This window comes from Labrus bergylta, chromosome 8, assembly GCF_963930695.1.
Source record: "Labrus bergylta chromosome 8, fLabBer1.1, whole genome shotgun sequence".
In the NCBI taxonomy this organism is placed as follows: Eukaryota; Metazoa; Chordata; class Actinopteri; order Labriformes; family Labridae; genus Labrus; species Labrus bergylta.
The window spans coordinates 24230598-24374776 of NC_089202.1; the positions used below are offsets into that span (position 1 = coordinate 24230598).

Sequence of the window (144179 nt, forward strand, 5' to 3'; positions counted from 1 at the left end):
TGTCCAACCTGACCTCCAGCAGGAGAACTCGTACTGTACCTCCTTTTTGATTAAAGACAAGAAACTCAAATTAAAGGGGACATATTCTGAAAAATCCACTTGTACAGTGTTTCTGAATATATATTTGTGTAACCTGAGTGTCTACCGACCCACAAAATGTGAAATAAACCCATCCAGTCCTTTGTTTGTTGTCTGCATAAGTCTTACAACACAGAGAAAAATGCTCTGTTTCTAATGTGCTCTCTTTGTGATGTCACAGTGGGATTCTGGTAAAAAAAAAAAATCCCCTCCCCTCCCCTGATATCTCAACCTATGGACTCCAGCCCCAGCCTAGAACAAAACTTTTGCGCACGTCCGCCATTTTTATTCTCGCTACAGAGGAGTGATGTCTACTGGGAAAACTCGGGGGGGGGGGGGGGGCTCATTGCATTTAAAGAGACACACACACCAAAATGGAGCATTCTGAGAGAGCTGGTTTATACAGGGTCACAAACCTCCTCTGGTGCTTGATTCATGTTATATTTTGACCAAAGCACAGCACACATGTTTCATTTAGACCACAGGGGACTGTTTGAAAAGGTGGAGAAGAGGGATAATATGTACTCTTTAAATCATCGGCACAAAAAGCCCGACCTGCAGAGAGCACAACGAGCTCTCTTCAACAGCTGCGTCTGCATTCACAGAGATAAAAACACTCCTCAGTACTGTCAGCGTCATTTGTTATCTGGGCTGAATTTTCTCTAAAACACTCTGAGTCAGTTCTTAATACACGACGTCACATTAAAGAGAAAGCTCCCTGTAATCACTTTTACAGGCTGCTGCGTTCACTGAAGGTCGCTCTAGGTCACTGAATATTAAGATCCATCAATGTGCTTCGTCTTGAGGTATTGTTCGGCTGCAGATTCAGAATTAATACATTAAATATGATTGCACTGCTTTCTGAAATCGTCTTTTCATTGAGGCTCTTATTTAATTTAACAGTGGGCAGAGAGAACCTTTTTATCTGTTTTTCCTGCAGGAGAAATGGATTTTCCCGTTTTCCCGGTCACATTTTCTCTCAGAGATTAAAGGAAGCAGAGCTGCTGTTCAAAACATTTTTAATTTAATTTCCCCCCCTTCTTCCCTTTACAATTCTCATTATTGTTCTGTAATGTATTTGAGACGTGGCTCGACACCTTCCGTTCTGAAAAGCTCTTTATTCATTCACATAAGTGCCGCCCCCTGCCCGCACTTTCCCCCTGACTCAGCAAGGCGGCATGAAATAACAGTGCTTCAATTTAGACTGCTCCGCCAATAACCAGATAGAGTTCAAAGGGGGCTTAATCTCACCTGTCACTCAAGCGGCTGGGAGGGAGGGCCGACGTGAACGAGGAACAAAACGGCGTCTGGATGTATGTGAGGGAGCGCGGCACGTCAATGTGAGCTGGTCTTTGATTACTTTTCTCTGACGCCGACGTTCCCCGTGGATTCAGTTTCCTGGTGATTTTAACTCTTGGGTCACGCCTCTGTCCATCACTTCACAATAACAAAAACATGTTTCACGTTTATTAAAATGCATGCTCAGCAAAACACAACAGTCAAAGCGTGGATACTACACAGGAAGATGCTGAGGTAACAGGCTGAGTGAAACACATTTCAAACTTCCCCTCTCATTCCTCTTAGATCAGAGATCTGGGTCGACTAATCCCCTGAAGGTGGAGCCAGTAGAAATGTTGATAATCACAACATTTTCAAACTGGGCTCATCACCCCCAGAAGCTCACCCTCACTGCAGGATGTAGTGTGTACATTTACTGCTTGTAGCTACACTGCAACTGCAACTGTTTGTCACCTGCCTGTCCAACAGGAAGCAGCACACTCTTCGCCTTTTGCCTGCTCCACTTTTCAGAAAATGTGTGCTCAAACAGGCCGTTTGGAGATTTTCCCTTCATGACATCACAAAGGGCAGTAACCCCTCCCCCAGGTGGGTGACACTCAGCTAGGTGTTTGTTCTGCCCTCTGAGTCTGCCTTCTCACCATAAACAATAGGACATGGAGCGAGAAATCCCGAGACACACAAGCCCTTCCATAGAGGGGGCGTGGTCAGACACAGCTCATTTACATAATTAAAGGTACAGACACAGAAACAGCCTGTTCTGAGCAGGGCTGAAATAGAGGGGTTTATAGACATGATCAAATACAGGATCAGAGTGGATTTAGAACAAGAAACTTCACAAACATGTTTTGAAGAGCTCTGAGACTTATTTACACTGGTTGAAGAAGAGGAGAACATGTGACCTTTAAGCATTTGATCGACATGTCATGGTGCCATTTTGTTTGCCGGTATGAACCGTTTCTACTTAAAAATGAATTTCAAGCCTTGAAAGGGGCTTTTACATTTCTGTGTACACCCTTTTTCTGACTCAAACTATTTATACGACTACAAATATCCTCAAGTGATGCCGGGGGGGAGACTTTTTGAACTCTGACTTCACACAAACAGACAGACACAGTTTCCGGGGATGTTTAAACAACTCGAGAAATAAAACTGAAAAGAATATTTTAACCAGAGAGAAAAAGAGACGGTAAATTGTAAAAATATAAACCCACAGTCAAAGGCTGATGCTTTTAGGGTCAGGGATGCATCGTAAATAAACAAGAAGCTTTCAGAGAGCAGACGAAAGAAAACCATTAAAGTTCAGATTCTTACTTTTTGTAACAGCAGATTATTTATGATCTAAACATCTAGGCAGTGTGTTTAAAGAGGAGGTTTCTGCAGGAAGACGTTACATATGTCTTTACCCTTCAGTAAAACGGAGCAGAGAGCGCCATTAGCAACGAGAAAAAGAGTGTCAATAATTCTCCTATCGGGCTGTTTAAGCATAATTCAAGGCAAAGAGTCAAACCCTGTCTTAAAAACCACTTAAGATAAAGTATGAACGCTTCTCAGAGTTATCCTGAGTAATGGGATGATCCCTATGAGAGGTTCCTATGTTGCATCTTAACAATAGCCACTTTCATATGAACGCACTCGGCCAACCAATCCCTCTTCATGTTGTTTATACTTGCTGTTGAGGTCGCCATCTTTCTTTCTTTAGTAACACAGATCAGCCATCGTCAGGAGTCCGACCTGTGGCTCCTCTCTCTCTCTCTCCACGGTTTCTGAATTTATCCTCTGATTTGTCTCTAAAAAGGGCGAGTAAAAAGCTTAAAATAAATCTGAAAAAAAGCAAGATAAAAAGCACTACATTGTCCATAGGGGGCGCCAAATCTGACACAAACTGAAAGTTCCTCAAAGGAGCTTTGAGTCCGACTTATCTCAGATTAAGACAGCAGTATAACATTTATAAATACAATATCCTGAGTCACATAGGAAATACATCACTTGAGCATTATATAAAAGAAGTTACAAACTTTGAAGTACTTTTTCATGCAGACGCTGTGAACACGGTTTTAAACATAAATAATGTTATCTCTAACAACCAGCTGGAAGACATGCTGTTTATTTATTGCCTTCATTATTACACTTCACTTCAACAAATATGATCACAGAGCTGCATCATGTTCCAATAAAGTAAAACCCCTCTGAGTTAAAGTGAGCCGCTCTGCACGCAGACACAAGTCCTCTCTAATGGAAAGCTTATTATGTTGAGTGTCGGCTCGGCGTTAACAGAGCCATACCTTTGTCTCTGTGCGTGCCTCCACTCCTTAAGAGCCATCATTCCTTTCTGTCGCAGTCTGATAAATCAGGGCACCTAATCAGAGTATAAATATTCATGAGCCCCTCTCTGAGTGCTTCTGGAGGTGTAACTCTTCACAAAAGCTGGAGCGCACTGCCTCCAGTGTGTCACAAATCGTGGAGCTCGGCGGTAAAGTTGAGGGGTGAGGGTAGAGAGAGAGAGGGGGAGAGAGGGAGAGAGAGCGAGAGCGTTTGGCTGAATTCACCCTTTTAGCATTTAGAGTAACTTTTACCCCCTAAACTCTCTTTTTTATAAAAACTCCCCCGAACGTACTCTTAGTCTCCTTCGTTTTAAGATTGAAATATGAGGTGTCAAAACATGAACAATTATGGAAAAATCAGAAGTTTGTGACCAATTTGGGAAAGGGAATGAGGTTGTCAGCAACCTGAGATGTATGCGTTTTCAATTTGGCGTTTCTTTAATGCCTGCCAGCTTCTCTCGCCGTGCCGTTAAACTGCCATTTCTCCTTGTACTAATTGAACGCCGCCCTCCCCTCCCTCCCCCCCCCCGTTCTGGGCCCACACCATCATGTAATGCTCATCTATCATTGTTTGTTGGGAGCCAGTGTGCTTGTCCTTTCCACTGACTTTGAGAGAGCACTTCATCTTATTTGTTTGTTCCCTGACACTGGAATGATGCACTCGACCAGGCCGCCCATTTAGAAGCTGGGTAGCGTTCAAGAACAGCCTCCTTTATCATCCTTGTGTTACCCGGCGCGGCGGCTTTGTGGAGCAGCCGCACACTGAGGTCATTCCTCATTTGTAAAGTAAAACTCTTTACCATTGGCATTTAATTTACTTAATAGATAAGCTAGAGAAAGCGAGCTCGGAGCAGAGAGACTCGTGATACGTTAAGGGCGGGAAATGGCCGCCTCTCTCTTTAGCTATTTGTATTTGAGGCATTTTAAGGAAAACAGAATAATTCATCTGGAGCAGACGTCGGAGAGGAGGTCGTTAGTCCGACGTGAAACACTGATGTAGCTTTGGCAGATAACAGACGCTTCATCAGGACAGGAGACGGAAAAGGACAGCTGTGTTTTGTGTCCCACAGAATCAAGAAATAAAAGACTGAGGAGACGAAAAAGATTAAAAATACAAGTGGAAATACAAGTTTACAATCTTTGCAGGAAAGTTAGGAACAAGATTGACTTTAGATATGTGAAAAGAAAGGAAACGAGGACAAGGTTAAAACAAATAATCTACAAGACAAGGAAGACAAAGTACAAACAGTAGACGCAGATTGCAGACACTTTATTTTGAAATTTTAAAAAAATTACAAAATGGCCCCACAGAGACATTAGAAATTAATTCATCAGGACACAACACATTTTTCAGACTGGGATTTTTCTTCTACGTTATTACGCAGCTGTGTTAAATACTTTATGCTGATTGGCAACGGTCTGCTATCCCAACCGTTACTATGAAGAACAGACGGTTGTTGGGACGCAGCTCTAACCGCAGACTCTGAAAAAAGAACGCTCAATGTGACGTCGGTCCGATTACTGTGAGAGAAAAGAGGAAGGCGGTGAAAAAAGTGATGGAGCGAGTTTCAAAGACAGAAACACTTCAGGCTTTGACAGAGAAATCTACAAACCGGAAGACGACACATGTAGGCAACACCAAGCGGAACGTGGTTTGGGATACGTTTGTGCTTAAAGACGGGGAATTGAGAAGAAAATGTCGACAGACTCCGACAGTGAATGAAAAATGAAAGGCCGAAAAACGTAATCAGCTGCTCTCATTCATTCATATTTCCTCACTTTGTCTCGCATCGTCGTCAGTGGAAATTTTCAGATAAGTTCTCCAAATAATCAACAGTCGGTGTCTGATTCTTGGTGTCTTCAGGGTGATGATGGGCTTCCCTTCTTCGATATTAACCCGCTCACTAAACAGTATCTTTGACTGAACACCTGCCGCCCCTCGCAGTGTCAACACGGGTAATCAAAGCTGGATAATTACGTGAGGGCAGAACGTCTCAGTGTTCCCTGTCTGGTCCCCGCAGACTTAAAACAAGAAAAGCTTATAAAACCTAAAGTTTAACACATAATGACATGATTCTTTTCTGAGCCGACTTCCTGTCAACTCCCAAGACCCAAAAAAATAGAGCACAGCAGCAGGTGATGACAGCTTATTATCCTGCACAGAAAGAAGCTGCTGATTCTTAAAGCTGTAAGTATGACTGGCACCTTCGCATTGCATTTAGAAATAGTCCTGCAGCTCAGAATCCGCCCACTGGCGTCCTCAGCATCTACAGTGTATTAAGGTCAGCGTTTGAATCCGGGTTGTGGCTGCAGGCTCGTCGCAGGGAAAATAAATGTGCTTCTTTTGCTTTCTAAGTCTGTCTGTGTTTCTCTGATGGTATTAAGTCTCTGTTGTTAGCGTTGGGCGATGCTGCTTTTATACCAACGGTTTGTTATCTCCCCTGCAGGAGACAGTGGAGGCGGAGCCTAATCAACACTGCAGGGCAGCTCTTTGCAGGATCCAAAAGGTTTCTCAGAGGAACAGAAGCCCGGGATGGAGGCGAGGTGACCTCGGGTGAAACTAGCTCAACCCCTGACCACGTTGACTCGCTCAGGGCGATCGAGCTGCAGCCGGGGAGAGACGGTATATGTACGGAAACGGCAACAAAACTCCAGGGCACAGCATGGAGAGAAGAATACTAAAGTCAGAATGAATGTTACTTCAGGATAAAGGTTTGAGGAGGGGGGTCATGCGGCCGCGCTGTAGGATGTTTTATCATTAGTATCTGTGTCCCAGGTTAGAGAGGGCTGTGAGAGCCCGAGGCGATCCAATCAACTTCAGCAAAACATCGTCCAACAAGACCAACACTCACAATATACAGCTAGTGAAATTAAAAAGATAGGATCCTAAACCACAATACTCTGCCCATGTTTGTTTCTGAAGCAAACGCTGAGACATAACTCTTCAGAAAGAGAGAAAGAAAGAGTTTGGCAGTTTCATCCAATTTTTTGCACGCTCACTAACGTTTCCGCTGTCATTTTCTGGGGCTGTCTTTGGATAATCAGCTGTCTCATCAGCTGTACTCATCTAACCAATGGCATGGCGTCCCTCCCTCATCGTCCTGCTCCCCTTTTAAATAAGATTCCTTCTCTGCCTTTAGTTCTTTCATGCTGATTTTCTGTGCACACCTCCAACTCCCCATCTTTGCAGAATCATCATCCATCAAATCTTCACCCATCCGGTCTCAACAAGTCCTCAGCTTCACCACCACCAGGGTTTGGACTCCAATGGGGAGGATTCATTCTGCAGACGCTCAGAATTGTTGTTCTCCAAAAAAAATACAGCCCATCTGTAGCTTCCGCTTCAAGTTGTTTATATGACACTGTAATATCCTGCAGTCTGTTTCTATGAGAACATAAAGGACAAATATCCCTGTGCACACACCTGTAGTTCTCCATCCACAGACGGAGAGGACCTGCCAGTAAAAACAGCAGGATACAAACATCCACCAGCGAGCCCTTTCATCTTCACCTGAGCTCCCAGCTGAAGCTTTCACACAGCGTGCTACACGATGAACCAAAACAGAGAGAGTGCAGGACTGGACCTCCACGTGGGGAGTTCAAGGTGTTAAAAGCCGGCAATTATTATTCACAGCGTGCAAATAAAACCCTCATCCTTAAGCTGCCTGTAAACACTCATTAATCATTTTTTCCTTACTTCTCCAACTTGGCAGGTATGAAGCTGTAATGTCCTTTATTCAGGGGCTTTATCCTCTTAAGTCTTAAGTGTGCTTTTTCTGGACTGAACCCAACCTCATGAGGGGACCCAATCTGTCAGATGAAGAACACTTCTTATACTGGAATTATAGTGTTTAAAAAAACAAGTCCTATTTCAACATATATTTGGTCTTTTAAAGACAGAGTCCCCAGCTTCTTCCTTCAAAATAAAATACAGACTTCTCCTAAAGTGAAGCTGGCTTCTTCCTTCAAAATAAAATACAGACTTCTCCTAAAGTGAAGCTGGCTTCTTCCTTCAAAATAAAATACAGACTTCTCCTAAAGTAAAGCTGCTCCATCGTCCCTTCTGGGCCTCCATACATGTGTGGTGGTGACTGTGTCTGCAGAGACCCTGTCCTCTGACTGGATTTTACTGTTCTGCTTTGTTCTGATTGACTCGAGATGTTTCTGGGCAGAGCTGGTGTGTTTCCTCCAGCCAATGGCAGGGCAGCAGGTGAGTTTAGGAGTGGATACAATTCAGCGATTGGACGCGATTCAAACCGGTGAACATGACGGACGTGGACGTAGCAGCAAAGAAGAGAAAATATAATCACAGTGAGGAGAAACACCAAGCGGATAAAGCTCGTTCTAAAACGAGGGTGAACCTTGTGTTGTCTTTTACCCGTGGACGTGGCGTTGGTCTGCTTCCTGTTGGACAGGCAGGTGGCAAACACCGGCGGTTAGCTTGTGCTAGAGTGCGGTAGCTTGCAGTGTAGTAGCAGTAAAAGTACACGCTACGTCCTGCAGGGGGCGTGGCTTCTGGGGGGTGATGAGTCCAGGAGGAGGGGCCATGTTTGAATGTTTACAAACATTTCTACTGACTCCTCCTTTGAGAAGTGAAACTGTAATATTCCTCTATCAGATTGCTTCAGCCAGTAGACACGAGACAGGCTGAAACAGCAGCAGTTTAATGTTTAGGAGCAAATGTGTCCGATCACATCTTCTATAAGATGAAGGCCCAGTTTTGTAAAACAAGAAGGGAAAAGATGGATCACTGCTTTAAAATCAGAAACAAAGCTTGAGATTGTATTCTCTGCCCTTTCTCAACTCTTCATACTTTTTGGACATTTCTGCTGTGCCATGTCCCTCTGATCCTCCCTCACTTTTAATCAGCCTCTGGAAGCATCATTAGTCTTTAGCTTTTCCCGCTGGTTTTGTCTGAATCTGTGTCGGCGTTCTCACCTGAGAGGGACTCTAGTTTTTGTAACTGCCAGTAAACAGACCAAATAAAAGCTTCATTTTTGAGTCTGCTCTTTATGAATGCCTGAACACACAAATGAAATAGAAAGCTGCTATTTGAAACGAAAAGAAGACAACCAAGACGAGACCGCTTCAGATAAATCTCACAAAACAAGACGATATATCAAATCTATGGGATAAAAAACATATTCTGTTTTCATTTCTCAAATGAAAAATCGTGTATGACATTAAGGAAACATGCTCTGTTGAAGTGCTGGCTTCTCTGACAACAATGCAGCATCCAGTATGTCCTCTGGATTTGTTTGGACCAGAGAAGGTAGGCGGTTTTAAGACACCCCCACACAGCCGTTTTGGACGCCCCTCGGTTTGCCAGATAAGAAGTGGGCAAGAGAACTGGTTCAGATCGAAGTGATTGATCTTTGTTTGATCATGAAGCCTGATGTTCCTCAACAGTTTTGGGACTATCAGTGAAATATGAGAACATGCAGATTCATGTGTAAGCGAAATAAAGAAAAACAAATGCAGGCAAACTCCAGCACACCATCCAAATTGTAAATACGCTTGAAATGTTGCGGTAATGAAACCTGCAATGTGCAATTTAGAGTTTTTTCCTGCAATTTATGATGAGTGAAAACAAGAAATTACCCAATATTGGCTGCGTGGGAATTCTATTCTTGTTGCTGTGATCCCAAAACAGATACTGATAAGGTTAGATTTTTATTAGGATCCTATTAAATGTTTTAAATTCTGGCATCGAGAAAACCCCTCGCTGCAACAGGCTGCTCGTACTTTCATGTTTGTTTCAATGTGACCCATTTTGAGTATTTTGAGATGAATCACAGACCCGCCTGTGATGAATCACAACTCAACTTTTTAATTGATTGGCGGCATCAACAGTTGGACATTTAACTACGAGAGTATCCTGTAGTGTTGCAGTCAAGACCACACTAACAGAGACCAGGACATTTCCGAGATAAGAGTGCTCGGAGACCGAGACAAAACCAAGACATTTAGGGATCCACACAACACCAAGACTATAAAAATCACAGAAAAATTATCTTTTGTGGGGTGTGTCACTCACTTAGACCGTAACACTGGAAAGTTTGCAGCCGTAACCGGGGGTTAAAAATCTAATTACGAATGTATTGAAGTTTTTTTGTTCATTAAGTGTTTTCCAACTAATAAAAGTAATTACGTGTAAAAACAGCCAATCAGTGGTGGACTTGTTTTGATTTAAAATTCGGAGTTGGCCCAGTCGGATGCCGAGACAAGACCGAGTAAAAAGGCTTTTGCAGAAGGAGCAAACACAGAACAGAACACAACAGAAAAGGAAAATTGTTTTTTGTCTCTTCTCCTCTGGCGCCCCCCGGTGGTGGAATGAACTTCTCTGCACCTTTAAGAGAAAGCTAAAGACCCAGCTCTTTCATGAATACCTACTAACTTAATGATGATGGTCTCCATATTACTGATGATGATGATGGTAATGACGATGGTTTTTGTTTGATAACGACGACTTATAAGATGGTTTCTATACTGATTAGAGCTCTCAAGAACTGTGTTGTGCTTTGCCTCTGGTCACTTCCTGTCAGCACCTGTGTGTCCAATCGGACTCAAAGCTGATCGTTTGCTCTTACTGACATTGTTCCCTTTTTTCTAGATCCTTGCTTGTGTTGTACTTACTCTCTGATGTCTGCTAAGTGAATTGTAGAATTGTAGAATTGTAGATGTGCAGGTGTATATTTTCTGGATGTGTATATGTTAGTGGAGTCTGAGTTTTAAATGAGTGCTGTCAAAAAGCTTTGTGTCTGCATCACTGTGACACTCATATAATGATTGAAACAGAAAGCAGAACAGAACTATCAGTGGAAGCTGCTGCTGCAGTCCGGCTGTGATCTGCAGTATATAACGTCAATGTGATACGCTCCACAGCCCACTTTCTGTTTGAGAAAGCTGCAGCTGTACGATGCTCCTGTCACACCATAATATGATGTGAAATGCTGTTTTATGTCTAACGTCCACACGCCAGTCCCTCTGACTCGGGGACGCAGCACTTTGAGACTCCATGGAATCTAGTGACATTTCAACGGGTTGTTTATCCCGGAAACGTTCTCCCCGCCGCAGGAAAATAATAAACAGATAGGTCAAGAGACTGTGGCGAGTAGGAGGAGTGATACAGTTCAGTTTAATGGGACTGTAAAAAAAAAAAGAGGCAGGTAGGAAGAACTGGAGCGCTCTCTGCATGCCATGGGGGGAGGGGGGGGGGGGGTCGTCTCAGGATCATATTAACATATTTATCAGGGCGATAAGACCCTGGAAGGAGAACGTGATGGACCGAGTGAGGTCTGCTAACGAGGCAAGAACACTCGAGAGGGATCAAAATAAGAAAATCAGTTTGGAGGGAAAGAAACTTGACTGTCACTTATTGAAGAGTCACAAGTCCTATTCAGACTGCTGCTTCAAGCTACGATGTAAACGTCCCTTCAATCTGAATATCACAAAGGCAAAGTGATCCCCCGCTGTAGTATCTCCTCTAGTAGCAGAGGCGTTCCAGAGGAGAGACGGTTTCAGCAGAGCCAGTGGGGGAGAGCAGCGCTGATAAGTCTCTACTGATTGAAATGTTGTTGTGCACTTTACTGTTTCATATACACTCTCCAAATCACGGTTAACCATTCTTCTTTCTCAGTTTGCAAAACTGTAGCTTAACAACTTACTTTTAATGGTGGTAATCGAGTAATTTCACAAGTTTAATGCCAAAGAAAAAGGTTTTAACTGGAAACTGCATCAAGATCCAACTCATGTTACATGCTCTTTTTTTTTCATTTTTTCTTTTTTATTGATGGTAAGGTGAACAAAAAGAAACAAGAATATATAGACATGACATAGAAATGACAACTACAGCAAGAACAAATAAACAAAGACAAAAAAATAAAAATTCAATCAATAAAACGGACAAAATAGATACAAAATAGCTAAACACAAGCAAAGACACAGAGCAACAACACAGACAAAATACATTTAAATGAGATGAAAGTCAAGCAATGATTTCAGGTAGTGTGTTAGAAAGGTGTGAATGTGTTCGTGGCAGCATAATGCATTGAAGTTCGTAACTTAGTGGGGAGTAGCGAGAAAACAAACAAATATAAATAAATGAAAAATAAAGTCATGTTACATGCTCTGCTTGCACCTCACAAGTTTCTTTTTGCCTGCATCACTGGATACATGTCCATAAATCTGTTTATTAGTGCTGCTTTCACACTATAATTACCAGGGACAGCCAAAATACATCCACATTGATAGTTTGACGCAGTTTGATGTGTACTTATATAAATGTATATTGGGGCAGCAGTAGCTCAATCTAAGAGGGACTTGGGTTGGTCACTGGTTCAAGTCCCGGGGGAGGACCAAGCCTGGAATTGATCTGGTAGCTGGAGAGGTGCCGGGTCACCTTCTGTGCACTGCCGAACCCCAAACAGCTCGAGCGCTCTTTCATATGCAGCCCCCTAACTCTGACATCGCTCCATTAGTGCATCTGTGTGTGTGACTTAGAAACAAAGTGTGAAAGTAATTTCCCCTTTTGGGATTAATAAAGTATTTAAAAATTCATGAAATAACTACTAACCACTGGTGGCACAGTGGTTAGTGCACCACCCCATGTATCAAAGCCTCCAAGCAGGTGACCCAGGTTCAATTCTCACCTTTGTCTCCTTTCCTGCATGTCATTCCCCACTCTCTCTCTCTCCCTGATTTCAGACTCTATCCACTGTCCTGTCTCTCCATTAAAGGCACAAAAAGCCTAAAAATAAATAAAATCTATTGCTATGAAGAAGAATTGATATCTGCTGAATCGAGTTGATTTTATTCTACAAAATGAGAGTAAGCGACGCTGCATTGACCGGTTCTTTTGCTAATATAGACTCCAAAGTTTTAAACAGGAACTTAAGACACGCTTTCTTTTTCTTAATGGATTTTTTTTTTTTTGTCAGCAGGAGGATTATGTAAAGAAGCACCTGTATCACAGCAGAATAATCCACAGATTGCTCTTGTATCAGAGGAGAACGTCCTCTATCCCCCTGCCAATTAGCCTAAATCCTCATTATTATGGCTATTTATTTTGCTATCAGTGAATGTTTACTGGCAGCTTGTTCTCAGAGCTGCTCGGGGAGGTGTGGAGCCGCTGGTCATTAGTGTGATTATCAGCAGGTGTGCAGATTCCAATTAGCATGCGCGATTTAAGGACACGAGGAGGCTGCACAGACTGCTTTGTATCAGCAAGAAATGACTCAGAAAAGGACACGTTCAAGGACCCTCATCAACATGTTCAAAAAGGAAGCACGCTCCTGCATCGTTTGAGCACGGTGAAACGTTACCCCACAAGAGGAGTGTGAAGGATTGTTACTACCTCTTTAAAAATCTGAAACAGTGAACAAACTGTTTTCTCTCTGAGTTTGATGATGTGTGAAAATATTCAGAGTCTCAGTGCAACAAACGCTCAACAACAACAGCTGAAGCTCATTAGCGCCCTTATTCTGAAGAGAACTGATGATCACTTCCTGTTTTAGCACATTTACAAACAAGAAAAAAGTGTGTGTGTTGACATGTCGACTGTGTGTGTGTGTGTGTGTGTGTGTGTGTGTGTGTGTGTGTGTGTGTTGACATGTCGACTGTGTGTGTGTGTGTGTGTGTGTGTGTGTGTTGACATGTCGACTGTGTGTGTGTGTGTGTGTGTGTGTGTTTATATGTCGACTGTGTGTGTGTGTGTGTGTGTGTGTGTGTGTGTGTGTGTGTGTGTGTGTGTGTGTGTGTTTACAGGTCGACTGTGTGTGTGTGTGTGTGTGTGTGTTTACAGGTCGACTGTGTGTGTGTGTGTTTACAGGTCGACTGTGTGTGTGTGTGTGTGTGTGTGTTTACAGGTCGACTGTGTGTGTGTGTGTGTTTACAGGTCGACTGTGTGTGTGTGTGTGTGTGTGTGTTTACAGGTCGACTGTGTGTGTGTGTGTTTATATGTCGACTGTGTGTGTGTGTGTGTGTGTGTGTGTGTGTGTGTGTGTGTGTGTGTGTGTGTGTGTGTGTGTGTGTGTGTGTGTGTGTGTGTGTGTGTGTGTGTGCGTGCGTGTGCGTGTGTGTGTGTGTGCGTGTGTGTTTTCAGGTCGACTGTGTGCGTGTGTGTGTGTTTTCAGGTCGACTGTGTGCGTGTGTGAGTGTTTTCAGGTCGACTGTGAGTGTGTGTGTGTGCACGTGTGCGTGCGTGTGTGTGTGTGTGTGTGTGCGTTTGTTTTGATTTGTCACTGAGGTATACTGTGTGCCGCTCCCGGTATATGAGAGACAGAATTTGCACATTGCCTTAAGTGTTACTTTGCCTTTGCCAGTTCCAACCAAAGGTGCGAGACACTTTGGTTTGAAGTCAGGTGCTAAATATATGACAGCAGAGCCGAGGCTCCACAGAGGACTCGCAATCCACAGCTTCTACACACAGAGACACAACACACAGAAAGGTTCCCTGGGACTTAAATCTCTTCCTCACACACGTTTAAATTCAGGTCATGTTTGGGTTATGATGGTAAACACATCTCCCAGTTATCATAGTGCACGAGGACAAAGAAGATATTTTTATACACTGTTATAAAGAATTACAGATAATGCAGTGAGGTGTGCAGGATGTGGTGTTAAAATACATACACACACACACAGACACACAGACACACACACACACACACACACACACACACACACACACACACACACACACACACCTGAGTTTTACAGAGATACTGTCCCTGCAGGTATTAAACACACCTTACATTCACGACTGGTGCATGGATTGGCATGAAATGTTCTTAAAGAGATCCACGCCTCCTTTTAAAGTGATCCTTCTGTAGTTTTAAAATGGGGTTTTTCATCCATTAAAACAGGGGTGTCCGAAGTGCGGCACGCGACTTCCATCCAAGAATCAGAAGATTTTGGCACCAGGCCTCATTCAGATCGGCAAATTTTGTTATTTTTCTGTCATGTTAGCCAGGGCTGGAAAATATTTCTAAAATAGAAAATGTACAGTATGATGTATGTTTTTTTGTTCTACATCTTTTACTATTTTCCACATTTTTGTGTTAACTATGAAAATAAACCTATGCACAATTTTTGCAAACAAGCGGACTGTTTTAATAACCTAAGCTAAATACAGAAAGCTTTTACAAAAAAATGAAGCACGTTACAGGCTTAAATAAAACAAATAAGGTAGAATAAAGAAATCAAAGTATTTGATTTCCTTTAAAAGGGTTTCTTTTCTGAGCCTTTTGATTCTGATCTACAAAGCCTAAAAATTAGAACACAATAATTTCTCACTGTTTTTCATGATTGTTTATTTACGGTATTTTTGAAGAGGTTAAAATACAAAAAGTTCACCACAAAATTATTTTAAATATTTTTAAAAACAAAACCTGTGGCCCACGAGTTTGGACACCACTGCATTAAAATAAAGCTTCCTTTAAAAAGCAACACTCTATAAGGACCATCCTGGACCTGCAGTCATGTTTTTGACCGCCCACTCCCGTCCACAGCTGCGGTAAAACATCTCGCTACTGCTACATTAGTGTTGTAGGATCCCACTTCCAATACATCCCTCTACCCTGGACTCAATATCAAAGAGGCCATCACAAACCGACTCCCAACATTGAGTGTTATGACAGATTTTTGCTCTAGACGGATGATTACCAAGACTAAAGAGGAAATTGAACACTCTGATGAAGCAGGGCTCCAGCACAAAATTTACCAATTTTTCATTGCGTCGCCTTTAACGCCATAAGGTCACCTTTTTAATCGCTCTCCATAACTTTCATATAATGGGAATGATTATTAAAAAAGAATAGGGTGTAGGGCAGGGGTGTCAAAGTCATATTGGGTCGGGGGCCGGATTTGTTCAAATGAGACCTCAAGTGGGCTGGACTAATTTTGCAGACATCACTATAACTGAACACATGGATATATAGGCTAATGTAAAAAAGGTTCTTGTATAGAAAACTGCATGTTAACTCATAAAATGTAAAAGTACATTAAGCAGAGGGGTTAATTCTGTCATTGCAAACTGCATGTTGGCACATGGAAATATTTAAATGTACCACATTCCAGAAGAAAACATCAATAATTATGTTTTGACATTATTATATCATGGTGGCACTCTTGAGCCCCTGTAAAGTGCAGCTCGTTACGTTGTATGGCAGGCTATTTGGACAAGATGCAACCATGTAGAAAGAATAAAGTGCAGACTGAACTTGGATCTTTCGTTGAACGGATGTGCGGGGTCGTGTATCCAGAGGAAGTCCACACCCGTGATAGTTCGTGAGAAATCAGCAAAAGGATTGGTGATTGAATTTCTTTAAATTAAACTTTCAAACTCATTAGACCGGTTCATTTCTATAATTGCAAATTATATGCCAACATACTTAATAAGAGGCTGCCTTAATAACGTGGCAGTGGCCTGGATCTCCTGTGAGCCATTAAAAGTTAGCGAGGAACCAGAGAGCCAAAGTCTTTTGAATAATTACCGTTCTTTAGTTTTGTGCTGTCGTGCAGAGATCCAGGAAAGTAACTTTGTAAAGCAACTTTTTAATCTACTGTGCGGACCAACGACGCTCTCTCGTCCTCCCCGTGTGTCTGATTAATCGCGAGCACAGGTTTCAGCAATGCTGTTCCCAGGTGGTGGATTTCAGAGTCCGTTTTGTCTGGTACACTGGTCGGTGACACAGCAGCCTCTCGGGGTGTTTACATGGATTTACATTTTCACCTCCAATGTGTTACACCTCTGAACAGGTGTAACTTCAGATACATATCACACCAGATATAACCCAGATTCATAGGCGCTGCTTTTATTCTATTTTACCAGAGCACAGCTTCAGTGCAGTCCTTCAACCGCATGATCATAAAGAAAGACACACCAGCTGGCTTTGGTCAGGATCCTGAGGACATTCATTGATGTAGAGATGTCAGAGTGGGGGGGGGGGGGGGGGGGGAGCGAGCACACCTGGGCTGTTGGGGGTTCAGTGTTTGCTTAAGGACACTTCGGCTGTACTTAGGGAGTGAACTGTCACCTCTCCAGCTACCAGACCAATTTCCAGACTTGGTCCGCACCAGGATTTAATTCTTTTTTTTTAACTTTTATTCACCAAAACTTGCATCCACACACTCACACAACAAAAAAAAAAGAGATACAAAAAAGAGGGGAGCTGTGGTACGATACAGTATTGCAAGCAGATTTAGACAAAAACAAACAAACAAACAAACACAACAAAACAAAACGAAAAGGGTCAGTAAATAAGATAAACGAATTAGAAAGAGGGACAAAATAAGTAAATGAGCAAACAGGACAAAGAAAAACATGGGGACAGTATAGTAACACAATTATGTAAAATAAAACTGGTGGGATAGGTTGTACACATGGTGACGATTTTTGGTGTTATTTGTTTGTTTTTGTTTTGTTTTGTTTTTCACTTTGTATGGATGCTAACGTGATGATGTCCCTAAATTGCCGGATTGAGAGAGAGAGAGTGTCATGAGCGTACTCTGGTGTGTCCAAGTTCTGAATCTGTGTGATATAACTGAATGTAAAAAGAAGCTATAATAGTGTATTAGCGCACCTGGTAACATGTATGTAGATTAGATTTCACTGTTCCTATAGCACATATATTTCCTTTCCATTGCTGGTTTGTATAATGTTCTGTTACTGTTGTGTCTGTTGGAATTAAGCGTGTTTGTTGATTACCAGTTTAACTCAACAAGTTTTGACATTGCGTTCCACAAGTCTTTTTCATTTTTGGTATCACATCAGTTATTTCTCACGACAGCCTGGCCACGGGGTGGCTAAATCAAAGCGATGCCATCATCTAGGTAGATAAAAGAAGCCCCTGTAAGAGAATTACAAGTGGCAGGTGAAAGCGTCCATTCACAGCCTGACATTCTCCCTCCCTGGCAGCAGGGGTGACCTTGACAAGAAAAGGCGAGGTGTTGAGTTAGGGGGAAGAGGAGACGAGCGTGAGGAGCTGACGCCAGCCCTCCACTGTGGTCTGTCAGACTGCTATCAATGCTGCTGAGCTGCATTTGTGGGCACGATGGGGAGGGCGGCCCGAGGAAGGCAGAGACAGTGATAGAATAACCCCAGAGAAGAAGAAAGAAAGGAAATCAAAAAGAAGGGGGGGGGGGGGGAGTCAAGGATGGATGGCGGCAGCAAAGGTGGCTCCAGAAGACGGTGACCATGCAGGGTCGAAGGATGCTATTTGTCCTCGCTGTGTGGCTGTCAGCCCGGCTGTAATGAAGTTAAATGAGGGCACAGACTCCGCAGAGAGCGTTCCTGGAGAACGGTGATCCAGCGGTGGCCAAAAGAAAAGAGAGCAAAGAAGAAAAAAGGTCTGCAGGTGATTGACAGAGTGCAGGAGACACAGTGCTGGCTCAGTCAATCAATAACTCCTTTCCTCTCAGGTTCAAACCCCCCCCCCCCCCCCCCTCACCGGCCTCATCAGCGGCCCCCATCTCTGACCTGACAGGGGCCTCTTTCCATGTGTCATCGCAGTGAAAGGAAAAGTCACCTTCTTCTGTCGTTTAATGGGATTCTTTAATAATGGGGAGATGTGGGAGCAACAAAAGAGGGCCTGCCTTTTTCATTCTTTAATGGGCGCCGCTCCTGCTCGCCGACGGAGAGCAGCCAGCACGACTTGGAGATCAGGGCTTTCATTATTCATACTGTACGGCTCCGGCTTCAGACAAGGTGACATGGGCGGAGAGGCAGAATGTAGTTTTTGTCAGTCCAAATATTTGAACAGAATGTGAATGAACGAAGGGAGGAGGTTTGACGCAGCCAGTTAATAAAACAAATCAGCGGGGATTGTGTTCAACTTCCAGGCCATGAATAAGTTATATAAGTAAGTAATTTAGGTGAATTTACTTCACTTTGCACACGTCTCTGCATTACTCTCTGTATATTACATCAAGGAATTGGCCTTGGTTTGTGACATACCTGGTTATGTCTTGTTTTTTTTTTCCTCGTTTACCTGAAGTGCTCCGCGGTTTGTGTATTATATGTCCCCTTCCTACTGCTTGAGGGTCATTGGCAGGTTTTATTTTAAGGTTTCTTTTTGGGACTTTTTATGCCGTTATAACAGAGATTGGCCAGTGGATAGAGTCAGGGAATGACATGTGGCAAGGCCGCCACAGGTTGTGGTTGCGGCTGTGGCTCAGAGGTAGGGTCTGTCGTATCTCAACAGGAAGGTTGGGGGTTCGATCCCCAGCGAATGCAGATATATGTCGGATGTGTCCCGCTGTTTTGTCGGCGGTGTGTGAATGTGTATGAATGGATGAGTTAATACTGATGGACACTTTACATAGCAGCCTCTACCATCAGGGTGTGGATGTGTATGTGTGACGTGGTGAAAAATAGTGCTTTGAGTATTAAGTAGACATTTAAAATTAAACCCAGACTATTACAAATGGACATCAAATCTGTCCCATTAAATGTGATATCAGTCAGTACAACTGCTCCACCCACACACAACAGAAGAAGCAAACCACCACACCACAGCTCAAATAATTTCATTTACAATAAAATCTAATGGTATACGTAAATCTCCATACAGCTGCTCACATGCATTCTTTATATTACCTCGTGTCTGACGCGGATGCCATTGTTGCTTTATCTCGATAGTCTGCAGACGTGTGAGTCACAGAGACACAGGGACACAGTGTGACTTTTTAAGAAGGGGTGTGATGGAGCGCTGGTGGACTGGTGGTTAGTGCATGCATGCACTCCATGTTCAGGGGCTGCAGTCCTTTCCCGCATGTTGTTCCCCACTCTCTCTCTCTCTCTCTCTCTCTAATTCTGACTGTATCCACTGTCCTTTGTCAGAATAAAGTCATAAAAATACAACTTTAAAAAAAAAAAAAGGGGTGCAATGTGTTCCATCTTCCTGGTCTTAGTGAGCAATCTGGAGGCAGCGTTTTTTTCTATCTTGTTTAGATAGAAATGTTTTGAATCTTGTCATATTTTTGGGGCGCTGGTAGGCTGATGTTGTAACTGTTTTTGTTTGACTGTTAAAATGTAATACCTTATGTGTTATAGATAATGTCCTCCAGTGTTGCAGCTCTCTTTAAAGCGTTGTTTCCTGTCTCTTTGTCTTCAGATGTCTGATGTGGACTTAAAACTTAAAGCAATGTTGCTTTGAACCCATCAACACTTAATTTTCTCTCAGTGGTCGATGGGAAACCTGCCCAAAGGCTTTGACTGAACTGCAGTCAGTTTTAGACCTAGTCATCTTCACATCAAAGACCCCCCCCCCCCCCCCCCCCACCCCACTTACTGTACGTCCAGCTTGGTCCCAGAGGTCAACAGATCCACTGCTGCTGCTTGGTCTCTTCCTGACCAATTAGACTGCCACTGAGTGAACGCTGAGGATATAAAAAGTGTTTCAAGCTTCCCCAGACTTAAAGTAATGAAATAATTGAAACCTGATTTAAGTATATTCTACAGAATATACACAACTACACAAGGGAACAAACAGGTTGAGGCAGAAGAAGAACTGTTGTGTTAACCCATCTTAAAGTTGTCGATTTGCCGGTCAGTCTTGGTTCCCTCACCTATAACCCTGAGCTCTAGGTATGTCTGCAAGAATGAAATTGCAGACACAAGTGGCCAAAATGAGTTTCCTCAGGAGGGGGTCTGGGCTCAGCCTTAGAGATAGGTTGCCGCTGCTCCTTTGCATTAAAGGAGCCTATATTAAGCAAGTTCAAGGAGGCATCTCTTTAGAAAGCCTCCTGGACACCTTTCTCCCAACTGGGAGATGACACCAGGTACGACCCAGACAGAGCTCGCTGAAGGGGTTCTAAATATTCAATCTGGCCTGGGAACGCCATGGAGTCCCCCAGAAGGAGCTGGGAAACGTTGCTGGGGAGAGGTGATGTTGACTTGCTTAGCCTGCTGCCACCACACGCCTCCGGATAAGCAGAATAAAATGGATGGATGTTTTTTTTCCACCTGCTTAACATGCCTACCTTCAAATTTACGTCACACTATTATTACAAGAAATCTTGTTTTTCATTGACTTTGATTAGCTCAATCCACAAAAACAATTAATCTTCAAGTGAGAATTAAGAACAGAGTGCCAGAAGCTGCGCGGTCCAGCTAAATATTTTTAATTACATTCAAGCTTCTTGAGTTCAGTCGTGCCTGTCAACACACCCACCCTCTCGTTTGGTGCTCTAATTACATTTTCATTGAGGACAAGGTCCAATTTGCAATAACAACAAGAGGGGAAAAGGTTCTCTTCAGGCCGAGCAGTGACAGCTGGACAATGTAAGTGCTATAATGCATCACGATGACACCGAAGGAGCGTGCATCAAAGAACACATCACGTTTTATGGAAATCTTAAACAATATCTCACAGGAGCTATTTTCCTGAGCCTGTTTTCTTTGTTGGTTGCCTTCATTATCCTTAATTTGCCATCCATCCTGCAGTGATGAGGAGTCTCACTTCACTTGTTCCATTAAGTTTATTGCTAATAATATATTTCATTATGGCCTGTTATTGGAAAGTATATTGCAATCTGCTTGTGATAGCTCACGTCCAAAATTGTTAATTAAGTAAATGAATGGTGTAGCCAAAATAAATAAATAAAGAACACATATTAGCATACCGTAATTGAATGTCACTCTTGGTTATTCTGCTCTTTGAACTGATGGATGGGAACCATCCACACCACAGGCTGTAATGAAAAAGAGGACAACTCCTCCGACACACACACTGTTCATCTCCATGGATTCATCAACAATAATGACAACAACACGCAACACAACATGAGGACTCTGCAGGCCAACAACCTGTGTCCAATGTGTTGTTCAGACCTAATCGCATCTCAACAAGCCGCATCGCTATCAATCAATGAAACGTCCAAGAATATTGATTTCACAGGTTTGAGGGTCACCTGAAAACACAACTAAAGGAAAATACACAATGATTTAAGTGTTGCCACTCAGTGACAACAACACCTTGACATTTCAGCTTTGATATGCAGCCAATCTTGGTCGTCTCAGGGTCACTGAGCATAGCAAAGCTGTGTCCACAAAGAGGACTTGTTTACACAACACCATGGTAAAGGTACCATGTTGACATTTTCCAGTGTAATAATTATAATTTATAAAAGACTACACAACACTGCTGAAGCTTTTTTCACATGTGAACTCCTGAAAAGTTCTAGAGAATGTCCGAGTTGCTTGTTCACAGATGCACCTCACACAGCGGGAGACTTTCCTAACCTTTTTCTGACGCTATAATGAGTGTCAGACTCTTTGCCTTTATATCAATGCTACCTGTAGTTGGAAGTGTTTACATTTTCGGTGTTGATGAACATTTCTAAGCAGATAAAGAGTATGTCATCGCCTCGCCTGATCTCTTTTTGGTGAATTTATTTCCTGCTGCGTTCTCATATTAGCTCAGCCAGAATCACACAGGAATTTTACCAGGGAGTCGGCTGAAAAATTCCAGTATTCATCTGAGTCAAAAATGTATCTGTTTGCGTTCACACAGGCGGCTTTTGGAAATTTCCAGGAGTTATGAGTAAGTGTGAAAACACCATCGGAGAACACGCTGCCTAACATCAGTAAAGATGCTAGCTTAGATTATACTTTCGGGGTTTGTATTTGAGGATCTGTATTTGAAGTGTTTTTTTTGTCTGGTTTTCTTTTGTTCTAGGTTGGCTGTGCTGGTAGTGTGCTTTCTTTCTGTGAGTAAATAGGTGTGCCAGACCTAGGAGCTGATTGGCTGATTCATTTCACGCTCCCAATGATGATAGGATACGAAGAGCTCCTCCCCCTATTAATGCAGGAAGATGGCGTCACTGCAGCGTGGGGGGGAACTTCATCTTCCAACCGGCCACTCCCTGTTTCCCTTTAAGCGATGGTGCTTTGTTAGTTTTGTGTTAGGTGTTGTCGGGGTGAATTCCTAGTTAATGTAATCCTGTTTTCTCCTGTGTTTGTTTAGTTAGGGAGGTAGGCTGGTATATATTTCTTGAGTCTCCGTGGCTGCTTGGGAAGTGAGGGGATTTGGGCCGTTATTCATGTTGTGTCTTGGCCTCCCCTAGAACGGGAATAAGAATTAGATTCAGTTTACATCGTGTGTAACATTAGAAAATGTAGGTGTAGGTACAACAGGCCAACAGGGGAATGCTTCTCCGTATAAAACACAGAACAATGTAAGAACTTGCAGTGAAATGAGAGTTTAAAGGTCAACAAATGTTCTCATTGTGTCCAATGTTCTTTTCACAGAGCGGGCCCATTATGGCTGCACAGTGCTTTACAGAGCTTTTTAAACTGTCTCTACTTCTCACACCTGCACATTGAATGTTTTGTGAGGAAAAACCTCTGAAGTGGATTTTAATGCAGTAGCAGGTAAAACTACACCATGTACAACTGGCTATTTTAACTCCAACAATGAATATGATTGTATTATCGTGAGCATAATAAAGCCATCATCTGGTACAAAATGAGAAATTAAAGCTTTGGGGTAGAGAAGATGGAATGACAGGGAGAATGTTTCCCTCTTTGCAATGTGGAGGCATAAAAGTGCCACAGCTTGAAATGAGTTAGATTGATTACTTTTTATAAATCCATTTGATTCTGAAAGTTCTCATATTGCAAAACCACAAAACATTTTGTATGTTTTTCATGTTGCCATGCACAGCTGCATTCAGATGTCTCTCAGTGCAGAGCAGCCAAACTAAGTACTGGTGATTCAAAATAAAAGAAATGGAACTACCTTTGCAGACTTTATAAGCCTGTTAGATTCTGAAATGAGCTTTTAAATGTGGAATGACGCTTTCACTGCCTGCTTGGTTGCCATGCAAGCTGAAATAAAGTTGGTTGTGAATATAAATAGTAAGCCGCAGGATGTGTGAGCTGAAAAAAGTACATTCTTTCCCTCTGCTCCTGCCGAAATACCTTTTCAGAGCATCTGTATCACCAGAGAGGATCACACCCAGTATGGCACCAGCTCCATCACGAGTCCCGTCGCCTGGCCTGGAGGCAGATTTAAGAGACAAAGGCAGGCAGGATAGCCAGAGGAAGAAGAAGAAAGAGGGCTCTTTGCTATAGCTCCTAATGAGGATAAGGAAAAAATATGGAGTCTTTTCTTTTCCTTCTTTGCTTCTTGAGATGCCTGGGCCGGGCTGATAAAGACAGCAAGGAAAGATGGAGTTGGTTTTATGGAGCTGGCTGCGGCAGAGATGGAGGATTCCAGAAATAGAAAAGTTTAAAAGGTGCTATCGTTTGCTTTGATGGACAAATGTGTTGGAACAACCTTCAGCTGCCTCTCTGCTGTTATTGATCAAGGAAAGCTGTCCACCTTCTTTTAATAAAGAGCTCCCTGCTTCATTTACTCACTCTGATTTGACTTTCACTCCTCCGCTCGTCTTCTCATTTATTCGCTCCACAGTTCTTTTTTTTTTGTTTCTTGTTTTTTTGGGGGTGAAATGGATGCTACCCACGGCCCTGCTGTGAATCTTCCAAATGTGAAAACTAAATCAGATCAGTGCAGAATTTCAATGCTGACGGACTGTAAGAGTTTGAGTTAGACAGCACATTCAAGACAAATTGAAGTTACATGCAGGATGGTCTTGTTTACCATTAAACCTAATTTTGTGCAACCCACATAATTGTGAGCCAGTTGGTCTCCATTGGTGGCAATATTTAAATCTCAGAAAAAAAAACGCTCCACCCTATAAGTGGTGGTACTAAAGACCAATTTAATGTCTGCCTGGAGTCCAGGTTGATGGGTGAGTCAAAAAATGTAAAGTCCTGAAGACAGGAGACAGGGGCTCAAGTCGATACGACTTCCTCCCTTGGGGAAATTTTTCTGGTACTCAAAGTGCTGCCAAACATTCGGGCTGCTTCCACTAGAATCAATAAATAACAACTATAGAAAAACACATCCACATGTAAACAGAAAGGCACACACCAATACAAAACAAAGTCCAGCATGAAGAGTTTAGGGTGCTTTTAAAACAAAAGTCAAACCAGAAACATCAGAAATATCTGATTGAAATGGTAAGATGTTCAAATTAAAAAGAAACACCACCGATAAACGTTAGCTCATGATCCTGCATTTAAAGCAAACAGTGGTACAAAGCTTGGGGAATGCTGGATTGGTTGAAAAGACTCCTCAGTTAAAGACAACAAGTGAGCAAATGAGGTGCTTTGGGAGACATCAAGAAAAAAAAAACAGACCAATGCGACTGATATTCCTGATTTGATGGTATTTTGTCACCAGTCAATACAGACCCTCTGACTGCATTAACTCGCTGCAAAGACTCGACTTTCTCCACTTTAGTCTGACTGAGTTTTCAGTGCCATTGATTGAAGAATTCCAGCTCGTCCATCTGACCTTGTAGTGGCTTCAGTGGAAGTCAGAGTGTCTATAACTGCAAGTGGTTCCACTGCACCATTACAGCTTTGACTTTCACATAAATACCACCTAACCTCAGACATCTCAGTCACAGTTCATCATGGCCGACATTTAACCTTAGCTGCCACATGCATCAGCTCTCAAAAGGTGATGACTCAGACTTTTTTGCTACTGGAGTTTAAAGTTAGCATGGTAACAGTAAAGAAAATGCTAACTCTCCCTTCCAGTGAAGCAAGTCTTTGGTAGACGGCCATGACCTGTGGCTGCACTTGGCTTAGGTGTGAATGAATGGGTTTAACTGAGTGCAAGATGAGTGAGTGACCGGAAAATATAGCCAGATTTCTATAAAGGAGCGTTCCAGCGCCGTCGCCTCTGAACATTTCTTTTGTAATCACTGCATGGAGAGAGCTACAGGTGCTGTCCTGTCACTTCCAATTAGACGCCAGCTATCCAGTGGCAGAGCTCTGCTAAGCAAGTGTCAGGACATCATTAGCAACGGGTCAAACTGCATTATGCTCACACAGCCCCGTGGCTATGGCCAAACAGGCTGGCTTGTCCTCAGCACACAGAAAAGAGGTGTCAGAGGAAGGTAAACAAGGCTTCACTCAAACATGCAGAACATTGCAAGGAGGATTTTCCCGCTCTGAATTGTACAATAAGCTGCATTTTCTCCTCAGACAGCAGCACAACTGTCCGGCTTTCGAGTCTAGCAGCCAGTGTTCGAGGAGACACGGAGTCTGGTGGAACTAAAGAACATGTCTGATGTCCTGCCAAGCCTCGGGGGCCTGAGTTGTGCTTCAGCAGCCGTTTTGCTCCCAGGTCAACCATCTCAGCAGCTGCAGACTCACGGAAACTCAGAGAAGATGGTTGGTCTTATACAGGATAAAGCAAGATTTATATACGCAGAGTAAAATCATTACTGCTTTCTTTCCAAGGTTTATTTGTTGTTCATTTGGTGCCTGTTTTGATGCAGGGTTGAAATTGACCGGATGCTCTGAGCGTTTCCTTGTCTGACGTTCTATCTGGGTCGATCTGTTCTCTTCAGCCCGATGCATGCTTGCAGAGCGCTCCGTCAAAAATAGACTTGGTGCATTTATGAAATGGAGCAGAGGGGAGTGGCGGTGCTGATGTGGAATCAGGAGTATTGACTTAAGTGGCAGTGAATGGCGCTGTAGTGTGCGGCGCTGATGGACTACGGTATGCATGGACTATCCATGGTTACTGAGCAAAGAACCGGATCACAGCAACTTACAGTCAAATGTAGCAGATACTAAAAAAAGGTCCAAACTTTTGCAACTCCTGTAGCCAAACAGTCACAGGGTAATTCTCCCTTTCATTCATCACACCTCAAACTTGAAAACTAAAAGAGATCGAGCATTTGTAGCTCGGGCTCCTCGGCTGTGGAACAACTGGCCTGAGGATCTCAGACTAGCTACATCAGTATCTTCTTTTAAATCACTTTTAAAAACACATTTTTATCGTAAGGCCTTCTTATAATCCTTGTTTCATCCAGGATGTTTTATTTGTTTTACTGTTAACTTTAGCCAATCTTTGTCTCGGTTGTTTCTCTTTTCTCTGTTAGTTGGATGATTGCTGCACTGTTGTTTTATTTAATCTGATTTTATTCTTGTGTATTTGACTGTTGGGATTTTTCTGTTTTCTGTAAAGCATTTTGTGACCTTGGTTTTGGTAAGTGCTTCATTAATAAACTTTATTATTATGATTATATTATCTGTTGAATCTTTCAGCCAGACTTCAAATCCCACAGTTCTCAGCTGATCTGCCCTGACTTTTCCATTGACTTTAATTGGAAACAGTTACATCAGATTCAGTGTATTGGAACGTGTCACGGCCCTATAATGACATACAATAAACCTAAAGCAGCTATCAGTCACTGAATTCATTAGTTAACGTCCCTCAGTGGGAAGTGATGCGGTGTTTTTGCCTTGAGGCACTTTCCATTAACCTTCAGCTCTTTTAAAAAACACACGTTAATGATAAAACCCTCTCAGTGCAACTTCTTATAATAAATCTATTAGAGCCCAATCCTGAATATTTCTTCAGGCACGCCCTGAGCTTCACACTTTCTCATTACAGTGGAAAACATTTGAAAGCGGCTGACCTGTTAACTCAAAGAGCAAGCAAACGTCTGCGGGGCTAAATAATTCACTCTATTAAACCTGCAGTCGGATGAAAACATCAGAGCCTCAACGCTTCCAGATTGTACAGAAACAGTCCTTTCCTTTTTTTTTTTTTTTTTCACTGATAACAATGTTTGAAAGTTTGTCAGAAGTTTTGATTGCGTTTCATAAAACCCACACTGTGTCCAATTCGAGGAAACATAAAGGCAAGTTAAAGGCTGACAGGAGCAGTTTGGCGCTGTCCTTCCTCTGTGTGCCCGCCCGGGAGAAATCGAGCCGAGCAAAGCGAAAAGCAGTGGGACGTTTTGAAATGGATTAATGCTCCCACAGTTTGAGGTTAACAGCCTGTCGCTGGGCTACCTTATCAGATGGCCAAGATCAATGGCACAAACACATCCGCTCCACGCACAATCTGCAGCGTCGCCGGACACTGCACCGAGAATGAAATAAAATCATTACCCAGCAGCTCTTGAAGCTCTTTTACACCCATCTGTCTCCTGAATCTCACACAGTGTGAAGAGCGACTTTCATTGACCTGTTTAGGTGAGACTGATATTCTTGTTGGGAGACGGTTTCAGAACCTGAAAACAATGTTTCTGACCATATTGCATTTCTTGGTGACTTGTGCTGCAGAGAATCTTTAGAATCAGACTTGAGCCGTGCTTGAATTGTTCCAGCTCTTGGTCAAACTTTTAAAAAACAAGAAGACTGAAAAAAACTTGAAAAACACTTTTTGATCACCGTCTCACATTTAAGCGTCAGCAACTCACACACCAAGATTTTACAAATACTGGGGATCTCACAGGGTCACTAACTGCAAGTATACAACCTGAGATTATTTCCCATCATGCACCTGGTGGAGCCACTTAACACGCTGCTTCATTAAACGAGACAGGAGTAAGAACATGTTTGCATCAGAGCCTTTTTTTCGGCTTTTCAGGCAGAAGTGTGATAACATCTGAGCCGAGCGCTGAAATCACGTCTTTGCTTTCTTGACATTAATCTTGAAGTAATTGTGTTCACATCAGAGCGTCCCTCGGGAAATCAAACAGCTGAAGCTCAGAGTGATATGTTGTTGAAGAGGGACTTGTAGACTGGAAAAAAAGAACACTTTGGAAAACATTGAAAGAACAACAATGCTCCAACAGAAATCTCAAATGTTGATTATTTCATCACACAGACCCTCAATATAGATGTACAAACACATTCTGCTGTCACACTCCTGACACACTGCAAATACAGAAACAAGGCAAAAGTCTCAAATGTGTTTATATATATAAACACAAATTAAGACTGTCCTCCCAGTAAGAAAGTTTAAATGACTCATACTATCCATTTTGAATCAAACTGTTGATATTATGGCAGAAGAAGAAAGCCCACATTGTGAGTAAAGAGGGGTACACACTACAAGTTAATTGGGTCGGTCTAAGGCCGGATTCCCCCCTTCTGACAATCCCAGACAAAGTCCAGATTCTGTGATGGTTCTGAAGATTTACTTCTTTCATGTTCCTGTGATGTGCTGAGTGTTTAGGAGTGAAGAACGTTTAGGCCGCTCTGACTTCCTGTACTGTGATGGAACCTCAAGGACAGCCGAGCACGCGCTCTGTGAAATGTAGGGCTTCACTTTTTTATTTGAAATTGAAACGTTCATTCCAACCTGGAGGAAAAAGTTCACATTCAAACTGTAATGAGTCGTTTCAAAGTCAAAATGTAAAGTCTATCAGCGCATCAGGCCGTCTGAAGTAGTTTGCAGTTTGATCCAGCAGAGGGCAGTTCAGCGTAACTTGACCATAGCATGCACTCCTGACCTCAGTCAATGAAGACAGTAAAGTAGCAAACACAACAACGGGGGCGATTCAGGAGATGCAAACTTCCATTAAGTAGACTCATCTCTGTGCAGACAGCAGCCCACTGCTCTATTAGATAGACACAGGGTCGCTACATACCCACAAATATTTGAACCTCTGAACGCTCTGAACAGGTGTTCTTGTCAGCAGGTAATATTAAGAAAGAGTTGATAGATTTCTTAATAATAATGCGGTCCTTTGGGATTCTCAACAGGCTGTTGGCTTAAGACTAATTTTTACTTCAGTAACATTAAGTAAAATGAGGCGTCTGGAAAAATGACAGCACTAGTGGATTGTCACGTGACAGAAATGATAGCCAATTGGGAAGCAAGCTGACTAAAGAAGGAAGAACAACCACAGCCAATTTTACTCACCTCCAACTGGAAGACAGACGTCTGCTCGTTGCTCTGCTCTCACTGTTTCAAATATGAAATTAACTGAATTAATCCGACCAGTCAGAAACAGCTGCTCAAGCTGTGATTGGCCCTCTTTCCCCCACAAACTGCATGGCAAATGAGATGTGAAAGGAGCTGAAATTCAACCTGACTTCTAAATGAGTCGTGCCCCTAAAAAATGAGGTCAGTACCAGCTTCAATTGGCACAGTGTACACCCGGCCTTAAAAAGTCCAAATGATATCTCCTCTGTCCAAACCCCAGCGTTCCTCATGGCCCATCATAAAACAGAATTATCCACACGGTCATTTTTGAAAGGAATACAAATTGTGTTGTGTTGGTGATGGTGGTATAAGCCAGGAGAGAAGTTGATTTTGTTCTTCTGGAGGGCAGGAGCAAATGGTTTCAACAGAACGACTTAAAGGGCTGGAGGTGATGCTGCGTCCATGTCACAGAGTAAGACAGGGAGAACATAAATCCAATATGTCCAGGGAAAGGTCAGCAAATGGCGCTGCTGATTTTTCATTTTGCAGGGTTTCATTTTTAGAGCCCGGCAGCTTGAATTTAAACACCTTGTGGGACCCGTTCTCTCAAAGTTCAGATAGATTTTTTGAGATAGATTTTCAGATGGATTTTTTAGGTTTTGATTAGTTTCATTACGGCAGAAAAAAATTGACTTGCAGACATTTCAAACCTGAGTCTGGTGCTGTAATCCATCACGGTGGACCATTTCTCACCTCTCACCTTTTTTATTAATCTTCACAGTTTCAACAGCGGCGTGCCGGTCTGAGCGAGGAGGGGAGCACGCCTACGAACACTGCTGCATTGGCACAAGTGTCATGTCGCTGCAACGACGACGACAAAAAGATCTTTACTATGATGAAACAGTACGTCAGGTCTCTGCCAGGTAGTTTTATGAAACAAATGGAACCCAGTGGCCGCCTGCAAGGTTTGAAAACTACAAGCCTCTGGTTTTATTTGCTCAATTTCAGGCGGTTAAGTGAAATATGGGGAGAAAATCGTCCATCTGTGTCCATCTTTTAAGGTGTTACTAAAACACAGCACAGCAGATGTTTCTTTCATTAAGTTTGATTAAATTACAGGTTTAATCCTTTACATATTGAACGCCCGGTTAAAGAAAATGAAGCAAAAGTACAAGATTGTAACATTTTCTGATTCAGGAGATCGTCATGGTTACGATCATCTCTGCTAACACAATGAACTTAATGAAGAAAATCTGTGTGAGCCAAATCGTTGATATGCAAACCTTGATATAAAATAAAAAGGTTGACTGAAATATGCATTACCATTAAAAGTTTAGCGAGCCCTGCTTTTGACAATAAAGAAAAACAAGTGTGTGATTTCAAACATCAGCAGTGTTCTGATCAAAGCTAAGAGGTTATTAAATGTTTTGTTTTTTTAAGTCATAATATGGCCCGATGTTTTTTATATCAATAGGAAACTTTGAAATGAAAACAGTCGCTCAGATTTGTGTCGTTTACGTGATCTAAACACAGCAGTGTTGTAGTTCTCCAAATTGGTCTTGGTCTCAAGGCCGGTCTTGAGATTACTTTTTGAAGGTGTCGGTCTCGTCTCGGAATCGAAAGCATTTCTACTCGGTCTGTCTCGGATCCGGATTTCAAATCAATACCACCACTGATCGACTATTTTCCTCATCATTTCTGTGATCAGAAGGAAAACGTCTCTTTCTAAAAGAACAAATAACTACAATTCATTTGTAGTTTGATTTGTATCCCCCAGTTACGGAGGCAACCTTCCCAGTGTTACGGTCTAAGTGAGTGACCCGCCCCCTAAACACAAGATGAGGATTTCTCTGTGATATTTGTGGTCTTGTTCTTGTCTCGGTCTCGCCCTGCCGTGGTCTTGGTCTTGGTCCCGGTCTCTGAGCCCTCTGGTCTCGGATAAGTCTTGTTCTCGGTTAGTGGGATCCTGACTACAACACTAAAATGCAGAACACAACAGTCAGATACAAAAAGATCTGAGCGTGATGTCACAGCAAAATGGCCGCTATGGGAATACAGCGTATATAGAATGAATCCATCATCTCCTCCTCTCTGGGTTGATTCTGTAGAAGCTCAACCCCGGCTTGTCTCTGCGTCGGTTAGCGCTTCTAACTGGACAACAACTTTCTTTCTTTAAAAATAAAACTGGTTGAAACCCGTGAGTGGCCCCTGAGTCAGCGGTACATAGCTTCGTGTGGTCGTCACATGACAAGAATGAAACGTGCACACCTGGTCCAGCAGGTTCAGGGCGAGCAATCTCCTGAAGGAGTCCAGCCAAAGAGAAAAGGTCAGCTGGGAGAGAACAGCAGTGGGGTACTTTAAAGGTTACCTCCATCAAGCTCCATCAAACATTAATGACATTAGAGCACCTGACATCCCCCCCTGCCCCCCCCCCCCGGCACACAAACAAGTCCATTCAACACGGGGGGGGGGCTTTAAGAAGCAACAAGAGCTGTGATGCAACACTTTCTTGTTTCTGCTTTACTCTGATCCTTCCTGTTTGAAACTTCTGACTGAATCTCACAAAGCATACATTTCCACGCTTTACCTGGACCTTCACCTGCCAGCCCCCTGAGGACCTTCTCTTGTCGGACAGGTGGAGCTAATGTGTCAGAAGGGAAATACTCAAGTATTCAAGGAAATGTACCGCAAGCGAGCGGGAGGGAGTGGTGCCCTTATATCCTGCAATAACATGCTGCCTTCATGGAAATATCGTACTGCGCAATGACAACAACACGCATTCATGTGCTCGGATAAAAGCAACAAACATGGACACTCGGAGTAAGGTTGTTTTTTTAGTGGCTGATGTTCAATTACCAAAGTAACACAGATCTCCTTTGCGGCGCATTTTTTTTTCAGAACACAAAACGCTTCATGCAAACACTCCCGAGCGCACAGCCAGCGCTTTTCTGCCCGGGAAAAAACGCTGGATGGACACGGGGCCTTAGTCTCCCGCTGTGAGGTTCATGAAGACTCCTCAGGAAGACTTCAGGATCAGTCTGCCTGAAGTCTTCAGGAGTGCATGTGTGGAAAAAAGCCTCAGCTCTCCTCTGCTGCAGCTGTGTGAGGAGTTTTCACCTTTCTGCAGATTTATTTCATAAAGGTCACAGTCAGGTGGACGGTGACTCCTTGCCCTTATATTTCCACTGTTATTTTAGCTTATCGATCAGCTTGTGTCAACGCAGGGAGCAGAAAGGTTACAGCCGAGCGTAGAGCTATCTCTGCACCTCCTGCCCTGTTACCTAAACAGCTGGTCCTTAGGTATTATAATACCTGGCAGTAAAAGGAGCCAAAGCCAACATTTCACTGAGAAAATATGCCCATAAATAAACCCTATGTTGTCCTTACTATAATGGAATATTGGCAGTCCAACTGGCAGAAATCATCTGAAATGGAGCAACTATTTCTCTTATTCACTCCAAAAATGGATATTTGAGCTCGGAGAGGGCAGGAAAGTAAACAAGCCAATAAAGGAAGAAAATACAGATCAATCTTTTTCCTGGCAAGGCAAGGCAAAAAAAAAAGACTTTCCCTCCAAAGTTTCTGAGGACTTTCTGTAACCTGAGAATAAGACTTTCCTTTGTGTAGTATCAGGACAAAGAGATGCAGTGAGGCAGGTACAGATGCTGGCCAGATGTTTGTGCAGACTGCAGGGAGATGAGTATTTGTCATCGATGTCACAGTTTGTGACAGAAGTAAACTGTTTATTTTTTGGATTCGAATGATGTTTTCAGTGTCGGGGATTAGATTGCACATGACAGAATTTATTCTCTTCATACATTAGTGTTTCTAAACACATCATTCTTTACAGTACATTTATTTATCTAAATATTTGTTTGTCATTCATCGACTGTCTGAAAAGGGCTGTGAGGCTCTACGTTAAGGTGGAAAAGTTACACGTTGTTGCTTTGAGGCTCAATCACGCTCTACGTGATTGGCAAACAGATACGGATGGAGCCTCAAGGGGGCAGCGTCGAGCAGTGAAGCTAACAGTTTAATCCAGAACAACAAAAATCACAACGAAGATGAAGACTTTGGAAAATGTTGGAACTTTAACAGGAAAGATGGATGGAGTGTAACTATAAACACATATATCATGTTAGCTCGCCCAGGCAAAGGGACAACGATGAAAAAGGCTAGGCGTCATTCAGACAGCAGCAAAGGAGAAGTGGAGGTCTGTACGAGTCTCGACCCTCGAGTGAATGCATTCTGTAGGTCACATATGATGCAAAATCCACTTCACCACGTTTCTCTAACTCTAATATGTGTCTCTAGTTGGTCTACAAACCCCCCAGGTGGGTGACACTCCCACAGCTAGGTGTTTGTTCTGCCCTCTGAGTCTGCCTTCTCACCGTAAACAATAGGACATGGAGCGAGAAAGCACCGAGTACACCCAAGCCCTTCCAGAGAGGGGGCGTGGTCAGACACAGCTCATTTACATATTTAAAGGTACAGACACAGAAACAGTCTGTTCTGAGCAGGGCTGAAATAGAGGGGTTTATAGGCATGATCAAATACAGGATCAGAGTGGATTTAGAACAAGAAACTTCACACACATGTTTTGAGGAGCTCTGAGATTTGTTTACACTGAAGAGGAGGAGGATATGTCACCTTTAACATCTTTACCACAAAGTAATTTTATGGATATACCTGAGTGGCTTTTTGAGTTGCTCAGTTGACTGTTCATTTAAAATGAAGCTCAACACGTCTTCGGATTGTTAACTAAATGTTTAAATTTCAAACTAGCAGCTTCCTGTATCCTGAACACTATCAACCCTCTGAGATGAATCCTGAGGATCCGGAGCGACCTGCAGGAGCCCTCGTCTTTGATCCGGTGCTTAATAATAGATCGTGGTCAGCCAGTCAAGTCTTCCTCTAGCTTTGGGCCACATCAGAGGCCACCGGTTACAAGGTTTCACCACGCTGAGCCTCTATATACAGACCGCACAGACCGGGAAAAGCAGCTTCCCTGCCCACGGCTCCTCACAGCGCTTTCCTGTTTGTAAGAGCGAGTCGGAGGTTCACACAGTGGCACACCGAGGCGAGAGAAAAGGAGAATTCAGCAGTTAATTTCCATGTGAGGAAAATGAAGCGAGAAAAAATAACCACAAGGAATTGCTTTATGTAATCTTTTATGTCTGAGTCTGCATCCTCAATTTATGAGGCTGTAAACAGTATGCGCATATTTCATCACTGAGAGGCGAGGGTGTGTGGCTGGATGAGGATGTGTATGCATGAGTTGGTGTGTGATTGTGTGTGTGTGTGTGTGTGTGTGTGGAGTGGGGGGGGGGGGGGGGGGGGGGGCAGTAATAGCACCACAATATTAAAGTGTGAATAATGCATATGATCTAACATTTCAGTGTGAAATAAAGCTGGTCCATTAAAAAGCTCCAGCACAGCAGAGCAGCAGCTCTCTGAGTCATGAGACGGAGCTATTCGGCCGCCTGTTGAACACGCTGTGATTGGTTTATTGTTCAACAGCGAAAAAACTCCTCTGGAACAACTACATCCTGATTGCAATATGCTCGAAAGAGAGAAATTCCTGGAACTTTATGACGCAGTAAAATGTGCATCATCCCTTTCACACACAGTGCTCACTACAGAGGACAAAGGTTCAGACGTTGTTTCACATCATCCACATTTTAGTGGACGTCAGATAGTCATCCAGAACACTGCCTCCTACTGGCCAGCTGAAGAGAGGACCATGGCTTTGGTAGCTGGTCTAATCCAATAAGCGCTTCCTGCAGTCTGGTCGGATCGAGGTCGGTTCATGTATAATTACAATCATGTACGAATCGAACATTTCAGTGCACATCTGTATGAGCATGTGACAAATAAAAATCTTGAATCTTGAACCAGCCACTGAAAGAAAGCGGACCAAGACCCGCCTTTTTCAGCGGTCTCAATACAGTTGTTTGGTCCGCTACAGGGTTCGACTGACAGTTTCCACACCATCACAAACGAACCGTAACAACTTAACAAATGGACTGAAGTTTTTTGAAACCAAACCAAACAGGTTAAGTGTGAAAAGATGGCGTCAGAGTTTTATCATCACAGATCCTTTCTTAAGTTTGTCAACATCTTGTCTTCGTCTGTGATCATTCCGTCTTTTAGAAACATTTATTGTTATATTTTGGACCAAATTAACACGATACAGTAGGGCTGGGAATCTTTGGGTGTCTCACGATTCGATTCAGAATCGATTATCGATTCTGGATTCATTGATCCATGGATTTAAAGTCTAATTTATGAATGAGTACATACTTCAGGATCTACTCCAGTCATCTTTGAGACTGAGCTGAACTTCTTGTTGCTCTATTTAGCATTCTACTGAGGTAAAGAGCTAGCATTAGCACTTAGCAGGGAGTGACTGATTTTTGGATTTTTGGAAGTTATGAATCGATTTTAAGCCTTAGAAGAGAAGAATCTTGATTTTTACTAAATTGTTTTTTTTTCCCACCTCTACTATACACTCACAGCTTCATCATTTAACCATTACATCAAGTGAAAGTTAATGTTATATATAAGCAGGATCAAATTGTAATTATTGATTTGAATCTATTGTATTGATTCATGGTTACAGCAGCATAATTTACCTTTAAATATAAAGTTTCTTTTTCATGCCTTCATTTAAGAAAATGCATTAAAACATTATTCAATGCTAATATGAGGCTTATGGAATCTGAATAACAATGTTCATAGGAACCTGACTGTTGGTTGAGGACAAATCTGGACAATAGTGAAGCTGTCATTTTGGGCACTTCTGAGTTTTTTTGAATAGTGATTTCATTCTGTGCAGTGATTTAAGCTTTTAAGAAACCTCTTTTTATGCAGCTCTGCAGGCTAATTCTTTGATTTTCACACAGCGCTTTGGCTTCAGTGTGTTGATGTTTCACAAACTGCACTTAATGGATCTGAGAAGTGGAAATCCATTCAGCTGCAAAGCGTTGCTGCCATGGAAATGAACAAAGGAGATATATGGACTTGTTATTCTGAGTTTGTGCACATGTGCGTTTTATGTGTGCATGCAATGTGTGTGTGTGTGTGTGTGTGTGTGTGTGTGTGTGTGTGTGTGTGTGTGTGTGTGATTGTTTAAGCCCACGCTGGATATCAATTTGTCTGGGAGGGGAACATTGATGTATTGATGCATGAGTTAAGGTGAGGTTGCAGCATCGGGAGAATGGAAGCCACATCCTGTTTACATGTGAATCAATACTGTTACAAGTCTAAACGGTGAGAAATGTCCAGGTCACACTGGGGAGGAGGAAGCCTGCATGAGGCTGGGTACCGTCGGAGAGAGGAGGCGTGAATGTGTGCGAGTACATGGTGCTGTAAATCCAGAAATAGATATGTATAAAAAGGAGAGAACAGTGTGCTCTTTGCCATCCGCAGCACTCAGCGATGTGAGATACCTTTAAAGACGTGAAACAATGCAGTGTGTAGTGATCTGCATGACAGACCCAATGTGTGAGGAGAGGTAATTTATTACAGTATATACAGGCCTGTTATAAAAAAAGCTTCATGTAAAAATCCATCAACTTTTGAGCTCTTTATTTTTGAGACATCCGCTTTTCTAATTAAGTGCCAAACACATCAACAGTAACCTCTGAAAGTGATTCTATAACTGTAAGGAACAGTAGCATCAGAGTGTGCTGTCATCCAGCTAGAAGCTCTCACTTTAATATTCTGTCACTGACTGCTTTGCTGAGCATGCACGCTTTCTTTATCCCATCTACATTCACATTATGCATCCCCCCCCCCCGCCTCCCCCGAGCCCACACATCCACAGACTTCTGCTCCTGCTCAATGAGAGACTGAATCAAGACTTCCCCAGGGTGTTCCATTAACATGCTTTGTTTGGATTCAGTCTTTCTCATCAAAATCCACTCTGTGTGTCATTACGCCCCGACAAATATCCTTTTTTCATCCCCCCCGACTGGCCTTCTCTTGCAAGGTTTTCAGACGCTGCAGCGGTGAAATCATTCAGATGCATTCAGCATCAAACGCACTCGACTCTTGTTTCTGTCTTCTATCTATACGAGCAAATGTAAAATCCTGATGTGACTCACGATGCTATAAACAGCAGGGTGGTCGGTAATGGCAACACGTCTTTATGTCCAATCAACAAAGCGATGAGGGTTGTTTAAAGGTAAATCAAGGTTCTCTCACTCACTTTTTTAAGAGTTTATATCGTACAGTGGATTTAAAAAAAAAAACTGCTGGCATGCCACCAAAAGCTGTCCTGCTTTAGATTTTGATTCTTCTATTCTTCTATCTTACCCAAACAGATCCCAGCATATCCACAGTATTCATCCTCTTCTTCGGCTGGTTACTCTCTAGATGATTGAGAAAACTTAATAGATTTTAAAAAACGTGGGAGACCATGGACTTTCAGATTGTAAATATTAAAGGAAGAAGCCTGAGTAACATCAACCATCTGTTCCTGCGGGGGGCTTTTGAGTCGTAACGACGGCGGTCTCCATGCTGGAAATGATGTCTCACCCTAACTTTCAGTTCAGTTTCAGTACCGAACATGTTTGAAATTTAAAATTCCAGATCGGGGATGGATGGAGCAATCAAATAATCGTAGTGACATCACACACTTGAGGATTACTTAAAAAAAAGATCGTTTGGGGAAATCTGGCCTGAAATGGTCTCGTGTGTAGCCAGCCTTAGGTGGAGCGGATACTCTCGATAGTAAGACAACTAATATTCCTACAACCACTTACTGAATTTCTTAACTGGAGCTGCCACACTCAATGCTGTCTTCCTAAAGGTTAGAGTTCACGTTAAGATGTTTCAGGAGTGGTGTCCACGGACTGTCAATCAGAAGGGAATGAAGTCATTTGTTTATTAAAGTTAGGCCTTAAATCTGCAGCTGTACAGCTTGCTAAAAGAAGTTCAGCTGTTTGAGTCTTTAAGAAAATAAATCTACTTCTCAGCGGATTTATTACCTCAGTTAACATTGGCGACGCCACAAGAGGTGGAAACTGTCTTGTGATGTCAGAACAAAGACGCACAACAGAAACTTCAAACTATCTTTAAAATAATAACACTAAGTTACCGGACATAAGCTATGTTAGCTCGTTGCCGTGGAGCTGTTAAGGTTGCTAGGCGACAGGGTAGGGCTCTATGACATTAAACGTTAAGGGCAAGGGAGGCAATGCATATCCACTCTGTCTTCCACATGTCGTCAAAATGTGTGTGATACCTTCACTCCTGTCTCCAAAAAGAAAAAAAAAAAGAATGATTTCAAAATGCTGAACTCAAGGTTTCAAATCAGCGCAGTCAGTGGGTGTGAGACAAACAGATTAATTAACTGATTTACTGGAGACAACCACAACATTAACAAATGAAAAAAAGATCTGATGATGTTGGAAAACAAATCCTAATGACGAAGGAGGGACGCAGTCTCATGACTTAAACTACAAACATTGCAGGGAGAGGAAGTGCTTCATATTAAAGTTAAAGTCAGATCCTGGTTTCTCTAAGCTGGAAACACACACCAACTTTTAAAACATGATCCTTGTTGATGACTCACTGATCTCCTCTCTCAATGTTTGGTTACAGTAGATCCCTCTCTAACACCACTGTTCTGAATCTGAATGCTTTTAATCCCACATCAGCATGGATAAGCGCTCTCCATCTCTTGTGTGTTTTGGTAATAACGAGCCGGGATGGTACCATAGCATCAATTAGTCATGTAAATGTCATCATCATTATTCAGACGGGGATATGATACCTCTATTCAGAGCTGCGGGGGTTTAAATGAAGGCTTATAGATGAAATGAGGGGAAAGAGAAATCTCTTCTGATGGTATCCACACAGCTGCGGATCAAATATTAAACAGGGACCTCCGGGGCACGGCGGCGATCTGATTGGCAATAAAACCCACTTCAACAATTTGAAACGCGGCTAATTAAGACAATGAGGCGTGGCAGGAGGGGAGACACGATGAAGAAGCTAAAAAAAGGCGGAGATTATGAGATCAGGTTGCATTATATTTTCTTTATTACTTCTGATTTCATTTTACACAAAAAAAACAAAACAATATGCCTCGTCTTCCCCTCCTGCTGCACACGCCTCGCCATCTGTTGTCTTTCCCACTGAATTGTTCTCTCGTGCTGCACTAGTGGCAAAGATTGTCTAACTGTACCTCAATTTCTGCAGAGATGGGGTAAAAAAAAATGAAATGAACAAAATGCCTACTTCCAGATACAGTTTCTCTCAACCCAGATTGGAACGAGTCTATCTTCGGCTCTCGCTTGAAAATGTAATAACACTTCAAGAAAAAAAAAGAGAAAAGCGGCCGACTTTGGCCCCGGGTGATGTCGAAGTCAGGATGAAAGAAGAAAGATAGAGCTGCATATACCTCTTAAAAAATCTCAGCACTGTCAGTGCAGGCATCAAAAAAAAGTACTTTCCTCAGTTGCTTCCTCTCAGGCCTTTGATATGCTTTAATAAATGTTAATAGAATACAAAGTGCTCAGGGTAGAGTTTAGGAATTACAAATTGCCGAGCTCATTTCGTAAGGCTTCCTCATGGGACTTCTTGGACTCCAGCACCTTGACACATTCCCTCGAGGGCTCCGGCGGGGAAGGAGGAATGAGAGTCGTGCAAGAATGTAAATTGACTGGAGGGAGAAGCTGCCAAGAGGACGCGCAGATGGTTGTGTCAAGCTGGTGAAGGATGGTGGGGGAAAGGGGGGGGGGAGGAGGAGGAGGGGGAGGAGGGGGATGCACGTGGATGTCTTTGGCACACTGCAAGCATCTGGCACCGGTGGCACAGGAAAAACATGCAGCCTCACATCACTACTAGCACTGCTCATCAACAACCCCTCCTTCCTCAAAAAAATCTCAACGCCCAGCATCCAGGAAGACAATAATTGCTGCTGAAATCAAGCCTGTGTGTCCTCCTGTTGTTATGAACACGGGCGGCTCGAGGTGTTCTCATCCCCTTTCCGACTGTTGTTGCAGGAAACAGACAGGGGAAGCGAAGAGGAGATAAATGAGATGTTTTACAGACAGAAACTTCTCTTGAATGATCTGATGAAGATGTACTCTGTGAGCTCCCCCGTGTCAGCCTCTTAACACACTTTATTGCTCATCTGGGGTTGAAAGTTCTGCTGCACATAATGTCAAAACTGTCTTTACTTGTCGACAGTTTTACACCTTTAAAAAGATAAAGTAATCATCTCTGTAAACAAACTCTGAACTCAAACTAATCTTTAAAAGGCTCTACTATTCTCAAGACAACTGATACATCACAAACAGAATAAGCAATGGAAGAAACAAAACACTGCAATATTACAATTTGTAATGTACCTCAGGACGTTTGTTTAAAGCTACTTTGAAGATACTTTATTAATCCCTGAGTGAAATTCTGGTTTACACTCCGTTATTATTTTAGAGACATGCTTCACACGCACTGACCATTAATGGAGAGATGATGATGAATCAACAAGCAGTGAGTTGTGTTTATACACAACACAACATTTATCCGGGTGAAAGGATTAGGGCACGGCTCTGATCATAGAGTTATTTTCTGCTTGTTTTGACGCGGATGCTCAACCGATGTGTGAGGAGGATGGTTCATACGACTCAGCTGTCACAGCTTCTTCTGGCCAGGATCTTTATTTTCTCCCCAGTTTTTAAACTGGATAGACGGAATGATTATAAGGCAAGATCTCCACCAATAAAGTGGTGTATTTGATGTATATAGTTGTGCTGGCACAGTAAGATTTAAGTTGTGCTTATTCAACCACAGTTTTTAAGACACAATCACAGCAGGACACAAGCGGAGAGAGACTAAAGAGAAACAGAGAAGAAGAAAACAGATACACAGACCAAACACTCCAAGCAACCAGTAGGAAGCATAAGTCATATCCTTCTCATGTTTAATACAAAAACACAGCGAAATCACTGATCAGCGTTTTCATGCCCCCCCCCCTGTGTCTTCACTCTTCTTTTCCCTTTGCAACAAAACACATTAGGACACGACTGACTGAAAGAAAATATCCCCGCACCTGAAATGTTTCATAACTGAAAACTGCCTGACGTTGCATGTTGCTTAAGTTATATTCAAAATGCAACACTTTATTCGCCGGCTAAGTAGCAGCTGAATGAGGGGTACTTTTCTGTTTGAGGCAGCAAACTAACAGTCTGCATCTACATGAGGGAATAACTTTCAATATCAGCAGGTGGTAGTCTCTCTCTCTGTCATTTAAAAACAAACTGCAAGGCTTAATTTATACAAACAATTCATCTATTCTATTCTAGTCTAAATCCTTTCCTCATAGTGAAGTTGTGATCTTTGCAAACTTTCCATAAAGTAGAAAGGATCGATCAGTGAGATGTGTAGAGAGTAAAATGATAAAGTAAGCTTACTATATGATCAGACATTAAGGAAACATGCTCTGTTGAAGTGCTGGCTTCTCTGACAACAATGCAGCAGCCAGTATGTCCTCCTTCTAACTTTAGATTCTGGTCCTGAATGCTCTGGATTTGTTTGGACCAGAGAAGGTAGGCGCTTTTAAGGCGCCACCCACACGGCCGTTTTGGACGCACCTCGGTTTGCCAGATATGAGAGCAGTTATCAGGTCCAGTGTTAATCTCGTCAACGAAATACATGACGAAAATATTCGTTGACAAAGCTCTTATCAAATTAGTCAACTATGACGATGACAAGACGAAACTCCGCTATTTGACGATTTGATAAATAATATTACTTCATCATCTAATTGACGAAAATGTGACAAAACAAAAACTACATTACAAGTTACACGATTATCACGTACCCCCCTCAGCTGTTGTAAAATCATTGTAAACCACAGCATATTTCATCAAAGGTGTTCGGTGTGGTGAGTGCAACAGTGTGTAGCCTCTCGCCTGCAGGTCCGTGAAGCCCCGCCCCCTGGAGCTTCTGATAATAAAAATAAAAGCTCGCGTCTGATTTTGTTGACTAAAATATCTTCTATTTTCGTCAACTATAATGATGTGCAATTTTAGTCAGTGACTAATTGACTAAATTAAATCAATAACAAATGACTGATATCTGACTAAATATAAAGGACATTTTCGTCAGGAGACTATGACTATGACTAAAGAAAATGATGTGAAGATTAACACTGATCAGGTCAAACCAACAGGTGTTGCAGCGATGGAAGCGGGCAAGAGAAGTGGTTCAGATAGAAGTGATTGTACCCGACCTAAAAAGCCTCTGCATGTTTCTAATAAGCTCCACGAGCAGAAACGTGCTCAAACTAGGATCAATATTGGAGATGCTTTTAAAAAATGGAGAGAGGTTAGCGTAAGAACCCTTTTTAAACACTAGGGGTCAGAGTTACAGATTTCTCCATTCATATTTAAACAAACCATTCTCATCATAACAGAATGAACGCTTAAAGATCCTGTCCTCATGGTGAAGCTGTGTTCTTTTCAAACTTTAGAAAATCTGGACAAATCCTTGGTGATTACAGACTGACCGGTTTACCAGCCAGACAGATTCAACATTGTGTTGTTTTTTGTTTTGTTCATCTCTGTCCCAGGCCATCTGCTACAGTCATTTTCCAAACTTTGTAATAACCTAGCCTAACACAATAACAGCTTTTCACAAAGTATCACCTATGAAAGAAAGATAAATAAATACTGACTTCTCTTCTCTTCTTCTCACTTCTCATAGCATTGTACATCTGACATCATTTGTTCCCAAGATGTTGTGAGTAACCTCATATGTTCTGCAGGATCAAGTCCAAACGATGAGGCTTGATATGCATGTGAAACAGCCTCAGTGCAGTGACTGAGTTATTTTCTTTGCATGCTGAATGAAAGCTCATTTCTATGTGTTTATCATCTTGTATATACAGCCTGCACACAGATGAGCATGTTGGCACTTTGGCAGGCTTCTCTTTCATGAGGAAACTGTTCAGTGTGAGAGCAACAATCTGCTATCATTTACCCCCCTATGTGGAGGTTCCTGCTTAGACTCCATCACTTGGCAGAGACCGGGCTCCACATCATCCAAAACTGGCCTCACAGCGACAAACTGAACACACAGCAGCATCTTATCTACACTGGCAAGCGAACAAATCCAACACATGACAAGGGCAAAACATGCTGGCTGACATACTCGTTTATTTAATCAAATGTGTAAAGACATTATCTCTTAGTGTACATCAAAACACTGAGCACTGCATCTGTTTGTACATAATCTAAACCAGTGGTTGAAAATCAAGATGATAAACAAATGGGAACAATATTACATAACACTTGTTATGAGTTGATGCTATACAAAAATAAATTGAATTGAATATTGAACAATATATACAGGATAGTAGTATAAAATAAAATAAAATTACAAAATATTTGTATTATTCTGACAATAGAAAGACAACCAACCACTGATCTCAACACAACCCAATTGGATAAACTTTTTATTTATTTATTTAACCAAGGAAAAAAATGTATATATTTTTCCATTGGGTCCCGACCTACAGACCTACTGGTCTACAGCCAGATGTGTCCGCCTTTAACATCCTCTTAAAATCATCCAATGAGGGCAGCTCGTTAAGCCTCAGCTCTGAATGTGTTTTGTTATGAAATGACAGACCCAACAAATTCAATAACATCTTCAAAAAAATGAAAAAGTTCACAGTGATTGAATTTTTAGATTGCACCAATTTCAAAAACTGCAGCAGGAGTCACCTGTTACATTCCCCGAGATGGCTGAGGGATGAGGGGAGTAACAATAAAATAAAACCCAGGGAAAAGAAGTAGGAAATATAAGAAATATAAGCAAAGTTTAAAATGATTTATTATCAAACTAAAGACAAACCCACCTTTTTAACAAAGCCTTCTGCTTGTGCTTTTATTTTCATTAGTTGCTTAGTTGATGAAATTTGTTTTTTATTTCCATTTTATTTTTTTCCTGTAGCACTTTCAGATTTTTTTGCAAAAATGTAAAGTGTGTTACAAATTAAATGTATTATTATTATTATTATTATTATTAAATGCTCACACAAACAAGTTTCTTTCACAAAACAAAAGAGACACCAAAGTTATTATCTTCAATAAAAGTAAAAAACTAACAAGTAAGATACCGAAAGGCCTCAATCAGAACACACACTCTCTCTCCACAGAATGATCACACTAACGTTCACCATCAAAGCCAAACACACACCCAGCTGCCTCCTCTCCTGCTCTTTAAATCTCAGCCCCTGATTGCTAAGTTGTCCCAGGTGTGGCTGGACAATCTGAGTCAGAGGAGCAACACCTGGGGAGAACACAGGAGAGAGAGGGAGAGAGAGAGAGAGAGAGAGAGAGAGAGAGAGAGAGAGAGAGAGAGAGAGAGCGAGAGAGAGAGAGAGAGAAAAGAAACAAACACACACACACACACACACACACACACACACACACACAACACTTAATGCAGGAAATGGATGTCAAGTGCTCTGAATCAATAACTCAGCCACCTCTTACATGATATAGACATTATTCTGCACCACCTATAGAGTTAATAAACATGAACTTTATCACATTATACACATACAGAATGCATATTTTTTAGACGCACATGTTTTTATTTTAGAGGCAACACATAATTAAGATGAGTTTTTTTCCTCCATCTTTGACTGCTCTGCCCTCAGACATCAGGCTCCTTAAATAAGAGTGTTTTTTTTACAGCAGAGAGTCGCAGCAGATGTTGATACCAATGTCATGAATGATAAAACGACCTCGCACAGCAGAGGGACAGAGCGAGTCAAGTTCAAATTTTTGTATCATCTGCTCTCCAGAAGAGTCCTCTGAGAGACGGAGGATTATGGATCTGGTGCACGCTCACACTGCGGAGGCGGCGAGGAGAGTCTTATCAGAGCATTTTAAGAGCTGTTAGACAGAAGCACTGTGCTGGCTCATCCAGCAGGGGGTGTTAAACCAGCTCATCAGGCTCAAGGGTGCTACTGGGAGCCATTAGCTGCCAGATGACCTGCTCTGTGCTGCAGGCTGACAGGATGTAAGGACTATTTCCACTTTCCTCTGTGATGCTAAGTGTACCTCTGATACATTTCCTGAAAAGTGTACATTTCCTCTCTTACCTCTGCTCCTAAACTTGCACTGAAATGTTTCCTAATTTACTTTAGTCTATCCACAGAGAAAATGCCTCAAGCTATTCCCATATGCACTCCTGAAAATGTCCTGAAAATGTCCTGCATTGTTGTGTTAGCATGTGAATGTTAGCGCTCTTTAGTTGTTGCTTGTAGCTTCACATTGCATGTAAACTGTCACAGAATGAGCGTGATCTAAAAACTCTTACTAACATCCAAATAATCAGTGAGTATGTTCTTCTTCTCTCTAGATCTTGACTAAAACAGCTTTTATACTCAAGGGGAGGAGCCGGCCGTCCCGTCCATGTAAACACGGCTCTGACAACAACACAGCCAGCGGGACTCGAGCTTCTCCCTCATTGTAGACGGTCATGACTCAGAGACACATTTACACAGGATAGACTTGATTTATGATATATTTATGTGGAACATGTCGCACATTCTTCCTTTAAAAACAACTCAAAAACTTTGAAAACAAACTTTAAATACAAAATGAATTGATAAAGTTAAAGCGAGGAGTTTATTCTGAATCACAGCATAAAAAAAACGTAATGACTTGTTGCTTTGGAGGGAGTTAGGTTTCAATTTAAAGAGAAAAATAAGAACCGAGCTGAGATGCATTCATAAATGTTTGTGCCGTGCTGTTTTTCTCATTGATCCACAAAAAGTAAATCGCTAAATCTTGTGTTCTAATACTTCACTGATGGCATCTTCGAAATAATAACAGAGCAGCAAAGGGCCAAGCAGAGCCCATTATTACCCACAAAGCATTTCATTACCGTCACCATCGACCCAGTAGTTGAATCCTCTGGTTTCAGTCTTGCGCCGGGAGACAGTTTGTGACGAATGTGGTTAAAAGTGAGAGTTCATCCATTGTTTCAGTGTAAACAATACCTGGGCCGTGATCTCAGAGGCTGGCGTCTTGTTGAGTGAATGATTAACCACAGACAGTGCTGACTGGACTGCTTCACCGTCGGAGTGTGGTTGTTGTTTTTCTACACAACCACACACAAACATAATCCGGCCTACCGCAGCCCTGGCCGCGACCCTGCTTTAAGTTACCGCTTTCTGATGAAATTACCTCCCCTCACTGCGGCGGGCGATGTTGGTTTTTTGTTTCACCATCATTTGTTTTTCGGAGAGAGAGCTCTCTCTCTGGGGCATCCTCCCAAAGACTCCATGACCTTGCCTCCCATTTAGATGTCGCCAACCGACCGCGCAAAGAACACTCAGAGGGTTGGTGAGCGGGGGGGGGGGGGGGGAGCGGGGAGAGGGGGAGGAGGGTCACAATTGAAGAACAATTCCCAGCTGAAAGTGCGGAATAAGACAGAGGAATGGGATGTTCAGTGATGTGCTGAAGGCTGCGTGTTCATGCATGAGAATTGGATGTATGAGTGTGTGTCTGGGCATGTGGGGGTGAAGGCTCTGACACACCAAGAAGATCGTCAGTCCTAGTTGGATTGTCGGTGATCGATCGTCGCCCTAGTTTTTGATCTGCCGCTACCCGTCGGCCCCCGTCGACATGTTGAATTGGCTTCGCCAGTCGGTGAGAGGAATCTCTCTGATTGGCTGTTTGAAGGTTTCATTTATCTCCAGCTCTCCTCACAGGTTCAGGAAAGCCCCCTGAGCATGTCGCTGTAGTATCCATGCTTTCACCCATTAGTGCGGTTTCTCCTCATTTGTCTCCTCCGCCTCTTCTTTTCTTTTTCCACTAAAAGACAAAGGGGCTGACAACGCCAGCACCATTTTCAACTTTTTATCAGACATTATTCTCCATTAGTAGGCGACCTATAATACGAGTGGTGAGCGACAGCGGTGTGAAAATGGTCTTGTTGTATCATAACAACGGACTACCGCCGCCTGCTGGCATGGAGAGGTATTTCCTCTCATGCATGTGCAGAACTATGTGGTGGTTGGCAGTCAACTGTAGTCTTTGCGGTGTGTTCAAGTGCAACTTTTTGGACAAGACGTGAGGCGATGCCACAGGTGACCTTCGTCGCCACTTGTTCTTTGCCGTCTGCTTGGTGTGTCAGGACCTTTAGTCTTTCTGTTGCGTCATATCACACAGACTCCATAGACTGAATATGAAAACCAGCTAAATGTGAAGTTAGAAACTCGATTTCCTCAGGTGAAGGTTGTGAATCATCTTCTATGGGAGGTTCCAACGTGTTGTCATATGACATTACAATCTGATCATCAGAACGCAGCAGACTTACTCATTATGAGCATGTTTGGTTTCTTTCAGTCCAGTGTGGGCTGTTTGGCCCATAACAATCAGTGTGGGCAGATGGCGGATCAGTCAATTACATTTAAAATGCCAGTTAATGCCGAGTCCCTCTGACAGGAAGCTGATAAAAGGAGCCGATGAGTAAAGTACTGATAGTCCTTATTACAATTCATTTATCACTTATGTAAGTGCCCTCACTGTCCTCACTTCACCCGCTGCCGGAGTCGTCTCCTGCCTGCTAATAACACGACGAAGGTGTGAAAACAACAGCGAGCCGCAGCATCTGTTCACAGCCTCCAGTTACCCCGACCATAAAAAACATTTATCCAAGGCAGGAAATGCTTTAGCAACTTTCATATTTGTACAAGGCCAGGAGAAACTCCTCTTGACTTAACCGTCAATGCAATGTTTCAAATACTTGATTGATGATTATTCCTTTGTTGCAGGTTTTTACACGACATGTTATCACATTTCATCACTTCTTTTTTTCTTGGAGGGGTTTTAACACCTCACCTGTTTGGCTCGGTTAAAACGAACGTTTGCCAAGTTAGCGCGGTTCATCTGCGCTGGTGTGAAAGCTGTCAATCGAACCCTGGTGAGGACCAAACAGCAGTTCAGAGACCGCTTCAAAAGGTCGGTCTGCATTCTTTCAGACTCTGGTGCCGTTTGTTTGTAGTGAGAACATGAACCGACCTCGATCCGACCAAACTGAAGGAAGTAACCACCGTTGGCCGTCTCTGTTCATCATCACTGAACACCTGTTAAAGACCTCAGGCAGACCTGATGGATCTTCAGAAACGGTTTGGGCGGATGAGCAGGTCCTGGTTCAGGAGGATTAACATGCTTCAGGTAATTATGCAACAATGGAACAAACTGGTCCTCGATTCAGAACAGAGCAAACGATCTTCAGGTGTAAAAACGCAGATTTCAACCAACACACATAAGAAAGACGTCCACCTTGACCTTTAAATCTCACAACAAGCTCCTCTCCTCAGGATTAACATGCTCCTTCTCCAGAACCGTCTTGACAAGCGTCTTCAGCGACTCCAGAACATCAACATATTATGTAAGAGCTGCAGTTGCTCATTTAAAAACTGTCTCGTTTACCTTCAGTGATAAATACAAACAATATAAAAACTGATGAACCGACAGCAGTCAGTGTAGCCGTCTGTCCAGTTAGAGACTGTAAACTGTCTTTATAGCAGTCACAGCCAATCAGGAGTTCACTCTTTGTTTACTTAAGGTATATTTTCCACTAGAAAATCCAACCAATCAGAGAGCATTTTCATCATGCATCACACCTCTCGGTCCGCTTGTGAATGTCTCCATGTGAACACAGACCAAACTTCAGGTAAGTATGCAACAAAGGAACAAACTGGTCCTCGATTCAGACCAGAGCAAATGATCTACAGGTGTAAAAACGCAGATTTCAACTAACACACACAACAGAAACACGTCCACCTTGACCTTTAAATCTCACAACAAGCTTTCTCCTCGGCCTGTCACAGCTTTTGCAGGTTGATGTTTCTCAGCGGTCTTTGGAAAATGGTCGACAGAAAGATTGCTCATCCATTGAGATGTTTTTTTTGTATGTGAGGATGGAAAATGCATGACCATACATGTGTGCAGTGTGGAAATGTTTTGGATACTGTAAGTGACCTTTTAAAGTATGCATGCATGCATCCCTCGTGTGTGTTTGGGTGTGTGTGAGTGCACACAGGGGAGTTTGAATCGGTACACAAAAAACCACGTTAGAGGCGTCACAAGCAGAGCTGAAATTGGATTAGTGTCAGCCGTGATAAGGCGAAGGGGCGAAAGAGGGAAGAGGAGAAAATTGGAAGAAAGGAAAAACGGCTATTTCACCACCACTACTCGCTCTCCACCTCCGCCATAATTTCATTTTAAATTCCAGGCACTGAATGCATAACCGCGCTGCCATGCCGTTATGGAGCCGGCTGAAGTTAATGGAATATTTATATGCAGACCGTGGAACCCTGCATATCCTTTCTTTTCCGAACAGCGTGCAAACCCCTCCCTCCTCTACCTCTCTCTCTCTCTCCTATCTCTCACTGTAGAGCGGCCTTTGTTCGGGTTTGACACTATTTTTAACACCTCCGAGTGCGCTGTGTTTCCTGCTGCAGCTCAGAGGGCCTTTTAGAGACACGGCTCTTTGGTCAGTTACTTTCAGCTTTATGACACTTAACCACAAAGAAATTAATGCAGAGGGAGTAAAGAGGGACGGCCCACATTCATGAACATCTTAAATGTTAGAGGGAGATTAAATTAAAACTCTACATACGGGAGGATTATGCATCTGCCTTCACTTCGGGGCAGTATTGTATGTAACAGTTTGCAGAAGTTTTCTTGCAGCTAGAAATCTTTTTGCATTGTTATTCAAAAACATTTAGGGCCGCTGGTAGCCTAGTGTAAATCTTACCCGGCCACTTTACAGAGTGTTACCTTTTTGTTACTTATTTTTAATGATGACCCGTATGCACACGCTGCCCCGTTCCACAGGCGCTCCCAGCTGTTGTTCTTCCGAGATGCGCTCAGTGGTTTTTGGAAGCAGATGATCTTGAGCCCTTTCTCACTTTAAAACCTGATGGAAACCACATCTGTGATTCTGTTGACATCGGCCGTTGTTGTCTTTTGCAGGTTGCAGAGAGATTTAGTGAAAATCATCTTGGCTACCTTCTGTCCTACACGACTGACAAGTTGACCCAGAAGCTCTTTTCCACTGTCTCTACCTCCTCCCGCTCTGAGTGCACGCAGCCTGCAGAGGGTCCAGAGAAGACCCACATAACATACTTTTTAAACATGCTCTGGAGATGAAACTCACACTAATGCAGAGAGAAAGACAGGGAGGCCAGACACCGCTGCACAGCGTGTGACAAACTGCAGCAATAATCTGGACAGTTATCCCTACAATGCCGCATTTAATAACAGTGGAGCTGGCATTACAGGAGATAGAGAGCGGTGCTGAAAAGAGAAGCAGCAGCAGGTGAAGTAAAGGATATCTGGGGAATGATACGGATGCTGACAGGTGAAAGTGAAAAGAAACAGAGAGCGAGGAAGCAGGGAGGCAGGGGAGGAGGAAGAACTCACAGAGGAGCTATAAATACAGCGAGTGGGAGGCCCTCGGTTCCTGCATAAACCCACAATAAGATGCCCCCACATTATTAGCATTCAGCCTGTGTAGCATTACAGCCCGGCTCCCTCTGTGTCTACAGTAAAACCAATAAGAGGGAGGTATCATGGGATTGTGCTCGAGAAATATGGCACATTCTTCTTGCATCAGAGGGGGGGGTGGAGGAGGGGGGGGCGCAGAGAGAGAGGGGGATTCAGAGATAGCACGGCGCAGATACAGATAGACTCCCATTAAGTATTCAACCACGAGGTCACAGCAGTTACAGCTCCTCCACAGACGCTGAGATTTCCATTTTGCCCATGTTAGCATTCATCCCTGTAGCTTTAGTGCAGTCACAGTCCTGCCTCGGCGAGGGGATTTACAGTTTGTATCTGGAGGGGCTTGCTGCTTGTAAACAATAAGAAGCGGTTTATGGTGCCAGTTTGTCACCCTATAACTTTGCAGCGGTCTGACTCAGCCGAAACGCTCCCGTAAACTGTTTGTGTTTTGGTGCTGATACTTGTATCACAGCCCCGAGTGGTGGAGGGGTTTGCTCTTTATCCTGCTTTGATGATACAAAATGATTTCATTACTTTGTTATCTATAATTCTGCCTTATCGTTATAGAGAGGCGTTTAGTAAGTCCAAACTGCTTTTCACTTTGTACAGAGAAAACTTCTTATTTTGGGGTTCTTTGCCTTTATTTGATAGGACAGTGGTTAGTAGGAAACAAAGGGAGAGAGGGTAAAGATCATAAATTGTAAATATGAATGTTTGAAGCCTGAGTGACGTCACCCGTCTGTTCCTGCAGGGGGCGCTGGAGTCCCATCGATGGCGGTCTCCATGCTGGAAATGCTGTCTCAGTCTAACTTTCAGTCAACCTAACGACAGGCTGAGAGCTGGAGCTGAGGCGGGTTTTAAGCCTCCTGACAAACCGTTACACCGCGCCCGCCTGTCAATCAGGTCAGCTACACACCTTATTGTGAATAACTCTTATCCTTCATCAAATCAAAACTGATGAGTCATCAAAACATTCACCCCCCCCCCCCCCCCCCCCCCCCCCCCCCGTACAGTGTGTGTCGATCGAGACATGAGCTAATCAGACCTATTTGGTTTTTTGAACCAGGCAGTAAACATGTTAATCCCTGCTGTAAAAACAGACTTTTTAGAATGGGTGTGTATGTGACTTCCTGTGCTTCTGCAGCCAGCCTCTAGTGGACACTCGAGGAACTGCATGATTTTACACTTCAGCATCGGCTTCATTTTTCAACACAGCAGGTTGCTGCTTGGTAATGACATGCGGGAAAGGAGCCACAGGCCGGACTCGCCTGAGTGGAAGCTGAAAAGCTTGTTTTTAAAAAGTGCAGATAGCCATGTATTAATAATCTCCACATCCGAGATGAAAAAGTTGAGCTTTGACTCGTGTCAACACAGAGCAGAGAATGAAATATTTAACTGATGCAGTGTGGGCAGCCAGCGTGCGATAATGCGACACTATATAAAACGCTTGCATGCTGTTAGGAATACTTACAGGGAACATGAAAACTATCACAACCTAGGGGTACTTCATCAAAATGGATAAACATGAGTCTTAACGTTTTTATAAGCTGTTGACTTTAATTGTCTCTGGTATTTGGGAGTGCAGCTGAAGCCCCCTCAGCACCCCTACCTCCCACGGCTATGCAGATCGGAAATGCTTCCACTCTGGATCAAGATCTTATTATGAGATCAGGATCTGTTAATTGAGAGATCAGGATTCTGTGATTATGTGAAAAGATCCTGATCTAGTAATTAAGAGATAAGGTTTCCAGTTTGTATTTTCTTTGGTGAATGAAAGGTGCTTCTGTTGTTTTCCCAAACCTAAACTATGTAGGGTTTTTATTTGTCTGCAGTTAATCAAACAAACATGAGAGAAAAGAGAAGCAACGACTCTGGTGTATCCATATGAGACACAAGATGACTCACTGAGAGGTCAAAGGGCAGCGACAAAAGCTGTTTTCAGATATGCATTCCTGGAAATTCCTAGAGAACTTCAGGAGGACTGCTCTGGATATTCTCCTGATCTGGTTGCCCGCTTCCATCGCTGCAACACCTGTTGGTTTGACCTGATAACTGGTCTCATATCTGACAAACCGAGGGGCATCCAAAACGGCCGTGTGGGGGACGCCTTAAAACCGCCTACCTTCTCTGGTCCAAACAAATCCAGAGCATTCAGGACCAGAATCCAAAGTTAGAAGGAGGACATACTGGCTGCTGCATTGTTGTCAGAGAAGCCAGCACTTCAACATAGCATGTTTTCTTAATGTCTGATCATACAGTAAGGTCACTTTATCATCCCACTGATTGGACCTAAAAATACAAACATATCAACCTGTCACGTTTTGCTGGAGCTGCATGTGTCTGTCTCTGCCTGGTTTTCCTCTGCTGACCCTGACACTCCCCGGAGATTGGATCATCGTCCTGCTAGGCTGGCTCAGCCTGATAACTCCTTTAGCAGATAACAAGCGGACACAGACAGGAGAGAAGGAGACACCACCTTTATGTGTGTTGGAGGAGGAGGGATAGGAAAATGTGTGTTTAATTTGTGTCTGTGTGAGTGTTTGTGTTGTTCACATCAAACAATGGGAGGGAGGTGTTCCTTGGCTCCCTGTTAGCATTTGAAAAATGACATGAATGGACGGCTTTTGAAGCGGCGGCACCTCTCTCTTTGTGGGAAGAAAAGAGAAAGCAGGGTGCAATATTGGCGGAGTGAAAAGAAGATGAGTCATGTCGTCTTTAATGAAAGCACCCTGCCGCATCTGTGTGGAGTTGTGGTTGGCGCCATCAGCACATTGTTATCTCCCTCTGTTCCCCGGCTAAGAGGCGGCGGCCGACCTCCCGGGGGGCCGACGTGTGGCACAGTCCCACTAGAGGCCATTAAAGAGCGACAGCAGCACCTGGCAAATGGGAGGAACGCTGGAGAGAGAGAGAGGAAATGGAGAGGAAAAAGAAGGCACACGAGAAAGTGGCTCATTATCGCACAGAGAGGTTGGATCACAGGCTACCTGTCGGCACAGAAATGATTCCTGGTGAGTGTGAGGAAGCTGAAAGGGTTTTCCTAATTAGACCTGGACATAAAAGGTGTGACCCCCCCCCCCTCCAACCTTAGTAAGTCAAAATTAACCTGCTTCCTTTTGGATTTGGAATAATTGGAAAGAGTAAGTGTGAACCCTCTCAAGTCAGAGCGAGGGTTTAGGAAAGTCTGGGAAAAAGTTTAAAACTAAAAGTTCAATCTTAAAGCCACACTAAAATCCGCCACCAGGGGGCTCTCTATCAAAACAGTAACAAAATATGACGACGAGGCTGGCGGGGAATCATGGGAGTGATTCTCTCTGCTACTGTTACTCCCCACCTCGACCCCCCTGGTTTAAAACGAACTCCATGTTGATCGTAGTCGTGACGACCAGGTAAAACCGACCTGAGGAAGAGAATACATTTACAGATGAGTTCATGTATCCGAGTATAATCTACATGAGGTTTTTATTACTGCAGCACAAACAGCAACAGAACGACAGCTTTCAGTAGCAGCTCACGCTTCCTCGTGCAGCCGTATTTGATGTAACATCTGGCGTTTCCACGGCAACAATAAACATTTATGGATTTCTCTGTTTTTGATAAATGGAAATTGTAAATATCAAACACGTTTGACTATTCACATGTTTATAATCAGTGACTGATAACATCTAAACGGATGTATTAAAATTGTATAATCCCCCCTTAGTGCCACAAGTGGATCAGGACTGATCTAGACCTCTGTAGTCCTGACCGATAAAACACGACATAATGTCTTTGTAGCAACAAGAACTAAGGCTCTCAAACACACCAAAATGTGAACAGAGAGAGTGAGCATCCAACACCATGTGCATTTACATATGCAGAAAAAAGAAGAGAGACTTGCTTAGTCATCATGTCATCTTCCTGCTCTCTGTAATGGAGGTGGGGGGTGGGGGGGGTTAGGGTCTTTAATCAGGTGTGCATATTTTGCTGATGGACGGATACAAAAGGTCACAAATGTGATATAACATAATAACAGATCACCTGACCTTCCTTTATGGACTCATCAAAAGACCAGAGACGCACATTTCTTCTCCTCTTCACCTCGGACGTAGTGTTGAATAAAGCAGTAATAAATCAAAGATGCTCTCACAGTGTCCCCTAGTGGACACAGTGAGGACAGGTGGTGCATGTGCAGCTTGAATTTTGCAGGAGCTGTGTGTGTGTGTAAATGTGGCTTCACTTTTTGACCCCTGAGGCAGCCAAACCGGCTCAAGTGTGATCTCTGCTTTATCTGAATCGACGAGTTCACGACGAGGAAGCAGAGAGAAGTTCCTGCAGGTGAAAACAGACTTCATACTCCGAGTCCAAACAGGATGCTGCTGCCACATTTTATGATCATAAAGAGGATAAAAGGCTCAACAGGAAGACTTTGTTTCTCAAGGCTGCTAACAATACAAAACCCACTCCAAATGCCAATCTCAACACGGAGCCCGCCAGTTGAATGTGCACCTGACCATAATTATGCTAATGTGAAGTAATTAACCGAGAAACCTGCTCGTGCTAATAAGTTGTTGCAAGGAGAAGAAAAAAAAAGTCTCGAGGCTAATTTGGGGATAACGAGCATCACAATGTGAGCACCAAAACAGAAATTCAAATATACAGTATAAAAACACCACCCACTGACTTCATCTCCATCCAAACACACGTTAAACCCGCTATAGGAGTCTGAATAAACGCCGTCTTCAGTCTTTTCTTTGCTACCTGCCACAAACATGCCTCCCTGCTGCTATTTTGGCTCCGTCACCCTGTTGACCTGACAGACAAGTGTCGGGGGAGAGCCACATGTCAGCTGCAGGTGGAAACTCTCAGCAGGGAGCGAGGCTGTGAGGCTGGCCGGCTCAGTTGGAGGACAGGATAACCCCGCACTGACGAGCTGCAGGTAGGGGGGCTTCTCTTTTCATCCTTTTTACACTTTTAAAGCTTTGGTTTTTTTACGCCCTTTCCTGGAGCACGCTGACAGAATAGTAGCATCAGACACTGGTTTTGATGCCTCTGTGAAGTGTTTGTGTTGCCTTTTTTTCTTTTTTTTTCAAGCACAGAGGTCACATTTTTTAGAAAGAAAGTTGTAAAAGATGTGCAGAGTCACAGCTTAAATGCTTCCAGTGTGGAGAATGTGATGTCTGAGGAGGTTAGGTTTCATGAGGTTGTGTGTGGGGAAAAAGGTGGATGCACATTTCCCGCTTTGCATTGGAGCATGCAAGGCTGATAGGAAAGCAGAAAGGAAGCCTTTACGTTTAGTTTCTGAGCCGACTAAATCTTAAACACAAACAAAACCTCTTGGTTTAAATCACAGTCCATCCTCTCATTTAAAGAGCGTACATTTTCTAGGCTGCAGACTAACTTGTATTTGGGTTTGTGTGACGTGTTTCTCTCTCGTCTCTCCTCAGCTCATCAGTTAACGCGGTCTTCAATCTGGAGGTCTCTAACCCCCTTAAGATGTACGGCCTGTACTTGGAAGCAGTCAACGATTACATCAATGAGTCGTACGGAGAGGATGTGTGGAGACTGATCGAGAACCGAGCAGAGATCCCTCACCTCAAGTTTGTCAGACACCAGATGTACAAGTAGGTGGCTGTTTCTGTGAATCACGTTCCTGAGACTTCAGATCAAACATCTACAAACTCTCCTTTTTGCCTAAGACTCTTAGAAAAACTACCTGAGCAGCCTGACGATGCACAGATTCAAACGCAGCACTTTAGAATCTAAAAAGCAATCAGAGTTATACACTCTCAGATGAGCTACGACCAGTGAGTGTTGACTTGGTGAACTATGACGGTGCACGTCCATAAAGGGTGTTGATAAATGTTAAAAAGACAAGGGGAGTAAATGTGGAACTGCTGCTTTCCAAATGAAGGGTAAGAGCTGGAGAGGAAACAAATTGCAGATTAATTTTCATCAATGACATTTTTTTAAATTAGGTCATGTTTTCTCGCGTTCCTATTCCGACATCCAGCGACACTACAAGACATTTTCTCACTACAAGACATTTCCTCATTCATACCAGGGATCTGGCTTCTCAGTGTTTCTCTTCACTTTTTTCTGCTGTTTTATGGCCACCACAATGCTCATATTACTGCTGTGACGTAATCCTGACATCTGCTCCAGATTGGTCTTCAGGTCTCCTTTAATGTTCGGGCAACAATCTGTCTATCCCATCATGTTGTGGGTTCAAGTGAATCCTGGTCTTTTTTATCATTTTGAACCTTCTCTTATACTGAAGGCCGACCTCAGTGGACTAAACCAATCCTTTTAATGGTGGCAGTGGCGATTCTAGGGGTTATTAGGGGTCCTAATAAAGAATCAATTGGGGGGAGGTTTTCTTACCTTCATTGCTGCTGTGCTGCTGCTTTGGTTTAACGTTTGTCAGCCCTCTAGGGCCCCCTAGTGGTCTGGGGCCCCAAGCAGTAGCCTGCCTTGCCTGTTGACAATCAGCACCTCTGAATGGTGGATGAAGCTGTTGCTCTTAGCGTGTAATATTGCTGCAGATGGTCACAAATGAACAGACTGTTATGTGATTTAATGTGAAGACTCATGCCTTCATTTCTGTAGCTCTATTTTACATTTTTAAATTTGATGAAAAGTCTTGGATTGAGGTAACAAGATATTTCATTCTTCTTCTTCTATTGTTTAGAATTAGAAAGTAATTTAAAGTGCTTACCGCAGACGGCATAAACATGGACGTAGTGTCAATGAGGTAACCCACTGGTTTCTGAAGGGCTGTTTTGAAGCCAAATGATGGCGGTTGCCATGTTGAAAATGTTCTGAAGGTGGAGCTGCCTTTAACCTCCTGACAAACAGCTACAACGTGCCCGCTTGCAGACTGCAAACTGTTTGTCTCCTCCTCTCTAGATCCTGTCTTGTGTCGTTCTTACTCTCTGATGTTCGTCGCTTTTGTTTAAGGCGTCTGCTAAATGAATAATTTTTCCTGCTTTACAGTGACAACCTGATCCTGCGGCTGGCAAAGGCAGCAGGAGAGGTTCTGGGAAAGACTCATGATGAGCTGATGTACGCCTTCGGTGTCTACATGGTGAAGAGGATCGGAAACTACGGATATGAACGCATCCTAAAGGTGAAACAGTGACCCCCATAAGTAGTGTTAGTGTTGGTAGTTCCTTTGTCAGTGTTAGTGTTAGTGTTGGTGAGGTCGATCAATCAGGCTTTTCTTATTTCCTTAAAAAAAACAAAAAGGCAGGTTTTTATCCAAATAGGAACGTCCTCTTTTAACGTGTTTTTCTGCCCTTTGTCATGAAGGGTTATGAACTTGCCTTAACTTAAAAGAGTTAAAAACACAATAAAAGCCCCCCCCCCTCCTCTCTAGAGTCGATGCACACACAGGTTGTCATGTGGTGGACACTGAAGCTTCAGTGTTTATCCAGCTCTGCATCGGTCTGTAAACCTTACTGTGTTCTAACCTCTCTCCATTTTTCAAAAGCATCTCCAATATTGATCCTAGTTTGAGCACGTTTCTGCTCGTGGAGCTTATTAGAAACATGCAGAGGCTTTTTAGGTCGGGTACAATCACTTCTATCTGAACCACTTCTCTTGCCCGCTTCCATCGCTGCAACACCTGTTGGTTTGACCTGATAACTGCTCTCATATCTGGCAAACCGAGGGGTGTCCAAAACGGCCATGTGGGGGTGCCTTAAAACCGCCTACCTTCTCTGGTCCAAACAAATCCAGAGCATTCAGGACCAGAATCTAAAGTTAGAAGGAGGACATACTGGCTGCTGCATTGTTGTCAGAGAAGCCAGCACTTCAACATAGCATGTTTCCTTAATGTCTGATCATATAATAAGCTCACTTTATCATTTCACTCACTACACATCTCACTGATTGATCCTTTGAAGTGAATAAATATTTTGAAATTCTTTAAAATTCTGAATGATTCATGATTTAAAAAATCTGGAAGCTTCCTCCTGTAATCTTCTGACAGTGATGTGCAACGATACGAGGAACTCACGAGCTGCAATGACATGCTCTGCTGCTTCTGTGTGCTCGGAAGTTTTTTTATTTCCTTGAATGTGCAAAGACTGTTCTTTAACCCTTTATTTGGGTATGCACACTTTTTCTTTTTGCTGCTGTAAACACGGAACATTTCCCCGTCGTGGGATGAACACAGGTTGATCTTATCGTACTCACTGTCGTTCTTCTCCAGGTGTTGGGACGAAATGTGCGCGACTTCATCAACGAGCTGGACAACCTGCACGAGTACTTCCGCTTCTCCTTCCCCAAAGTGCAGCCGCCAAGCTTCTGCGTGGAGGAGGAGTGCGAGACGAGCCTCACGCTGCACTACCGCAGCACCCGCAAAGGTTTCACCCAGTTTGTCAAAGGTAACGAGAAACTCAGGAGTAATTTCAGACTTGAAATTATTTAATTATGACAGCATCATGACACCTCTGACCGGCGGCTGCACCCGACAGCGCAGCGTGTCCCCATCATGACAGTGGCATCAACACCGTGGACGGCACCAATCAGACGACCAGGACAACAGTGACAGCTCAGAGGGCGTCATTCTGCTCTGTCACATGACTACACATTCACAAACATCTAACACTCTAAGACTAAATATGTTTTCAACAGCTGGGGCTGGAAGAGTTTACACTGACCAAATCAGAAAATCAACTTGAACAAAAATGATGAAACTACACTCAAGCCTCGCTCAAACCCAGAGCCCACACATGGCGACTAATCGTTTCAGGTTGAATAGTGTTTGGAGAGCAATAAGATGAGCAACACCACACACTGACAGAGTCATTCAGCAACCACTCCACTCTCAAAACCCGTCATCTTGCGCTGACAAACGTTATTTAAGAGTAAACAAACACAGTGGAAGATGAGCGGGAAGAGTTGACGATATGTTATTGATGGTAAAGCTAATTGTAGCTAGCTGTTAGCGACCCGGTACCTTGCACGCCTGACGCCGGGCGATCGGGCTGAAATTAGGCCCGACTTTAAAATGAGTTGTAGGCTATGGCTCAAGAGCGGGGTCTAAGTCGGCCTGAAATCGTACAGTGTTTGTTTAAGTCGGGTATTATTTTTTTAAGTTAAGTATTATTTAGTATAAATCTGTACCGGTATATTTTATTTCGACATGTCTATTGCTGCTACTGTGTACAGTATATAATTTGTATATAACTTGTGTTTTTTTATTTTATTTTTTGTATCTGTGTGCTGTTCTATCCTTTGGTGTTACCTGCTGCTGGAATCTGAAGTCCACAGACAAAGTCATGTATTCAATATAAACTCTATTTAACTTTCCACTTTGCTCTGAACTGAAGCTCACACAATCCCACTTTTTCACTGAGTCCTTCATAAACCAAAGTTGACCTCCACACATCCATGACCGGCGTGTGTGTGTGTGTGTGACTCCTGCAGGGCAGCTCTCTCAAGTGGGACGGCAATTCTACAACACGGATATCGAGGTGGAAATCCTGTCGAAAGAAGAAACGGAGAAGATGACTTATGTGGTACGTACCGGGGGTTTAAGTCAAGTGTCAGTGGAGCCGACACGGGCGTCTGACCTTGACCCCCGTGTCGGCTCCATCAGCACAGAAATGATTCCATCATCGTCTTGTGAGATACCGAGAAGAGTTTTGTTTACTCTAAGGCGGCAAGTGGTTATTGGATGGAGATAAGTGTGATGGGATCTGACTCTTAGCAGCAGAAACACCCGGAAAAATGTTTGACCTTGTACGACTGTGACCATCTGTCTCGAATCAAACTTAAAGGAAGCGTCTCGTATTCACAAGAGAAAATAATAACCAACCCTGTAGTGGAAAGGGTTCAGGGTGAGAGCAAAACTCAGAAGACAAATGTGACCTTTGACCTGTGAGGAACTTTTAGTTTGTGTTGTTTTTGGTGGACAAATTGGTTTGTCTTCATGTCTTCACTCATCATCAATAAGAAGCAGGAGCGTGTGCAGAGGGGTGGCATGGGCCCCCCCCCACCCCCTTGAAATCTTATTGGCCACCCCAGATGCCACCTCAAAATCTCTTCCCTTTGATTGGCCATTTGCCTTGCCAGAGGGGGGACCTTTGTGGAAATCCATCATTCAGGCTTTGTTGCAACAGGAAGCTTGTTTGCAGTTTTTAAAATACTTTGACTTTGGACGGACGTACATCTAAGCGTAGAACATATACAGGTTGCCAGCAGTCGATGTGTTACCCCTAAATTCCAAAAGATGCCAATTCGGTCCGTCTCCGCTTTGGCACATTCGCAGAGCTGATAGCTTTTTACTTTATTCAGTGTGTGTACTTCCACTAGCTCTGCATGCATTGCGTCTCAGCTCTGTCAGTCCTCTGCAGCAGATATGCAGGGCTTCTATTTCTGCAGGATGTCGGAGCACGGAGCATCAATTAACCACAGAGCAGATCGAGCGGGACGGGAAGTCTATTTTCAGAATAAAACACTTGGTTTTGACAGTTCAGAACAATGAGCGTATGTGTGTTTGTTTATGTGTTTATAACAGTTTATATAGAGTTTTATACCACATACATCGTATTATCTAGCGCTGTTGCAAGAGAATCTGTAAAATTACGGCGGGAATTCCTTTGTCTCGCGAACGCAGCCGGTGGGCATTTGTCTGGTGTGAGTCTGGACACTCTCCTGAAAATTAAAAAAATATATATATATTTTTTTTTTTTCTTCGGATTTGAACCTGGGCGCCCGCTTGGAAGACTACAGCTTCCATACATGGGGCGAACAGGACTAACCAAAAAAAATATATATATATATTGTATATATACTCGTGCACATATATACACATTTATAAAATAAGGAGGGGGAAGTAAAATATGATAGTAAAAAATAAAAGAAACTTTAATTACAAAATGTACACGGGACAGATTTATCAGAAACATGTCAAACTGTGTTTTTTGTTACATACTTATTTTCCAAAGATTGAATTGAAGTGTTCCCTTCTCTTCCAGGTTTACAAGATGAACTTCGACAACGCTGCTTTTAAACACCGCATGCCTCAGCAGAAGACGGCGCCGGGCTACGAGAAGCTGCCGATGAAGCGAGGGATCTTTTTCGACATGTTCCCCTTCAGCGTCATCTTCCGCCGCGACATGACCATGTACCGCATCGGCGACGGCCTCAAAGAGGTCTTCTCCGACCTCCAGGGCAAGAAGGTCAACGAGGAGTTCACCCTGATCCGACCCATGCTGGAGTTCAGCTGGGACAATGTGAGTTTTTGAATATTCAGTTTTCAGACGCTTCTTAACATTCCCGTCCTGCAGACTCTCTAAGCTGGAGCGATCTTTCTTGTCAGATCTACTTCCATCTGAACAACGTGTTTGAGCTGCTGTCGAGAGCGGTGGTGGAGAGCAAGCAGAAGGTCAACATCAAACTGAGCAAGGAGGAGCCGGACGAGAAGGAAGAGAGCGAGAAGGTGAAGAGAGAAGAAGAAAGAGGTATTTCCATCCTTATCATTATTTTATCACCCAATGCATTATGGATAAAGAACGGTTCATTGCAAATGGACGGGATCACCAAAGTGTCCGTCAAGTCCCTCCCTCATCTCTGGCCAAGGTCATCTGGACCGAGCGGCGTAAAATATTCATATCACATCCAGGTGACGCGAATATTAAACAGGTCGAAATGTCAAGCCGCTATTCCTCTCTTAAAAACTAAAGCTACATTCACTGCATCCCTAAGGCGGGCTACACACCAGATGGTAACTGATTTTGAAACGCAGCCAGGCATGAAAGCTGGCTCAGTTTCCTTTTCCTGTTTCGGGAAACAGTGCACTCGATGTCCCCGTTAAGAGCTATTTAGTGCAACCGGCACAAACGCAATATTTAACCATCTAACACGGCCGCTCTGACTCATTACCACCTACAACTGGAGACTCCACAAGCTGCTTTTCTTCTTCTAATTCAAAAATCTACTTGTGTGTTTATGTTCGCTGCCATGTTTGTGGGTCGCCGCAACGTGACTCAACATCCGGTTGGTGACGCTTCCTGGTCTGCTCGCTCTCATTGGTTATTATGTCGGAGGCAGCAATTTGATTTCGATCCGAGATCAGGGAGGCTCCAACTCGACCGGGAGCAGTAAATTAATCGTATTGCCACTTGACACTTCGGGATTATTTGGACAAATGATTGGCTGCAACAAGCCTTGAATCTGGACAAGCACCCCGCCCCCCCACTTGGCAAATTGGGTCTAAAATCGCCATCTTAAACAAGTGGATTAAATTGGTGCACTCATATTGCAAGTGAACGTCTCACATAGTGACACATTTGTCAGATATTTTCTCTGCCTTCCTGTTTTTCTCTTCTGGATTTTTCTGCGTTTGCTCCTCATTAACCGACCTTCCTGACTCACAGCCTGATCGATCCATCCGTCTTTTTCTGTGTCTCTGTCGCTCTCCCTCCCGTCAGAGCAAAACGATGTGGAGGAGATGAAGGGCACAGACCAGGAGTACAACAGCGCTCTCACTCAATACAACAGCTCCGCCAACTCTGGAGGGGAAGATATCGAACTGCTGGCGTTCCAGACTGTCACCGGTCAGAGCATTTCACACTTTGTCTCTTTTTTTTTTTTTCTGTCCTGTGGCTGCTTTTGAGTTTAAACAACGACCTCCTGTAGAGTGACAGCTAATGTTCATTCACACCTGCACAAAACTCCTGAAACTTTCAGGGTGAGCTGAAAACAAAGAGAAGTTTTCGCTAATTTTCTGCATGAAGTCTGGAGGGCTGCTGTTAGAAGGCAGCAGGAAATATTCAGGAAGTAGTGAAGTTTCTATCCTGCGACCCAATCGGGATGGGATCTTAGTTTACTTCATGAAACGGCTTCATTATGTTTTTTGATCACCAGTAAGTTCTCCCTCTGTTTTGTAGACACACATTGAATTGATATGATCTAAAGCATCAGACTCTTGTTATGTCATTCACCACTCCCTCATCGTTCTTTAATGCCTCCTCTTACCTCCCTCACGTCCAACATGGACAGTCTCCCGCTGTTAGCGCCCTGACACACCAAGCAGACGAACTAGTTGCAACTATTTTGTCTTGGCCAAAAAGCTGAACTTGAACACACCGCAAAGACTACAGCCGACGGCCAACCATCACGTACGTTCTGCACATGCATGAGAGGAAATACCTCTCCATGCCAGCAGGGGGCGGTAGTCTGTAATAGTCATTTCAAAAAGGGGAAACCGGAAGAGGACGAGGAAGAACGCAGATAAATAAACACTTGTTATGACACGAGAAGACCATTTTCACACCGCTGTCGCTCAACACTCGTAATATAAGTACTTCTAATCAAAAAAAAGTTTCCTCTTGACTGTAGTCGCTTACTCGCTTTCTTCACTTTTGCTTTTCTTCTCGTGCTTGGACGCCGACGGACGGCGATTCAACATGTCAAAACGGCCGGAAAAAGGGCCGACGGGTAGCGACGCTACCGGACACATTGTAAAAACTAGGGCGACGACCGCTCACCGACAGTCTAACTTGGATCGACGGCCGACGATCGTGTGTCAGGGCCTTAAACGTTCAACTCAGGAAGATTTTAGGGGCAGTCTGCCTGACATTATCCTGAGATTTTCTTTACATTTTCTGAGTGCATATGTGAAAATGTTTTTATTTACATACTTAATTTTTGTGTGCAAAAGGTGAAGACTTTCTAGGTAACCAGGGTCGCTCCTTTAGCAACATTTCCTAACTGTAAATATCACCTGGCAGTTCTTCATAACTCTGTTTTTAACATCTCGTTCGTGCTTCCTCTCAGGAAAGTGCAGCGAAACCATCTTCGAGGACATGCGGGAGCCTCCAAAGAAACCTCTCCACCTGAAGGGCCAGATGAAGTATGTCCCCCAATGGGACTCGCTCATCTTCCTTGGGACGCCCATGTAAGACCACAAACAAAACAGATCACGGCTTTGTTTGTTGGGGTTAATTTAGAAGAAGAGTTTTTAAGCATCCGCTGCTGAGCTCTATTGTTGGTCGCCTTCCCCCTCGAGTGATATCTAATTTTGGAGATTGGATTAGTTTATGCTAATTTAAAGAATTAATTGGCGTTCTTTCCTGTCACAGTCCATTAATCTTCTTTTTCTCCTCTTATAATCTCAGTATAGAGACAGTGGAGGACATGATAAAGATGGGTGTATACGTGAACGATCTGAATCTGCACGACTCCAGCAGAGAGCTGATTCTGGCCGGGACACAACAATCAGCTGAGCTGCAGCTGGCCCTGGATCAGGTCAGAAAACCCCTCAGGGTCCTCGGTTTCTGCAGAGACAGAGACATGTTATGGACAAAGCAGACCTGTGTTCAGCTTTGTGCAAAACCTCAGAGCAGGGGGACAGTTAAAGGTGTCCTTATGTGGTCTCATAAACTGTCCTAAGCCAAAACTGAAGTCGTATAATGTGTTGCTGCTGAGCACACAAAATGTAAGAACTGCCAGTTCTCTCCTCATGAAAAAGCCAAACCAGGTGAGCGCAGGTGAAAGCCCTGCTCCCGTATTGATTTCACCCATTAAATCCACTCCAGTCATGCAGCAGAGATGTGGATTAAGAGGATTAGCGACAGCAAAGAGGGATTTTTTAACTTTAAAAAATAGGTGAGACTGTAACTGTACACACTTTCTGATCCTCTAGGAGCAACAGAAATACGCTCAGCTGATGGAAATCATCAAGAAGCTGGATGAGGAGAAGAAGAGAGGAGATTCTCTGCTGTACGCCATGATTCCTAAAGCTGTGGCCGACCGCCTCAGGAAGGGGATCACTGCCCTGGAGACGTGCCAGGTACAAAACCACCAAATATCAAAGCAGCCGGTTCTGAAATATGTACGACTGCCAAAATGAAGACAGAGATTTTTTTCTCGTTTTGAGTCCTGGAATCTGAGAAATATGTTTCTGGTTCTACTTTTATTAAGAGGTGCAAATCTTGTTTTTACTTCCATAAACCCAGTACACATGGAGACAGGGTCGGCTATAAAACACTCGGCCTCATTCACTGACTGTTCCCACGAGACATTTGTTCTTAAAACACAGTTTTGAAAGAGTTTCTGATTATCAGCCTCAGCTGTTTTTAGTCGCTGCGCTCACAGCACTCGCAATTAAACCAGTTCCAGTTTTTCAATGTCCTTTCTGTCAACCAATCACAATCACAATCTTTGAAGGGCCGGGGCTTCTGGTGTCAGCTTGGTTAATAGCAATGGTGGAGGAGAAACTACTATGACTCATCTTTCTGAGGTAGTGTTGTAGTCAGGACCAGACTAACAAAGACCAGGACATACCTGAGACCAGAGTGCTCCGAGACCAGGTCAAGACCAAGACATTTATGGATCGAGACAGGGTCAAGACCAAGACCAGGGCAGGGTGACATATTAGGAGTTTTCCTGACATGAGAAAGAAGCCTGTCGGTGGTGGTCTTGACCGGTCTTGATTTAAAATCCGGAGTACGCCCAGTCTTAGACCGAGACAAGACCGAGTGAAAATGCTTTGGATTCCGAGACCTTCAAAAAGTGATCTTGAGACCAAGCTGAACAAAGGGATGAAAGTCTTTGCATGTATCCTCGATCTTGTTGTTGAGTTTTCATTTTAAAATAGTCTTAACTTTCTGTTTCTTCGTATTTCAGGTGTTTCCCGATGTGACCATCCTGTTCAGCGATGTGGTCAAATTCAACGAGATCTGCATCCACATCACGCCCATGCAGGTGGTGGACATGCTCAACGAGATCTACATCGTCTTTGACACACTCAGTGAGAAGCACAACGTCTACAAGGTCGGTCCAACAAGCCTGACGTCTCTGTGTATCGTTGATTTTCTCATAAAGGGGCATGTCTTCACCTCTGCTGAAGGGAGGTCTTTAAGTCTCTGTGTCGTGAGAAACTTTCACTCAGCATAAATAGGAAAACAGTCAGAAAGTTTTGCTCACTCTGTTACAGGTGGAGACGATCCGCGATGCCTACATGGTGGTGGCCGGCGTCCCCAACAAAACCACGTTTCACGCCCACCATATCTGTGACATGGCGTTGGACATGCTGAGCTCCATCGACCACCTCAAAGACCCGTCCACGGGCGATAACATCCAGATCAGAGTCGGTGAGCCAGCAGTCTGCAGCTTCAGTGGCTCAGACACGACATGACAGATTGTTTTTATGTTCTGGGGTTTGGCTTCTTGCTCACTTATCTGAAGGTCACGACTCAAGGTCATCCACCGATCACACTGACTCTGAACTTGTTGGGATTCAGCATCTTGATCCTTTAAAGGCTTTACAGGTTGAACTTCTTTATCCACTCTTTAAAGGATGGCCCACAGATACAGTCGTAGGATTTTAGGAGCAACCTGAGCGGTCAGACTCGCAACACAGATCAAAACAAGTACTTATTTTGGCCACCAGGGGTCACTGTTTGTCCCTGAGCTCAGATGAGTAAATGTTTAACAATAATAATAATAATAATAATAATAACTTTATTTATATAGCACCTTTTAAAAACACAGGTATACAAAGTGCTTTGACAAACAGCAAAAACAAGAACAAAGCAAACTAAACCAAACACAGAAGAACATTAACAACAGCAAGAACATAACAAATGCATAATACTAAAAATAATTAAATACAATTCAACAGAAAAAACCCATATTGCACGATACCCATCAGACATATATAACCCGACCATCACAAGAACCATTATAAGAACCCAACAACACAAGATGACACCAAGAGGACCAAGATTTAAAAAGATGTAAGAAACTAAAAGCGCTAAAAGCAAATAAAAAGATAACAGCAATAAGAAAAAGGAGCAGTGTGTGTTGGATTTAGCGACACTTAGCCGTGAGCTCTCAGGTTCTATGATCTGCTCTTCCTCTCGCAGGTATTCACTCCGGTATGGTGGTGGCTGGCGTGGTGGGTCTGAAGATGCCTCGCTACTGTCTGTTTGGCGACACTGTGAACACCGCTTCCAGGATGGAGAGCAACGGAGTGGTGACTGCACTAACCTATTTAACAACCCGTATTATTTCAAGTATTCAGCTGAGCTGCAGATCCTGTGGAGGAGTTTAAACCTGTAAAAACAGCTCATGGTTTCTCTCGGTGAAATTCATGTAGATGTGTTTAAAAAAATCATTCTCTGTAAGACAACGGCAGTGTGCACGCTGCTCCTCACTTCATTTGCATCCCATTTCTCAGAGCATTAAATATAATGTTGTATTTTGAAAAGCTGTCTCACTGGAGAGTCCAGGAAGCGAAATGTCTTCGTTCCTAAGGACCAAAGCTTGCACTTCGGTACTCAGCTTTACCATGAGCTTTGTGTGTGTCCGTTTGTCTGAGCAGGGCATGCAGATCCACATCAGTCAGACCACCAAAGACCACCTGGAACACGAGCCCTACATCATTGAGGAGAGGGGCAAGATCTTTGTAAAGGTGAGCGAATAAACCGCCATGCATGCGTTGATATATTTCTGCACAGACGTCTTTCCTTTGACAAAAACTTCACATGCAAACGTTTGCTTGCTGTGCAGCTGAATCAGCTGAATAATATTAATCCAAGAAATAGCAAATTTGGATTTGGATGCCTACTTTGGAGACTTCCTGATGAGTCTTTTGTATTTTTTTGGACATTTTGAGTTACTTGTACCTGACAGCTGGATGTCAGTTTCAGTTGGGGGTGCTGAGTAAAGTCTTTCTAGTTGATGATGTCGTACTTTCTGCTGTGCAAATATATCTTTTAGTAATTCATTTGATTGCTCAGGACTCCTGATCCACAAAAGGATTGCGCTGCTTTTGCACGCTGTTACCCTGTGCATATGAGAGGGTAGGTTAGCATGAATCCTCAAAGCTTGTGCAGGGTGAAATGTTTACAAACTGCAATGCAAATGAAGATAGCGTCCTGGGTGGACCTGTCCCATTTGCCTGTATGTAAACTAATGAATATTCAAAAATAAGGTGCAAAATAACCCAACGCAAATCAGCCTCTCACAATGTTAAAAATATATCTTTAAAGAAAACAGAGATGAACTGATTGGTAAATCAACAGAGAGCAGTTTTTATTTGAGACTCCAGCAGAGGAGCTGGGTGGTGCGTCTCAAGCCGAATTGAATTTGTGCACCGTCATCATTTTTTTAGAAGTCATAGCAAGAATAAAATACAAGAGAACAGAATCCAGGGCGACATGTTGTTAATCTGCTCTGTCTGAAAGGATGATCTGACGTCTCTTTGATGACGTCCAGGCCTCCACGATGTGTGCACAAAAATGAAAAGCTCCGACCTGCTGTGAGTCATATCCCTCTGCAGGAAGTGTGATGAACATGTAACAGACTTAGTTAGTAAAGGGACACAAAAAGGGATCACATGACACGGGGTAAACATGAGGTGAAACTTCTTCATCTTCGCTGATGGTTTAGATTGTGTCTGATTCCAGCGTCCCTGTCTACTTTATTCTTGGATTAAATGCTCTTATTCTACAACATTTTGACCACATAACAACATCTCTCAGGGTAAAGGCTACATGAAGACATACTGGCTCAAAGGAAAGAAAGATCTGTCGTTCAAAACCCCGGCGGAGCTGCGCTACAGCAGCGAGCAGAACCACTCCGAGGACAGGAGCTCTAATGGGTGAGTAGACAAAAGGAGAGCAAGTCTGCACACAGCGAGGACTCGGGATGCCCCCCTGTTGATTCAGCCTGAGCGCTGCTTATTGCCCCCCTGCAGCAGCAGACAGCAAAGGCTGTTTGAGGGTCTTTTGTTTGTCTGCTAGAGTCACGCTGACCAGCACAAACTCAACTTTTTACTCAGACGGGGCTTGAAGCCCTGAGGTAACAGAAGCATCACAAAAGTTAGACAAACAAGACAACAAAGCAGTCAGTAAACATTTCTGTGGAGAGGACACATCACGCCTTTGAGACTTATGTTTCAGTGAACAAGATATGATCGGGACGATTAACACTCTGCAATAACAGGGAGTCGCATAGCCTCGCGGTTATGGCGCCTGCACCATGAACAGAGGCTATAGTTTGGTAGTATAGTACAGGCAGCTGTGGCTAAGAGGTAGAGTCAGTCGTCTCTCAAACGGAAAGTCGGGGGGGTTTGATTCCCAGCTACTGCAGCCACATGTTCAATGTGTCCTTGGGCAAGACACTTTTACCCCAAGTTGAGTTTGTGCAGTGTTTTCCTTCTTGTCATTGCAGAAATGTTTGATTTAATGACTGATTAGTGGGATAATGTCCCTCCAGGAACAGATGAATGGAAGTAAGACTGAAATGTCTTTGTTGTGTTTGTTGTGAATCGCTGACAAAACTCTACTAATGTCTAACTGCAATAGTTCCACAAGCTCCAACGCCAAACGCATGGCCTCCAACCTCAACATCTCCGGCAACGAGGAGCAAGCCGAGGGGAAGGCGAGCCCCAGCGACCTCCCGCTGGACACCCTGCCCCCGCCAGAGGCCGTCATCGAGCCCCCCTCCGTTTCAGCCGAGCCTCCGGAGAAGGAGAAGGTCAAAAAGACTAAGAACAACAAGGGCGCCAAGTTGGAAGTGCCCCAGGGAACCTTACTGTCGGAGACCCCCAACCCCGACGATGGGCTGGAGAACCCGGCTCCTTTCCTCAGCAGCAAGAGAAACAGCTTCAGGCAGCAGTACGTCAAGCTGCCCGCCAACCTGCCCATGCGCAGCGCCGCCTGTGCCATTCTGTGAGCAGGTGGTTAACGACGACATAATGCTGAAAAAATATCACCGAGGGTTAATCAAAGTCAGGGTTTTCAACATGTATGGTTACTGACTGTTTACATTTGAACACATTTTGAATATCAAGTTTTAAATAAATGAAGACTCAAACATCTCAAAGAGAAATAATCTTGTTTTAAGGTCAAGTTTGAGCAACATTTAGGCCACGTTCACACGAAAACCAAACACTGAAAAGCGTTTTTCCATCTTCCGCGTTCACGATGACAAACGTTTTGAAAGCAACCGCCGAGCACGGTTCCACATAAGGCATCGGATCCATCTAGAGTTTTTTCAATTATTTTCAATGAGTTTCAGTTCAGTTCAGTTTATTGCCATGTGTAGCATAAAACCCACATTGGAAAACATTTGCAATAGAGAGAGACAAGGACACAGCAAAGAGTGGCCGCCTGGAGAGACAGCACAAAAGCTATTGACTGGAAGCGTGAAGCTCATGTGGGCAAAGTCTCCGTTTTTGGAGGAACATCTTATTTGTAGTTTTCACAGCGACAGAGATGATGACCTTTTCTAAAACGTTTAATTTTCAGGCACCAGGAACGCTGCCGTCATCTAAATCGGGTGAAATCGTTGTCGTGTAAACGTGGCCTTCATGCTTCAAAACATCAGACTCTTGGATGCTGTTAACCCTTTGCACACTTCAAGTTTTCTTTAAATAACATCATCTGGAGAGCCTCGGCATGTTGTCCCCTTTGTTTCATTCATTCCTGTCAGTAACTGAGCGGCCTCACACAGTCAGTCGTATTTCAAAAGCATCTTCCTGTTCAATTGGCAGGTTTCACAACATGGCCTCCCTCATGTCAACTGTTGGTAAAAAAAGGAAGTGCCACATCCTCTGCATACAGATAACACACACAGAAACAGAGAACTTAAAAACTAGGACATCAGGTGAAACGAGACATGAAAGTGCATTTGATTTCCTGATATTCCGTCTCGATTTGCTGAATTATTCTGCAGACCTGAAGCCGCTTCATGACGTCACTGCTACCAGAATCTCAAAAGAGTTTTGACGGTAACCTGAAAAGTGACAGTATGGATGTGTTGTTTCAGTCACATCATTGAGTTTGTATTTTAAAGTATGTTTGTGAAGTAGAATGTAGGGTAGACATCTTCAGCATCGTGTCACAGAGTTCTTCTTCATCCTGTATGTGACTGACTGCATTTGTTCACTGTATGATAGTGTTTTTATAAAAGTGTATGTACAGCCACTCAAACTGTCCTGTTCTCAGTTTCTTCACTCGCACACTCAAACATGTCTGACGTCCTGGTTTCTGAAGTATCCAGGATTGACTGATCCGTCTTTGTTGCCTGTGTCTGGAGCAAACTATCATCAAGAGGCCCGAGTAACGTCTGTTATACCGCCAAGACCCCCAGGAAGTGCTCCGACCGTGAAGCCAATTTTACCTGGTTGCCATGCCTGGTACTGCAGCGTCCCTTGATGCCATTAGGCCCAGAAAGACTTTATTTAATGAGCTTACTTTAAAAAGAGACGTCTATAAATCAGCCGATATGTTTATCTTTGAGGTACATCAGTTTCCCGATACCAAAACTTAAACAACCCTTTTTAAAATCATTATGTCCTTAATGTTGTAAAAATGCAAAAAAAAGCCAAGTTCAGAGATATTTTTGTCGACATGATGAACGCAGATCAGATCCACAGGAAGGAGACTCCAAGTGAGCTTTCTCCATGGGTCCAGTAACGCAGAAGATCTGGGTACTTTTTAGACCTTTTTGCTTCATGAGCCACAAAGCAACTTTCATAGGAACGAACGGGGTTCCGCCTTCAATGCTGCATCCATGTTTACAGCAGGGGGCGCTGGAGTCCTGTCCTCCTGACAAACCGTTACACCGCACCCGCCTGTCAATCAGGTCAGCTACACGCCTTATTGTGAATAACTCTTATCCTTCATCAAATCAAAACTGATGAGTCATCAAAACATTCAACCCCCCGTACAGTGTGTGTCAATCGAGACATGAGCTAATCAGACCTGTTTGGTTTTTTGAACCAGGCTGTAAACATGTTAATCTCTGCTGTAAAAACAGGCTTTTTAGAATGGGTGTGTATGTGACTTCCTGTGCTTCTGCAGCCAGCCTCTAGTGGACACTCGAGGAACTGTTGGATTTTACACGCTTCATTTTTCACCACCGGGGGTTGCTGCTTGCGTTTTATACAAAAACTTCACTTTCATACTTTCACACCTGCACCTCACAACTCCTGAAAACGTTTTGGGGTAAGCTGCATGTGTGAATCCAAACAGCCACACAGAATTTTTCCTGCCAGGCTTCGAGTACATTTTCCAAATTAAGTCAGGGTGAGCCGATGCGAGAACGCAGCAGGAAATATTCAGAATAAATTCACCACAAGCGAGCAGGTTATAAGCAAGATGTTTATAACCTTTAACATATAAATGATGGGAACAGGAGCGATTTACTCTCAGGTCCTCTACGTCTTTAAAAACAAACGACATGACATGGGTCTTGTGTTTGATCGTGCCGTGAGGAGAAAGTGAATCCCTGTAAAGCTGCAGAATGATCAAATCAAATCTCCGGCCTCCCCTGAACCGACATCTGTTCACCTCGATCCGTTCTCACCGTCCGTCGTATGTCGCTAATAAGAGAGAAAGACAGTTCACCAAATCCTCCATCCAATCAGGATCCAAATCTTCAGGCGCAATTCTCTGACCTCAGCGGTTATGAGGTCAGTTATTCCTGTCTGAGTCACCTGGTGATAACACACTGCTATTATGTGAGTTAGTGTAAGTGTGTGTGTGTGTGTGTGTGTGTGTGTGTGTGTGTGTGTGTGTGTGTGTGTGTGTGTGTGATCTTATAATGAAACATAATTGAAGTGATCTTATTATCTCCTAACCAAGAAGAGGCAAGTGTGTAAGCTGTGTACGGTACAGAGGTGTGACAGGCACGCCTTTCTCACAAACTACACTCTAAAAGCACACACACACACACACACACACACACACACACACACACACACACACACACACACACACACACAGACACAGACACACACCCACAAACACACAGACACACACAGACACACACCCACACACACACACACACACACACACACACACACACACACACACACACACACACACACACACACACACACAGACACAGACACACACCCACAAACACACAGACACACACAGACACACAGACACACACACACACACACACACACACACACACACACACACACACACACACACACACACACACAGATAGTGAGCTGAGCGCTCCCTGTGCTGATGTTTCCTTGAGATGTCATTACACGATAAAGAGGAAGCCATCAGGAAACCGCTTAAGCACTACTTCCTGTCTGTTGCCACGGTGACAGACCTCACTCTGCAGTTGCAAGAAGTTTATACCGTGACTTTACTCGGAGTTAATTTCTTGCAGAAGGGCCGCGGGTGGGTGGCACAACAAAGGGGCAGGTGTGTTTTTGGCGTAAACCGCACACTGGTGGGCCCTGTATCCTGTCCGGGGGAACTCCTCTCAGTCCAGCTGCTGGGTCTCTGCGCGCCACCTTTAACCTCCAACATCTGGCAGCAATTAATGTCTGAGAGAGTGGATTGGACGGGTTCTTTCATGAATGGCGTTAGCGCCGGCCAGCAGCCCTTCAGCACAGCTGGTCGCCATTCAGATAAAACCTACAGATAAACAAACAGCTTCAGAGTCAGGGGACACTTCCTGATTCTCAAATGAATCGCTGAATTCATGAGTCCTGCAGACGTGGTCGCTGCGGCTGCGAGGACTGATGGCTCCGTTTCAGAGACTCGTTTTTTTTTATCTCTTCTGTATTTACATCTCACTCATTTGAATGAGGCGCTAAAAGAAGATGATTTTACGACATCCAACTCAAACAAAGCGTCGTTCATGAGCGTGATTCTGACCTTCAGATTTTATTAGCCCTCGCTGAGATTATGATGTCGAGTGTTAACCTCTCTCTCGGGAGGGAAACGTCTTTCTAAACGTTTATTTATTCTTTACCAAAGTTCATTATTTACGAGGGGCAAAGTGTGCCTCTTTACATGTTTACGATGTGGATGAGCCACATAGCCACACACGTTTAATGTGAGTTTACTTTTCATTTCAGAAAAATTTGAAACATGAAAGTTCACTTAAAAATTAAAAGACCTTTGAGGCAAACAAACGATGCATCCTTAATGTCGTCCTTAATGCAAAAGGATGACAGAGTATGAGGTCAGAAACTGAGATGAATGTCTGATTGCACACATGAGAGACTCTGAGCTGTACTAACATGAAGGATAGTTTAGAACAAATGTTTCAAAAGAGCCTCCCCTGGAAGAATCAAGCGACAACCTCCGAGGTTGAAAAATAAAGCAGATGCTGAAGTGCAAAAATTCCTGCAGTTCCTCAAGTGTCCACTAGAGGCTGGCTGCAGAAGCACAGGAAGTCACATACACACCCATTCTAAAAAAATCCTGTTTTTACAGCAGAGATTAACATGTTTACAGCCTGGTTCAAAAATCCAAATAGGTCTGATTAGCTCATGTCTCGATCGACACACACTGTACGGGGGGGTGAATGACATGGCAGAAAGGAGCCACGGGTCGGACTCGAACCCGGGCCGTCCGCTTCGAGGACTTCAGCCTCAGTACATGGGGCGCACAGACTAACCACTTGGCCACAGGCGCCCCTTAAATCAAACATTTTCAACTAATCCACCAACTCCTTCATCAATCACGACCAAAATATCTAATATTTTTCAGCCAATCAGATTTATTTAAGGAAAGATTGAGCAGTTTGGACCTGAAGCGGTTTAAAAATGAGAAAGAATAAAGACACAGATCGAAACAAACTTGTGTGAAAAGCGCTTCACATACTTTCTGACACATTTTTTTTCAAGGTTAAGGTGAATCCCTGAGGGGCGATCTGCTTTACAGGGACCAGTGAATCGAAAAACTGAAAAACACACATCAAGCGAGAGGATTTAAATGGTGCTGTTGAGGAGAACCCTACAAATCTGTTCATCCTGCACTTCACCTTTCCAGGCACACATTTGAAAACAGCTCAGCGACCCACTTTAGAGTCCCAACCCACCGGTTGAGGACCGCTGATTTAAATACCTGAAGCTGATTACTTCCTGGATGCATCATTTCACACGCCCTCGCTCTGACATCATTGCGTGAAGCCAAAGATCTTCTTCTTTGAATTTAAATAGCAGATGGGAAACCAGGTAAACACATGCATTTCTCCCACTTTTCTCTCCAGGGCGTTCACGTTGCTGGAAACTGTTGCTTGATAGAGAGCAACACAACAACAGCAGCAGTTCAACACATGCTACACATCCTCCCTCTCAGGGAGCTGATCAAACATGTGCCAAAGAGATACTACAGCCAAGAAGGTAGCTTGTTGTATTCATGACTTTTGCACATGTCATGCAGCTGTTCCAGAGGAATTCTTTGGCTCATGTTAGCAGCACAACTTATCAGATCGCATCCCAAATAAAAGATCGACTAGAAATCTTGAATCGGAGAGACAAAACTTATTTGCTGTCATCGACAAGAATGGATAAAAAAAGAAGAGTGAAAGTTTGCTGCAGCTGCATTTTATCCATGAACCTTTAAATCAGGAGTTCAAAATGTCGGTGTTCAGTTTCAGTGCACGTGCACATGTGTCAGAGTGCGACACGCTCATGACTGAGCCATTGTTGTGATTGTACCTTGAACAAGAGACACACGGGGAGGGACCCGGAGCTCGGCAGCTCTGACAGGAGCCGCATTCCAGTGAAGGTGAACACAAAAAGGGGTTTAAGCCACTCCCTTTTCAAGCGGCTGCATCACTGGATTATTGCTAAATTCTTTGTGGGGTTTTCACTTGTCAGAACAAGCAGAGGCACAACGTCAGCAGAGTCACAGACCAGAGCAGGAAGAGAGGGACGGACGGATTCAGAGAGAGAGAGCCAAGGTGTGATCAGAGAAGGCTAGAGAGCGAGTTTGAAGAGTTTGAATTTCAGAGGGAAACACAAGAGAGAGAGAGAGAGAGAGAGAGAGAGGAAGAGAGAGAGACACACTCACAGCTGAGGGGTGTGTCATAACAATTTAGTTCCTCAAGGAAGTGCAACTCAACATTTTCTTAAGACAGGGTGACAGAGGCGCAGCAGGAGGGCTGTTTTTCATTTTTGAGGTTTTTGTTTCTGCTCGTGGTGAAGATGAAGGGATCTCATTAAATCGACCAGGTCCGAGCTGTCAACCTGAGGCAGAGCAGAGGGAGAGAGAAGAGACTTATCTGACACAGACCAGGAGGGAGAGGGGACTCAGCAGCACACACACTCACACAGGTAAGACACTTCTGTGGTGATAATGTGTCATAAAAAAAATAAAAAATAAAAACAACCGGGGCCTCGATAAAGGTTGTTCCTCCTTTTTCTGTTCCTGGAAAAAATTAAGAGTGTTTAAAGTTGGCATAAAGGAGAGACAGACTGAGAGGGGGGGGGGGGTGGTTGGAACAAATTATACGACTTCTCTGCACTTCCCCATCTCGAGCGCGGCCCTTGGAGTCATGCATGTACGCTCACAGTCATGCTGGAACAAGTACAGTGACATGCACAGATGTAGAGCTCACACTCGCACAGTTTGCACACGCTGGGAGTTGCTCAATTTAAATCTCGAGGCAGTGGACTTTCCCTCCCCACACACACTGGCCTATACTTTGATTTGAAGCCTGTTGAAGTCAGAGAGAAACAGACAGCGAGAGGGAGCAGTGTCACTCACAGGAGGGACAGACACGAGCTGTGGGCCTCTGCTGCCGACTCCCCGCAGCGCAGCCAACTGCCGCGTCTTTCGCTTCCCCCTTTGAGGTATCATAGCGGGGCAGTGGAGTTGAGCAATGACGATTCAGAGGGGGTTGTGTAAGGCTCAAAGAGAAACTGCAATACAGGCCTTTTGAGGATTGCAAAATACTTTGACTGTTGCAAAGAAATATTAGAAAAGAACTCATCCTAAAACTAAACATTTGAAGAATCAAAAAGGCGACTAAATATGAAGCCAATTCAGTCTTTAGAAACTTGCATAACAGATGGAATATGAAGATCAGAAGAGCATCAGTTAAAAACAAGATGTGCACATCTCAACCCCTCTGCCTCGATGCCCTCGTTTGAAAACACGCAGCGGAAGTGACACTTCATCCTGGCACACTGAGCTGTCGCCTGAGGACACAGAAAAATCTTTTACGTTGAATGTTTAACCCTCTTCGGTCCATCACCAGGAGAAAATGAATAATCATTCCTCCCAGGTCAAGAAAAAAAGCTGCCCACTCGTAGCTCCGCGATGACCTCTGCAACAATAGCCTCCTTGTTTGCATTGCATTGAGTGGCACGTATGGCTGTTCTGTGTTTTCTTCTCGTACATTCTCGTTGTTCAGGCGGATCAAAGGCTGCAGTCCTGACCCCCGGCTAACAAACATAATCTCAATCCCACTCCTCTGCCTCTGCTCTGGAAATACTCTTGAATGGATAATTAGCTGTGAGTGTTGATATCTTAACCCGGGAAATGAGACACAAATTATTCCTGCAGATATGTTTCAGATTCAGATTCAGTCACATCATGAATAGAAAGCCTCTCCCTTTTTTCATATTTCTTATTTTAGAAAAGATACGTGTACAGCAGTCTGTCAAGTCTGTCGGTGAAGTCATGGCATGATTTTATTGCTCTGTGATCGCCTTAGTGACCACCGAAACAGACATAAAGGTCGTGTAGTCTGACGTCGGCATGACTGACATTCAGTTCCCATCCGATCTCCGTCCAGCTGTTCTGTTGTAGTCGTCTGTCCCTATGCCCGGGCGATTTAACAACATATATATGTTTGTAGGTCCTCAAAAAACTTGAAGTTTTTCAAAGTTTTCTTCTTTGTTGTGTTTTGCTGGTCTGACTTGCTGATCACTTCACAGCTCGACACAGATTTCTGGTGGTATTGCAACGTTTGGTCCGTATATGTAAAGCTCCCAGAAAACTGGGTATGAAATGAAATCAGTCTGTGAATCAGAGCTCCTATCCCATCCCACGCCTGGTGAGGAAAGCCATCGAGGCCTTCCTGAACTGAAGACACATTCTGATCATCTGAGTCATTTTATCTTCTCTGTGTATGTGTGCCTGTGTTTGTCGGGGAAAAGGAAAAAAAAATCCAATCATTTCTCTGCAAACCGTCCTGCCAGGGAAAACAACAGGAAACTACTTTTTACTCCAAAAAATGCACATCCACATCTGCAGGTTCACACATGTACACAAAAACTGCTGGAGTCATCTGAGGAATGCTAAATATTTACCTCTGCAGCCCGCCTGCATGCCTCCACCAATCAGCATGCTCTCATTGACTGGGCATTATTATTAAAGACTCCTCACTACCTGGAAGTTAGATACCCTGAAAGCACATATATAAAACCATCTTGACTGCATTAGTCACATCTCTGCTCTGTTATATTCACATCTTTCTCTGCATGGCGTTCAGTCCCACACGGCGCACATTTGCTTGTCGATTCCAGTGAACACTTGGGACAGAAACAAACACTTGAACGTGTACTGCTGGATGTAAACAACAAGCCAACGCTTTAAAGGCCTCTTCAAACCGCACGCAGCAGAAAATTGATGCTCAACATTTAGAGCGTCCTCGAGGTGACCGACTGAGCGACATCCATTACATGAAAGACTTTTAATGGCAATGAGCTGCTTTATCGGGGATGTGTTTCAACGCTCTCCATCGGCCTCGACACCCCCTCCGTTACATGCGCATTAAAATAAACCATTTAGATGCAAAGAAAAGCCAAGCAGGGAGCAGCCTCCTGCTGCAGAGTTACATTTCCCCATGTGGGATCCTGGCTGATGACTACACACTGTGCATGTCGCTCAAATCCCTGTAGTCTTTTTAGCGAATAAATGAGATTGAAGCATGAATCAGAAACAGCAACATCACGCTGCTTCACTTCCATTATCACCATTAACGGTGAATTAATCTAATGAATGTTCTTTAATTCCCAACAGGGAAGTCACAGCGTTTGTAACAAAGCAAGCAAGCTATTAGAAAAGTGACACTTGTTCAAAATGAATGGCTGTGGGCGTACACATGGATCCCAGAGAGAGATCCTATAAAAGAGACGGCGTGCTCGTTATGGATGTTGCAGCGGGGATCGCAGTGCACACCAGAGACGGTGAGAGCCACGGTGAGCGCCGCCTATTTGCATGATATGACCGTTAATACAGAAGGTTCACTTTTCCATTTGTGAGCTGTGCAGTCATTTGCTGACTGTGTATCAGTGGAGTCAAACAACAGGGATATCATCATTTATGTAAGCTGTCGATGAAGCACAAGCAGCCATGACAGGCGCATTAAATCAGACCGCCCTTTTTCCCGGACAGCTTACAGGCAATGTGTTGTTACTAATGCACAGTTTGTTTCATCTGTTATTTCACCCAGAGGCGGACCCCAGGACGGTAATTAAGGTCGCCACTGGGTTCAGGGTGCTCACTGCTGTTCTCTCCTCACCACTGATACAATCTGGAAACAGCAGGCACGGACCTGCCTCAGCTATGCAGCCTACCTGCTCCTCACAAATGCTTGTCCACACAGGCCAGGAGTGAGTTTTTATTGCAGACAGTCACAGTGTAAGATCAGTCCGATTGCACACTTTTTTGAAACAAAATGAAACCCTGTCTCTTTTGGGGCTTTCACACGTGCACAAAAAATCCTAGAAGTTTTTGTTGTGGTGAGCTGCAACAGCTGACCTTTTCATTGTGAATACACTAGAATTCTTCCTGCCTCCCTCTGTAGTAGAGTTAGCCGATGTGAGAATGGAGCAGGAAAATATTGAGGAAAATTCACCCCGAGTGATTTAGAGGAGGTTGATGACGTTTATATCCCTTGCTGGCCACTCTGCCACAGACTGTGCAGCGCCCCAATTGGTGGAAACGTCTTCCTTGTGTTTTCTCTCTGCCGGTGTGTTCTTCTCCTCTCTGTTGTTGTTATAACAAAGATGTCAAACTGAACAGAGCAGCAACAACAAAAGTCAGCAGGCAGAGCGTATTAGATGTGTGCTACTTGGATCCTTTAAATGTTTTGATATTTTGATGATTTGGGAATTTTAAACTTGATCTTGACAAGACCAAGACCATATATCAATATATCAATATCACAGAAAAATCCTCATCTTGTGTTTAGGGGGCGTGTCACTCTCTTAGACTGTAACACCGGGAAGGTTGCGGCCGTAACCGGGGGATAAAAATTAAACTATGAATTAATTGAAGTTATTTGTTCTTTTGGAAAGAGGTGTTTTCCTTCTTATCCCAGTAATGACATGGAAACATAGCCGATCAGTGGTGGTCTTGATTTAAAATCCAGAATCCGCCCAGTCTGAGACCGAGACAAGACCGGTCTCGAGTACGACAACACTACCATAATCCTGAACCAAGATTGGCTTTTTGACCCTGCATAAAGCCAGTAAGTCTGGACACGCCCCCCTGATGATGTCATCCTACATAAATACATTTATTCAAATCTGTCTGCTGATATGTCACAGATAAAAAGAGTATTCAAAGTATGTTGATCATCGAAGAAAACCAGTGGATGATGTGGTGTGTTATAGCTTTCTGTAAACAGCTGATCCCTCCGATAACCGCCCTCCCTCTGGGGGTCTCTGGGATGGATGCTAGGTGTGCGGAAATCTCAGTGGAGAAATTAGAAGTGTCCACAGGGTCTCCTCCATGGTACTTTTCCCCTTTGTCATTATATGACATGAAAACAAACACTGGACCTGACATGACATAAAGGTGTGTGTTTTCAGCGTGCAGCCTCGTGAGGATATCAGTCATCTTTAATAGACGGACTAATATTTAAGCTTAACCGTTCACAGAGCGTCGTGCTGTACCTTTAAATGATGTCTAGAACAAAGTGTCTGGATTTGTGAAGGTTAGAGAGTCAAAGTCACGAGCAGAACGAGGAGGAAATCCCCAGATGACTCGGGGGAACTTGGATGGGAGAAGTGAACATGTGTTGCCCTCCCCCCGCCCTCATTACAACGACAACAACATTTGGCCCTTGAACTTGGCACTTAACCCCCAACGCACCCCCCACCAGCACCCTCAACACACCTGGAGCTGCTTCAAATCTGGCACGGAAGAGACTGAAGATGTGCTGAGAGCCAAACATGGTTCTTACATTTTTTAGGCTTTGTGTATAAATATATATCTTCACTACTTTCCGTATAATAACAAACTATCTTCGTTAAGACCTGCAGGTTTTAGTTAACCCTCGATGGTACTGTGTTGCCTCAAAGGCTGAGTTGTCCACATGGCGTTAAACTACATTTTATGGGTTCTTTGAGGCGTAATTTACTTGGCAACCAATTCAGAGTTTGAACAGAGTAGACATTTCTACTCTTATCTTGTCACATTTGTATAGTGTTAGCTTAGCACAGTTAGCGCTGGTTTTAAAAGGCTCCATGTTGGCGGCAGTAGCTCAGTCTGTAGGACTTGGGGTGGGAACTGGAGGGTCCCAAGTGCAAGTCCCAGTGCAGACCAAAAATGGAAGTTGCTCTGGAAGGTGCCAGGTCACTACCCGAGGAATGCAGAGGTGCCCTTTAGCAAAGCACCGAACCCTCAACAGCCCTAGTGTACATGCGTAACAGCCTCACTCTGACATCTCTCCACTAGTGCATGTCCACAGGTCGTGTTTGTGCATGTGTGTATTTCAGGCCTTTGTGTGTGAGAGTGTAAACCAGAATTTCCTTCAGGGATTAATAAAGTAGGTAGGTTGGCGTTTGGGTCCAACCTTGGCCCTTTGCTGCACGCCATATTTTTGACTCGGGATGGTTTTTATGTGGGCATCTATTCCTGAAATACTAGCCCTATTCAGAATGCAGCTTTAAGCCGCGGTAAATACACGGCCCCGTGACGTTTCACCTTCAATCTGAATGTTGCAGAGGCGCAACAGGGTGACGATTTGATCCCCCCTCTGTACGGTCTTCAGGGGTAGGAACAGAGGTGAGACAGCTCCAGCAGGGGGAGCGCAGTAATGTGTGTGCGCATGTCTGAGCGTGTGTGTATGTGGAGCTCCTGCTGTGTCGTGCTTCTGGGACACTGAGCGCATCATTACTGATCATTTTAGAGATTCTTTGTTTGTATTTTACAATTGTCCATAGCGCCAAATGCAAGCTTGGGATGGTTTGGCATCAAGTCGTGAATCGTCTGCAGATTTAAATCACTAAACTGTGCGAGCGGTGAAATAATGATGACAAAAACAACATTTTAATCATCAACATCGTTATTAAAATGCATTTTTCCTTCTCTTTTAAATTCAGGTAACCATGGAGTCCTTCAGCTCGAGGGACATGGCCATGAGGGTGCAGAAGAAGTTCCTCAGCTCCATGGCCACCAAAGGCTCCGTCCAAATGTTCATCGACGACACCACCAGCGAGATCCTGGACGAGCTGTACCGGGTCTCCAAAGAGTACTCAGGGAACAAATCTGAGGCCCAGAAGGTGATCAAAGACCTGATCAAGATCGCCGTGAAGATCGGCGTGCTGTTCAAGAACAACCGTTTCAGCACAGACGAGCTGGTGGTGGCCACGGACTTTAAGAAGAAGCTGCACTTCGGGGCCATGACGGCTATCAGCTTCTACGAGGTACCAGTTTGTGTTTACTCGTTAAGAACACGTGCAGGCTTCAAAACCCAGAAGTTCTGTTCCTGATCTCAAATCAAAGTTCATCACTCCGTCAAGAAAACACGTCAGACTAGAAGTAATGACACCAGTAAGGTTTGCACTTTAATCACTTAAGGTCATTAAAACAGATGTGATGATCCTGGACGGTAAATGTACCCTATGACTGTTTTGAGTTCTGTAAAGAGTAAATACCGTGTTTCGGCTGCAATAAGAATTTGACAAGTCATCATTTCACCGCTTTTTAAATTGAATGGCAACTAAATAACCAATAAATGGGAGGGAAATCTGGCAGCATTTCAAAGTTAAAGAACATATTTGATAACCTGTAAACTCAAGGGTAAACTCCTGCACACTGTATGAAGTTCTCGTACCGAAAAGTTGCCAATACATGTGTGTTTTCAAGTTAGTGTGCACGAGTTTACCCTTGAGCTTTGCTTTGCTATGCACCTGTCTTATTAAATGCATGTGTGAAGGTTTTTTCTATCTCAATAAGTCATTCAAAGCTGCTCTATAAGTTTCACATACTGACAAAATGAAAGGTGAACATGAGGAGATATGGGAGCTTAACTTAACTGAAGGAACCATAACTGATTTAATAAGTTTTGCAGTTTCACTGTACCGGCCGTGCGTAATCTTTGAGACAAGCATATGCTACTGGCGAGATCAACCAGGTAGCCCACAACACGGTCACTGGCGCTGGGACCACCTAGCGTTTTTTCTGAGCCCCAGAGTCTTTTTTCTGTTTTCAATGAGTAGAGAGCGTTTGCTGACGTGGTATTTCCGTTGCAGGTAGACTTCACCTTCGACAAGGCCGTGATGGCCGAACTCCTGACCAATTGCAGAGACCTGCTCCTGAAGCTTGTCAACACCCACCTCACCCCAAAGTCCCACGGTCGCATCAACCACGTGTTCAACCATTACTCCGACCCCGAGCTCCTGACCAAACTGTACGAGCCCGACGGACCCTTCAGACCCCACCTCACCAAGATCTGCAAAGGACTCAACAAACTGGTGGAGGAGGGGACTATATGATATAAACGTTTAAAAAAAAAAAAAAGTCAGACACTGGGAGATCTATGGGCGGACTCACACAAGACTCAGAACTCGATGGAGGATTTTTGTCCTACGTCTGCCGAGGACTGGTGACGTGAGGCGAGAGATTTGAGAACAAAACCGACGCCCCTCGTTGTCCTCGGAGAACAAGTGGGACAAAAATAAAGTTGTTTTTTATTAATCTGAAAGGTCATACATGCTGTGTTAGTGTGACGTACATTTCACAGAAACTGGTTTATACTTCTATATCAGCTGTTTTTATTAGATGATGTCATCACATGTTTAATATTTGAGACCTTGAAATGTTCCAAACTACTGATGTTGTGTATTTTAGGGAGGAGGAGTTTAAGTGCCTGTGCAGATTGCATAAAAGGAAACGGACGGGCAACAGTATCACTGTAACACAGCACTGCCATCTAGTGGTCAAGGTGAAGCTTCAGCAGCTCATTGCAAGGTATTCACTGAGGCGCACTGAGTACAAGGCCGACAATAAAGTGAATAACCCCACAGAGGCGATGAGCAACACTTTGTGTTTCCAGCTTCACAACAAGAAGACTCTTCAGTGGAGAAGAGTGAACGAGCAGGATTAACCCTACGATTTATAATCACAGGTCAAAGTCTTCTGTTTTGCATTAAAAAATAAAGAGGCAACACAATCAGACATATGGACACTTTTCAATACACAGCGGTCAAGTTAAGTGATGTAACACCTTCCTGCAAAAATATGTTTTCTTCTCTGTGTGATCAATGATGTGGATTAGACTCAGGGCCGTCATGCAAGCCAGAAAACTCAGGGGCTCTAAGATGAAGTGGGGTCAAGGCGGGGTCCTTCTTGGAAAAAATATGGGAAGAATGATGCAATTTTCTGCATTTTCAAACACAGACTGCGTAATCCTCTGCAAAAAGTACTAATTACTCATTTTTCATAGCTTTTTTAATCAGTACTCTTCCATAAACACTGTCTGATTTTAAATACTCTGAGGGGGTTTAATGGGCATGACGCCTTTGATTAGACTAATACATAAAGTTTAACTAAAAAGTTAAGAGGCAGTTTAAAGAGCAGTGTGAATGAAAGTCAGTCGCTTCTTGCGTTCCCTTCATGAGGGCTAAAAACGTGCGTGCGTCCACCTGAAACACGGCATCCTACGACTTCACATCATCAAAACACTGTTTTAAAATCTGAAAATACAATCTATAAAAGCTTTAAAGGAACAACAAAATATGCCTTTAACTGAAAAATAAAACGCTTCCTTTAAAAATATATCTTACAATACTCAAAAAGTTTCTTCTTTTTTTAAAGGTCTCATATCCTCCTCCTGAACATCTCCAAACGGCCTGTTTGAACACACATTTTCTGAAAAGTGGAGAGGATGAACTTTTCTCATCACTGGGGGGATTACAGAGGGAGTAGGGACACATAGCAATGTGAGGGGTATTTTGTATAATATGACCTTTAAATCTTTGGCTACATTATGGATCAAACTCAGGAGCAGTAGCAGACACGGGTCGACTTCACAGCCGCTCTTAAATCCCACAATGAATGGGATTTATTTTGTACCCGGCCACAGTGTTGCAATCTGACGCTGTGAGGTAGCAGAACACTCGGACGCACCACGTGTTCAATTGACCGTGTAATAAGTCATATGATGAAACCAACATGTGAGGGCACATTTCTAACATATTTCCAAGATGTTAAAAGAAGCCAAACACACATATCTGTTTCATAATCTACAGTGTGTCTTAAAAAATAAATAAACTGGCTGTAAAAGTGCAATAAGCCTCAGAGGAACTTCCACTTCTAAAAGGTCTTAGCTGGCGTCCTCACAGGAGTTATATTTCTCTGTCAATAATGCTCTACTATTCCTTTAAAAGTGTCTCTAATGATCCGCTGGAGATGGCAGGAACAAAGTCTCACAGCTGGAAGATCTCGTCCTCTCTGTCTCTCAGTTTCTTTGTGAGTTTGGTGATGGTCGCCGGTAGCGTCCCGTGTGCCGCGTGCTGCTGCTGTGTTCTGAAAGACGAGGCGACACTCTGCGATCTCGTAAGCTGCCGCCTGTCTGATGGCCTGCTGTTGCAAGCTGCTTCTAAGGCGGAAACCCTGAGGAGAACAAAGAGATGAGAGACGATAACAGTCAGTCTGAAGACTCGTGACGGGAGACTTATCAGCCTGCCTTCATCTTTCTCAGAGATGCTTTGATAGGCTGCGTTCAGGAGTCCTGATCAAATATTAAACATTCATCATAAAGAATATGTATCATCCAGTGGTGCTGCCAGACGTAACCCCATGCATCCTGTGTATCCCATTTTATTACCGGTATTATTTTTGACATGGTGACAACTTCAGATCCTGGGTTTAATCTTTTTCATTTGTGTATTTTGCCTTTATTAAATAGGACAGTTGAAGAGAGACAGGAAACTTTGAGAGGAGAGAGAGGGATGACACGCAGCAGGGCTGAGGTCGGATTTGAACCCACGGCAGCTGCGACGTGGACTATCGCCTCTGAACATGGGCCGTACAACATAACCGTCAGGCTGCGTCCTCTCACCAAAGTCATGACGCAAATACACTAGAAGGCGTTTGAGTGGTGTAACGTAACTATGGTAACAGTGAAGAGTCACTAAATCAAACATTTCTGATCTGGGAAGTTAGACATCCTGAATTAAGTTTACTGTTTGGTAAAATTTCAGTCACATTATTTCAGTTTTCAGGAATTTCAAAATAAAAAGCAGCTTTTCAGAGAAGCTGGTGCCGAGTGTAAAACTGGTACAGAGTCGGCGAATGTCAGCATCGCTGGAAATCGTGGTAAGCGCTTTTCTTATCAGCATTCAGCACACAAATGCTTCATGCCACCACTCCCTTGTTTATTTTACAAATTCAAACAGTGTCCTGTGTACTGCATAAGAGTCGCACGTGAACAAAACTGTTTTTCTGTGGTTGTAAGGTGAGTAAACATGCAGTTTTTTTTTAGAAGACACGTTAAATAAACTATCCTGTACTGCAGCCTCAGTGGTTGCCGCTGCTTTCCTAAGCTCTTTTTGACCTCCAGGCCTCTGCGCCGGTCAAGTGACTGAAAGCGATGCATTTTCTACATGACTTCTCACTGGAGCAGCACAGACGCGTCTACAATGTGCAACTGAATGGACAATTTCACACCCGGAACATGGAGCATGACTGTGTCAGCACAAGCAGCGAGGCACCAAGAGCCTCACAGTACAGACTCACCTTTGCTCTGCTCCCTGGCATCCTTTGACGGCAGCCTCTTTAGATTGATTAATCAAGTCATCCAACCTTTTCAAAAAATCCACCGGAGTAAGGTCTGGCCCTGTTGCTTTGCCATCGTCTTGTTTGTCCTGAGAGGAGCCCCCAGTGTGTCCGTTTTGAGCAGAAGCACCGGCAGAACTGTCGTCTTCGCTGTCCCCTAGATCCAAACCCAGCCCGTTACCGCAGTGATTGAAGTCCGACAGCACAGGGATGGACAGGGACTTCTTCAGAAAGATGGAGTCGTTGGTGTACAGTCTGTTCGCTCTCTTGATTTGCTCCATCTGTAAAGAGAAGAAAACCTTGTCAGTCTTTAAGAACACAAAGTTCTTGCATGGCCTGCATGACGCCATGTGTAATAACATTATTCTATAACGCGATAACGATGGCGTGCGATAAATAAATACATATTTAAGATTGTGTATTAGTGCTGACACACAGTTTTAATGTGTATTCTTCATCCAAAACACTCAAGAAACTACAAATATATTCAGAATTCTACTGCTCGCCTTCTCACAGACTCCTGCACCGTGACCACATCACCTGCCCGTCCTTCATAACCTCCACTAGCTCCTCATCCCCCAGAGAACCCACTTCAAATTCGTTATCATCACCTACAAAGCCCTCCACATCCTGGCTCCAACCCCTACCTGTCTGAGCACCTGTTGCTCTTCCTCTAGTCACTTCCTGTCAGCACCTGTGCTCTGCCCCTGGTCACTTCCTGTCAGCACCTGTTGCTCTTCCTCTAGTCACTTCCTGTCAGCACCTGTGCTCTGCCCCTGGTCACTTCCTGTCAGCACCTGTTGCTCTTCCTCTAGTCACTTCCTGTCAGCACCTGTTGCTCTTCCTCTAGTCACTTCCTGTCAGCACCTGTGCTCTGCCCCTGGTCACCTCCTGTCAGCACCTGTTGCTCTTCCTCTAGTCACTTCCTGTCAGCACCTGTTGCTCTTCCTCTAGTCACTGCCTGTCAGCACCTGTGCACCTGTGCTCTTCCCCTGGTCACTTCCTATCAGCACCTGTTGCTCTTCCCCTGGTCACTTCCTGTCAGCACCTGTTGCTCTTCCTCTAGTCACTGCCTGTCAGCACCTGTGCTCTTCCCCTGGTCACTTCCTGTCAGCACCTGTGCTCTTCCCCTGGTCACTTCCTGTCAGCACCTGTGCTCTTCCCCTGGTCACTTCCTGTCAGCACCTGTGCTCTGCCCCTGATCACCTGTGTGTCCAATCAGACTTAAAGCTGTTTGTTTGCACTTCCTTGTTTCCTTTGTCGATGTTCTTTAAGAGTCTTTTGAGTATTCTGAAAACACTAATTAAGTCCAGTGTGTTATTATTATGATTACATAACAATGTAATGTAACACGATGAAACTGCAATTCATTGTGCAGATAAATATACTTCATTAAAAAAAAAAAAACAGGCAGTTTTATATTTTAGGTTTATTTAATGATATTCAGTTTTATTTATTTCTATTAATTCAGAATGAAAAAAAAATATCAATGTGGTGCCCTCAAGATTTTAAAATGAACCATAACGCTTTAATTTTTTTTTAACAAATTACACATTTACATTTAGTAATCTGACTTCAGATGTCAGATTCAGGATTAGTAAAAGATTAGAAAGTGACTCCAGAATAAGAAATACTTACAGACACGCCATATTTCAGGGCCAAGCCTTGAAGGGTTTCTCCCGGCTGAAGTTTGTGTTCAATGCGTCTCTGTCGGACCGGGGACAGCGGAGACCGGACCAGACTGCCGTAAGATCTGGTTCGACTCCCCCGGAGGAGGCCGTTCCCTCCGGCCGGGACAGGGGCTCGCTCCCCGGACATAGCTAGATTAGTTAGCCTGCTAGCTAAATCATCAACTTAATTAATTCTGACGTTCATTCCTCTCTCTGAGTGTTTAATTCTCTCTGACTACCTTAACACCATCCGTCGAATTTATTATAAACATAAAACTCCTCCGCAGGTTTAACCTACCTTACATGATCTCAAACAAAACACCTGGAAAGTTGTGAGCGTTCATGTTTTCATGACTGACGTAGACTGCTGCCGTCTGCTGCGGCTGCTGCGGCCTTATGTTGCCATGGCTGCCGGGTGGAGCAACGCTGCATTCGCGTGAAGTTGAAATAGTCGGGAAAACTTAGACTCAGTCTGGGTAATTGTCTTGTTGGCTTTCTAAATCATCCCGATTTGCTCTGGGCTTGTTGCTATATTATACAGAACTATGCCACAACTATTCAGCACAAAGAAAACGTTGACTTGTTGGTAAAACATCCTTATTAGTTAACAAATCGTTGATTAAATTCGAATTACATTATTATTATTATTATTATTATTATTATTATTTGGTATCTTCTATAATGTGATAGGGTTGCACCAATAACGTTATCTATATAATTTATTAACATATAAAGATAACCTATGTGCCATGTCGTTTCCATGCTCACATGTTGTTTCAACGACTTAATAAGCTCTTAAAACTTGTAAACGACCGTCGAATATCAACTCTCCGGGAAGCACTTGAACGCAGCAGGGTCAATCTCGTGATTCGTCACTAGCGCTGCATTCATGATCATCAGAATTACTATAACTTAATCGAGTTTTCGGTTTAAAAAAAAAAAGGAAATAAGAAAATGGCACAGAACGATAAAAGATTTCCGCCCATATCGCTGTCGATTATGTGTCAGACAAACTACATGTGAAGTATTTATAATATTTTATATTGAACTTGTTCAAACAAAACAAAGAAATAATGCAGCTGATTGCGCTGTTTATTCGGATTGGACAATGGTTGCATGGTCTCAAATCATGTGCAACTAAAGCAAACATGTTAAATAGCGAATTTTAGGCCTAATCAACCACCTTAAAAGTGACCTGAATGACGCTATTTAAATAAACAGCTATAATATCCAATTTCTCCTCTTTGACCGCGAACGCAACTTTGCTAACTGGCCCGGTGTTGTCAAGCATAAGCTAACGTAGTCCGCTAAACGGTCATCTGTTTCCAGATTGTCAGTCACAATAATTATGTCATTTAAACGGGAAGGGGACGACAAGAGTCAGCTAAACATCCTGAAGGTAGAAAGATATTTTTTAAACTTATTTAACTCAGACTTCAGCTGGAAGTTTTACGTGTTGTTATGGTTAGCATCCTGCGAGCTAATGTTTAGCCACTAGCCGGTGTACTGTCGTGAAATGCATCCCTTCCAATCATTGCATGCGAGTCGCGGAAGTGTTTGAAAACGGTATAAATCTGATCACTTGAGGCAGATCTGTGACGACAAAGTATGAGAAGTTTATACATATATATATATAAGTGTCTCTAATGTGCTGTGGACTCGATATAAGACCCATTTTGATTAGCCTTCATAAATATGACCTGCTGACAATGTTTGACTCTGAAGTGTTTGTAGAGAATATTTAAGAATGGATTCAAAATACGGCGTCTTAGTATTTTAAAAGGTGGATGCAAAATATAGCAGTGAATAAACTGTGTCTGTCATGTTTTACATTTTCATGCGAGATGTCTCAGCGATTCTCGACAGGGATGCATTTCTCGGCATAACACCTGAAAAAGTGTGGACACCTGTTGTGTTTCAGAAACGTCGTGTGGCCGATCTGCTGTCACATTTTATACCAGAAGATGAAGGAGCTCTTCTGAAGAATGGAAGGTGAAATAAACTTTTTACTTTATGCTGTTAAAAGGCTGTTTTTTAACACTGACTCACAGCTGGAATGACTCATGTGGTGTGTTTGCAGGTACACTTGTCTCGTGTGCTCCTACCGCCCAGTGTTTGATACTGTTGATATGCTCACCGTCCACCGGAAGGGGAAACGGCATCTAGAAGGTGAGACTTTCAATTGTGAAGGTCTTCTCTCTTTTATATGATGTTTAGTTCATAACATATCCTGAAATAACAAAAAAAAGTACAGGGACTTACTGAGATAAATATGTCGTAAGCACTGAATGATAACATTTCTACATCTGTAGAATGAAATGGTACTGCTCATTTTATTATAGGGGTGGGAAGAGCCATAAAACTTGATACGGCACGTAATAATAATAACAATAATAATAATATCACAATAACGTGATAAAAAAGAATGACATTGGGTATATTTTGACGTTAGATTCTTCTATATAGTTTCATTTTACCTTTATTTCACCAGGCAAGAGTTGCTTGAGATCAAATGACCTCTTTTTCGAGCAAGGCCTGGCCAAAATGGCAGCAGTAAAAAACGAAATATAAGACAAACCTAAAAAGAAAGTCACAGACATGAGAAAAAGAGACAAGTACGGTCCAGAAGGTGAAGAAGAAGAAGAAGAAGTCTGATTGGACACACAGGTGCTGACTTATTCTAAACATTTTTTCTTTTGACTGTTTCTTTAGGACTAAAGTCATTTTATGGAAAGAAAGCGCGTTTGAAGAATGAAATAACGAAAAGGCAACATGAGAACTACGTCCAGGCCGAAGACGAGAGACAGGTTGGTTACACTTATTTTGAAATGTTTGTCTGATGTCCAGTTGCTGCAGGAAAGGAGCCACAGGTTGGATTCAAACCCGGGCCTCCCGCTTGGAGGACTTCAGCCTCTGTACGTGGGGCGCGCACTAACTTGTTTTAAGTTTTTGTTTTCAATTTTAGTTCAGCTAAATTCATTTTTAAAGCTGATTTGCTAGTTTCATTTAAAGTTTTGATCAGGTTAAGGTTTCTGCTGTCTCAGTATCGACCTCCTGACTCGCGCTGTCGGAGAGAAAACTTGTCTCTGGAGCCTCGGAAACAAGCGAGGCGAGTGTGTCGCTGATTGGTCCCCATGTGGAAAGTCATTGATGGCTCATTATAATCGACAACACAAGGGGAACAATTTTCTTCATTGTCGATCCATGTTGCCGTCCCGTGTTGAACGCGTTGTGCCGTGCCCTTGTGACTTTAACACATGACCATGACTGATTAAAATGTGCTGTCCATCGTGGAAAAGAAACATAAGCAGCACTTGACGGAGCGTTTGAGAGCTCTGAGTCACATTTAGGACACTTATGCATTCCCAAACATGTCGTTCCCATGTGCTTTCAGGAGCCGTCCTCTTCAGCCCCTTTACTGGCACAAACACGAAGGCTGACACATCATGCATTACTGAAGACTGTACCGTACAGCAGCTGCCATAGGACGACCAGGTGAGGGAGGGGCTGCTTTGAATCCTAAATAAGGAATACAAGGACATTAAAATTGAAAACCTGAATATTTTGTTTCTTTGTTTTTTTTTTTAGCACAAAATCTGAAAAAGGACATCAGAGTGTCAACACAGCGTCTGATCCAGAAGGAGAGCGCGGGGAACCTGAAAGTTCAGACTGTTTATCACAGAGAGGTTCTAGTGAGCGCTCTGCAGGTAGAATCTGTCATTAGATATCTTTACAATGAGATTCTTTTCTTTTCAGGGAAAGTCTGAGTTGATTGTGGCTCACTGTCTGTCATGTTTTGTCACATCAATCAGAAGAGACGAAAGCTTCTGTGGCTGCAGGGACTCAGGAGGAGCAGCCTTTAACAGCTGAGAGGAGGAAAGAGCTGGAGCATTACCTCAAACTGAAAAGGTACGACACTGTCTGAAGTGAGGATGAACATATTGATCTCACCGCGACATTAGTCTCCTGTTTCCAGTTCAACCTGCTCTGTCTCTTTCTCAGTGATGGATGGTTACGAGACCGGAGCGGCCAGTGGGTTAAAGACGAGAATGTGGAGTTTGATTCAGACGACGAGGAGCCTCCTTCGCTGCCCTCCCTTCCTACAAATCACTGAGAGGACAAAGAGCTGTGGGAGGACACATATGGACTCGTGCCACGGTGGTACGTTGAAGCTGTTTCGAAACAGCCGGACCTCCAGGCTCAAAGACTTGCTTTACCAGATCTGTAACATCCATCAGCCTTTGAGTGACTGTGTTTTCTTGTGCTTTTTCTCCTGCTCTTATTTAACTCTTGGAACAACATGAACTCACAACATGAACTCAGTTGTTAATGCCTCTGTTGTGTCTGGAGGGGCCTTAGACCAGCTCTCTTTTTAAGGGAAAACGCCAAAGGTTGCAAAAAATTAAGCCAGAAGGCTCCAAGAAAACGATCCTGTGATCCTGATTTATTGCTTCAGTAAACATTTTCCTAATCAGTTTATGTTCTCAGCCTCTTGTTTCAGGTCGTGTTCGATGCAGCACGATGCTCTCTTTGTAAATATTTGTCCCTTTAACTGTAAAAGAGACGATAAATTAGGGTAGGTGTAAACTGAAAGTCTTCCTGTTACTGAGAGGTCACCGCCACAGTGAATTCACCTTCTCAGTTTTCAGTTTACTTCGGGACACTCAGGAGTTTTCTGTAATTATTAGATGTTATATCTCACATGTCCCATGTCTTCACCGGATGTGGGCCAGGTTGGGCTCGTATCTGAAGGCAGACGACAACAGGACTTCCGCTGTGGAAGGAATTCACGCTGTTGGACTAACAGGTCTGAACCCAGTGCAGGAACCATGGAGTCCAGGGCAACGTTTCGAACCAAAGGATTTTCTTCAGGCCTTCACATCGAAACGTTGCCCTGTTTGAAATAAAGGACCTTTCTCTTTTTTCTGCTGTTGATATGTTTTGTTTGTCCTGCATCTGTATACATCGCGCTTGGATGTGCATTCTCTGATTGAGGCGTAAACATGTTTGAGGTACTATTAACATGTTTACAAGTCTTATTTGGAGAATAACAATAAATAAACTGTGTCTACGTCAAGCGTTAACTTCTGGTGTTAAAAAATGAAGCCGATGCAGGAGTATAAAACCCTGCAGTTCCTCAAGTGTCCACTAGAGGCTGGCTGCAGAAGCACAGTAAGTCACATACACACCCATTCTAAAAAGCCTGTTTTTACAGCAGAGATTAACATGTTTACAGCCTGGTTCAAAAAACCAAACAGGTCTGATTAGCTCATGTCTCGATCGACACACACTGTACGGGGGGGTGAATGTTTTGATGACTCATCAGTTTTGATTTGATGAAGGATAAGAGTTATTCACAATAAGGCGTGTAGCTGACCTGATCGACAGGCGGGCACGGTGTAACGGTTTGTCAGGAGGCTTAAAACCCGCCTCAGCTCCGGCTCTCAGCCTGTCGTTAGGTTGACTGAAAGTTAGGCTGAGACAGCATTTCCAACATGGAGACCGCCATCGATGGGACTCCAGTGCCCCCTGCAGGAACAGACGGGTGACGTCACTCAGGCTTCAAACATTCATATTTACAGTCTATGATCTAGGTCCTCTTTTTATTTACATGCCAACAACTTCACATATTGTTTCTTGTACTCTAACTTAAGTTTATCTGTTTTTTTTTTGTTTTGTTTGTCATTTTTTTTTAATTCAGAGGATCGTTACAAACTTGCTGGAACATTAACCTCTCAAACATCAACATTATGTCTCGACCCGCCGGGATAATGAGCGCAGCACTGAAAGCTGAACATGTCTGTTGACCTGCAGGACAAGAGCGACTATTTCCATCGCCCTTTGTTGTCTATTATAACCCTTTAAATGAGCGCCATGACCTCTCTGTCAGGACTGACCCTCACTCTGCTCTGCGCTGATTCAGGCTCTACTGGTGCTAATGGTGGAAGTGAATCCACTGGTTAGCATTCTTCACCCAGAGACACTTTGAGCACCGTCGGTATGAATTGAATAACACCACCAGGGTCAGCGGGTGGAGGCGGAGGGAATTAACACGGGTTAGTTTCTGATGACGCCGCAAATATGTGTCCAAAGAACGCTCACTTCATCGTTTCAGAGCTCGGATAACCAGCACCACATAAGAGTTTTTAAATCACTGCCATTCCATGTCATGTTATGAAGCTATGAGCTAACTAAAGAGCGCTAACATTAGCATGCTAACACAACAATGCAGTACACAGGTGATTGCAGCTCAAGCAAAGAACAGTTTTTTCCACCGCTTGAGCTAAACTCCATGCGAACGCAAGTGGAGGGTGTTGGAGGTGTGTCGTTGGAGGAGAGCGGAGGCTTCAGTATGGAGGAGGCGTGGCCAAACAGCAGTTTGTTTTGCTTTCATGCTGGAGCTCAAGGGCGACACCTACTGGATCACAAAACCGCACATTCCTCCTTGAAGTTATTTCATGTTTATATTCCACATTTTTCTTATTTTTCTTTCCTATAAAACAGGCATAGTTTGATATGAACCCATATCAATGAAATCAAGCCGTGCATTAAAAATATACACCTGTTTTTATCTTAAGAGCGATGAAAAGGAAGAGGAACACTCAGAATAGATTTTGGCACAGAGAGGCCTTTAAAATGCCAAATGCTACTTCATATAAATCCTCTGAGAAGACTAAATAATCTGTTTTCTGCTTGTCGGCATGTAAAACTCAACATTAAATATGGGTTTTTTTAAGAAATAAAGAAAGCAGGTGAAAGACAGGAGGGGAGGCGGCGCAGGAACTCCGGCAATGCTGTGAAAATCCTCCGAGGTTAGCAGCTGTTTCTGTCCGTAAATGTCTGCGGGTGCACGCGGGGTGCCAACCCTCTTAAAGTGGCTTCTTATATTTGGAACAAGGTAACTGAAGCCCAGCCGACCAGGTCATGTTTCCAGTCAGAGTTTTAAAAATAAGTCAGGTGCTTGAGGGAAGTGAGAGGATCCGGAGAGACTTAGAGGGATTAAAGAGACGATTCTTAAAATGAAGGTTCATTAGTGGAAGTATATGTCAGTGAACAGAGCGGGAAACTATCACTTAATGTTCACTAAAGAACGGAGCAACTGGTGATCAGAATCTCAACGAAAAAGCATTCATAAAAATGAATTATCATTTTCAGAATATGGGTGCATTTTCATCATGAATGACATCATTAGAGGAAGGATGTGCAACCTTTTTATTCAGCAGATGTCATAGAAGTCGTAATCATTGAAATCATAGACTGTATAAAACATGGACGTAGTCTCTGTGATGTCAGCCATTGTTTTCTGAAGCAGAGTTTTTCATGGCGGTCGCCACGTTGAAAATGTTGACTCAAACAACCTTTTTAATCAAGTAACAAGCAAAGAAGGTGGAGCTGAGGCGGCCGTAAGCCTCCTGACAAACAGCCACAACTTACCGCCCTTAATTATGAATAACTCTTATCCTTTATAGAATCAAAACGGATGTGTTATACAACAAGTCACTCCCCGTACAGTGTGTGCGGAGAAAGACAGGAACCGTTCAGACCAAAATTATTTCTTGAACCAGGCTGTAAACATGTTAATCTCTGCTGTAAAAACAGGCTTTTTAGAATGGGTGTGTATGTGACTTCCGGGGCTTTTGCAGCCAGCCTCTAGTGGACACTCGAGGAACTGCACTTTTTGTTTTGCAATTCCACATTAGAGGTTAGATTCTCTGCCGGACCCAGTTTGGCCAGGATCCGCCCCCCTCCAATAGATAAATAGAAACATGAATACAGTTAGCGGGACAGGCTGGGCTAGAAGAGAGCGAGCACGGGCTCCGTTAGGGTTGTTTTTGTCTTTCCTCTATTCCACATAAGCTTCATTGTACAACAACGCAGGTTGCCGCTTGATTGAAATATTAAAGACAAAAAGGTGCAGATTCAATCAAATTAAACTTGCCAAACATTTAGAAGAAATACTTGAATATATATTTTATTTAAAGTATTTACAGTTTCGTTTCCTCCAACAGATAGCACCACATTAGAAATCTTTCTCCATGAATGAAGAGTTAATTTTTTGGGGGGTTTGGGATGACGTTGGCAATGCACAAACTAAAAGCATTTTTAAAAAAAAGACACTTCACATTTTTGCTTGTGACCTATACATGCCTTTATGATAATTCAGCAGTCTACAAAAAGCTGGATATGGTAAATGAAATGAAATGATCTGACATGGATGTTAATTGGGTTGCACCATGCACGGTGATCCAGCTGCGTTTGGGATGATTCATTTAGACTCTGGGAAAGACGGCACGATGGCAGTTTGCAGGTTGTTCTTCTTTAAGCTACTCGTCGTTCTCATCTTAATCTCTGCTGGCGAACTGCAGAAGAATAAAAATATCAGAAAGAAATATCAGGAATTAGACCGAAGAGAACATTTAACTCCATCAAATAACAAGTCGGGAAATCTTAGAATAACGCCTGGCAACCTCAGAAATCACAAATTAGCCTCTAATATTTTGATTTCTGCTGGACTTTTCCTGTCACATATTTTCTCTGTGTTTCTGTTTTTAAATGAGTGTGTTTCTTACTCATGTCGTTGTTCCGTGTGATGGCCATGGCAGCTCTGGCGCGGGGACCCTGCTGCGTGAAATGGTATCCGAATTTGAGGATGCTGGAGTTGTTCTCCAACATGGAGGCGATCTCCATTTCAACCGAGTCTCCCAACTTCTGCCTCTGTAGCCAAGAGAAGAGACGAGACGAGCAGCTCAGTAAAGCAACACATACTCCAGGAATTCGGATAAAAAACACATTTAATAAACTGTTTACTGACTGGAGTCGATACACGTTACTTTCATTGGTTTTGGTGCATGTTTCAGACCTGGTTGTCAATCTTGAGCTCCACCAGTGAGACGTTTTTGGCAACAGCTTTGATGATCGCCATCATGCCATCGGCGGTGATGAAGTTGGACTCGATGTTAAGACTCTGCAGGCTGGTGTTCTCCTGCAGCATCTCAGCACACGCCTGCAACACACACGTGAACACAAAGTGGGAAATATTGAGAACTACATCCACAAAATACGACCAAACTCTTACTTTCCAAGCTCCCGCTTTGTGACCTTTGGAAAATAAATCTCATGGAGCACTGAAAAACTAAATTCTCACAAATGTTGCCCAATAAATTGAACTTAGAAATCCTCTTAGTCTTTTGTGCTACCCCATTAAACCCTGAAATCCACCAGTTTAGAAAGAATCAGGATTAATAGTCACCAAATCACCAATTTGGTAGATTAGGAGAATAGTTGTACAGTGTGAAAGTGGAAAGTTCAGTCACGTCAAAACACATACTAATATTGTATTTTGTTTTACAGTTCTCATTCTGTCTTTGTATGAAAATGTTAAGAGGTAAACTATGAGTAAAGCAAACTACAACTCAAGTCACCTTGAGCAAGAAATGGTAATCTATTCTGTTTTTAAAGTTAGAAAAGCAGGAAATTCACTATTTGCAAGGTTTATAGGAGCAATATGTGACTCTGACACCTGGTGGTTAAAATGGGTACTGCAGTCCAAATTCTAAACATCATAGAGAGCTGTCTCCCCCCGCCCCCTTCTCTCTAGAGTCGATGCACAGGTTGCCATGTGGTGGACACTGAAGCTTCAGTGTTTAGCCAGCTCTGCATCAGTCTGTAAACCTTTCTGTGTTCTAACCTCTCTCCATTTTTCAAAAGCATCTCCAATATTGATCCTAGTTTGAGCACGTTTCTGCTCGTGGAGCTTATTAGAAACATGCAGAGGCTTTTTAGGTCAGGTACAATCACTTCTATCTGAACCACTTCTCTTGCCCGCTTCCATCTCTGCAACACCTGTTGGTTTGACCTGATAACTGCTCTCATATCTGGCAAACCAAGGGGCGTCCAAAACGGCCGTGTGGGGGTGCCTTAAAACCGCCTACCTTCTCTGGTTTTCAGTCACTACAGATCTCACTGATTAAATAAGAAATTGTATTTTTTTTAAACCCCAAACACAAACAATGTATGAACAATATTTGTCAGCCTCGTTGTTGCAATCAAACATTATTTTTATGTTGTACTCACAAAGGCCACAGGGTCGTTGCTGCGGGTCGCAGCGATGCTCAGAGACTCGACCTGAGAGTTTCCCTTCATCGCCTCAAAGATCTCCTTGAGTGTTGGGATGGGAATGTCCTGCATCACAGACGGAAGGGCGTCAACTTTAGGATTAGAGTTTCACATATGTGGAGGATTTACAGAGCTATACATGAAAAAAAAAAAAAAAGTATGTGTGTTTGAAAATATATTTTGTCTGATCCTTTATAGAAACCTGTTAACCTGTTAACCTCTCAGAGCCTGATTCAGAATAGATTTCTGCCGTCGTGCTCCTTGCAGTTTGCTCTTGTTTTTATTGTGTGAATGTCTAGAGAAGCTATCTGCACCTATTCTCTCTTCGCTGCACTCTCACACTGACTGAGCTCAGTTCTGTCCACATAAAGATGATGAGAAACTTTTTTACACTTTTTTAAACTTTATCAAGAAGACACTCTTAACATGTGAGATGAGTTTTCACCCTTCAAGATAAAGCTTCCTCCTTAAATGGAGTGATAAAGTATGACTCAAAGACAACAACAACACTCACATCGTCGCCATGGTAACGACTCCAACCCCTGACTGATTTAACCCCTGGCCATATCAATCATAGTAACGTCGAAGTCATAGTTGCAGAGCTTTTATTTTGTAGGCACACAGAGGTGGAAATGTTTGTGACGCATGTAACCATCTGGGTGAATCCGTGCAATCCTTTAGTGATTCAGGCTCTCTGTTCCTCCGTGTTCTGCTGACCTTGATGTTGTTGAGGTTGACTTCAGTCAGGCTGCTGTCGTTGTTGTGGATTCTCTCCAGGGTTTCCTCCACGTTGGTGGTGTTGGGCGGCTCTTCGGGAAAGATCTTGAATGGATCTGGTTTCACTACACCTGCAGGAGAAGCAACACACAGCAAGTGAAATACATTAAGTTACATTCTGTTTAATATTTCTTTAACGGTAATAATCGGCATATGATCGAGTTTGACACATAAAAGGCTTCACTAAGATTAAACAAAGATCAAAATGCTATTATTTATTATTATTATTAATAATTATTTATCTAAAGTAACCTCCACTCCTGTTTCCTGTTCAGAACATTTAAAGTATCTTTAAAATATCAGCACTGACGCTTTGCTTGTTTGTTTTATTTTCCCAAAGATAGCATTTAAAGGTGTATTATAAAATTATGTAAATCTATGGAAGCCGCATGCGGACATATATCAGTATCAGAACATTGCTTTTATCTCAGTTTTCCTGTGAAAATGAAGAAATTCAGGTTGTTTTCTTGAGTTCTTGACTGATTTATCTTGTAATCTTGGGATAAAATCGCTTGTTTTTTCCTAGAATACGACTTCATTTGCAGCCATTTTCCCGAGATCTTGATAAATCAACCAGTTATCACGGTAAAACCAGCGCTGTAATCCGTAGATTACGAGATAAAGGAGTTGGGATCTCAAGAAAATAGCAGAAATTTTGTCTCTATCACGGGAAAACAGCATAAAAAAATATCAGTATGCAGGTCCGCTTGGGGCTTCCGTACAAAGCAATGAGATAAAACCTGACACTGAGTCGTTCCAGTGTTCATTTTTTAGTGCTTCTTTGTATACGAGTTACTGAATGATCTTGACCAATGAAAAAGGAGCTGTATGTGATGATGTCATACATACTGTTGATGCCCTCTGTGTTGGCGATGGTGCCCGTGGTGCCCAGAGCGTCGTAGTACTGCTTGTTGCTCATCAGAGTGTACATCCCAAGGATGGCTGCGAGGACAGAAACACAATCAGGATTAAAAAAAAACATCTGTGATGTCTGAGTGAGGTCACATCATGTGTCCTGGACGGATCTCCCAAAGTGTTAGTCTGGTTTGGACCCAGCAGAGTCCCAAAACAAGAAGCGGCCCAGCTGTGTTTCCTCGCTTCTTGTTCTGCTGCGCGTTTCTGTTTGATGAGATAAGAATATCGGTGTCTGAGTTCAGCAGGAAACTCGTCCACTGGCTGTTATCGCAGTTTCCAGAGTCCCAGAGGAAACATGACATTTATTCAAGTTAAAACCTGAGAGGGACGGAGGGAAGGCCTTGAACGTCCCTAAAGCAAATCCATGTTGAAACAGTTTAAAAAAACAACAAACGTTATTAAGAAAGGGACTGTGACTGTCCAAATCTCCATTTCAAACTTCACAGACGTGAGAGCCAGAAGAGCAGAAAGTTGAATAATTACTCGATACATTAAATACATCAGTGATGGTTAAAAGCATAATCTTTTAAAGGAACACACACGAACACACACAGTGTCATGTGTGTGTGCAAGTAAATGACTACACAACAGGTTGGAACAGTTTAAGAAGATTGAGTGAACGCTGCCGCCGGGTTCGTGTCACATGAGGCGATTGATGCTAGAAATTTTTTTTGATTATGATCGTGTTCAACAGAAAACAGAACTTTAACGTGGGGTGATGATCAACAGAGAGAGAAAAGGTGCAACTTTGTCCACAGTGGGCGCCAAAACTGATGCAAATCAAAGGTTCTTCACTGGAGAGTTTTTCAGTTTCCGCAGGTGTGAACTCTGATAAAAATCAGAGTAATTCATATCTTGGAGAAACATTTGTTTCAAAATCCCTGAAGCACGGGTAAGGTTTAAATATATGACAAGCAATATTTTCACAGTGAATATCATCAACAGCAGCTGCTCAATTAACCATAACGGTTTGAATCCTGCAGTTACCATGTATGACCAGCAGAGGGCAGACCTGCTGGTTTTCTATGCTCTTGTTGTAACATGCCAATTTGTGTCACATGTTGACTGCTGTGACAGCACCCCACGCCCCCCCTGCTCCCCTCCCCTCTCCACCCTCAGTCCACCTTCCCAGCTTCCTGACCCGGTGTGGGGGGCATCATGGGAAGGGCCTTGTGAGGAGAGGGAGGCCAGGGAGACAGCTGCCTGCTCAGGGGGGCGTTACCGACCATAAACACCCCCTCGTCTTCCAGTTTAGCTCTTAGAATAACCCACGGTAGCTTTACAGCACAAACCATACCACAGTTAAATAAAAAGCTCCATATAGCAACATGTTAGAGTATAAAAAAAGGTCAAAATGAAGTCACCAGGGAGACTTGTTGGACCATTACTGCGCTGAGCTCCTGAAGCGCGACGGCCAAGCTATTCATCCCCCTTTAGCCTGTTTGCCAAAAAGCCCACACAAAAGACTGACAGAGGCTAACTGAGGTTTAATCCTCAGCTGGACTATATCCAGGGTTAAAACGGCAGTGGTCTCCCTGACAGGCTGATAGAGCCGCACAAATAGGCTCCCCTGCTCCGGCTTTCCGGATGCCTGCCCGTCTGTTCAGCCTGTTCGAGTGTCATTGTGTTTTTTACGGGTGTTCAATCAGGAATAAGCCTAACTTTCAGTCGGCATAACTTTCTGTCAGGCTGAGAGCTGGAGCTGAGACGGGTTTTAAGCCTCCTGACAAACCGTTACACCGCGCCCGCCTGTCAATCAGGTCAGCTACACGCCTTATTGTGAATAACTCTTATCCTTCATTAAATCAAAACTGATGAGTCATCAAAACATTCACCCCCCCCCGTACAGTGTGTGTCGATCGAGACATGAGCTAATCAGACCTATTTGGTTTTTTTGAACCAGGCTGTAAACATGTTAATCTCTGCTGTAAAAACAGGCTTTTTAGAATGGGTGTGTATGTGACTTCCTGTGCTTCTGCAGCCACCTTCTAGTGGACACTTGAGGAACTGCAGGATTTTACACACTTCATTTACAGCATCGGCTTCATTACCGCTTGGATTTGATTGAAAACAACATTTATTCTAAAAGCTGTTTTAAGGTTTTAATTGATGTGAATTAGTGTTTTATTAGTTTAGTTTTAGATATTTTTGGTCATCTTCCAATAATAAAATTTAAAAAATCAGATACCGTGGTAAACAGACAATAAATAAATATTATCGACTCCTACAACATGTCTCTCATAAAACTGTCTTCGCTCCTCAGGAAACAAACTGTCGCTCGTCTATCTGCAAACACAGAAGCTTCCCCCTGCATTTGTTGTAAACAGATACAGTATCTTTGCCCCCACCGCCTCCATGTCCACTCCACCCTTCCCTTAGTGGCCCGCAGCCAGGCTTATTTATTTTTGTGTTGCTGACCGTGGGGAATTAGAACCCATCGCATGTCTGCCCATGTCTGTGAGCCTGGGACCGCTGAGCATAGAAACAATATGGAGCTAACTGACCAGAGATAACTGGGTCTGTATGATGGAGCTATGTGGGTCAGAGACACTGAGGACACACTGAGGACACTCTGATACTCCTGTGTTGGCTTCTCTGCACTGGCTCCCTGTAAAATCTAGAATACTCACTTACAAAGCTCTAAATGGTAAGGACCTGCTCGTGATACCTACAGTCTCTAAATGTACTATGGGAGGTAGAGCCTTCAGTCATCAGGCCTGCTCGTGGTACCTACAGTCTCTAAATGTACTATGGGAGGTAGAGCCTTCAGTCATCAGGCCTGCTCGTGGTACCTACAGTCTCTAAATGTACTATGGGAGGTAGAGCCTTCAGTCATCAGGCCTGCTCGTGATACCTACAGTCTCTAAATGTACTATGGGAGGTAGAGCCTTCAGTCATCAGGCCTGCTCGTGGTACCTACAGTCTCTAAATGTACTATGGGAGGTAGAGCCTTCAGTCATCAGGCCTGCTCGTGGTAACTAAAGTCTCTAAATGTGCTATGGGAGGTAGAGCCTTCAGGCCTGCTCGTGGTACCTACAGTCTCCAAATGTACTATGGGAGGTAGAGTCTTCAGTTATCAGGCCTGCTCGTGGTACCTACAGTCTCTAAATGTATTATGGGAGGTAGAGCCTTCAGTCATCAGGCCTGCTCGTGGTACCTACAGTCTCTAAATGTATTATGGGAGGTAGAGCCTTCAGTCATCAGGCCTGCTCGTGGTACCTACAGTCTCTAAATGTACTATGGGAGGTAGAGCCTTCAGTTATCAGGCCTGCTCGTGGTACCTACAGTCTCTAAATGTACTATGGGAGGTAGAGCCTTCAGTTATCAGGCCTGCTCGTGGTACCTACAGTCTCTAAATGTACTATGGGAGGTAGAGCCTTCAGTTATCAGGCCTGCTCGTGGTACCTACAGTCTCCAAATGTACTATGGGAGGTAGAGCCTTCAGTTATCAGGCCTGCTTTTTCGGGGGAAAGACAACATGAAAAATGCAGCTGCTTCCGTTCACACTTGCAGCTCACTCCGATAATATCAGGATGTTTTGGGGGAGTTTTGTTAGGTGCATGGAAAGCATCATTATTGTGTTTTTCTAACCTGCAATATCACACATCTCTGCGTCTGTGGCATTTTTCAGAGCCTCCTCCAGCTCCGGCTCCAGGACAATCTGCTCGTGTGCAGGGATCTCTTTCTTCGTCTTTGACACGAAGGTCTTTCCTGGAGACAGAGAGAGAAAGAAAGGATGAGTTAAGATATTGGATTAAAGAAAAGAAAAAGGCAGGGGGACAATCAGAGATGCAGAGAGAGGTTTGAAAATCAATGGCAGACAGAAAGACTGGACGGACGATGATGACCAGAAGGCGCCAAGAGAAGAGAATTAACAAGAGTCAGACAGAGAGTAAAATGTTCTGTTGTTTGGTTTGCATCAGTGTGCAAGTAAATTGTCATTATCTTAAAGTGGATTCTTCAGTCGGATCGTTTTAAAGCGTGAATTTGTCTCTGTTTTGGTCAAAACTCTGCCCGGATCATGTTTCCCAAAACATGAGCCGAGGCTTATCAGGGGATTTATGGACCAGCTTTAAAAGACCTTATTTTCCACTGGAGCCTAAATCTTTCGGTTTTAGCTGTTTCTTTGTGCTTTTCTCACAATTTCAGCGGTGACTCACAACGAAGACTCATTTTTGACAGGACATGAAGATGCCTGTTCCTTAATTTGTTCCCATTAATCCGATGAGCTCCGTGGGAATCCATTTGCAAACAGCCTGTTTCAGTATCTCAGTGTAATCATCTCCCTGGTGGAGCTCTGGACATGTCAGTGTGATGGAAACGGCCCCAAAAGTCAGTGAGCTGCAGAAACCTCAACACAGACGGAGCCTGAGCTGCTGTGCAGTGGTGCATCACAGAGAACAACATTTAAGAGCTGAGTGGAGGAGGAGGACAACAGTCCATGGAGATTCAAACTTTAAGATGTTCTGTGCATTGTGTCTCTCACCTTTCTTCTCCCCGGTGAAGGGCACCAGATCGTCCCTGTCCGGGTGCTCCATGGCCTGCTTCTCCAGGTGCTGCTGCAGGGCGTCACGGTCATACGGACCTGTTGGGGTCTTCTTCGTCTGGTCACGCTGCCGGAAGCCAGCAGGCAGCATGGCATTCTGGGAGAGCAAAGGGTCAAATGTTATGTTGATGGAGCGGCTGTGGCTCAGTTGGTAGAGTCGTCGCCTCTCAACTGGAAGGTCAAGGGTTTCGATCCCCAGCTGGGCAACATGTCCGATGTGTCCTTGGGCAAGACACTTAACCCTGAATTGCTCCCGCTGCTTCGGTGGTGGTGTATGAATGGGATTAGTTACTTCTGATGGATGATACTACATAGCAATAACTACCATCAGTGTGTGAATGGGTGGGTGTGACATGCAGTGTAAAGGCGCTTTGAGTAGTTGTAAGAATAGAAAAGTGTTATTTAAGCTCAAGTCCATTTACCATCCATTTACCATGTGCAGATGTAAGACTGGGAAACAGGAAGTTAGTTCAGAGTCTGGATAGGTGGGATTAAGGAGAAACTCTTTGATTGAGTCTTGAGTTGAGTCTTAAACAAATCCTTCTTCAGAGAGGGATCACTCTTTTTAAAAGCTGTGAGTAAAGACTGGGGTAAAATTTATTTAGTATCAACATCCCTATTTGTACGTCTCTATTTGTACTACAACTATATGAGCAGGGACCTTTTGGGGGGTAAAATAAAGTTCCCTCTGGTTTTACTTGAGTCCTGGTTCCAGTTGTGGACAAGCAGGTCCAGCCCTGAGTTCCTGAGGACATTTTGTGTTGTGAATTAAAAGCCTAAATCATGTTTCATTTCATTCTGGGAAACCTTGTTATGGCAACACTTGGGTTAACCGCTTGAGAAGGCTGTAGGATTTCATACTTCAGTTGATCTTTTGGCCTTTTGTCTCTTGTTTATGATTTCTTGTACGTTATGGTTTTAACTCAAGACGCGATAAAGGGAGGGAGGGGGGGGGGCAACAAGGAGACTGCATGTCTCATCCTGCAGGTTATTGTTCCAAAACAGTTTAGAGCCGGTGTCAGGAATACTCGGACCATGCTAACAAACCACTAGATTTACGCTTGCTTCTGGAGCATAAATCTAAAGCAGTGAAAGACGTATGAAGTGCTCCCCCTCGTACCTCTGGGTCCATCTCCTGCAGATCGTACTCCAGCTGATCAATCTCCTCAGGACTGAGTCCCTTGAGGATGGCATCCTCGTCGATGTCCCTGGGGTCCGACATGGCTCCTAAAGCTCTGGCTCACACACACACACACTCCCTCATACACACCCGCGGCACACCCCTAGGTAAGAGGACACTGTAGGAGACAGAGAGAGAGGAGGAGAGAGGGTTAAACATGTCTGCTCAATATTCATAGTTTGGATAGTTTATTAGCTTGATGGTAACACATAATGGAAATTACCAATAGGGCTAACAGAATTAGCATCCTGATGGACGTAATTTTCGCTTAAAGATGACATATTCTCCTCCTCTTCATCCAGTGTAAGTAAATCTCAAAACTCCTCAAAACATCCTTGTTCTAAATCCACTCTGATCCTGTATTTGATCATGTTTATAAACCCCTCTATTTCAGCCCTGCTCAGAACAGGCTGGTTCTGTGTCTGTATCTTTAAATATGTAAATGAGCTGTGTCTGACCACGCCCCCTCTCTGGAAGGGCTTGGGTGTCTCGGGCTTTCTTGCTCCACGTCCTATTGTTTACAGTGAGAAGGCAGACTCAGAGGGCAGAACAAACACCTAGCTGTGGGAGTGTCACCCACCTGGGGGAGGGGTTACTGCCCTTTGTGATGTCATGAAGGGAAAATCTCCAAACGGCCTGCTTGAGCACACCTTTTCTGAACAGTGGAGCAGGCAAGACGGAGAGGATGGACTTTTCTCATCATTGGAGGGTTTAGACGGACTAGAGACACATTTTTAGAGAGCAGTCCTCCCCTGGCAGCCCTTCAGCGTTCTGCCCCGCCCAGGAGGCTTCCAGAGAGCTGGCCAATCAGAAGGAAGTGGGCATGTAGGGAAGTGGGGCCTTAAAGAGACAGCAGCTCGAACAAACTGTTTCATGCTGAAATTAGGGTTTTTACTGATGCCGGTATCAGATAAATAAGCAGTTTTTTGAGCTGGTAATCATGTAAAGCTGCTCTATAGGTTTCACAGACAGACAATGAGGATAATATGAGATCTTTTAATGATTAAACTCAGTCTTAAAGAAAGTCTGTAGAGCACAGTTTAAAAAAAAGTTCAAGAGCTGATATAATATTTTATTTTGACCTGATTTAGTTCTTAATTTTTACACAAACATCACAGAACATCCAGCCAAAGGTGAACCGAGGTTCAAATGACTTCAACAGTAAATCCCTTTGTCCTTATTTTACCAGGGGACCCCCTGCAACTGTCATGATGGTCACAGAGCCTATCAGCTCCCCCCCGTCCAGAGCGCTTCAATAATGTGATGCTGATAATAATAGACGCATTTCTAATAATGCATCTCCAATACTCAGGAGTGCAGAGTCTGTCTAAATATGCTGCAGTATCCCTCATGTCACACGCCTACGTAAGCTTCATTTTCACCTTTAAGCATTCGAGAGGTGAAGAACCACCCACTGATGGCCCGCAGTTTGACAGGGAAAGAAGTAGAGCGAGGCAGAGAAGTGAAAGAGAGGGAGAGAAAGAGAGAGAGTCTTTGTAACTCTAAACCCTTAGCTCACCACACAGCTGCTAAGAATAGCATAACACAGAGCGCGTGGGGGGGGGGGGGGGTACAAACCCTAATTTATCATTGACGGACACTCGTTCACACAGAAGTGGACACACCCGAAACATAGCGGCACACACACATGAAAAGCCTCAAACACATTAACAACTCACAGTGTTTGATGCAGCGGAGTGCAGAACGTTCAAACGCCACGACAGAGCCCTCAAACTGAGAAATACCACAACAATAAGTCAGCGTCAGTATGAGTAATGCAGCTATCGGGTTTGTCAAGTCCAGTGTTTACATTTTCAGTCCAATTTTCATCCCAACTTGGCCAGAAAAGAAAACCCACCACAGTCCAGGTCACAGACTGTGGTCTCAATAAGCCAGTCTGCTTGTCAGCATCCATTAACATCTGTGATGGCAACACGAGACGTCTCACAGCAGGTATGGAATCACATTCATGCTCAGGCTCTAATTAAAAGGGATATTTAGAAAGCCTTAACCTGAACTTTTGCTCTATTTTTCTACATCTACGAAAGCAAAAATCTCCCGAAATGTGCAAAACGGCTTCTTAAAAACTAGAGTGTGAACATCTTTGGAAACACAGTGAGCCTCTTGCAGCTAAAGCCCGGCGTTCTGTGTACGACTGTAAGTGAACATCGGGTGTCGTGGTGGAACTCTCTCTCTCTCTTTCTCTCTCTCTCTCTCTCTCTCTCTCTCATTCTTGGTCAGCTTGAGGTCTGAAGATATTTCCTGCCAACGTTTCTTTCATGATCGGAAGGGGGCGACAGATCAATCAGGCTTGCCTGCTGTTGCCATGGCGATTTTTGTGCAGACACAATTAAGTAAAAAAATAAAAACCTCCTGAAGTGGGGGAATCGGCACGTGGCTCTGCTCTCACTGTGCGTGTGTGTGTGCAGTCGTACGGCCAAAATATCAAACGTGCCAGAAAACCGTCTGACCTCAGGAGCAGATGATCGAGCCGTGATTGGCCATCGTGCCTTAGTGGTGTGCGATGTGTGATCGGGCTGTACTTGAAAATGAAACGTACGACTCAGAAATTTGGTCCAAATCGGGCTGTGTACGCTGTGTACAACAGTGTAAGATGAAAAATGCAGAATAAAGAACCTTGAAGATCCCAGACGAAGGACCTGAGTGAACAATTTAAAAATGAATGAGAGTCAGAGGAGGGGGGAAAGTTCAGGTGAGATGTGCTCACACTGCTAAAAATTAATTCTGCAGACGTCAGTTCAGTGCAACTGTCAAGGACTTTCCAAATTTTAAACTGCAACAAGTAGCTCCAAAGGTCCGTTTTAACTCAAAGATGTTCAACGACCTTCAGAACCTGAAGATAAATCAGCCTTTACTCGTCTGTTTCTGACACACAAACAATGTGACCGCAACCGTCCTCACAAGGTTACGTCTGTTTGGTCTGACTCACCGATCAGATTACACGTCATTAGGAAGGACACACACACACACACGCACACGCACACGCACACGCACGCACGCACGCACGCACGCACGCACGCACGCACGCACGCACGCACGCACGCACACACACACACACACACACACACGTCTTGTGACTGTCTGTAGCCACATGAATGGATACACACTTTAAGGCTAATTAAACCTGCCCTGCATCAAAGACAGACAACATGATAGAACAAGAGCTGAATAACCAACGTTGACCACAATGTGCATCACTCGCACTCATACAGGTCAGCAGACTGTGGCTCCGCCCATTTTTACAGGCTCTGAAATTGACCCACATGTGGCCTGTTGGCACCTGGTCACCATAGTGACGGTGTAAGGACAGTCCTGCGTGCGTTGGCTCGCTTTACAATGTTTCATTGGGAACACAAAACAAAATGACCCGAAGAGGAAAAAACAACACGGCATCATTTTATCACCTGAACCAGAACAAAGCAAACGAGCTACAGGTGTGAACGCGGCCTTCCACAAAATGTGAGTTATCCCGTGGTTATGACTTAGATTTTTTTTGGCCTGACTGTCGTAAAGTGAAACCTCTCGTCAGAGATAAAAACTGAGCCTGGGTGGATTTATCCTCCACCTGGTCCTCTCCTTCCTGTCATCCTTTAAACCTCCTCCATCTTCCTCCTCTCAGCCGTGTGATCCGGTGTTTGTGTCATTGGCTTTACGCGTTAGAGCCACACAGCGTCGACGACAAGCTGCCTGACAGGCGTTACAGGAGGCGGTTTTACACGGTTAGGAAAGCATCAGAATTAAGCCGTGACCCAGTACCTCTTATTCCTCTCCTCATGTGGCCTAATCAAACTCTAACATCTAATCACTCAAACATGCTCCTGTTGATGAGCTAGTTCAAGAGTCTGAATTTGTGTTGCAGGATGAGTTGAGCTCCTGATGAAGGTTATCCGAAGGTTATAAGAGGGGGAGCGAGTACAGAGGAGCCAGCAGATACGAGGTCTCACAGATGTAGATGTAGTAGGGGCCGATTCAGGGAGCAGCGCTTGCATCAAGAAGTGAACGCGGCCCCCGGGCTCCATCCAAACGAGGCTCATGTGATTTGCCTGCATGAAGCCTTTGAGCCTCGCTTATTGTTGAGTTTAATTCTCGGCTGTTTTCTGACACTTGAGCGAAGAGCAAGGGCTCAGACGAATGTGTGCCAACTGCCTGCTGCTTAGAGAAAGAAATATAAAGTACAGAGACCACGCTGACCATGTTTGGAGGTTTTAAAACCTTTTCTGGAGTTTTTAAGATCAAGGACTAACTATCCAGGTAATGTCAATATTTTATAATTTGATCAGAACATTTGTTCCCCTAATCCTAAACCTTGCCAGCAGTGTGGAAATGTGGAAATGATCGGATCCTGGCTGACAAGAGAAAATAAAACTCGGCCAACATCATGTTTTCATTTGTTGTGACATTTAAATCGACACGTTTGACATACCAGGAAGCCTGGAAGCAGGCTGGACGTTTGTGAATGTACATCTGTCCCCTGCAGTCCCAGCAGACCCTCCTCTCTAACGCAGCAAAACAAAGGGGGAGGGGTGGCTGTCACCTGCCACCGCCAGCTCGCTGCACACGTTTCTTTTTCCACTTTAAATTTCAACCCTCTCCTGCACCTGCAGTTTGTGTCTCTGTGAGAGACGTGTCATGAGCCGAGCTGGGAGTGTGCGTCTGCCTGATTAACGACAGCTACAGCATTTGAAATATTCAAAACCACGTCTGAAAGAGGGCTGGGTCAGAGTTTTGATCTAATATTCTCCAGACGGTCGGGGTCCTGGAACAAGTTGTTCATGAGCTGATTTAAAGACGTGTGTGACCTCTTCTTCACAAGTCAGAGTGGAATCCGTCATCATGATTACATCATTTTAGCGTTCTCCTGAGAATTACGTTGTTAGAACTGTGAAGAACAACGAGGCACGAGGACAGAACACCAAACAGATCCAGAGTTTTTAGAAAACTCAGGAAAAATTCAGTTGCTGAGTTTGTCAGAGGGGACAGGGAAGGAGAGTTTTCTTCAGCATTTATGAAAACAAAGACCATCTCGTACTTCTAGGGCTGCAACCAGTGGCAGCTGGTCAATAGAGGACGCTAGGACGCCGCCCGCCCAGTCCCCACACGTAGGATGACAGACCTTCGCTGAATAAGATGATTCAAAATGAGTTTTCAATAAAGGCTACTCCTGTGGAATAAAGGGGAAAGCATAAATGATGCTCTATCGGCTCAATGCTGAAGATCAGAGGACTTTGACGGGACGCAAAAGTCAGACTTTTTTTTTTGCTTCATGCGCCACTGAGCAGGTTTCAAAGGAATGATTGGGGCTCCGCCTCCAAAGCTGTATCCTCTTCTATAATACGTCCAAGACCAAAAAGGTTTAAGGTTTCATGTAATGGCCAAGTGGCATATCCAAAATGCCATGATGGCCACTTTGTCATGATGGCTGCAGTTTAATCTACGGGACGATTTGAAACGAGGAAGATTCACTGATAGTCAGAGCCCGCTGCAAACCAGACTGCAGGTTCAGTCACATAAGTTTTATTTGAAGGGAGTAAAGATGTCACAGTTTGGAAGTGGGTCATATGTTTATGTTGATACCAAAAAAGAGATATGAAGCCCCGTCTACTCTACCCGAGAGTAGACGGAGCTCCCCGGATTCCCAGCCTCCACAATCAGACTGTGTCGTCCCCACAACCACCGCCGTCCTCATTCATGCACGGCCTGCTCCGACCTCCACCTCAGCGGAGAGGAAGTGTGGACAACAGGAACAAGAGGAATACAAAGGAGAAATCCTTCCTCCAAATTATCCCATCTCCCCCATCACATATTTAAAAAACGAGAAAGGTCTTTACCCGCTCTTTAGTAAAGCCTTTTAGAAAACATTTGTTATGGATTGGAACTTTACAAATAAAGATTGATTGATTGATATGATGCATTACGATGATACTGATCTTTTTAGTCAATGTGATGTGCGAGACAAGAAACGTTCGTGATGGCACTCTGAGATAATCCTGTAAATATCGGAAATCAACATTTTTTAACGATTTAAGAACTAAAAACAGCTTAAATGTTCGGGATCAGACTTAAATAACTAAATTCTGTAAGTGATAAAACATTTAGGAACACAAAACCTTGACAAACAGCTCCTCACTGATCACAGCTGTTTGTTCAAAGGTGACCTATGACCTTCCGGGCTTCTCAAAGCCAGCGTGACATCACATCAAATCAGGAAGAACAAGCTTGAATTTCTTCCTCAAAAATGCAGCAAACAACAACGTCATGTGGGTGCATCTTAGCCGCAAGCTGTGAACGGGCTCAAACATCTAAACAGCTAACTCATCGGAAATGTCACGGAGCAAATGTTTAAAGCAGCTGCTCCAACTGGCCCCGTGAACGCCACCCGTTCTGTCCTTCAGTCTCCAACCATCTGTTGAGTCTCTACAAGCATGTGCACCAGACGTCCAGCTTTTTAACGTTGATTCAGAGAGTTCAGGGCTCGCTCTGAAGTCTGATGCAGACATGTGGAGCTTCTTGATTTTTGTCGGCTCCATCTGAGTCGTCTCATCCAATAAAAGCGTGATTCATTGCATGCGAGCTTACAAGTTCTTGTCGTCTTAATCCAATGAGGAGTTCTATTTCAGATGTAAGTGGTAGTGATGAGTTACTGGGTGTTTCAGGAGTCAAACATCATTACATGGGTTTGGATTTCACAGTGACAAAGGTTACACACTCATAAATGCTCGGGGATGATTTACACTCTACCCTTGTTTTTTATCAGAGCAGAAAATAAACCAGCAAGGGACTTCTCTCTGCTTTATTGCTCTCACTCTGTCCTCTGGTAGGGCAGAGCTCTTCAGTATCAGCAGAGGAAAGTTTTTTTTTTTTTTTTTTCAAAGCTACAAGTTGCCACCGACAGCTCAGAAGATTTGTCACCCTCTGCAGGTCGCCTTCCCCGCAGTCTCACTGCCCGAGTGTAACATTCCCAGATCTGCCCTCAGATTAATTTTAGCTTCACAAGTCAGCTTCTTCCAGCCGTGTGAATCCATCCGGGGTCGGGTTGCTCCTGCAGACTGACTCGGAGCACCATTTTGAGGCCCAGAGAACAACTTAGCAGCATGGGGGGGGGGGGGGGGGGGGTCACTCGAAAGAAACATTTGAAGATAAGAAGATAAAGCTTTACCAGGGCCATTTCAGAGTAAACAGCAGCAAAAGAAACAACAAAGCAAAGAGCAGGACTACACACTGCAGTTTCACAGAGAGCACATTAAAAGGTTGGACATGTTGCACATTGCACACAATGATTCTAAAGTTTCTATATATTGAAGCTAAATTTAACATTTAGCTGCAAGAAGTCTGCAGCCAAATGTTGATCTGCTGCAGAGAACGAATGCAGACATTCATAAAGAAGCATCAAGTGCACGGCAGAAAAGTCAAATCTTACTAAGTGCATTTGTCTGCTTTAGATCTCATCCCATTATAAACCAGAGGTTCTCAACTAGTGGGTCAGGACCCAAAAGGGCTCTGTTTCTTTGCTCTGTAACATGAAGTCTACAGTCTGATAAGAGTTTGTCTCCTGAGCCAGCAGCTTCTTTAAGGTGTTTCAAACAATGCACGCCTCATTTTAAATATCTTTAAGTACGATGTTTCTGCACACCTGTGAGGTGAATGTGTCTAATAAGTGCAATTAGATATTTCTCATAAACGTGGTGCGATGTGACAGTTTACAGTGTGGTGTTGTTTTTAAAGACATGCAGATTGTTTTCAGGTCGTGCATGATTATAAGAAAAGTATCTTTAGTCACAGGAACAACTTTTCACACAGAAATCTGAATCAGCAGTCACCAAAACACATTTCAATCCAGTGACAGAACGACTGTCAGACACTGATGGATCTTAACTAGACGGGGGGGGGGGGGGGGGGGTCTGCAGGCAGAGAGCACGCTAAACCTTCCTTTCCCAATTTCCAAGCTCTGCAGCCCCCCAGAGACAACATCTCCAAATCCCCCTGTGACGAACTCACCGCAGCGATGGACAGTTATTGGACGGCTTAACCCCTCCGCATGCCACGCAGATAGCTTCATCTGAGTGACAGAGTTTCATCAAGCACCCGCTTCCCACAAAGGGACAGAAGAGTTAGCCATGGAGGCATGACAATGACATACAATCAAGTATACAGTGAGCAAACTTCTGCAAAGAAACAGCTGTTTGTTTGTTTTTTTGTTTGTTTTTTTGGGGAGGGGGGGGGGGCAGCAGATCCACACATGTCCACCTTTCATCCTGAACACAAATCCACAGTCTCACACAGCAAAGCTCTGGCTTAAAAAAAAAGAAAAACGTTGAACCCCAAAACAGGAAGGATGATTACAGTGTGGATCACACACACACACACACACACACACACACACACACACACACACACACACACACACACACACACACACACACACAGAGACGGAGACAGAAGGGAGCAGCCTCACACCTACCTTCACAGAAGCGCAGTGCTGAAGCCCCTCGGTGAGGCAGAGCCTGCAGTTAGAAAGTTGGTTCTCTTTTTTCCTTACACCCCCTCCCCTCTCTCTCTCTCTCTCTCTCTCTCTCTCTCTCGCTCTCTCTCTCTCTCTCCCTCTCTCTCTCTCTCTCTCTCTCCTGTATGTCGGGCCTCTGGGCTGCTATGCTGAGACAGGCATACTGACGAACGGCACTTTGAGAAGTCAGCATTTTATTATTTTGGCTGAGGGGGAGAGGAGGGTGGGGTGTGGGGGGGGCAGGGAGTCATATAGAGAGGAGGGGGGTTAGAGAGAAGTGGAGCATGAACTCATTTACTCATCAGTCATTCAATTAAAAGAGAGAGCAGTCAGACAGGAAGTGAAGGGCGACATCTGCTGGTTCAAAGCGAGCAGTACATCTGAAACGAGAGATGCAACTGTCAAACCTTCTGCACGTTTCTTCTCTGAAGCAATTTGATCCGTTTTGTTGATTAATGTCGATGATCTAATTCAATAAATAAATCTCTACACTGGCTTCCTGTGAGTCAAAGGACAGATTTTAAAACTGTGTGTACACTAAAGACATGAAAGTTAAAACAGATGAACCTTTCTTTCAGGATCCATTGTTCCCAAATGTTAGGTTTTTATACTGTGGTACCTAACTGAGTCATCCAGACCCCTCATGTCCAGCAGGAGTACAACAGGTGTACTCTGTCCTCCCAAGAAGCAGAACCAATCATTGAAGCAGCTTTTAGATTCTGTGGATCAAACCTCAGGAGGACTGGAGAGACTTTCTAAATCTCTACACTCTTTGAAAACATTCAAACGGTCTCTGAACGTTTAACACATGAAGAAAAACATTACTGAGATCATAAAACCCTCTGAGAGGTCTCCTTAAAAAAGTGAAGACTGAGTGAGTAACCATCCACAGCCTGCAGCACCAAACACACACACACACACACACAGAGCAGAGAAACACAGTCGGCTGATCAACAGTTTTCATAGGAGTTAATAGAAAACTTCAGAGAGAGACAGAATAGTTACTCAGTCTTCTGGTAAAAATGCAATGCAGCTCCATACCTGCTGCATTTTTCTTTTAGCAACTGGTGCTAATGTGTTGTGTCAGACACACACATCAGCTTGTTGTGTCAGGATGTGTGTGTCAGCTTGTTGTGTAGTTATAGTACCCCCTAGTGGCCGGGCAGACATAAAGTAGAGTTTAGAAGTAGGTGCATGTGGTCACTTTGGAAAGGAGACGTGTTACTCTTTGCAGACTCTGTTCAGAACTTACAACACATTTATCCTCTTTCAGAGTTCTGTTTATTTTCTCTGCTTTACTCTCGACCGTTTTCACTCCGTTATTCATGTTCCTGTGGTCGTTGTGTTGCAGACGGGGGAGACCTCCTGCGCCCGTACTCACACACATCCGGAGATCTCCAAACTTAGCTTTAAAAATCAGAGCAAGGATTTTTTTTATCTTAGGAGTGATTTAGAACATTCTTCTTCCTGAATTTATGACATCCATCTTACTTTATGCTTCACATTTGCTGTCGTCTCCATGGTGATGTTTGTTGTGCTTCCCGGTTCTGTCAGCTTGCTTCCTGATTGGCCATTGTTCCGACGTGACAATTCACAGAGTCCGTGCTCTGCCGTCTTCTGCGTTCTCCCCACACAACAGGATTTCAGTTCCTAAATGTTGAACACGTTGAATATTTACGTTTTACAAACCGGGGCGTCCTCGGTCGTCTTCCATGCAGATTGGGGAGGTTAAAATCACTCTTAACACGCCTCACACCACGGGAGAATCTGCCAAGACAATCTATGGATCCATCAGATAGTCGAGCCTTTAGTGACTTTGGTCAAAATCAGCAAAGGCGCTGCTTGTCCACAGGCAAGGCAGGCAACTTCTAGGGGCCCCAGACCAGTAGGGGGCCTCAGAGGGCTGACAAATATTAAACTAAAGCAGCGACTCATAAATTGCAAATTTTGCTATGACTGCAGGAAACCTCCCTAAGGGGGCCCCATTTTACAGCATTCTCTTTCATTGCCTTGCTGAAAGCTGGTTGGAGGCCCCCCCCCAACTGATTTTTGCCTTGGGCCCCGACGGACTAGAATCCCCTCTGAAAATCTGCCTGATTGTCTTGTCATGTGTACCACGCTTTGGGAGCTCTCCTAATGGCTAAGAAGCTTTGTAAATAACTTTCATCTTTAACAGGATCTATTTTTAAATTTAAGAGTAAATTCTGAGAAAATGTTCTTATTTCTAAGAACTTTCTGGGAGCGACTCTTAGTATTTATGAAGCTTCATGAATACGGCCCCTGTAGTTTTCTGTACAGACGGCTCTGGTTTGTGGAGTTACTGTATGAAAACTAGAACAAAAACTCATCCAAAGTCCTCGAGCCGGTCGCACCAGTTTGTGACTTGGCCAACTTTTAGCTTGTTGTTGATTCAAAGAATTTAGGTCACCTCGTGTCCAAATCAGGTTAATGGTCGTGGGATGTCCCAAAATATTTACACAGTGAATGCAGAGCTGCTGTTATTATGTCTGATAGTCGACATTTTTACCGAACTGCTGTCAAACTGAAAATAATTTAAATAACTCAGAAAAATAACTTAAAGGAGCAATCTGTCACTCTCACACCTAGTGTTTAAAATGGGTACTGCAGTCTAAATTCTAAACATTGTAGAGCGCTATCTCCCCCTCCTCTCTAGAGTCGATGCTCACACAGGTTGCCATGTGGTGGACACTGAAGCTTCAGTGTTTAGCCAGCTCTGCATCGGTCTGTAAACCTTTCTGCGTTCTAACTTCTCTCCATTTTTCAAAAGCATCTCCAATAGTGATCCTAGTTTGAGCACGTTTCTGCTCGTGGAGCTTATTAGAAACATGCAGAGGCTTTTTAGGTCGGGTACAATCACTTCTATCTGAAACAGTTCTCTTGCCCGCTTCTACCAAAAGATCATTTTTTTCAAAATAAAAGCAGGGTTGGATTCAAACGGCAGTAAAGTACTCTTAGCGTAAGACAATACAAACATTGAAAATAAAAGCCTAATAATTATCATCATTATTTTTTTTTTTTTAGAGTTTTTATTTTTTGGGGCTTTTTTGGACAGGGGAACGGATAGAGTTGGAAATTGGGGATGGAGAGAGTGGGAAACAACATGTTCGAAAGGAACCACAGGTTGGACCCTGAACCTGGGCCACCCGAGTCGAGGACTATGACCTCCCCGTGCTCCAACCACTAGGCCACCAACGCCCCACTATGTTCATTTGTAAATACAAAATAATGGAATTGAAATTAATTTTAACCGCGATTAACTTTGAAACATTTATTATTCTTATTATTTTTCCTTCAGCGCCACCATACTTCAGACTTTACAATACCTAATTTAGTGTGCAATTCCTGCGTCTAGATGTCCTGTGGCTCCTTTCCTGCATGTCACTTTCCACTCTCGCTCTCTCTCTCATCTTGATTTCTGACTCTACACTCTTCCTGTCTCTAAAATAAAGACATAAAAAGCCCCAAAACAACCCTTAAAAAAAAAGAAACTGTCTGTTTAACATCCACCTGCTCTTTGACCCAGACTGTAGTCGTCTCACCACAGCCCTCCTCTTTGACCACTAGATGGCAGCAGACAGACACCGACAGTGTAAACAGCAGCTCTGCGGTTCTTATGAAATCATTGCCTTCAAACAGGCAACCCTGTGTTTTGACTGTACAATGCCCTCCAGTGTTTGGCACACAAGCTGTAAACGAACCAACGAGCCGAATGAGCAAAACAAGACGCGCTCTGAGCAATATGGAGCTCATTGTTGGGGGAATAAACGGATCATTTCTATAAAAAAAATGGAGCAGTATGAAAACATTCTGAGGGGGACGGTCAGACATCTTTTGATTCTCTCCACCAGAGACATTTTAAACTTTATTATTTTCAAAGTGACAGACCTTCATTCTTAGATAACAAAACACCATTCTTCTCTTCCATCTGTGTGAATGCCTCATTCTTTTCAGTGTGGCTACACTCTGTTCTTATGCATCATTATTTACAGCACCTTAGAGATAAGACGGACAACAACAAACAAAGGTGTGTTCAGCGCTCTTTTGTTTTCTCTTTGTAGCGCTGCATGCTGATCTGCATGTTTCTCCGAGGTGTGTGAGAACAGGTAACTTCCGAGTTCTCACACTTTTCCACCTTCAGTCTCCTTGTTTCTGCAAGTCTGCACATTCCTGTTCAACAGTCGGGTTGGGATCTGCTGCACCTGCTGCACCTGCTGCATTTGCATAAGTGATAAGTTTGTGAAAGACATGAAGAAGAGACAGGTGTCAGATTACAGTAGTGGAGAATCATAACATATGCACATGTATGCAGGTCACAAAAACAATGTGCTGTTTTTAATAACAGGAATTATAATAAAATGTATGTACCAGAAATGAGTTGCCTTTTCGATCAGTCTGGATAACCCCCCGACATCCCTCTGTCTGGACTTTCCTTTTTTTGTCTGAACATTTCTCTAAAAAGGAAAGAGCAACAATAAAAATATAAAATTTTACGGCCATGGGAAATTCCACAGACAATCGGAAGTACAGAAGATCCCATCAATGGATCCAAAGATGTAAAAAATTCTAATTGATTCAAAATGAAACATAAACGGTGACTTTCAAGTCAACTTTCCTCGACACGCCCGCCGACACGGTCAAAAAACTATAATGTCTGCCTCGGTATTACACTCTAATGCAGATTCACAGTGTTGTGTTGGGTTTCTTGCAATGATCAATAAAATCGTGTTTTGGCTCCAACACGTCATTTTCAAACATGCACTCCTGATTCGTCCTGATTGTTCACACATGCACCTCACAGTGAGAGACTATCCCTGTCAGACGTGATGGAGGCGGGACATGATGTAAACAGAACGATGCAGAAGTGTCGGCCGAAGCAACTGAGTCTTTTATTTTAAAGATGCAGTGGATAGTGTTCGAAATCAGGGAGAGAGAGAGAGAGAGAGAGAGAGAGAAAGAGAGAGAAAGAGAGAGAGAGAGAGGGGAATGACCTACGGGACAGGAGTCACAGGTCAGATTCAAACCATGGGTTACCCGCCTGGACCACGGTACCTTTGTACGAGGGTCACGAGCGGTAAGCTACCAGTGCCCCGAAGCCACAGATGATAATTTAGATGATCATTTTTGCATTCATTTTAACACTACGTGTTCGCCACATTCCATGAATCAGTTATGTGATTTTAATCTATGCTCGTGCACCCGCTACGGGATACAAACCTCATCACCCTCCTGCTCGCTGGCGGTGAATTCCCCTCGTTATTTCCGGCTGCATTCTCACATGCATGCTGCACATCAACTCACTTTGACTCTACACGGAAAATGTACGAGGAAACTGGCACAGCAAAAATTGCAGGTAGAACCGGAGGGATAAATTCACGGAACGTTTCAGGAAGCTTTTTGCAAGTTTGAAAGCACCTTTATATAACGAGTGGCTGTCAGCCAATCACATTCTCCACCTGCAAGACGAAAGCATAAATACAATTTGATTTACTGCAGCATGCGGGAGGCTCCAAGATAGAGGAGTAAAACATTTTGATGGCAGAAAATGTAAAAAAAAAAAGAAAAACTTCAATAAACTGGAGGAGTCATTTAAAAAAGAAAAAAACAATCAACGCACAGAAACAATGCATGCTCAGATAGAGCGGGAAAACACTGAGGCCTGTTTGTGCACCTGTGCTCCTCTCGGCTGCAGAACAGAAAGAACAATATCTCAAACTTTCAGAATTTAAAACAGATCTATCCGGGTTGTTGTTTTTTTTTAAACTTGAACTTTTAAACTCTTAAATTTCCTCTTAAAGTTTGATGCAACTGAATGACGACATCATTTCCTGTATCTGATTGCTGCATCACTTCACTGGAGCGCAATCGAGTCCACACCGAGCAGCAACACAGAGAGTCAATTTCAAGGCTGCAACGTCACATCACCTGCCTCCAAGAGCTTAATTTTACGTTAATTTATCGATAAATCTGTACGAATAACAATCTCTGAAACCGCCAGGGAGGAATAATTAAAATGTCTCTTTGGTAGGTTAAGTTGAGTCAAAGCTGTCACACTTTGTACTTGAATGTCCATAAAGTCAATAAAACCGGCATTGTTTTATAGCGGTGCTGCAATCAAATGTGTGAACGCACAGTACGTTGTTCCCCTTCAAGGTCAGCTTCCTCTGACTCTCACTTTCAGTTTGACGCAAACTTTTAAAACAATTTTTAAAAAAAGGTCCTGACTCCTTCAAATGTTTTTCACTGGTTTAGAGTCTATCCAGAAGACCCTCATGTAGGACCAGAAATGACACCAAAGCGAATGTGTGTGTGTGTGTGTGTGTGTGTGTGTGTGTATGTGTGTGTGTGTGTGTGTGTGTGTGTGTGTGTGTGTGTGTGTGTGTGTGTGTGTGTGTGTGTGTGTGTGTGTATGCGTGTGTGTGTGTGTGTGTATGTGTGTGTATGCGTGTGTGTGTGTGTGTGTGTGTGTGTGTGTGTGTGTGTGTGTGTGTGTGTGTGTGGTTTGTGCGTAGGTGTTTCTTGTTAATGATTCACCACACAGCAAGGGGAAACAGAAAAACAACAATGTAAGCTCGAGAGAGAGAAAGAAATTACGATTTGGGGAGAGATGTGTTGACAGATATTTGAGTGTTTCATACAAAAACTGAAAGTAAACTCTTCTGAGCGCTCATGCAGACACACACACACAAAACACGAGCTGAAAACACTCAAAGTCTGGCAACCAACGCAGACAGATGTGGCAACCCAGAGAAAGAAACCCATAGTGTCATTTGAGGTGATGCACAGACGCTTCCTGTTGCTCTGCTGCTGCATATGAAGACATACTAAACAGACTCAAACGATAACACTGACAGAATGAAACAGAGCAAAGCTAAGTGGTCATATCACAGCGAGAGGGAGAAACCATAGACTCAAAGCTGGACTCTCTAGATCCTGAATCATCTTTCTGGCACGTGAATCTGGTACCTGCCTCCTAATCTCAGGTTTAATGACAGGTACATACGTGAATAATTTAAAACCTGAAAACGTGAGCGAACCCACACATGACGACAAACCATGACCGATTTAACAGTTTAGTTCTTTTAGTGTGCAGAGCAACGAGATCAATCATTAATCATTATTTGCATAACGCCAGTTCATAACAACTGTTATCTCGAGACGCTTTTTTAAAAGAGCATACGGGATAATCTGCAGGAAGGATTTCTCCTTTGTATTCCTTGTGTTCCTGTTGTCCACACTCCCTCAGCAGACCCTCAGCACCCCCTGCATGCAGAGTTTAGACTTCTGCCGACAGGGCGGCAGTTCACTTATGTAAGGAGGTCGAAATCAAATAGATACCTGAGGTGGTTTGTTCCATCAGCTGTTGGGTTTTTAAATAAGCTGTAGGCATTGCTGCCTGGATACTTTTACTGTGGACTGTTGGTCTTTTGTCCCTTATCTCACTCACATCCATCATGGTGATATCCATGATAGTTATGTTTTATATGTATTTATGTCATTGTGCTGTAGTCTTGACTCGGTCTAGATCCCTAAATGTCTTGGTCTTGGTCTCTGAGCACTCTGGTATCAGGTAGTGTGGTCTTGACTGAAAACTTAATGTGACCTGTGTGTAATGTTTTAATGTTTCTTAGTTTGTTCTCACTGTGTTGTACAGTGTCTTTGTGTTGCTGAAAAGCGATTTCTAAGTACAATGTTTTCTTTTTTTTTACCAGGAGGATATATTTTTCATTTCATGGGGACTTTGCATGCCAGGTTGCTAGGGGCGACGGATCGGGTTTTCTCTCCGTTTCAAAGGTAGTCGAGGGGGACTCTCCCCTCGTATTCAAATACCAGAGTCCCTGAGGTCGAAAGCAAACCAACAACACAGACTTTCTCTTCTGTTTTTTTTAATAAACTAAAAGGTCATAAATATCCAATATCTTTTCCCTGGAGCCGCTGCTCATACCCCCCCCCCCCCCCCCACCCCACCCCTGCCCCGCAGCATCGTTTCCTCTTACGGACTGGAAACCGGACGTTAAACTGAGGCGCTTCCTCATTCTCAGAAATGAGGACAAACGTCATTGGAATTCTCCTCAGTGCATTGTTCTTTTTTTTCACCACTAGGAGGAGCACATGAGTTTGTTTCCAGTGACATTTATCCAAGTGGACAAAAGGTCTTTGTCTGGCAGAGAATGCAGCCCACTCTCCCGCCCCTCCTGTGTGTGTGTGTGTGTTACGTGCTGAACGTGATCACACTGAGGGTACATTCGGTCGTGTTGACAGGACACACAAGCCCCGTCCTTCACTGCCTTCACACTGTGTTTGTGATGTTCCCGCTGGAGAGGTTTTCATTTGAGAGAGAGAATATCAAACAAACCACATGAGACACATTCCTCTGTGTCAGACTCTTTGCTGACTGCACTGATGTAACCTCAAAGCCGGCCTGAACCCGTCTGCCGAGCGCCGTGCTAAGTCTCTCTCACTTTGTCTGTAAACACACAGAACAAAATAATGCCCAATCAGGCGGTGTTGTTGCACAATGCATCTGTGTGAGGAAGTGCTCTGCTGAACTCGGCCCACGATTTGAACAGAAATTATTCAGATTTAAACGATTACAGAGAGGGGTGGTGCTGCTGTGTCATCCAGCCTTGAGATGATATCAGGCTGTAAACCAATGTAACTTACTGTAAATGTGGCAAAGGCTAAACTTGTTTATAGTTTAGGTAAGCTGATGATAAGATTGAACGAGGAAAAGGTTAAAGGTGACAGTCGGAGATGTCTACAGTGAGGTATGAATGAGCGGTTTAGTCGCACATTTTAAAAAGTTGTTAAAAATATTCTTAATAAGAAAGTTGAAGCCCGTACGGACACCAAGCTTGACCTTGTGCCGAGCTCAGCTCATCGCAGAGCAGATATATGTTCTAGCACCGGATTTGAGAGTGGCGTGCGGCGCCCATGGCATCCTATCTGAAGATGTTTATTTTTAACAGAGCTTTCTTCCTATCGCTCCAAGCTTGAACTCGGGTAGCCGTTGGTGCACACTTAATCTACAAAGACCTCCCGAGAGCTTTAAGTCGTTATGTTCTCAATCATGGCTGATAAGTTCAGGTCCTGTACACGACTCCAAGGCCAGAGCCAACTCCCTCTGACTGCAACGACTTTATGACCTGTAGGTGAGGCAATCTGAGTGTTGGCTTATGATAAAAGTGTAGGATGTCTTATTACTTAATGGTTATCTTACAAAAGCCTTCTGTGGACACATGGTGAGAACTAGCATGTATGCTAAAACAATGCATCTGGTTCATTCAATGTAACTGTGATGTCTATGTCAAATAAAGTCTTAATAATAATATGACCAGTTTGATCTATTCTATAATTTCATATTTATCCTTTTTGTCCATTTTAGGAAGTCATTTCTTATCATTTCAACATCCTTATGGAATTCATGGTTATTAATTAAAGGAGCAGTATGTAATTCTGACACCTAGTGTTTAAAATGGGTACTGCAGTCCAAATTCTAAACATCATAGAGAGCTGTCTCCCCCCGCCCCCTCCTCTCTAGAGTCGATGCTCACGCAGGTTGTCATGTGGTGGACACTGAAGCTTCAGTGTTTATCCAGCTCTGCATCTGTCTGTAAACCTTTCTGTGTTCTAACCTCTCTCCATTTTTCAAAAGCATCTCCAATATAGATCCTAGTTTGAGCACGTTTCTGCTCGTGGAGCTTATTAGAAACATGCAGAGGCTTTTTAGGTCGGGTACAATCACTTCTATCTGAACCAGTTCTCTTGCCCGCTTCCATCGCTGCAACACCTGTTGGTTTGACCTGATAACTGCTCTCATATCTGGCAAACCGAGGGGCGTCCAAAACGGGCCTTAAAGAGTTGTTTGTGTACACATGCACCTCACAAGCGGGGTCACTCAGTGGAGATAAACTATAACATGGCGCAGAAGAAGAGCTCCAGTCTGACACAAACATATCTCAGTAACTATGAAGCTCTACACGGGAACAGTAAGTGCATTGTCACATTTCTGGACTGATTACTTAGAAACATTTCTTGCATTGTTGCGGTGACCCGAACTGGTTTCTTATCACACTCACTTATGGTGTAATGTGAGGACATGAAACACTCAATGATTAGCTCGGGAACATTGTGAACAGATTTGTCACTTTGAGGTGTGGCAGAGCTTACCAATATGTTCCAGCTGATTCACACAGGAAGTCCTCTCTTACCCTCGGGATGAAAAAGTTCTTTAATGTGTTTAAACGTGACAGCACAGTGATCCACGATCGGCCCCCTAAACAGCTTTTAAACTAATTCACACGGACTCATGTGAAGGGGTTAAAGACCAATCCTCCAAAAGTAAATTCCTCGTTTAGTATTTTTAAAATGCTGTCTGACAAGTTATTTTAATGTCTTCTTTAGGGTTAGGGCGCCGCCTGCCTCTCCTACAATGAAACTGACGGCTCGACAATGAATATGTTTTTTTAAATGAGTTAATTAGTTAAATTAGTAAGTAGTGGACTAAGCAGCAGAGTCCTCTATACGACTCTATAATGAGAATATTTGTCTTTCTATCAATGCTATGTGTAGTTGAACAGAATCCCAATGTGAACTAAAGAGTGGAGAAAAACATACTGGAGAACAGGAAACATACATCGGACTTTAAATATGTTTATTTCTGCTTTAAATATCTGCGTCTAATATGAGTCTTTTTGCGACTTGAGGGGCTTTTGGGTCCAGCCTCAAGTGGACACTCGAGGAACTGCACTTTACTACACTTGGCTTTCTTTTGTTAAGTTGTCGTTTGGTTAAAATAACGTTTGCGTTCCAGGGTTGACAACTATCAAAGGGTTTTACTGCCGGAAACAAAAACAGGAAAAGGATGGAACGCACCAATTCTAACAGATACTGAAGTTCACAGCTGAACGATGCTGCTCGGCTGGTTTAGTTTCTGAATTCTCTTTTAGCAGGAAACACAAAAGGAATGTCATGAATCAGAGATAAAGATGGAGGCTGTTTATGAAGGTAAAACAAGGCTTTTAAATATCAGCACTCAGTGATTTAAGACACCAGAACTGCTGACTCACCCTTTTTTCCAGGGTTGTTTTTGAAAACAATGACGATAAACCAGTAGCACCCAGACATTCCTTAATGGGACAGAGGAAACGTTGCATTACTCAAACCGTAAACACATGAGTCGTCCCTCAAGTGAAGGTGTGTTCCCAGAGGAGATAAGTTGGTTATCATGGAAGATCACACTCATCTGCATGAGAAGGACATCTCAGACATGTCGAGGCAAACCCAATACCGCGATGCATCACTTTGTCACGCTCACCTGTTACCTGTGCGTAACCACATCACTGAGTCTGAGTGATGTGCAAAGGCCTGCCATTGAGGGTGACATCATTGTCACCGTGGCAACAGAACAAGCAAGAAAGTTTGTAATATGATGAAACAAAAGTGTAATGAAGCTCCGAGCTTCAGATGAGTTTTACATGACAGCATGATGAGTTCATTAGAAGTTAAACATTACTTTTATATTCACATACACAACAAATAAAACAGATCCTGGATTTAATTAATGCATGGAGACTGATCCATTTTTGTTCGGATGTAAATCTAGACAAAGCGGCAAATTCAGTACAGAAAAAGATGTTGATGATTGCACTCAGATTAAGTCAATAACAGGCCGGTTTAGAATGTAGACTTCCAGTCATCTCTATGTTTAAAAAGCCATTTGTCATGTTTCCCTCTGTTTGGGGCGACTCCAGTGGTTAAAAACAGAGGTCTGACTGCGTTGGCGGCGTTTTCACACACGCACAAAACTCCTGAAAATGTCCCGAAAATGTTCAGGGTGAGCTGGATGTGTGAACGTAAACTTCTCACCTAAACTTTAAAGCCGACCTATTCTGCTGATCCCCATTTCAGAACTCACATACAGTGTGACGATGCTGGATGCCCAAAGTAAACATGGGTAAAGTTTCAACTCATGAGGTAAACGTATGTTGGAGTAATCCCAGGATGAGTCTGCAGAGGGCGCTAAACGGCTTGTTCAAGTGACAGTATACCGATATGAAACCAAGAGTTTCACCAGACGGCTTCAAGCCTCTTACAAAGGCTCTCTCCTGGCAGCCCTGCAGTGTTCTGCCTCCACTGGAAGGCAGGGTTTTTTGAACCAGGCTGTAAACATGTTAACTTTTTTAGAATGGGTGTGTATGTGACTTCCGGGGCTCCTGAAGCCAGCCTCTAGTGGACACTCGAGGAACTGTAGGATTTAACACTTCCGCATTGACTTTAATTTTCAAGACCGGAGGTTTTTGATTGGTTATTAACTGATGCCAGTATCAATATTAATGAGGTTTTTGAGCTGCAAAGCTGCTCCAAAGGTTTCACAGACTGACATCATGAGGAGAAGATGGGATCTTTAACCTGCCAGCCAGCTAGTAACACTTCCAAGTAAAGTCGGGGTGAGCTGATATGTGAATGTAGACGGAAATATTCAGGAACCTAAGGTGCTTCTAATTGCATTTTTTTAGGTGGTTTTTATCATTTTATTCTTTTAGCATTAAGGTCGTCTCTCAGAGCGAGCAGGCCGGTTTCCTGTCCTGCACTTTGTCATCTACAGGGAGAGAAGTTCACAAAGCTTATTTGAAAGAAAATCCACTTCTGCTTTCTGTTTTACAATTCTTCTGCTTCAACTTCAAATAACTTCATCTGTTAGGAACATGTGTAAAAGAGCGTCAGCACAAAAACAGAAACCCACACAGACAAGAGGCTGAATTAAAAGCATGATCAATAGGCGTTAAATCACTGTTATGAGATGTTTAAAGAATGGTGTCATGTTTGAGCAGGTCAGCTGAGACAGTTTGTTGTTGGTCACCGGAGCGTGTTTGTGTGTCAAAGGTCACCAAAGATGAACTCATGACTGAAGTCAGGAGGATGTTCCAATTACTCTTCCAACAAAAACACTGATCCATTGAACTGAATTGATTTCACTGTGAAGTTTTGTCCTGTCCATTTCATAGATTGGCGGAAGCAGCCGATAAGCGAGCGGTAAGTGTTTCAAATCAAAAGGAGTGAGACGCTCAGAAGTCATGTGACTTTGCTTTAATAGATAACAAGCATGAAGCACAAACATGTTTTCCGATCCAGCTGGTTTTTGATGTTTTGTGCCAAACAAAGACTTTCATAATTGACATTTCATCTCACGTGATAACCGCTTGATCCACCGCCGCTGGAGTCCACGCCGCTCAGAGTGAAGCGGGTACAACGCAATCAGAGCGCTTACATGATGTTTAGGAAGAGTGGATTTATTGAGACTAAAACTGGACTTCTTTCCATATTTTAGAAAAGGGTCAAAACGGTCGCTTCTGCAGAAAACTAAACAGACATTATAAAAATCAGGCCTCAGCCGTCTGTGAGTGGAGGAGGCGTGTGGTCCCCGGCCGTCACCGCGGCGTCGAGGCCTGATAAAGTTGAATGAGTGAAAAGCTGAATGGGGCCAGACAGGGGAGGCATGCGTGGCGTTCAGGGTCACGTGGTGGATCGCGTTTCCTTTGTCTCCGAGCCCCACAGCCCGCTTTGTCTGAACGAGGGGATCTGATTTCCCCTCGTCTTTGATGTCTCCTCCTCCCACGCTTCCACGCCTCCTCTCTCCAGCCCTTAAACCCTCTCCTCCCCCCCAAATACCAACCGCTCGCCCTCCCACACAGCCTCACACACACACACACACACACACACACACACACACACACACACACACACACACACACACACACACACACACACACACACACACACTGAAACACTTGGCCGTGGCTTACCACTTACGGGAAACCCGACTCAAGGCTGCATCTGGAGGTGCCTGAACGCCTCGTCCAATGACTGCATACATAACAAATTCAGGAGAAGAGAGACGCCATCAGCTTTACGCTTAAGGAGCAGAAAAGAACCAAAACTATTCTGCTGATGTTAAAGAACTTTACAGGGACTCCTATCTCAGCCTCTTGTTGCTGGAAACAAAGATAATAGATTTTATTTTTTATGCACAACAACATTACAACTCAGGAAACTCAGACAAAGATCGTCTTATGAGGAGAAAGACTTCAGAACAAATGATGAATCTAAGGAGGAGAAAGCGACAAACGGTGCTGGGTAACGTTACTTTCAGGATGACTGACATTAAAAAGTATTTGTTTACGTTGCTGCATCTCATACTGAGAAAAGTTAAGTGTCTTCTTAAGATTTTTTGGGGGGCTTTTTGTGCCTTTAATGTAGAGATGGGACAGTGGAAATCAGGGAGAGAGAGAGTAGGGAATGACATGCAGGAAAGACGCCAGGCCGCCCGCTTGGAGGACCACAGCCTCCTTACATGGACGCACAATAACCACTGCGCCACACTGGGCCCGATCACAAGGAGCGTGTCTGCAAATAAAAAATATATTCAAGCTAACGTAGAGCTCTCGCCATTGCTTTGCTCTGAGACGTGGAGGAGGGAAAAAGTCAAAAAGCAGAAGTGAAGCCTCCTACTTGGATTTGATTGGCTGCTTTGGCCAAAAGAGAAATCGACGAGTGCTGCGACTCCACGCCATGTGGTGAAAAGTTGAAAATGTTTTTAACTGTTATGTCCATAAACCGCTAGAAGAAAACGTGTCTCACAGCAACAAAGAAGAGGTGAATACAATATATTATATAAAAACAGGAAACATTAAAACATTCAAACAAACAAAAATGACCTTTAATGATTTACCTAGAATCCTCCCAGTCAGCCCCCAGGTGAGTTTACTTCGCGAGGTCGGGGTGAGCTGATGTGAGAACGCAGCAGGAAATATTCAGGAAATGTACCACAAGAGAGCGAGCAAGCAGAAGGTTTACATTTAAATCTTCTGCTAATTCTTCGGCTTGTATTTCATCACTTCTATAAACGCTCCAGGTTAAAATGACAGACCCAAACTGAACAAGCCGTCAGATGTCAGTCGACGTAGAATTTTTGCAAAGCAAAATATTTACATTCAGAGAGTGACCTAAATTTCCATATGGCCCGTCTATGGGGGGATAATCCATCTTAACGATCGCCGGGCATCTCCATCTAATTTATGCCTCAAAACAACATGTGGTATGTAAAGCATCCCTTTGATTGCATTGTTGTGGGGGCTTGTGCTGTCAGAGATAGCGGGGGCCGCGGGTCCGCCAGCCAGACTGCTCGGTGTCAGCGGGGCCTCTTCCCCGCACACAGCCCCTTCGCTATTGAGCCAGCGTCCTTCCTGCAGCCAGGCTGATGTCAGGGCCCAGGAATGTGGAAAACAGAGCACATTGGGGGGCCTTGTTCTCCCACAGTGAATAGTGCTCGGGCAGGAATCCAACCTCATGCCACACACACAGTCTGAGACGGAGCAAGGGGGCGGGGAGGGAGGGACGCCGAGGGGAACCGAGGAGGACAGACTGAGAAAACCAAATCTAGCAACCTGCAAGTAGTGTGAGGTAATACAGTTTCATGTTGTTTGTTCTGGATTATATGGTTAGACAGAACGTCTTGTTAGATTTTGAAGTTGAATCACACCCGTAAAAGAAATTCCAAAGCCTTCCTGGAAAGATTGTTTTCAGTGTTTAATCTCAGGAAGCTGTGAAGTCACTCATTCCACTCCCAAAAGAGCCAGCAGTGATATCAGGAAGTGAGCTGGCATCTCTCCAGCGAACAGACTACACGTTTCCAGACACGGTCCCAACAGAGAGAGATACTGCGTTCTGTTCTAAAGATGTGATTAGCTCAATAACTGATATATTTCAATCACTTCAGATATTCATTTTATACTTTTAAAGCACAAAGAGCATTTTTTTTAAAAAAGTTTGACTTGTGCTTTTTGCAGGCGATGCTTGAGAATAATCAGAGAATGACCAGACGTTGATCTGTGCCGACTTTCTAAGACAATGTTTGATGTGTTTTAATTGTTTGCACCTGACCGGAGCTGCACAGCGACAATCACTGACCTTTGCACATCATGAGATGAGATGAGATGAGATGAGATTCAACTTTATTGTCATTACACATATTCAAGTATAGAGTAACGAAATGAGGTTTGGCATCTCACCAGAAGTGCAAATAAGCAGAAATGTGAGGTTAAGAGAGAACGGAGATGTGTGGAGACGTTTTTCTTCTTTTTTTTATTCGTAGGTAAGACACAACATGTTTCTGTCATTTCAAACCTAAAAGCAGAAAGTCACAGCTTGTCTGTCTCAAAGCAACACGTCAGCTCAGTCACCATAATTCACAAGTGTCCCGACAGTACCACAGACCGTATAGAACATGGACGGAGTCTCAGTGACAGCACCTGATGTTTTCTGAGGTGGAGTTTTGAAGCCAAAAGATGGCGTTCACCATGTTGAAAATGTTTTCCCGACCTCACTTTTGGTCAAACTATGAACAGGCAAAGAGGAGGAGCTGAACACACTTCACAGGAGAACTACTTCCTGTCTGTGTCAAAACAGGAGCATTGACTTGGGTGGCAGCAAACGACGCCGTAGAGCACTTCGCTGACGGGCCGTAGTGCGCACGGACTTTGTGGAAATTGGAAGTTAGTCCTAAAAAATCAAATCAGATATTTAAAAAAAAAACATCCTTCCCCCCGTACAGTGTGAACCGATAAAGAAATGAGCTATTCAGAACAACATCTCAATCAAACAATCAGGAATCATCCTTAAACTGAAACCAGTTTCTCAGATTCACCCTGAGCGTGACATCAGAGCAACATGGCGGCTGTGGGAATATTGTGTGTAAACAGAAACAGAAAATGCCTCTGACAGTTTTGAGGAACTCTCCGACTTTAAAACCTAAAAAGTCCCCAGAATGACGATCACATTGATGTCTAACGATAAGGACAGAGCAGGTGAATTCGGCAAGAATTTTCCCAGAGGATTCAGCGTGACACAAAGAGGGAACGATTCAAAGCGAGAGTAGAAAGAGATGATGAAAGCGAAAGGAGGGCAACTGTTGACAGAACAACAAAGACGAGGCTCGCTTCAAAGCCGCCTCTGGCAAATGTTCTTGATCCGAGTTCAAATCATGCAAATATCAGAAAAAAAGCTTCAAAAAGCCCTGAAGGCGCCGGAGCAGAAGTAAAACACGTCTTGTTATGATCTCAGGGAGAGTTTTCTGAAGGAGTTAAAAAAAAAAGAGATGAGAGAGAGACGGGATAAAGAAAACATGCAGATAAAGCATGCGGACTGATTAAAGTCGTCAAAACAGACATCACAGAACCTGTTGAGCCGAAGTCAGACGCAGAAACACGATGATATCAGCAAGAAAAACAAACAAACATACAAGCAACATGGAGGGAAGAATAAAGCCATGTGTGTGTTTTGGTGACACCTAACAACCAACTAATCAAACTCGCATGACGTCTCCCTTAATAGAACGAGGATGTCTTCACAGGCGTTATTTTTATTCCATTACATTAGACACATGCAGTCTGGGACAAAGTGTTCACATGAACATCTCAGCGATGAGACACGATGTTCTCATCCAGGCTGCTGCTTTATCGACCGTCTCTGCAGAACAACATGTCATCCAGCAGCACTGTGACCTCAGAGGATCCCCGTGGATGACACTGTGATGTTTTATACGCCTTCAGAGAATCAACAGTTTTTTACTGTCTTAAAGGGATAGGTCGGTATTTTTGAAGTGGGTTTGTATGAGGTGTTTCAAACTCTATTTATTAAAGCAGCTTTCAGAATAATTCAACTGCAGCTCAAACTTCTTTACAAAAAAAGAGACTCAGAGACTAACGGACGCAAAGATAATCGGGCTGATTTTGGGCCCGTACCCCCTCTAATACAACTCAAAAAGAGAGAAGAAGAACATACTCACTGATCATTTGGATGTTAGTAAGAGTTTTTAGATCACGCTCATTCTGTGTCAGTTTACATGCAATGTGAAGCTACGAGCTAACTAAAGAGCGCTAACGTTAGCATGCTAACACAACAATGCAGGACACAGGTGATTGCAGCTCAAGTAAGGACAATTTTGTCCGCCGCTTGTTCTTAGCGCTTAATTATGGTGCGGTCCAATCATAGAGTGTTTACAATTTAAAGGTCCCATATTCAGCTTTTTCTGGTTTTATATGTTCTTTAGTGTGTTTTCCAAGTGTCCTGTGCATGTTTAGGCACATCTATGTGCAAAAATTCAAAGTCTGCGGAAACGTGGCTTCTCCTACGTCCTCCTGTTAGCTGTAGCATTAGCCACATGTAACGCTCGGTTCTAGCCCCCCTCGATAAAAAATTGTCATTGCGACGTCATTGTCAGTGTGAGATCACTGATCTAAGCCCATTGGCTCGTTGTGGCAAGCCCTGCAGCTCATGTTGAAATTTCCGGGACGCGGCCCACGTGGGGTCTAACAATGTGGGCTCAACAGAGTGTAGCTCACAGACTCAGAGCGTAGAGGGAGCAAGAAGGAGCAGTACTTGAAAACAGACACTTTTCTTTAACTTTAGCTATTGTGAACGTACAAAAGTAGGTACATAGATTAAATATACGAACCCCAAAAAGGGCATAATATGGGCTCTTTAATAAATTCTTGGTGCCTGGCAAACCAAGGTGCGTCCAAAACGGCCATGCGGGGGTGTCTTAAAACCGCCTACCTTCTCTGGTCCAAACAAATCCAGAGCATTCAGGACCAGAATCTGAAGTTAGAAGGAGGACATACTGGCTGCTGCATTGTTGTCAGAGAAGCCAGCACTTCAACATAGCATGTTTCCTTAATGTCTGATCATATAGTAAGCTCACTTTATCATTTCACTCACTACACATCTCACTGATTGGACCTTTAAATTTCTCCGTTTCAACATTTCACAAGTCGTCTTTGTGCTACTGTTGGTTAAATATGGAGTTAAAATGATTTGGAATAACCACAGTCTGTTTTAATTTACATTTGACACAACGTCCCGACTGAATGAAGGGTTGTAGAGTTTTGATGATATGAGGCGACCATGTGAACATGTGTCAGTTTTGAATAAGTGGACATTAGGACAACCCATCCTGACTGTTCCTGCTCAGATGTTATATTTATGTAACATGTTTCTAAAGCAGAATACGTAATCTGAAAACGCCCGGCAGCACTCCTTCAGATCTTCCTGCTGCTCCGTTCTTGCCGTAATATGTCATCAGGACGGCTGGGAGTGGAGCCAGCTCCTGACCTCCTTCCATCTCATGAACCTCCCCTGTTATTGTAAGGCCCAGTCACGTCTGATGGGATTACATCCACTCTTATGTAAGCCTCGGCAAGTCCAGACATGCACTTCTCCCCAGTCATCTCAGCCCTGTGCAGGAATCTCCCTCGCTACAGCGCTGCAGAACGAGATGTTCCCAACGAGTGATGCAGCATTAATGAGGAATGTCAGACAGCAGCAAAACAACCTGCAGGTCTGCACATCTCGTCTCGTGTCCTGCACACTGAAGATAACGTTCACATATTACAGGACACGTCAGGTCAGGAGGAGAGCTTAGTGTTTACCTTCAACTTCTCTGTGCATTCTTCAGATATTTCAGGAACTTTAAAATCTTAAAAATAAAAAGAAGATAGATGATTCATGCCTAAAATATCCTTTAAAAAAAGCTCAGAATCAGGTGGATTACCAAAACAAAAGGTAGAAATATTCATGCCCAGGAAGTACGACTCCAAAATAAAAGTAGTGTTCATCTGAATTTTCTTCTGGCTCGTCTATGAGGTTCAAATGTGGCTTTAAGCGGTCCAGACGTCAGAAAAAAAACAACTGAATATACTGAATAAATAAATGCTTATTTACTGTTTACTTAAATAAATCAATCCACATAAGTTTGATTTAATTATGACAACATTTTGACACACCGGCCAGGTGTAGGTAGCTTGATTGCAGATGAGTAGCAGGTTTGCAGACTTGATTGGTGGCAAGGCGAACACACACACACACACACACACACACACACACACACACACACACACACACACACACACACACACACACACACACACACACACACACACACACACACACGACAAATAAGAAAACACATATGTGATATGGTTTTCACACTTGCAGAAATCTCCTGATATTTTCAGTCTGAGCGTCATGTGTGAACACAAACAGCTGAATGTTTCTCCTCCAGCCTCCTCGTATTTATTCTGCAGAAAGTCAGAGTGAGCTCATGTGAGAACGAAGCAGGATGTAATCAGGAGAATTCACCTGGAGCGAGTGGGAGGGGGAGGTGACCTTTATTCCCTGTGATTGCTGCACGACCATAGACTGTCTGCACGCCACCTCTACCATCTCCATGCTCTAATGAACCTGCTGCATTATGTTTCCTGTTCTCCAGGATGTTCTTCTCCACTCTTTAGTTCAGATTGGGATTCTATTCAACTACACATAGCATTGATAGAAAGACACATATTCTCATTATAGAGATGTATAGAGGACTCTTGACTGAGGACTGTCCTTGTGACTTTATTTTACAGCTGCAGTAAGAATCTCAAAGTCCATCTTGTCATGTCTTCATCAGCTGGTGGAAACATTTAATGACGACTTCATGACCTCATCACGGACAAAAGGCTCCTATAGGTTGTGTAACGCTGATCATTTAGATAATAACAAAAATAAGCCAACCCTGTTTTAAAAAGGCTTACACCCTCACAAACACTCTCATGATGCAACGCTCTATTATACCCGGCTTACAGTCTGAGATGTCTGCTGTTCAAAATGCATATAAACAGCACTTAAGGCGACGTCAGCTCTGCGGGCTTTGTGATTGGTTGACGCAACAGGAGAGCTCTTCAGTGGTTTTTTAAAAAAACACACTCTTCTTTATTTCTCTGAAATCCTGCAGAAATCCCCTCCATAATCCAGCAGACTCCCCCGAGACGTCCAACAACTGCAGAGAGGGGGAAAACACACACACACACACACACACACACACACACACACACACACACACACACACACACACACACACCCAAAACACAGACACACACACACCCAAACACACACACACACACACACACACACACACACACACACACACACACACACACACACGTCCGCCCACAGGCCTGAATGCTGTTCTATTGAAAACATTTGGAGCAATTGAAAAGCTTTTGGGCAACGTGTCTGATTCCAAAATCATCATTGCTGGAGGATGACGGGAGGATTTAAGAGAAGTGAACGACACGGTGGATGGCGTTGAAGTCGGGAGCTGATTTGCATGTGTAAAGAAACGCGCGAGAACAAAGAGCGGCAGAGTTTGATTCTAAAAATGAGACGTCCACCTACACATGTGTGAAATTAAAGGCACAGTCCATGTTGGAAGCCATGCTACAGAACATTTAAAAACAGGATGGCTCATGCAACACTCCTCCACAGACAGCAAACGAGTTTATTTACGTTCAGATTCACATTTTTTCATCAGCAACACAAAATGTTTGGATACATTCAATACGGTGTTTTCAGTGTTGAAGCAGATTTCTGCAGAAAAAATAAAGTAAAAGTGTATCGTTGATGATAAAAAGGAAAAACATGAAGAGATAAAAAAAAGTCAAAGTTATGACATTCTGAGAAAGGACTTAAAGTAGAATTCAAAATAATGGGATGAAGACATAATAACTTTTTATCTCATAAATATGATTTCATCCTTTTGTCAGAATCAGAATCACTTTTTTTTAAAGATGTTTTTGTGGTTATTTTTCAATCTGTAGGTTTGAGTTTCTGCAGCGTGAACTCTAAAAACTGAAAGGTCTGCCGCCAGAATAATAACGTCACATTTTTTATACATTTCTTCACAAGCTTAAAGGGTTAAAAACCCCCCAATGATGAGAAAAGTCCATCCACTCTGTCTTTCCCCTGCTCCACTTTTCAGAAAATGTGTGCTCAAACAGGCCGTTTGGAGATTTTCCCTTCATGACATCACAAAGGGCAGTAACCCCTCCCCCAGGTGGGTGACCCTCCCACAGCTAGGTGTTTGTTCTGCCCTCTGAGTCTGCCTTCTCACCGTAAACACTAGGACATGGAGCGAGAAAGCACTGAGACAAGCCTAGCCCTTCCAGAGAGGGGGCGTGGTCAGACAGTGAACAAAAAAAACCCATTAATCTCAGAAGAGATGAGATGCTTTGTATCAGATTTAGCTAGCTAGCTAATGGTTTTTAACCTTAGTGTTTAAAGATGGATCACTGAGAGGATGGAGGCACCAGGAGGGGCTAGAAAGCATATTCAAAACAAAGAGAAAGAAGAAAACTAGAATAACTGAGGAATGATAAAATAAAAAAGAACAAAAGAAGTGGGTAATGGACCATATCAATTGTGTTCCAGTGTAGTGTGTTGTTGGGTTATGTATTGATGACAGTTATATAAATAGTGCAGATCATGTTGTAGTAATAATAATGTAATTTGTCCCTGGGTGGATGATGGCAACAGTAAAATACAAATCAATCAGTCATTCTCTCACACACACAAACACACACATTTCATAAGAGAGAAGAAAGACATAGAACAATTTACAGATATTAAAACGTTATGTAAAAGTTTCCTTGAGATGTGAAAGGTTGTCGAGATGACACATTAACGCTGACAAGACTGGTTACTTCAAATCCATTTTTTTACTTTGTGGGTGAAAGTGCAGAAGTTTGTGCAAAGCTTAAGACTAGTTGGAAGATTATTCCATTCTTTAATGGCTTTAAAATAAAAAAAAACAGAATACTGCACAGTGTTTGGAGATGAGTACTGAATGATTAACTTGCGCAGGTCGAGAAATACAGCACCCACCACCCCTCCTTTATCTACTTTTAATAATTTCAAGGAAGTAGCAACATGCCGTTTCAGTGGAACGGTTTGCTCGAAACCCAAATTCTGAGCAGGGCTGAAATAGAGGGGTTTATGGGCATGATCAAATACAGGATCAGAGTGGATTTAGAACAAGAAACTTCACACACATGTTTTGAGGAGCTCTGAGACTTATTTACACTGGTTGAAGAAGAGGAGGATATGTGACCTTTAACACTGAACTAACACTCAGCTGGTGCAACAGGCCAATAAAGTGGCAAACTTCACTCAGAATCACAGTCAAATCAGACGGTTGGCGGTGTATCTAATATCAGCTCCTATAAAACAGGATGCAGACTAAGACTTAGATTCAGAAGGCTGATTCTCTTTGTTTTCATGCAGAGGTGTCATTCCTGCAGAGAGTGCAGTCAGCTCTTATACGACATTGCAGCAGCTGCAAAAAGAAGATAAAAGAATGACATCAGTCTTCAGCAAACACTTTAAACTGAACAATCATCATCCATCACATGCAGACACCTGAGCTCACTGTTCACTGTTAAATAAAGTGACTGAGGTACTTATTATTTAAGATGATGCATCTTATTTCAAGACACTCAACCACTAAATGTTCTACATCTAAAGTGTTAGTCGGTTTGTTTTGGAAGTAATCGCCCAGAGATGTAAGAGAGTAGAGGTTTCAGAGAGAGAAACAAGAATATGAGACAATAATGTCAAGCTTTAAAAATATAGTAAAACCATCAATGTTCAGCAAACGGTAACAAACAGTACCAGGTAGAAATAAATCAACTATTAACACAACTGTGACTCCATTGATAAGATCTGTGTGTTTTATTTCAAATATTGAAACTCCCACAGCTCTGCTGCCAATCAGATACTCAGATACTGATAAGGCCTATAAACATCCGGGTCCAAAGCACAAGTGAAGGGTGAAAGTGAAATATGATTTTTTGTTTTGTCAGCTTCTCCGAACAGAGCTGGCATGCTGCACACACACATGACTAAGAATCAAGACAGCGATCAGTGCTTCACTGTGTAATCTGCTTCTTGTCTTTACAGCTGGGAGGATACGGTGTACTTTGTATTGTTTGAAATGTAATTTGCACTGAGGGTGTGTGTCTGTGTGCAGGAAGGTGTGTGTGTGCAGGAAGGTGTGTGTGTGCAGGAGGGTTAGTGTGAAGAATTGATCTGAACAATAAACTTAGAAAAAAAAAAAAACAATGCGGATTCAAAACCAGCACAAACATTTTAAAACACTGGGTGTGTGCATTTGTAAGCATGGATGTTTCCTGACACTGCTTCATTCCTCATGTCTGTAATGCAGATTGTTGACCATGCATAAAAAGGTGACGCTTTCATTAAGAGACCTTCATGCAGTGTGGACACCGAACCATGCAGAGTCAGAACTCTCAAACACAGGGCTCGTTCTGAACAGTGTGCACACTGGTACTTTAGTTCATGCAGGAGTTGCAGGTTGTAGAACCAGAGACAATCATCATCAAGTAAATGTGCACAAAAACAACATGGCTGCAACCTTTAGACTGTAATAAGATGTGGGTGTAGCCCAAATGTTTTATTTTATTTATTTAACCAGGATAACCTCATTGAGATTAAGAATCTCATTCACAAGAGAGTCCAGGTTACAGAAATGCAAACACAGGTCAGCACACATCCTGAGTCACAGAGCAGAAAGGTCATCAGTCAAAGTATTTACAACCTGATTCATCTTCCTCCAACACCTTTAATCTACTTTTAAAATGATGTAAAGAGAGCAGCTCTTCAGACATGGATCATCCTGCAGGAGCAACGTTCCTGAAACTCCTTTCCCCCCGTTTCAAGGCACACTTTGGGGACAGTTTGCCAAAAGAAGTTTAGTGACTGATTCACAGAGAGGAGACATGAATAAGATTACACAGGTATGAGGGGAGCAGGTTAAAGGAAGAATGTGCGACATGTTCCACATAAATAAATCATAAATCCAGTCTATCCTGGGTAAATGTGTCTCTGAGTCCTGACTGTCTACAATGAGTGAGAAGCTCGAGTCCCGCTGGCTGTGTTGTTGTCAGAGCCGTGTTTACATGGACGGGACGGCCGGCTCCTCCTCTTGAGTATAAAAGCTGTTTTAGTCAAGGACTAGAGAGAAGAAGAAGAACATACTCACTGATTATTTGGATGTTAGTAAGAGTTTTTACATCACGCTCATTCTGTGTCAGTTTACATGCAATGTGAAGCTACGAGCTAACTAAAGAGCGCTAACATTAGCATGCTAACACAACAATATAGGACACAGGTGATTGCAGCTCGAGCAAAGGACAATTTTGTCCGCCGCTTGTGCTCAACCCCTTCGTGCAAACGCAAGGGGAGAGGGGGTTGGAGGTGTGTCTCTGGAGGAGAGCGGAGGCTTCAGTATGGAGGAGGTGTCGCCAAACAGCAGTTTGTTTTAGTTTCATGCTGGAGCTCAAGGGCGACATCTACTGGATCAAAAAGTCGCACATTCTTCTTTGAAACGAAGGACACGGTCTAAAAACAGACGGTATCAAATATGGATGTAGTCTCAATGACGCCACTTACTGGCTCCTGAGGCTGAGGTTTGAAACCAAGCTATGGTGGTCGCCATATTGGAAATGTTGTCTCACACTATCCTTCAGTCAACCTTAAAGAAGCGGAGCTTAAGCCTTCTGACAAACAGTTTCAACATGCCTGTCAGACAAATCAGCTACACCCTTCATTATATATCAGTGTCATCCTTAATTAAATCAAAACAGATGAGTAATATAGAAAGTCATCCCTCATGCAGACATGAGCTGTTCAGAGCAAATGTTATTTTGAACCAGGCCGTAAACATTTTGATTTCTGCCGTCAGAGTGGATATTTTAAGATGGGTATTGACAGGACTTCTGGGGCTTTTGCAGGGAGCCTCAAGTGGGCGCTCGAGGGACTGCAGTTTTTGCATTGGCTTCATTTTTTAACACCAGAGGTTGCTACTTTTGAATAGTGAAACCATTGCAACTGCTCATTCACCTGCATTCTTTTATGGCCTGTAGGGGGCGTCTTGACTGGCTCCAAAAAGCTCAACGACGGCCATCTTTTTGGGCCTAAAGTATATACAGTCAGGCTTCCTTTTAGGTGTCGCCTAAATTACCGTCCATCCAGCAACGTGAGAGGCGAGAATGGAGTTTGAAATAAGACACATAAGAGCAGAGAAAGAGAAGTCAGGTGGTGATTGCAAAGATGGGCATCGAGTTCCGCCCCTTCTCCACACAGACTGATTTCCCTTATACGACCTCCTCTCTCGCTGCAGTTGCTTTGTGATTAATGCCAGTCTATATTTGCTGTGTTGGCTTAATGTGCATCAAAAGAAGATCAGACAGGCTGAAGCAAAAGGAGTCAGCAATCCTCCTTCCGTCTAAATATAGGCTAAAGGGGATACAAGATGACAGCCAACAATTCACACAAGTGGTCTTTAACTTGTTGTGCAATGCCGATTACTCACAATGAGAGGCTTTTCTTTTAGACTGCATGCTGTCATCCTGCTTTTTCCGAGCGCTGATCCTCGCTCAGCTGTCGGGCTCTCTCTGCCGCAGAAACAGCTGCAGTGACACAACCGGGGAGTCAGAAAGAAACTTAGAACAGACCTGGAGTGAGTGAATCATGATGAGGACGGCTGTGATCAGGATTCTCTTCCATGGAAAGACTTGTGTCTGCATGACCTTATAAGGCCTGAATGATTAGAGATTAGCTGTTTCCTATGACTCTGAGAATAAATGCTGACACATTTCATCTGAATTATCTTGAAGGTTTTAAATAGAGCTGAGTGTCTCTGCATAAATGGGCCTTTGATATATCTCTCTTATAGTGCTGCAGTTTATTCCCTTTGCACAAACGAAGCAGATGCACATTTGCATACTTTGCATTTGCATCTCTTTTTTTTCACGTTTATTTGAATTGGGTCGAGCATGTAGCGTGTCATGTGATGCAACACAATGCAGCATTTACAGCCGAGGCTGCAGATGAGCTTCTGAAATAAACACAAAGATACACACAAGAGACGATACACGGCATCCCAGATTGTAATTTGACATACAAGTGGGGTTGAAGTGTGGATGCTGGACCCCGGTGGTGAGTTACAAGATGTGTGAAGAATTGCTCAGGGGTCAAAGATCTTTGCATAAATAAGGCAAAAGATGTATTTACCCAAAAATTGCACAAAAGAGTAAAGAAAAAAAAACAGGAGTCTCAGAGAAATTGATATGAATCAACGGAGCGAAACACAGCATCACAGCAAGCTGCTACAAGGGATAATTGAACCATCAGTCTTTGGCTCACCCTGCATCCATGTAAATGTTAAATGGACTTGAGCTTGACTAGCGCTTTTACACCACAGGTTGGGATGTAGTGAGACCATAAGTGTCTTGCCCAAGGACATTTGGACATGTGGCTGCAGGAGCTGGGGATTGAACCCTCGAGCTTCCGGTTGAGAGATGATGATGACTCTACCAGCTGAGCCACAGCCGCCCATATGAAGTCATATCGGAAAAACAAGAGTATGACTTGGAAAATGAACATGAATGCCTACTCAAATTTGAACAACTACTCGGAAACTCAGGGAGAATTTGGTGCCCGACTTGCTGACACGTCAACATTGGGGGGAAATAAGTTTTGCCATCAGGTCGGAGATCCAGGACTCTGACCTGGAAGAGGCCACGCTTTAGAAAGAGCTTTGTTCTCTCGGCTATTGAAGCCCTGACAAAGACTTACTGACTGGCCTCTTTCATTGTTTATGTTTCTTCCCTGTGTGCCAACTGTGCAAAGCTGTGACACAAATTTCCCCCCACAATAAAGTTACTTTTGATTATGTCACGTATTGCACATCCATGTTTTCCTCAAATATAACTGGTAACAGAGACATTCAGCACATCGTCTCGGCGCGTCCACCATGTTTGTTGTGGTTGCATTCAGACTTTCTGAACTGAAGCATGTGAACACTCTGAAGTTGGAAGAACGGCTTCCCAACTCGGGAACTGGGACCATCGGAGGAGCACCTGAACGCAGCATGAGTCCCAGTTTATACCTTTCTTGGCTCTGCAGTAAATGGAGTAAACCATTGTGTGGGGGGTTGGGGGTGGACGGGGGAAACTGAGGCAGCAGTTAAACACAAAACAGCAACATGGCATGAGAACGTTTCAAAAAGGGAAGTTAAAGCAGGGCAGTCCAAACTGACAATAATAAACATGATCATGGAAAACCTGTTTTTATTTCACCTTTGTTGTTGAAAGGAGAACTGCTCCATTCAGGCCGGGAGAAACTCTGTCATCTCACAGGGTACTGTTCAATCTTTTACGACGCGCGACCATGATTTATGTGCTCGCTCTGAATGCGTTAAATCAGGACGGAGCATTGACAGCTGTTAATAAAGTTTCCTTTGAAGACTCATAAACAGAAGTTCCAGTCAGATCATTACATTATCGGGTTACACTGCACCCAACTGTCAAGCATGTCAGCACGCCTTATTGTGAATAACTCTTATCCTTCATCAAATCAAAACATTCACCCCCCCCGTACAGTGTGTGTCGATCGAGACATGAGCTAATCAGACCTATTTGTTTTTTTGAACCAGGCTGTAAACATGTTAATCTCTGCTGTAAAAACAGGCTTTGTAGAATGGGTGTGTATGTGACTTCCTGTGCTTCTGCAGCCAGCCTCTAGTGGACACTCGAGGAACTGCATGATTTTACACTTCAGCATCAGCTTCACTTTTCAACACTGGAGGTTACCGCTTTATTAGAGCCCTACTTTGTTTGTTTTTTTTTTTTTTCTCCTTTGTGTCTTTTCTTTTGACTCCACATGACGTCCAGGTGTTGCTTTGCACTCGGCTCAGAATGGGGGGGGGGGACTAAATACCAGTATGATGTGAAACATGTTTGAACAATGTCCG

At 43.5% G+C, this 144179-nt stretch overlaps 5 protein-coding genes and 2 long non-coding RNA genes across 9 annotated transcripts; 3 read left to right on the forward strand and 4 right to left on the reverse strand.

Moving 5' to 3' along the window:
* Positions 1-55798: 55798 nt before the first annotated feature.
* LOC109999084 (soluble guanylate cyclase 88E-like) lies at positions 55799-71933 on the forward strand. Its single transcript, XM_020653999.3, has 17 exons — positions 55799-55915; positions 56424-56600; positions 57973-58105; positions 59192-59366; positions 60412-60503; positions 61965-62222; positions 62309-62450; positions 63420-63545; positions 64768-64888; positions 65109-65238; positions 65636-65782; positions 66619-66765; positions 66929-67085; positions 67860-67969; positions 68318-68407; positions 69480-69598; positions 70305-71933. The coding sequence occupies exons 2-17, from the start codon at positions 56473-56475 to the stop codon at positions 70672-70674; spliced, it is 2445 nt and encodes an 814-aa protein (XP_020509655.2). The 5' UTR covers positions 55799-55915; positions 56424-56472; the 3' UTR covers positions 70675-71933.
* Positions 71934-76587: 4654 nt separating this feature from the next.
* On the forward strand, positions 76588-85124 carry tnfaip8l2b (tumor necrosis factor, alpha-induced protein 8-like 2b). Of its 3 annotated transcripts, none has more exons than XM_065957600.1 (4): positions 76588-77041; positions 79737-79915; positions 83048-83371; positions 84200-85124. In XM_065957600.1, the coding sequence occupies exons 2-4, from the start codon at positions 79868-79870 to the stop codon at positions 84440-84442; spliced, it is 615 nt and encodes a 204-aa protein (XP_065813672.1). In that variant the 5' UTR covers positions 76588-77041; positions 79737-79867; the 3' UTR covers positions 84443-85124. The 3 variants fall into 3 exon arrangements, with proteins under 3 accessions (XP_065813672.1, XP_065813673.1, XP_020509652.1); XM_065957601.1 differs by having other exon boundaries at positions 76589-77041; positions 79737-79903; XM_020653996.3 differs by lacking the exon at positions 79737-79915 and having other exon boundaries at positions 76600-77041.
* Positions 85125-85379: 255 nt separating this feature from the next.
* On the reverse strand, positions 85380-90194 carry lysmd1 (LysM, putative peptidoglycan-binding, domain containing 1). Its single transcript, XM_020653995.3, has 3 exons — positions 89364-90194; positions 87687-88006; positions 85380-86561 (listed from the first exon to the last, which is right to left on the reverse strand). Exons 1-3 carry the CDS (start codon positions 89541-89543, stop codon positions 86375-86377), a joined length of 687 nt encoding a protein of 228 aa, XP_020509651.2. The 5' UTR covers positions 89544-90194; the 3' UTR covers positions 85380-86374.
* Positions 90195-90652: 458 nt separating this feature from the next.
* Positions 90653-94472, forward strand: scnm1 (sodium channel modifier 1). Its single transcript, XM_020653994.3, has 8 exons — positions 90653-90794; positions 91317-91387; positions 91476-91564; positions 92108-92202; positions 92790-92890; positions 92984-93102; positions 93208-93304; positions 93398-94472. The coding sequence occupies exons 1-8, from the start codon at positions 90744-90746 to the stop codon at positions 93507-93509; spliced, it is 735 nt and encodes a 244-aa protein (XP_020509650.1). The 5' UTR covers positions 90653-90743; the 3' UTR covers positions 93510-94472.
* A 2121-nt stretch (positions 94473-96593) lies between these two features.
* tmod4 (tropomodulin 4 (muscle)) lies at positions 96594-115565 on the reverse strand. Its single transcript, XM_020653988.2, has 10 exons — positions 115409-115565; positions 106870-107047; positions 105690-105846; positions 104795-104914; positions 101138-101230; positions 100229-100359; positions 99470-99577; positions 98256-98399; positions 97966-98110; positions 96594-97755 (listed from the first exon to the last, which is right to left on the reverse strand). The coding sequence occupies exons 2-10, from the start codon at positions 106969-106971 to the stop codon at positions 97733-97735; spliced, it is 1023 nt and encodes a 340-aa protein (XP_020509644.1). The 5' UTR covers positions 106972-107047; positions 115409-115565; the 3' UTR covers positions 96594-97732.
* Positions 115566-119320: 3755 nt separating this feature from the next.
* On the reverse strand, positions 119321-121770 carry LOC136179865 (uncharacterized). Its single transcript, XR_010666797.1, has 2 exons — positions 119837-121770; positions 119321-119682 (listed from the first exon to the last, which is right to left on the reverse strand). It is a non-coding gene; the product is annotated as an uncharacterized lncRNA (long non-coding RNA).
* A 15059-nt stretch (positions 121771-136829) lies between these two features.
* Positions 136830-142228, reverse strand: LOC136179757 (uncharacterized). Its single transcript, XR_010666723.1, has 2 exons — positions 141738-142228; positions 136830-138680 (listed from the first exon to the last, which is right to left on the reverse strand). It is a non-coding gene; the product is annotated as an uncharacterized lncRNA (long non-coding RNA).
* Between the last annotated feature and the right edge of the window lie 1951 nt (positions 142229-144179).

Excerpts from the sequence above, each read along its gene's own strand:
- scnm1 (XM_020653994.3), top strand. The coding sequence starts at position 90,744 with ATGTCATTTAAACGGGAAGGGGACGACAAGAGTCAGCTAAACATCCTG. Across the intron at positions 90,795-91,316 it reads GTCAGCTAAACATCCTGAAG|AAACGTCGTGTGGCCGATCT; the intron begins GTAGAAAGATAT and ends GTTGTGTTTCAG. Across the intron at positions 93,305-93,397 it reads CATTACCTCAAACTGAAAAG|TGATGGATGGTTACGAGACC; the intron begins GTACGACACTGT and ends TCTCTTTCTCAG.
- tmod4 (XM_020653988.2), bottom strand. The coding sequence starts at position 106,971 with ATGTCGGACCCCAGGGACATCGACGAGGATGCCATCCTCAAGGGACTC. Across the intron at positions 99,578-100,228 it reads TCAACCTCAACAACATCAAG|GACATTCCCATCCCAACACT; the intron begins GTCAGCAGAACA and ends TCTGTGATGCAG. Across the intron at positions 97,756-97,965 it reads CACACGGAACAACGACATGA|TTCGCCAGCAGAGATTAAGA; the intron begins GTAAGAAACACA and ends ATTCTTCTGCAG.
- LOC109999084 (XM_020653999.3), top strand. The coding sequence starts at position 56,473 with ATGTACGGCCTGTACTTGGAAGCAGTCAACGATTACATCAATGAGTCG. Across the intron at positions 62,223-62,308 it reads TGGAGTTCAGCTGGGACAAT|ATCTACTTCCATCTGAACAA; the intron begins GTGAGTTTTTGA and ends CTTTCTTGTCAG. Across the intron at positions 67,086-67,859 it reads TAACATCCAGATCAGAGTCG|GTATTCACTCCGGTATGGTG; the intron begins GTGAGCCAGCAG and ends TTCCTCTCGCAG.
- tnfaip8l2b (XM_065957600.1), top strand. The coding sequence starts at position 79,868 with ATGTTGCAGCGGGGATCGCAGTGCACACCAGAGACGGTGAGAGCCACG. Across the intron at positions 79,916-83,047 it reads CAGAGACGGTGAGAGCCACG|GTAACCATGGAGTCCTTCAG; the intron begins GTGAGCGCCGCC and ends TTTTAAATTCAG. Across the intron at positions 83,372-84,199 it reads CGGCTATCAGCTTCTACGAG|GTAGACTTCACCTTCGACAA; the intron begins GTACCAGTTTGT and ends TTTCCGTTGCAG.
- lysmd1 (XM_020653995.3), bottom strand. The coding sequence starts at position 89,543 with ATGTCCGGGGAGCGAGCCCCTGTCCCGGCCGGAGGGAACGGCCTCCTC. Across the intron at positions 88,007-89,363 it reads CCCTGAAATATGGCGTGTCT|ATGGAGCAAATCAAGAGAGC; the intron begins GTAAGTATTTCT and ends TTCTCTTTACAG. Across the intron at positions 86,562-87,686 it reads TGCCAGGGAGCAGAGCAAAG|GGTTTCCGCCTTAGAAGCAG; the intron begins GTGAGTCTGTAC and ends TGTTCTCCTCAG.